Source organism: Setaria viridis, chromosome 9 (assembly GCF_005286985.2).
Source record: "Setaria viridis chromosome 9, Setaria_viridis_v4.0, whole genome shotgun sequence".
Classification (NCBI taxonomy): Eukaryota; Viridiplantae; Streptophyta; class Magnoliopsida; order Poales; family Poaceae; genus Setaria; species Setaria viridis.
Genome location: NC_048271.2, coordinates 43,390,730 through 43,521,726, shown reverse-complemented (window position 1 = coordinate 43,521,726; position 130,997 = coordinate 43,390,730). Strand labels below are relative to the sequence as shown.

Below are 130,997 nucleotides of genomic sequence, written 5' to 3'. Positions count from 1 at the left end.
TTTCCTCGCGCGGCACCGCCGCTCTCCATTCCTCCCTCGCGCGACGTCGTTGCTCTACTTTCCTCCCTCACAGGGCGCCGCCGGTTTGCGCTCGCTCCCTCGCGTAGCTCGACTCTTTCAAGCCTACTCCCGGAGCTCTCGTCAAGGCAGGCTTCAGGGCCGGCTTCAATCGATCTCGGCGATAGCGGTGGCACAGCAGGAGGAGCAGCAGCACAGGTTGATTAGCTTTAATCCCAGAGGGCCAGAGTCTCGTCGTCATCCAGTGGCGCCTGACGCGAGGAGATAGTCGGCCCATCTCCAATCCTCTTTTTGTATTTTTTTTTCTCCATCGATGTTGTGAGCTGAAGTTTATTTGAATTGATTCGGTTGTTGTTACTAGTTTCTCCCATGTTTGCTTTACTCTTTTGAGATGATTTGTTGCACTTTTGCTTGATCTTATGGGCCTTCTGATTTGCGCTGATGTTTACTGCTCTTGCTCGCGAGCTGCTCGAGCTCGCTCGCGAGCTGGACCGAGCCGAACCTAGCTGGCTTTTCTGCTCGTTACGTTAACGAGCTGAGCTCGGTTCGGCTCGTTAGATAACGAGCTGCACTGAGCCGAGCCGAGCTCGCTCGTTATCCACCCCTACACATAACCCGTAATCTAGATTATATAATTTAGATGGATTATAATCGGAAACAACATGAGCTAAGGGTTAATATGATTGCTAGTCTTTTTTTAAGTCACATGTGTTTAGTCTAAAATGCCTCAGATAGATTAAAGAGAAATTAAGATGGGAATTGGCGAATAGCACCCACGAATAGGTTCGTGGTACCATGACATTTTGAATCCTACGGAATAAATAAATGCCAAAAAAAACTGTAGGAAACAATAACATTTGGTGGAGCGTGAGGAAAACAAAAAATCAATGGAAGAAAGTAATATAAAAGGAAACTTTTCATGATACCGAACATCTTAGATCCCGTTTGGATGACCAGAGATTTTGAGAACCTAAAATCCAAAATCTGATCGGCATCCAAACAGGACAGATTTTGCCTTAAACTTAATGAAGCCAGATTATGGATTCTCATAATTCCGAAATACGGAGCGAACTAGTTTCCACTCAAAATCCGGATTCTCAGAATCTGATTTTGCATCCAAACCGGACCTTACTAGTATTACTCCAAAATTTCCTTTGGAAGAAAGCATTCCATAAGGAGCAAGAAGCATCACTTGTACATTCAACTTTACCCAGCTGAAAACCTCTTCCCACCTGCGCGCGAGTAAACGAACCAGAAAAGCGTTTTCCTAAACAGCAACAATAACGACCCATGCGGTAATTTACTCCAGCACCAAGCTGCAGTCAGAAACACAGACACACCCCAGCAACACCAAACGTTCGAATATACCAGAGCGCCAAGGTCTCGTGTGCAAATCCGACCCCAAGACTCCCAGCAGGAGAGGGAGACCGAGAGAGGAGGGGAAACCCGCAAGAGCCTCGACGTGGGCCCTCCGGAGTCCGTAGGGGCCGGTAGCCATTCAGGTGGGGCACGTGCGCGGCATGATTGGCCCACCCACCGGCGCACGCAAGTGGAGGGAGGGAACCGCCAGCTGCACAGAACCTCCGATCCCCCGGCCGCGATGAACCACCAGCTGCAAGAGGTTCTTCATTGGTTCGTCCCGATGGCCGTCGGCCGATGGCTGCGGCGGGCCCGATGACGCTCTGGGGGGCCCACACGGCAGCGGGGCCACGGCGTGCGCGCTTTTGCCTCGGCTTGGCCCTGCTGGCGCCTGGCAGCTAGCGCTGCGGCTTCTGCTGCGCCGGCCGCTTTGACCGAAGCGGTTGACTCCTCGTTGTCCGCGACTTGCTCTTGTCCTCTGTGTTTGTGTTGTAAAATAGTCGTATCTTCCCTCCTCGTGGTAAGCACAAGAACTAGGCCCTTGTTTACTTGGTGAATTTGGAAGGTGCCAAATTACTTTAGTAACACTGTAGCGTTTCGTTTGTATTTGTGAATTATTGTCCAAATATTGACTAATTAGGCTCAAAAGATTCGTCTCGCAAAGTACAACAAAACTGTGTAATTAGTTTTTGATTTCGTCTACATTTAGTACTCCATACATGTACCGCAAGTTTGATGTGATGGGGAATCTTCTTTTTGCATAGTGCCAAAGTTGGGAGTTTTGTGGGAAGTGAACAAGGACGAGATAAAGTAGACAAGGTACAATAGAGATGGAGGGATACGGATGATATCACAGAAGGGTGCTCGTTCTCTGCTCCGGTAAAAAGTAAAAACGAGACAATTCCATCGTGTGACCCGCGGGAGTCCCGCCCATCGCTTCGCCAACTCGGATCTCCGCGCCGTCCGATGGTTTTCCTCAGCGTGCGAGCCATCTCCGCGCCATCAAACTTTCCAGTCCGTCCGTCGCGCCCTCGCACAATGCCTCTCCACCGTCCGTCGCGCCCTCGCACAATGCGCCCCCGCAACATCCGCGCGCCAACACTTCTTCGTGAAACTGCCCTACGCCGCCGCCGCCCGCCCTCCTCCTCCTCTCCTCGGTCTCCCTGCGACGCCTCCGTCAGATCGTCGTCGGAGCCACGCCGTCGCCGCGCCACGCCACCACACGCTCTTCTCCTCTCCTCGGCCTCCCTGCAACGTCTCAGTTAGATCACCGCCGCGCCGTCGACGGTCCGTAGACGCGACGTCGTCGGAGCCCCGCCGCCGACGAGCCAGTTCTACGTGGAAGAACCTCGGTGGTTGAGGGCCTCTCCTTCACTGCGCCGTTGTCCTCCACGACACCAAAAAAATGAAACCCCCATCACGTCCTCTTTCCGTTTAGCCGTTTCCCGTTGAAATCCATGCATCGTAGCTTGTCCTCACCTTTTTCCGGTGATGCTTCGGCCATGCGCGGCCGTGTAGCAACATGGCGCCGCCGTGCGTGGTCCTCGTCCTGAGTCGAGGAAAGAAGATGGAGCCACGATCCTCAGATCAAATGTTAACGGCCACAATTAGATGTGTCGGATACCCCTTCATATATGAATCCGGTTTACCGTAAACCACCCCCGGTCTGCCGTGTTAGTTGCCAAAAATTACGCCAGACAATCCATATCTTCCCTAATTCTCGTCGCTCGCCTTATCTTGCTCCAATCAATCATGTCACACCCGTGTAACAGCCGCATCAGAAAGCTCGATCGCTGGTGCTGGATTCCGGCATGTAATCAACCGCTGTCAACTTCCAGGATCGCCGTCGAACACCGGCCAACACATCCAGCCACCGACGTGTTGACTTCCTTCGCGTCGCCACAGTCGACAAGTCTCGTGCCGCTGTGGTCGACGAGGCTCGTGGCATCGTGGCCGACGTGGATCACGTCGCCTCCCACGCAGCACCGGCGACGGGAAGTCGGGAAGGCCCTCTGGCATCCGTGCCGGAGGATCTCGCTCTTGTGGCCGCGCGGGGCCTGCCCGACGGGGTGGCCGTCACGGAGGCGCCAAGCGGATGATATCTAACTGCTGGCGCATCGCACCTCTGCTCCAACTCCGCTGCCGCCGCCCGGCGCGACTTCGACATCTTCGCCAGGATGGAGGCCGACGGCGTCCTGCCCAACGAGGCCACCCTCACCACGTGCGACCCCGCCATGGCCTTCTCCGTTGTCCGGCGCATGGCCGCCGCGCGCTCCACACCTGCAGCCTAACCCTCGTTGCATGGACGCCGGCGGGGCTCATCAGTTCGAGGCTCACATGGATGCCGCCTCTGGCGTCGTGCTCGAGGAGCTCGAGCTCGCCGCGCTGCTCCGCGTCAATGCAGACAAGGGCAGGGCCGGTTCGGTGTACAGGCTCCTGGACATGACGTGCGCCCTCTCGGGTGTGGACAAGTGAGATCCCAGCAAGGTTAAGGAGGGCGGCGGTGGCTGACAAGGCTAGATATCCCTTGTAAAGGGGCCATTGTGCGTTGCAGTTCAGGATGCTTGGTCTGCCTCAACATGCAGCTGTTGCAGTTCAGGATGCTTCTCTTCGTTGGTGAGATTCAGATCAGATGGTGCTATTTTTTTCCCAGTAATGCTCTGCTGAGCTTTTGAGCCACTGGTGAAAAATTAGTTCTCTTCATTCATGGATACTCGAAATATAAATTCATACCTTCCTAGACGTAGGCCTGGTTTGGTTCACTTGCTTAAATTTAAGTACCCGTCACATCGAATGTTTAGATACTAATTAGGAGTATTGAACGTAGACTATTTATAAAACCGATTACATAAGTGGAGGCTAAACGGCGAGACGAATCTATTAAGCCTAATTAGTCCATGATTTGACAATGTGTTGCTACAGTAAACATTTGCTAATGATGGATTAATTAGGCTTAATAGATTCATCTCGTTGTTTAGCCTCCACTTATGTAATGAGTTTTGTAAATAGTCTACGTTTAATATTCCTAATTAGTATCTAAATATTGATGTAACACTTGCTTAAAAATAAGCAAAGGGAACCAAACGGGCCCATAAAGTTATGCTTAGCCTACATATAGTGACTGCAATATTAATGTCAGCTATGAGGGTGGTATAACCGTGAAAGTTCCTTTGGCATGTTTCAATTCTGAACTGTCTATTTCTACCAACAAATTCTTTCAAAATGCTGCATGAGTTGTCATTTTAATTCAATTTATTGTATTAATGGTAGCCCCTTTTATGGTTTTTGAAGAAGCAAATACTGATTTTACCTTGCAGGACACTATGGTCCAGTAAGAAGGAAGCAGGCCTCAAGTCAGGAGCAAAGATTCAAGTAATAAGAGACAATTGAGCTGAACCTGGTGAGTTTGAGTTTTCGGGCACTCCTGAACTGATACGCAAAGCTGAATAGTTGATCAAACAAGTTTTAGCTGAAGTATTACTTGTTATGTGGTTACATATTTTGTTTAATTCTGCATTCCTTGCAACCATCGTGTTGATCTTGCAATCTTCTGCAGGCTGTGTACATTAAATGTTGATATACTTTTGATATACAAGCTGTGTATGTTTCCTACATTACTACCTTATTCCATATTTATAAAAACTAAAAAAATTGCATAGCACCCATGGTTCAGGCCTTCGGTGGGTAGCACCTCTACTGGGTGCTCTACCTTTATCTTTCTATCCAGCAATAATATGTTCTGTTGCAAAATGTCAATACCTTGTTCAGTTGTGATTTCCAGTAGTAAGGTGGCAACCAGCCTATTAGATTTTACTACTTTTGTGAGCTTAGACCCTAGGGGATGATTAACGGTACGGTCCTAGTGTATGTGTGTGTGGTAAATATGCATGCCCAGATGATTGCCCATGTCTCCGTTAAACTCTGAACGTCGCCGTTCAGTTGTTGTGATTCCACAAATTAGGTGTAGAAAAAAATAAATCTTATGCTTCTTGTTCCCATAATTTTTATACTAACGAGAATCTGCTTGGGACTGAAATACTGAATGTTATTTGGCTTGGTGAATTAGGGTATGGAGCCTTCAGATTGCCAATCCTGTAAGGAAGGTAGTGGTGCCCGCATCATCTCAGATGAATGAATATTCAGGCACATATGTTGCTGATATTGTTAGGAAGGTGCCTCGGCGAGGTCCGTTGCGTAAGAAGGTCAAATCTTCAGGTGCACGTGCAGCTGATATCATTAAGGAGGATGTTCAGGAAGATCCGTCTCCTATGAAGGTTGACATTGACCAAGCAATTGATCTCATGAGGTTTGCCTTCAAAGAAGGGATGGCTTTTCTGGACAATGGATCAGGGAGATCATTGGACGAAAGGATGCTCGTGGATATGTCAGGTTACATGTTCAATCTGCTGTTTGAGGGCCCTGGTGTTTCACGGCGTGATGCTCCGCGCCAGATGCGGGTGATAACACCTACACTTGACAAGGATATTGCCCATGCATTTGCTAAAGAAGAGAGAAAATGTATTGCCTATGAGTTCCAGGGAGATCTCTTTGGGATGGTTGCTGATGTGTGTTCCATTGCTTCCACATGTAAACGCTACTTGGTTCTGTTTGCACGCGATGTCAATGGTAAGAAGGGAAGAATAACCAGACTTCCCTCGTTCCATTCAGTCTAGGGTTACAAGTATACAAAGTATGGGCCGAATGGGCCATAAGGTCAACATGGGCCAGAAAGGTATAAACATAAATCTGTACATATTAACAAATGGAAAGGGCGAAGTTGTGGAGAGGCTTCTTGGGATTGTGCCAGACCCTGATGCCCACGACCTGTCTCTTAAAGTGCCAGTGGATTTAATGCTTTCTGAAGCTGGATTGAGCTTGTCAAATGTGCGTGGTCAAGGCTATGGCTTGGCTCAGAGTGATGCAATTTTCACTGAACTAAAAACATTGGTGGTTAAAGCAAGTGCATCATCGTACTGTTTTCATCCTTGCGCCTTCCAGTTGCTTTCCACTCTTGCATCTGCTTCCCAAAACCTGGTTGAAACTTTCCAGTTTTTCCAAGCAATTGATGCTTTGTCGAATTTAATTCAAGGCTCTCCTCAGTTCAATGAAAAGTTACGTTCCCTGATCCAAGGGAGAGGTTTGAATCTGGACAGCAATCTTGAGAAGCCAGGTGAGACCTCATGGGGTTCGTACTATGAGATACTCGTGAAACTTGCTGCTTATCTGCCTGCTGTTTGTGATGCACTTGAATTTCCGGGGGAGCATGCCTCTAGTACTGATGAGAAATATCTGGTATTAAAAGTACAATGGGCATTCACCGATTACTTACCCCCTTGTCTTGCTCTTGATGCGAGATGTACTAGGTGCTACACATGAACTGTCATTGGCCTTGGACAGGAATGACCTGGATGCCCATAACTGTATGGTTCTTCTCCAAGAGTCCAAGAAACAGTTGCTGGTAATGAGGGATGAAGGAAGGCCGCTTTTCTCAGGGAAGTTGAGTTTCTTTGCACTGAGAGTGACATGGATGTGCTTGACATGGGAGAACAGTTTGAACACCGAAGGTGGAGTAAAGAGGAATCTGCAACGTCGACAAACTTGGAGCATTACCAAATTCATGTCTTTGCAAAAGTTATCAACGACCAACTTAGAGAGCTTGACAAGCGCTTTAGCAAGGAAACCTCAGAATTGTTTTGTCTTGCATCATGCCTAAATCCACGCAATCTCTTCCAAGCTTTTGATAAGGAAAATCTAATTAAGTTCGCACGGTTCTACCCATCCGAGTTCCCTGATACTGCCGTTACAGCACTTGACCTGCAACTCCAAGCCTTCATAACTGATGTGCGCTCGGATGCCAGATTTCATGAAATGAGTGCACTGAGTTATCTTTCTGTGAAGATGGTGGAAACGGGCAGGAACACGCAGTATCCGCTGGTTTATCTGCTCCTGAAGCTTGGTCTCATCCTCCCTGGCACACCTGCCCCAGCTAAGATGGCCTCTTCGTTGACGGTAGTTAGCACGGGAACCGCTGGCGTACGGATGATCGTAGTTTTTTCCTCAAAATATTCTATTCAAGGTTTATCAATCCATGAATAGGCAGCAAACTAACTAGGATTTTCCATCTAATCTAACGGATCTAATCCTAACATGAAGCATAATTGCATATGAAAAGGGTAACCTTGGTGTAAAGTAAGTCATGAGAACAGGTAGATCACATCCACATATATGTATATGATAAAACACCACCAAGGGTAGTAAGAGCCTATCGTTTTCTAGTTGTAGTTCTAGCTAACAAGCAAGCACAACATGCATCTCATCCAAAGCAATCTTTAAACTACTACCACCGGTCAACCTCCCAAAAATCCCCACCTTACACAAGCCAGATCCTGTCACGATCCTTTCTACCAGCGCAGGCAGTTTAAGGGCACGAACACTAGTGAACATGTCTAAATATTATGAAGGGTCAACATGCTAGATCTAATCACCATGATTACATAAGGCATGCTATGAAATCTGACATTGAATTAGACTAAGGAACAAGCATATTCATGATAAGAAGAAAGCATAAAAGGAGACAACGAGTCGCTAATAGATCGGACGACATGAAAAACATTGCTCATATAATAGATGTATTTTGATCATCTCCACCAAGTACATACCACTGTGATCATGACTAGCTCCTGAACTCCACCATGACACAACCGCGCAGGGAGACCATGATGACTAGGATCAGCCTAAGCCATCTCATAGACAACTTCGAAGACTTGCAGCGGCCCTCAGCTCCCTCTGGTGGATGTCCTTCATTTCGTCGAGTTCTCGTGGATGGATGACAGGACTTGGTGAATTTTTAGGGTACTTATAGTCCAGGAAGCGTGTGGTGAAAATTGGAAGGCGAGAGGACGAGGAAACACTCTAGGCCGATCGGCCTAGCCTTTCTTTCCTCGTCTCGCGCTCTGCTTCGTTCCCAAGTCTTCTTAGATGTTCTGGAAACTTATTTTTGTATGCATGTGGCCTAGCACGTCGATAGCTTCGGGATGAGATTGATCTTTGATAACTTAGTGCTTGCCAAAAATGATGCTAGGAGCCCAGAGGACCCATGGGCCGATCGGCCTAGGTCCTTTTTTGGACCCGTTGGCCTTTGCTTTTCTCTGGTTCGTCGCTTGTTCCGAACTTTATCCAATTATGCTCCATTTAATTCAATTTTCTAAAAAATATAATATTGCTCCAAAATACATTGCATATACAAAAACAGAGTTATTTTAGGTGCCAAGTGGCAGGTTAATATAAAAATATATATGAAAACATTAGTTAAATTGCACTATAAGTGTATTAATAACGAGCACCAACACTCTTCCACTACGAAGTTCGTAGATAGCACCACGATGAAAGAACACTGCAACCAGTGGACACTGACTGCTTATTGCTCTACCTAGAGCGCGACATATTTGAACGCATAACCAATGATGCCGTCCTTGCATATCTCCGAGGCTTACCAGGAGCAGCTGGGATATTGATGGGAAGGCGATTCCTTGTAGTTTCTGCTGCAGTATGCCAGTTCCATGCTCTCTGTATCTTCTAAACCTATGTGGTTATATATTGTCATAGTACTATTTTGTTCTGTATGCACCTGATGCACAGACAGGGGTGATTTTTGTTTGTGTATGGCTGGAACTAGATGGATTCATGCTGAAGAAGCGGCTTCTTTGTGTTGTCCTCGTTATCTGAATTGTTCGGTTCTGGTCTTCTGGATATAGCATCTCAGTAAGAATAATGCCTCAGTGCTCCAAATTACGAGTTTTGCTGCAGCCTTGTTAGTTTTTTTAATCGAACATGCACCCTTGTTAGTTGTTACAAAGCGACATCATACCCGTTTGCGTATTTAATTCAAAAACGGACATGCAATTATTTAGTTTAAAAACGAAATTGCCCATGCTCTCCAGTAAAGTTATATGTTGCACGCTGAATATGCCACAACACTGAGCAGCGAAAACGATGACAAATTGGACCAGCAATAATCACAGTAAAACAAATTGAGTTGGTAATAGCCATGAACCAGCTTAGACGCATACAAGCGCATGCCAATGCCATGACTCATTGAATACATGATCTTCAGCGGTACACGATAGTACACATGAATCCAGTTTTGTTTGGTACAACAATGATGCATGGGGCTGGCGCCTCTCTAAACATTGACACCATATGGTGGTTATTACTTTATTGCTGCTCTAAATGGATGCAATCAGGCTCCCTGAGGGTTGGATCTAATGTAGATAAGGAATGCCTGAGTGACGATTATGCATCGCCGTTCCTGGGTATTGGTACCCCTTGCCCTGCTGTCAGGACTTTGTATGCATTCTGGATTTGTCTTGTGACTGGACCAATTTTCCCATCGCCAATTTCACGCCCATCAATCATTACAACCTAAATCAGAGCAGAATGTATGAGCAAGGGAGCAACTATAAGATATGCCAACAATGGCTACGACTCATCTCAGAACATTCTTAGTCAGCACATACTTATATCTGAAAATAGCAAAAGGGGAGTTTCTGAAAAAAGGCATTTTACAAGTCCAGGTGTAGTGATACTTGATGTCACTTGTCAGCATGTAAAAGAATGGAGAGCCATCTATTTACGGTGGCCAAACCTCCTTTGATAAAAAAAAAGAATAAGCAAACAATGTTCCTCGGAAGAGGAGAATATATGCAAGCATTTCTGCACAGTTCACTTTTCAAGCTTATGAGAACCACTTGACAGCAACACGACTGACTAGGAAAGACACAAACATAACCATGTAGCAAAACAAAGTCAACTCACCGGTGTAATTTCACCCATTGTTCCAGTTGTCCACACCTGCATTTGACAATCACAGCTGTAAGAACAAAGCATGTCATGGGTGTGGGCAGGCTAATACTAGTAGAAGCATAATTCTGAACATCAAGTATAATGTGCATGGCAAATCCAACATGAAAGCCTCTTGAAAGGGAAAATCTGATAAAGTGCACTACATCTTGTCATGTTAGTTCACCAACAGGAAGTTAGAACTCAATAGTCTCCTTTAGTTAAAAGATCATATAAGTTTGCACGCAAATTTGCACGCGACTTTAAGGAAATATATAACTGATATCTGTAAATAAAGTACCATACCTCGTCTGCAGCGTGAAATTCTGACAGACTAATGCGCCGTTCATGTAACACAAAGTTTTCTTTTACCACAAGATCCATGACCTGTTGTTTTTAATTAAAAAATGAATAATGTTAAAAAGATACATGTTCAACTTAGTAAACACAATGTTTCAAATAACAGGAATTCTACACGTTTCCATATTGATGCATTTATGTAGCACTTTATGATAACTAAAGCCAGTATATAGAACCAGAAGTGCCACAGTAAGGATACAATAATATATGTTCTAATATTTTCCAGATGTAAACATATGCTAACACATTGCAGTTTCTCTTCTTTGCTTAACACAGGAAAATAGAACTAAATATGCCCTGATTGAAAATATTTTACACTTTTCCCTGAAGGCAGTTAGAACTTAGAACGTGTAATCCAACAATTCGAACATATACAATAATGAATTAAAAGGAACCAACCCAACTTCCTATTATGCATCAAAATCCCTATTATCAAATGAAAGCAGAAAGGTCTCAAAAAAAAAAGAGAAAGAAAGCAGAAAGAACCATGCCTGCAGTTTCAGAAACATATATATTTTCTATTCATATCCAGTAGTATCAACATTCAACAGAATTTGAGTATTGTGAAACCACTTGAGCCTTGGAAAGAGCATTGGTGCTCAAATATAACAGAAAGATCTAAAAATAAAGTTTTTGTGTGTTGTTCTAAATTGAAAAAAGGCGATTGTATAGACTGGCCTTAGTTGTTCATCTGGAATCTGTTATACTTACAGTCGCGCGCGTAATGCCTGGAAGGCAATAGTCAGCATGAGGTGTCAGTACAGTTCCCTTCTTAACCATGAACTACATTTAAACACAGTGGCAGTTTTAGAGCAATCATATGACAAATGTCTATTTGTAGATATGATAAAGGTATGCCTGCTTACAATGTTTGTTGCATTTGTCTCTGATACAAAACCATCCTTGTCTAGCATAATTGCATCCTCAGCCTGGGCAAGATTACCTTCTATCTGCATAAGAGGACGAATAATTGAGTACTACTAATAATAATATCAAAAGACAAAAAGCTCCATTTTAGTTAAAGTATACATAAAGAGTTAATGAGAAAGAGCTCAAATCACAAGGAAAATGAACCTTTGCCAGAATATTGTTGATAAGATTGTTGTGATGTATCTTGGAATCTATACTCTGAAACAAGTCACAAGAATAACCACAGTCATGTATAATTGTTAATTCAAATGACAGAAGTAGTAAAACAGTATTTCGTAGTACTGAAATCAATGTTGAATCAGAGTCAGATGAAACATTGGAAATAATGAAACTGCAAGACATTGACACAAATGAAAATTGTAATTGATGTAGGAAATAGACAAATAGTTTACACTAACTGTTGAAGAGTTAGTGATCGAATACAAATTTTACAAATTCCAGTTCATTTTTGTCTACCACTATCATTAACCAGATATCAAGTTTCTGTAGGTGAGAAGTATATTTATGAGTTAAAATGACATCCCTGAACTGGGTCTAATGGTATTATCAGCCTAGAGGTAAGCTAGTGGCTATTATGAAACCAAAGTACCAAACAACAAAATTATTGGATACAAATAATGTATATGTCCAAGATTTGGTTAGTCTCAATTCCATAAAATTTGCACAACTTAGCTGATGTTAGGTTGTTTAACATGAGATGCCATTTTAAAATTAAGTCTCAGATATATAAGCTTAACCATGCTCCTAAATAAATATATAATTAATCTTCAAACTTCAATTAGAGATGCTGTGAATACTGATTTTTCTATTAAAATATAAAACCAATGCTTTCAGTGGCGATTTTATGGGAAAAAATGATGAGATTACTAGGTATGGATGAAATACTGGTTTAAGTCAGCACTGATTGGTAATGGTGTTACTACTGGTTGGGCCTGTTTTTTTTTAAGGCGAGAGTGTTCTCTGTATGATGTAAAAGGTGTGTATGTGTGTGGTGTTGTATGGGGTTCAAAACCCCTCCTTTTCTTCTTACTGCGTATTCGAGAAAAAAAACACAAACAATTACTGGTAGATATTTATCCAAGTTAATGCTGATTGTGCAAACAAGAAAACAAAATCACGCAGAAGTTCACAAGTAGATCTTACATTTGGAGAATTTCGACGTGTGGTGGCAGTTACCAACTTTATCCCATGCGAGTTATTGTAAACTGGTGGTTTCCACTCTGCAAGCACTGACAAAACGAAAAAAAAAAGTTATTGGAAACTAGCAAAACAGCATCTATTTAAAAAGCCTCTGTTACAATTAAATTGGACCTAACAGTGGCATATATCAACAGCTATACCATAACAAGGCAATCAACAGTTACCAGCTTGTGCGTTATGGCTTGTGGACAAACATGCCTTGTCTATGCTTGTGGCAGAATGGTTAGAGTTAGAGCAGGGGGGGGCGTCCCACGCCCCAATTGAGTTTTTCTTTTAATGTTCAAAGGTGGACTCGTGATGCAAAAGAGAAAAAAGGTGCGCATGGATGGAAAGAGAAAAAGGTGGACAAAAGATGAATACCAATCAGGGCGCACCCATAAAGATTGAAAGCTGGACTCATTCCAGATGTCACCTTCACTTGAAAAAACATAGCCAGTGAATAGAATGAGCAAGCAGTTTTTTATTTACTCGAACACGCAGGAGAGCTGAGCAAGCAGGTTATGCCCAGAAGGTGACAAATAACATACTGTAAAAACAACATCCTGGTGAATCTTGATCTGTATTACCTTTTTCCCACGGGTGAGTGTGAGCCTTATATGAGCATTATTGAACATTCCATTTGCAATCAGAGTCTTAAAAACAGCATCCTTAATCTGCACCAAAACATGTGCAAGATGAAGCTCATTTCAGAAATAGTTCAAAATTGGTTGTCAGAGACCCTCTCTAAGGGGAAAAATAAGATTCTAGACAACCACAACAACAAAATACAGTGTGCCTTCAATCCAAAACAAGCACAAGAAGGCATATAAGGCATCAGCAAAAACCGTGTTGCAACACAATATATGGTATGATCATTACGCTAGTAAGAAAAGGTAGTTTACCCAGTCACGGGTGGGCACATTGCTGAAGGCCATAGCTTTTGCAGAATCAAACAATCTAGACGAAAGAATAAAGAGGAGGTCAGCCATTAGATAGATCATAAGCTGAAAGAAGATAGAACTAGCAACTGCACCTATCCAAATGTTCATCCAGTTTGAATACTTTTCCATCATATATACGTAAACCTTCCCAAACAGCATCTCCTCCTTGTACAACTGAATCAAACACTGAAACCTTTACAAGATAGATGATTAGAGAAGAGAAAGGGGAGATTAATCATATGCGATAATACTGGTGGCGTACCACAAGGTACCAGTGACAAATACCTTTGCACTGTCACGAGGCAAAAGTTCATCTCCAACCCAAACTAGAATCTTTTTATTTGCAGGGACAGGCAGAGGAGGATCAGGTAATAATGGTTGCTGAGATCCTATTGTTCCCCTTACTTGGCGCTTCAGCATGTTGTAAAAAGGCAAGCTTTGCTCAAGGAGGTCATATAATGCGAATGGGAAAGTCTGCAATCAAATAAGAAACTCTATGGTAATTAAGAACTGTACCAATGGTATACCACAGCAAGATTACAGGAATTGCATTCTGATAAACTATTAAAGGAAATATGTTAAAATATTGATAGTTTGCAAAGTGCTCATTTACTAACAAGACACTTTCTTTCCACATGTTTTCATTTTTTTCAGTCGGTCACAGCTTAATCATCACCATAAAGCATCAGGTCTCAGGTCGTGCAACGAGATGCACAAATGTCAACAAAGTCATGATCATGAGTTAGGTATTAACAGTGGCTTTTCAAGGAGAACAATGGTAAATCTGGTTTCAGATCAACCAACACCATATTTTATATGTTAATTTCAGACCATACCAATGACATCGTGCTAAAGTTTTCTGTGAAACAATGGCTGTATGATCTATCAGTTCTCAAGGAAAACCCACTAACAAAACATTTCAGATATTGGTTGTAAAATTGCTTGAGTCACGAATAAACTAGAAGACCAAGATGTTTAGTGGAGTGATTAAGAGATCAAGTTCTCCAGCAGAAAATGCGAATCAAACCATCTTCTACAACAAAATACATTCTTATAAAGCACTTTCTCCAACCAATTAATTTTGTCGCTACACCAGAAGAAATTGGTATAGCAAAACATGCGATTCATGGTATCACATTCACCTTTTCCCTAAACAACCCCTATTAAAATACGGTTTTGAAAAGTAGCAAGCTATGGAGATATTTATGTCACCTTTATTCTAAATAAAATACTTCAGTTTGTCTTGGTAGGTTTTATAGCCATAACCTTCCATCATTCTTACCATTTACCTTTTTTTCAGCAGGCCCATCTTAAATTTTAATCAATGGTAGAACTGGCTGTCTGTGCAAATATCCAGGACAGAAGTACTCATGAAATACTGGAAAAGAGAGATGTTTGATGTATGCTTACCGAAGGATATTGACGGAACTTAGAGAAACCTGTAGACTTGTGCACACTCCTATACCACCAGGGGGCCCATATACCATCAAATTCCTTGGGGCCAGCTTCCCATCTAAAAAGGGGAAATAGTTCTAACTGAATAACACATTGGAGCGCTTTTAAACCTTATACACGATGAGGCTACATATTTGATCACAGCAAAAGTCTAAAACTAGTGCCAGTATCATGTTCAACATAAAAAAACATACTTCAACATTTGTGGCTGGAAAGGAATGCCCAGATCCTCACAGAGTCCCCTCAAGACAACCTGCATGTGAGGTGCAAACAAACTGAATACATTGGACCGCAAAAATAAAAACTGTGGAAAATGTAGCAAAGGATTGAAACCACCAAACAATTGCATCGCAGTATTTAAATTGCAGGGATCAGGAATCATGGTCATCAAAACTGATGCGAACTAATGTAGCACTAGAGTGGTTGGTAAAGCATAAAAGCTGAGGATTTAAAAGAACAACTAAAATGTCATGCCCTTCAAAGCAGCTTACTGCACCATCATAGCAGATGGCATCTATTATTTTTAGACTACAATCATAATATGGACAACTGTCACTCAGATAAAACGATCGCATTAACAAATTATAGATTTACCTCAGGTTCCCGTTGCAGGTCATCTGCATCTATCACAGGCGGTGGCTTCCCAAGTCCACATAGTTCACTGTATATTGAGACAAGTTCGCCTATGCCAAGCTCCAAGAAGGATGGTGGAACGACTTTATCAAAAGATGGCTGGGATATATGGAATTGAATGTTATTAGTGGTAGACAGTAGGTATTAGGTACACTATAAAATATGCAAATTCTGCTAAAACAAAATAATTTGGAAAGCATCATGGGCTTCCTTTCTGAAAAAAAAGCAACTGAAAAGGCTACAGAAAATATAAATTGTGCAACACTAGAATATAGCGAGCTGCATGTGTGATGCTTAGACAAAAAGGTGACAGGTAGTCAGGTACCAGTATATTTAGAGGGTTACGTATCAATATGAAATGCTTTCCCTTCTTCATCAGGTCACTGGACAGGTTTGGGAGGCGTTGCTTTGAGATGTGCTACTAAAAAAAAGAAAGGAGATTAGTGGATATAAATAGCACTGCATTTCACAAACAGCTGTGCAGTGTGCACTAAAGTTTTGAAGCCATACCTTGCAGTAACGGTATGTTTTCTCCCCTGGGCCAAAGATCGCTTCTTTGACAACCTTATTTCCATCGGGATCCTGCACCAGAAATACCCCAAGTGACTCAATTACACAGAATACACACAATGGATGACAGTATTTTCTGGAAACATTTTGCTGATCCTTGCAAAACAGGCACACGTGTTTATGGTGCGTGGTAGCATTTTCTACATGAAAGGAGTTGGGATTAATAAAAAATAGTGGGAATTTCCCACCAAAAAGGTCCTAGAGCCAGGCAACTACTTGGGGGCAGAAAAGAGTATGGTGCTTTTTTTTTAAAAAAAAAGGAGTATGAAAGTGGCATATGCATATAGATAATGCAGCTTATAACCATTAAGCTCCATACAAAAACCAGTTCCCGTCATCAAAACATCTCATCAGGTCAGATGAAATGCTGATTATTTCCATTCAATGCAAAGCGGTAAGTTATAGCTCGGTCATTGAGTGCGCAGAGCCTGACCATTTTCGACAGGAGTTCCTCGCGGTAGGGCCTGTCGACGCCGGTGACTTGCAGGAAATTGGCGTAGAGAGGCTCGTCAAGCACCTCCATGTCGTCCCTCTGGAACAAGAGAGTAGACCCCAAAAAAAACAGAGCAGGTGAAAGTCAGTGATAAAGTCACTGCATGATGAGAAACCGATGATCAGATTCACATGCATGAGTAGAAGGGGAAAGAAAGGCATGGTTTAAGGTCCAATCAAGCGGGACTCGGACCATCGGTTACTCCCTGCTCACTTGAAACAGAACAGAGCACGCGTGCGCCCAAACGCAGAGCAAGCAGTCCCCAACCAAGCGGCACTCGGGACAAGCAGCCCCCGCGTGCGCCCCTCCCAGTCCCAGACCCTCCTCTCCTCAACAGAACGCTAATCACACGGTTGACCAAACGCGCGAGCATTGGGCAGGGATGGGTTCCTACGATCCTAAACCGCTACCCATCTCGATCGCCGTCTCCGAATCCTCACGAGGCCAGCCGCGGCAGCGGCAGCTTCGGAGCGCTGTCTCACGAGTCACGAGCAGCGCAGAGCGGAGGGACTAGGTTGGCGAGGGCAGGACACGCACGACGCACCTGGGCGAAGGAGTACATGAGGCTGGTGCTGAGGGAGCGCGGCGCCGACCACGCGTGGATGACCACGGGGCCCTGGCCCTCCCCCTCCGGCGCCGGCGACCCCATTCCCCCCCTTCGGCAGCGCCGCGGCTCGTCGGTCGACAAGGGGGGATTCTTATCTCGTGCCGGTTGGTTTTGATTTGATTTGATCTGACGGGTCGCTCCTCCGAATCGAATTGGTCCGATAGGGAAGGTGGGGGTAATTTAGTAGGGGAGGAGGAGGCGACGAGCACGAGTGGTGTGGTGCGGTGTCGTGGCCCCCCGGTGGGTGGAACTGGAGTGGAGTGGCGAGCCGCGAGTGAGCGACGGGACTTGAGGAGGAGCACGACGCCGCTGCGAGGGGGCCACCGGCCACGGAGAGATTAGACAGCAAACAAAGAAAAAAACGAGCGCCCCGTTGGTTGTCAACAAGTGTCCGGCGGGGGCGGGGGCGGGGGCGGGGGCTTGAGCACGTAGTTTTAGGTGACCGGAAGATATCTAACAGTGTTTCCAAGTACATTTTTTTTTACAAAATAGTTAACTTCATTGCAACCAAACGGGTATGTACTGCATCGTCTTTGTAACATGTTTGTTCCAGTGAGCGTATTTTTTAGCGGATCCAGTTCGTGTATGGGCTGGTTGCTCCAGCTTGTTGGGTCGATCGATCCGGGCACGTGCGCGAGAGCAACGCTGCGCGTCCCATCCGCAGCCCATCAACTGGTGCCTGCGGCCCACAAGAGACCAAATGGTGCCTGCGGCCCACCAGCCTACCACGCTCTTTTTTTTTGAGAGAGAGAAGCCTACCACGCTCTTTGCCTCTCTTCCAGGCGAAGAACTGAAGAAGCAAAACCCGAGCGCCGAACGGTGCGACACGCGAGCACCAGAAGCGGAGCGCTCACTTGCGGTCGGTTGCGGCGATGGCCGACGGCGGCGGGCCGGGAGGGTACCTGCTGGGCGGGATCGCGTGCTGCTGCGCCGGCGCGGGCTGCTACTACCTGGGGAAGAGTCGTCTCGAGTACGACCTCTCTCCTCCGTCCTCCGCTCCCGCATTGCTCCCCCCTCCTCCTCCCTCTCCCGTTTGGGTCTTCGATCTCTGCTGATCCCGCGCGTCCTTTTTGTTTGTTGTTGCTTCGTGCGTGCAGGAGCGCCGGGTTGGTGCGATCGGTGCTCAGGTTCCGGAGCATCCACAACTTGTGTAAGTGTGGCGCTTCGCTTGCGCGCGGGTGCATGGTGATGCCCCGGGCCGGGATAATTTAATTACTATTCGTTTGTCCTTCGAAATTTTAGTTGCGATCCTGGGCCTTTCAGCAATCAAAACCCACCTTGAATCTATCCCGTCCCCGAATTGCACAGCCTCGGACTTGAATTGGGAGCGATCATTTGAGCATTTGAGGCGTAATCCCCAAGTGCTTGATTTGGAATTGATTGGTCTAGTTCCCCACCGAGATCACTATCTGTATTTTGCAACATGTTGAGATATGGTATCTCAAACTCTCATCCTGCTGCTGTGCTATTGACTTTTTAAGTAGGTATATAATTGGGTAAATGAGCCACACAACGGCATAGTTTCAGTCCTTTTAGTAATGTGGTTATGTTGGTATAAATTAACCAAAAAGTAATAGTCCCAGCTACCGACTGACATTTTCTAGATATAAAAGCTTGATCGTGTTTGGAGCATGGGTATGCTAGGCCGTCCCATGCATTACATTCTTTGTTTTCTTACCTTCTGACTCCTGAACGGTGTGGTTCGGTTATAGTAATATAGCCATATATATGATATGGCTTGTTTATTGGGCAAGGAGTACAATAGCAGATCGACAGGTACCTACTCGCCCTCCCTGTGAGGCTGTGAGTTTAGGATCTGTTCCTGCTTGATCCTAACCTATGGCGCCTAGGGCCCTTATATGTTGGGCCAGCCAACAACCTTTAACTGACTAGGACTCAACTCTAATCTAACTAGGACTCTATCTCCAATCTAATTCTATTACAATTCTTAACCAACTAGGAGTCTAATCCTTATCTAATTCTAACTGATCTGCTGAACCCGGATTAGCTGTCCCTTTGTTCCTTCGGTGGAACTTCTTGCCAAAGAAGTTGTCCACAACACTTCTGCCCCCTGACAGAAAAGCTCGTCCTCGAGCTTGAAATCAAGGTAACTCTCCTTGAATTGGTCCAGCTGCTCCCAAGTGGCATCAGCAGCATCACGACCCGCCCATTGCACCAGAAGGTCCCAAGATGAGGCTGTAGGCTTAGCGCGCACCACCTTCTCTGGAATAGGAACTGCACAGCCATGAACCACAGGCGGCAGTGACACAATCTGAGTAGGGACAGGACCCTGGTGTTTCTTCAGGAAGGCTACATGGAAAACATCATGAATTCGAGCCTTGAGCGGCAGGCAAAGACGATAAGCCACCTACCCAATACGTTCAATCACTTGAAATGGACTGTAGAAGCGAGGAGCAAGCTTGGCATTGGTTTTGTCAGTGATAGCCGCGGCTGAGCGCTGATGTAGACGTAACCAGGCCCACCTGCCCACCTCAAATTCCAGCGTCCGGTGAGCCTTATCATGCGTGGCCTTCATATAATCCTGAGCCTGAAGAAGACGCTCCCTGATCTCCGCCAAAAACTCATCACGTTGCACAAGCTGCTTATCCAATGCCACCACACGGGCCAATCCTGGCTGATAGGACAATAGGGAAGGCGGATCACGGCCAAACACCACCCGGAATGGCGTGCATTGCAAGGCGGACTGATATGAAGTGTTATAACAGTACTCAGCCCAAGGCAACCAGCGCAGCCAACTGCGAGGACGATCACCCGCCAAGCAACGAAGATACACGCCTAGAACCCGATTAGTCACCTCAGATTGACCATCTGTTTGCGGCCGGAACGCAAAACTGAGGCGCAATTTGATGCCGGCGAGGCTGAACAGCTCCTTCCACAAAGCAATAGTGAAAACTGGATCACGGTCACTAACGATGGAGCATGGGAGCCCATGGAGGCGTACGATGCCATCAAAGAAAGCCTGAGCCACAGACAGGGCTGTGTAGGGATGTCCCAAGGCAATGAAGTGCGCCATCTTGAAGAAACGGTCGACCACTGTGAGCACAACAGATCGGCCGCCTACTTTTGGAAACCCCTCAACAAAATCCATTGCAATGTCGCTCCAAACGGACTGAGGAACATCCAAAGGCTGCAGCAATCCCACCGGATGAAGGTGCTCTGTCTTGTTTTGCTGACAAACAACACAGCCCTGAACATAATCGCGGACTAATTTGGGTGCATGCGGACTGTAGAACGAAGCGCGCAGCCGATGGAGTGTTTTGTGGGTACCTTCATGGCCGGCGCCATGGGCGGCAGCAAGGAGTTGCGGCCATAGGGCCGAAGAATCAGGAACAAAAATTCTGCCCCGATGCATGACAAATCCATCCACAACAGACCATGCTGCTCCTACTGTCCCATCTGCAATCTCCTGCTTCTTAGCCTGTACCTCCAGCAAAGAGGACGCCTCCTCCCTGAATTTGTCGAATAGAGCAAACTCCGGGCGAGAGATGGTGTGGACGTGGCCGGTTACCTCCTGTTCATCCCGGCGAGATAACGCATCAGCGGCAGTGTTCTGTTCCCCGGGTTTATATTCAACCTGGAAGCTGTAGCCAAATAGCTTGCTGACCCATGTGTGCTGCGGTATGGTGGACAGGCGCTGGTCAAGGAGATGCTTTAAGCTGCAGTGATCTGTGCGAATGATGAACTCCCGGACCTAAAGATATGGCCGCCAATGCCTTACTGCCTGAACCAATCCAATTAACTCCCATTCATAGGCCGCGAGTTTAGCATGCTGAGGGGCGACTATCTTGCTGAAAAAAGCAATAGGCCCTGCGCCTTGATGCAACACAGCTCCAAAACCAGATCTGGATGCGTCAAAGTCCACAATAAAGGGCTTATCAAAATCTGGAAGCTGCAGTACAGGACCTGTTGTGAGGGTGGCCTTGAGTGCCTCAAAAGCTGTTGTTGCCTCTAAACTCCACACAAAGGCATCCTTCTTCAGAAGCGCCGTTAACGGGGCAGCAATGAGGCCGTAGTTGGCGATGAACCGGCGATAGTACCCGGTGAGCCTAAGAAATCCCCGCAGCGCCTTGACAGACCGAGGACGGGGCCAAGATTGGACAGCCGCAATTTTTTCAGTATCCATGGCCACGGCGTCATCGGCGATGACATGTCCCAAATAATGCACCCGACGTTCCCCAAAGAGGCACTTGGATCGCTTGAGGACGAGGCCGTGCTCGCGGAGGACGGAGAACACGACGCGAACATGCTGCAGGTGCTCGGTCCAGGAGCTGCTGTAAATCAGGATGTCGTCGAAGAAGACGAGAACGCAGCGGTGGAGGAACGGACGAAGAACCTCGTTCATCAGTGCCTGGAACGTGGACGGCGCATTGGTGAGGCCAAACGGCATGACCAGGAACTCAAAGTGGCCGTGGTGGGTGCGGAACGCCGTCTTCACCACATCGTCGGGGTGCATCCGCATTTGGTGATAGCCGCTGCGAAGGTCGAGCTTGGTGAAGAAAACAGCACCCTTGAGCTCATCCAGGAGCTCTTCCACCACCGGAATTGGAAACTTGTCGCGGACGGTCTTGAGGTTGAGGGCGCGGTAGTCAACACAGAAGCGCCACGTGCTGTCCCCCTTGCGCACCAAAAGCACAGGCGAGGAGAACGCTGACGTACTGGGGCGGATGATCCCTTGCTCGAGCATGGCTTGGCATTGGGCCTCAATCTCATCCTTCAAAAGCTGCGGATAGCGATACGGGCGCACCACCACTGGAGAAGTACCCGGAAGAAGATGAATGCGATGGTTGAAGGCGCGCGGCGGCGACAGCCCTAACGGCATGGAGAATAAATCAGCAAACTCCTCCAACAGTAGCCCAAGCAGATCCAATGACTGAGTGATAGCTAGCCGTGGGGAAGGTCGGCCATTGACCCCGAACCACTTGACGCGATGGTCCTGGCGCCAGAAAGCCATGGACAGCCGGGTGAAGTCCCAGAGGATGGGCCCCAAGGTGCGAAGCCAGTCGCACCTCAGGACGAGCTCGTAGCCGTCGAGCGGGATGACGAACAGGTTGACGTAGAACTCCTCCTAGCCGATGTGGACGACGACGTTTCGGCATACACCGGCGGAAGGAACGCGGTCGCCGTTGGCGACGCCAACAGTGAGGCCTGTCCGCGCCTCTGGAGTGAGCCCAAGCCGGGCGGCAGTGTCCGCGGTGATGAATGAGTGGGTGGACCCCGAATCCACCAAGGCCGTGAGGCCCACGACCTGGAGAACGGTGGCAAGCTGCAAGGTGGAGCTCGTCTGGATGCCTGTGATGGCGTTGAGGGAGATGGACGGCTCGTCTTCCCCTGAGCCGTCCGAAGCGGCATCGTCGTCATCCAACTCCATCCAATAGATGCCCTTCATCGAGCACTGCTTGGCGTGTTCCCTTGAAAACTTCTCTGGACAATTGAAACACAGCCCCTCGAGGTGCCGCTGCGCCATCTCCTCTGGAGAGAGGCGCGTGAAATGGGCGCCCGGTGGCGCCGCAGGCTTGACAGGAGCGCTTGGTGTTGAAGACACCATAGAAGAGGCTGGCGGTGTAGCAGGGGGCTTGGCCGGGGCTGAGGAGAATGAACCAGTGCGGGAGGAGGGGCGCGACGCGCGTACCAGGGAGCGAGCGCCCTTGTCGACCACCTGGTTGCGGCGCTCGAAGGCACGCGCCAGCGCCATGGCGTCCTCCAACGTCTAGGGCTTGTTCATCTCCACATCGATGCTCATGGGTTGCAGGAGGCCGGTGGAGAAGATGGTGATCTGTTGTTGTTCGGTGACGCCCTCGCATCGTGCCAGGAGTTTAAGGAACTGCTCCTGGTAGTCGTCGACGGAGCCCGTGCGGCGAAGATGGGCCAGCTCGCCGCGGGGGTTGCTGCGTACCGGCGGTCCAAACCTCTTGTTGACGCCCTCGACGAAAGCCGGCCAAGTAGGGATGCAGCGATTCTTTTCCAAGCGGTAGTACCACCGTCCCGCGGCGCCCTCCAAATAGAACGTCCCCGTCCAGACCTTCTAATTTTCCAGCGTGCCCTGGGAGCGAAAGAATTGCTCGCACTTGTGCAGCCAGCCTAGGGGGTCGTCGGAGCCGTCGTACTTGGGGAAGCGGAGCTTATGCACGGGCGGTGGCGGCGGCCCATACTTCCCGTCGCCCCCGGAGGAGGAACCCGTAGCGTCGAAGCGTCCGTTCTTCTCCAGAACCTGATTTTGGACATTGGTAATGGAGGAGGCGAGACGCCCTTTTTCCTGGCGGACAGATCCCAATTCTCTGTCAAGCTTCATGCTGATCTCGTTCATCTTGGTGATCATCTTGGCGACGGCGTCATCAAAGACAACCTAGGTGACGAAGGAATCGCCCATTGTTGCGGTGGGAGCGATGGGGTTGGCGGCGCGCAGGGGAATATGGGGTGTGGTGGATCTGCAATTGGTGGCAGGTAGAAACCAAGGAAGGTCCCAGCTGATACCAAAGAGGTTATGGCTAGTTTATTGGGCAAGGAGTACAATAGCAGATCGACAGGTACCTACTCGCCCTCCCTGGGACGCTCGGAGTTTAGGATCTGTTCCTGCTTAATCCTAACCTATGGCGCCTCGGGCCCTTATATATTGGGCCAACCAACAATCCTTAACTGACTAGGACTCAACTCTAATCTAACTAGGACTCTATCTCCAATCTAATTCTGTTACAATTCTTAACCAACTAGGAGTCTAATCCTTATCTAATTCTAACTGATCTGCAGAACCCGGATTAGCTGGCCCTTTGTTCCTTCGGTGGAACTTCTTGCCAAAGAAGTTGTCCACAACAATATATGTCTACTATGATAATCCCTCCGTTAAAAGTTATGACACTTCGTCACCGGATTTGAGAGAATTTGACATTTCTAATTCTAAAATGCTATATGCTCGAAGATGGAGGGAGGGAGCAAGTTCCCTAGATTCATATATGCAGCTTTAATCTATTTAAATTGTAGCACTATTAAGGGGTATATCCAGGGTTTTCTTAGTTCATATTGTACCAATTACTGAAGACTACACTTGTCTACTGGTATGTTAAATAAAATTGTCCCTAGGTTTATTTGAGATTCTGGTGATACTATGTAGTATGCTTACTCGATTCTATCGAGGCTTATCTTTTATTATTCTCTCTCTTATGTGTGTGCTTTGACAGCTATGCTACTTGACTCCTCATTTGGACATCTTCCACTTGTGACTGTCTCTGGGAGAGTTAGATCAGACACGCCACTTACCGGCCAGCAAAGTGGTCTGCAAGCTTCAATAGTTGAGCAACATGTAACTACTGATTTCACAAGGGCGTCATGTTTGTTAGTCTATTGCTTTTTAAGTGTTTTAACTTCTTATGCTTTCAGTTACATGTCTGCCTTTTGTAGGTAACACAACACTACTTAAAGAAGACACCAAAGAAGGCTGGTGAGGAATACTTGGTGGTAAAGAAGATAAAGGAAAAACGTGGTGATGAACACTTGATGATCAAGGAGGAGGAGAAAGATGATGTCGGACAGTGGACTCACTGTTCCATAGTGATATCTTCCACAAAGAAAGAGGTTCCTTGGAATTTGGTAAGATACAGCTACTGTGGCTAGCTTGCTTGCGGTTCATTCGCCCTTTTTTTGAACCAGCCCTATTGTAATGTGTGTCCATACTGGCTATATTATTGTAGATTGTGATTTTTTTGAGAAATTAGGTAATACAGCTACAATACATTATGCGTTCTAGACAGGTTATACAACTGTAGATTTTGTTGACTTTTTTGAGAAATAGGTAATACAATTACCATACATGATGATTTCTAGACTAGCTGTAACTTTCAGGATCAAGCATGGTCTGATATATTATTTTTACTAGTATGATGGACTGATGGTACTGGGCATTTGGAGATCCTTGGGGTTTGCAGCGCTGATGGTTTTTCTTTAAGCCTTGGAAGTGAGGTTTTTGAAAAGCAGCCTCATTCTTGTGGATGTGAATGCTCCGTGAAGGTTATCTACCAAACCTTATACTGTTATTCTGACACTTGGCATGGTCTTCATGGTAAGTTATATTTTGCAGATTTTTTTGGACTAAAACGAACTGAACGGATTCTTCAAATTGGGGCTCCATTAACTGTTGTTGGAGAGGTAATACTCATGCATTCACCTGGTTGGGTAGAACTTTACTGGTAGACCAAGAGAGTCTCCCATTTCTTCATAATTATTCATTTTTCATGTAATCTGAGCAGGCTTTTAAAGATAATTCTGGAAAAATTACAATTCAACGTCCAAGAAACGGTGGGCCATTTCATGTTTCAAGCTGTAGCATTGATCAAATTATTTCTGGTCTTGGCTCTGAAGCCAGGTATGGAGATGCTTTAAGATAATTTGGTTGCTTTGTTTCTAGATCGTTGCTAGAGCAAGTTTGTAAACTAATACTTGTATGCCCAACAGGTGCTACCAATTTTGTGCTGTGGCATTTGCAGCTTCTGGCATGTTCCTTTTTGGAGGCTATGCATTGAACTGAAAGGTAATATATTACTCCCTCCAATCCCAAATATAAGTCATTTAGGTCATCGATATGGTCTCCAATATTTTGACCAATAAAATCTTAAACAATAAATTATTTTAAAAGAAAGAGTTACATATTTTGAAAGTATGTTTGATGACGAATCTTGTAATATCAATCAATTTATATATATATTTTGTTATTGATGGTCAAAGCAGAAAATGTTTGACTGAGGACAAAGCTAAATTGATCTATTTTCTGGATTAGAGGGAGTACACACTACTTGTACTAGGCCAATGAAACCCAACGGTTTGCATGCTAATTAATACTAATCGAATTCTGGTGTACAAATTTACATTCCTCAGGAAATACTTAACCATAGGCGCTTGTAGCATTGACTGGTAATATTAAGGTGCAGAGATTGTCGTTTTTGGAACAAAGTGATGTTGTATTGGAGTTGGAGATGGATCTATTCTTTATGTGACTTGCATTGTCTATCTCCTGCTGTGGACTTATGAAACCAACGGCTATTTTGTTCATTGCAGAACGGTCGGAGATATTGGATATAGGAAGCAGTGGCAAGGAGGCAGTGATCTCGTATTGTCGTGTGAGTGCTGATAGAATGTAGATGCATGGCAAAGTAGTTAATCCCCTCCAAAATTGTTGGCGACGCCTCGAGCTGTTCTCTGTATCAGTATTCAGTTCTGGAGAAGACCGGCACTGGCCGTTACGGTTGTGTTCTCGAGCTTTGGTAGAGTTCCTGGCAGAAGTTCCTTCAAAAATCCTTTTGATGAGCTAGGATTCTATCCTCTCTGTGTCCAAAGTGGATTTCAGCTGAGACGGAATACGACGCCCGCCCGCCGCTGATCAGTGTTCCGTTCGATCACGAGACCCCCCGCCGCAGATTAGCTGTCCGCTGGCACGAACCCAGGCAGCCAGAGGCTCTCGTCTCGTGGAGTTCAAGAATCACACGTCCGGAAAAGCCTTTGCTTTGCTCTTCCGTCGGAAGCTAGAGATCGAAGCGCTCCGCGATGTACCGCCAGCGCCACGACGGCTTCGGCGGCGGCGGGGCGGGCTTCCTGTGGGGCGGGCTCGCGTGCTGCTGCGCCGGCGCTGGGTGCTACCTCCTAGGGTGGAGCTATGATGCGTACGTACATCACATCCTGAATTCCTGACTGCACACATTGCTGTCGATCTTCTCCTACCTCGTTTGCTCTTCCTCTTGCCTCGGGTCTGAATGCATCGTCATTGCTTTGCTTCGTGCGTGCAGGAGCGCCAACGAGCTGCGATCGGCGCGCAAGTTCAGCCGCATCTCCGATTTGTGTGAGTATATATGTGCCGATCGGGGCTTACTGCGAATTTGCTTGGTGCTTGGTTATTAATATCGGGGCTAATTTTTCTACCCATGCGCCTAAAAGTTCTCTAAACCGGCTGGGTTTTGATGGCTGGCAGGGGATAGGGGGCAATCGGTTCAGGTGCAACCTAACCCGGTGCTCATTTTTTGGAATCGATTAGTTTGATTCTGAAGCTAGATTGTGTCGCATTGGCATGCTTGGCTGTCCCCTATGCCCTATATACGTGGACTCTTTCTGTTGTTAGCTCCTTGCTCCTGATTGTTGTAGTTTGGTTATACTAGAACATGTGTAATGAAATTTAGATTCCTTAAGAGATCTAATTTGCTTAGTTCACTGTCAATTGGATAGCTTGTATTCAGTGTTTTCATGATGTAGACTCGGAATTGGGGTAATTTATAAAAGTTGCACCAAGGTCTGTTTAATGGTCTTGTTTAGTGTTGCTGCTCAATTGGCTCGGGCAATCATCCCCTTGTATACTAGCTCCTGAACTTTGCCACATGATCAAGTCGAAGATCAAACGGACACGGACGGTGGCCGACGCCCTGAATGGCAAGAGATGGATAAGGGACATTGTTGGACGCGCCACAGTGCAAGCGATGTCCCAATATGTTCAGCTTTGGCATGCAATTTCTTATGTCCAGTTACGCGTCGGAGTTGAAGACAAGGTCTCCTGGAGGTGGGAAAGTTCTAGGATTTACTCAGCACGCTCGGCATATAGAGCCTTCTTCCTCGGCTCGACGACATTCCCAGCAACTAAAGCTATATGGCGCGCATGGGCTCCCCTAAAAGTCAAGTTCTTTGCTTGGTTAGCGTTGGGAGAATGCCTGTGGACGGCTGCACGTCGCAAGCGTCATGGGCTCCAAAATAGCAACGATTGTGCACTCTGTAACCAGGAGCTTGAAATGGCAGAACACCTACACTCAGCAGGTGTGGTTGGCCGTCAGCCAAATAATCGGCATTCAGAACGTCCCACCGGCTCTGAATGATTCTCTGATGGAATGGTGGATACAGAAGCGAAGCACACTCGACGCCATCAGGATAAGAGGCCTCGATTCAACGTTCATGTTGGTCTCTTGGAAGATTTGGAAGGAAAGGAACGATCGAGTCTTCGCAAGGGTGATGGACAAAACCCCAGCGCAGCTAACCGGGGCGATAACTGAAGAAGCTCTTCTCTGGTGTGCAGCAGGGGTGCGTTGCCTCGCAGCTCTCGGATGGCATGGTGCTGCTACCAGCTAGAAGACTATTCTCCGGGATTTTCTTTCCTAGGGTGCTCTTGTAATAACATGTAATGAGAATCTCGAATTTTGTATCCGTGTGCGTGCGCCCGGTTGGCCCGCGTTGTAAAAAAATATTTTCATTCTCTTCTAAATGGAATGATACGCAGCTCTCCTGCATATTCTAGAAAAAAAAAGTGTTGCTGCTCAAGTCTATAGAACCAGTACTTACATTTTTACTTGTTCTCTCTTTTATGCGTGTGTGCGTCCTTGACAGCTATGGCACTGGGCGCCTCATACGGGTACCTTCCTCTTGTAACTCTCTCTGGACGAGTTGGATCAGACACACCAATTGTCGGTGAGCAGAGTAGACACACCAATTGTCGGTGAGCAGAGTGGCCTGGAAGCTGTAATAGTTGAAAACAATGTAACCTTACTGATTTCATGAAAAATTCCGTGTTCATTGAAAATTGCTTCCAATGTTGCTGCTTCTTATGCTTCCGTTGACATGTCTGTCTTTTGTAGGTAACACAGATCTTTCTGAAGAAGCAGAAGGAGGATGTTAAGGAATACATGGTGGTAAAGAAGACGAAGGATGAAGATGGTACTGAAACGATAATGGTCAGGAAGAAGGAAAATGATAATGAACGATGGGTTCAATGTTCAGAGCAGATATCTTCTAAAAGAAAAGAGGTTCCTTGGTACCTGGTAATTTGCTACGAATATATGTCTAGCTTCGTTTAGATGTTGACACAAATAGTTTCAAGTGGCCTACCTTTGAAACCTTTATTGCGCTTCTGCTTTTCTTTGCATACTTGGTGAAAAACCTGTTATGTTGACAGATTTGCAGATATGATGGGTTTACCGTTGCCTTGAAGTCTTAGATTTTTCCTTGACCATTCTATTCACATGTCCACTATATCCCTTTTGAGCATCTAAGAGGCACCACATCTTTTTTTTTCCGTGTACATGACTGGCTATAACTTTCAGGTTAAAACATTGTCTGACATCTTACTTTTACTAGGATGATGGTACTGGGCGTTTGGAGGTTGTTAGGGCTCATAATGCAGATGGCTCTATATTACGCCTTGAAAGTGTGGACTTTGAGAAGCAACCTCGAACATGTGGATGTGAATGCTCAATCAAGGTTATCTAACAAACCTTAAACTTTAAATTTTTCTGCCAGCAGGAAGGAAATTAATTGTAAGATATTTTTCTGCAGATACTTGGACTAAGGAGGACTGAGTGGACTCTTCCGACAGGCACTAACTTAACTGTCGTTGGCGAGGTAATTAGTCGTAAATTTTCATGGTTGTGTAACTGTATTGGCACATTGGCAAGTATCTGTTTCATTATATTTTGGTTTATTTTCGTGTAATCTGAACAGGCTGTTAAAGGTAATTCTGGAGAAATTCTGATCAAACGTCCAAGAAATGGCGGGCCATTCCACGTTTCAAGAAGTAGCATTGACAAAATTGTCTCAAATCTTGGCAGTGACGCGAGGTATTGAAACGCTTCAGAATATTTTGTTCGATTTGCATCTGGAATATTATCTGGGTGTGTTCTCGCTAATGGTCTGTCGACAGGTGGTGCCAGTTTTGGGCCGTGACATTTGCAACTTCTGGCGCATTTCTTCTTGGAATTGGAGGCTATGCAATGTGCTGAATAAAAAGGTACAGCGCAATGCTTTTTTCTGGGCTGGTAATAAGGTGCAACGTTTTACGCATTTGGTACCCGGTAACATGGTATAGCAAAGGAAATATTGGCACTCCAAAGTGGATTCTGCCGGTTAGAAAAACTCAACAGGTTAATTGGCATGTTAACTCATTTATTTTATAATATGAAAATATTGTTGATGGCCATAGCTGGTTTCTGTATCGGAGTCATCTTGAGGCAGCTATTTTCACCCTTTCTGATACTGTGTACCAGCTTATGAAATCAATGGTTGTTTTGTTCAATGCAGAGCCAGAGCCAGAGCTGCTGGATCCGGGAAGCAGCAGGAAAGAGTGAGCTGAAACAGAAAACTTGGAAATGAAGTGTAAAATTGTTGTGCTCGAGTGGCATGGGTACTTGATATATAGTGGTGTAGGTCGGTAGATGCTGGAAACCTAGTTATTCTCCTCTGAAGTCTGAACCTGTTGACTGCAAGTTTTGAAAACTAGTTCACTTCTACATGAAGAGATCTCAGATACGAGTTCGCTTGTACATGTAGAGATCTCAGCTACGCTTTCACTTCGACTTCTATGAAAGATCTCGACAGGCGGTAGTTTAGTTTCTGTAACATGTGATGCGAAAGCAGCCTCAGCTTTTTGCCCGGCGAATGTGATGCCGCTTATCGTCGGTTCATAGATGCTCTCTTTAGTTCGTTTGTGGGCAGAGCATCAGTTGAAAAGAACGGATGCAAACTGCAGTGCTTTTCCATCAGGTTCACGTCACCACTCACCAGTGGTCCTAAGCTACCATTTTTGCCTATAAAAAGTTCACTCTGCCCTTCGGAAGAGCACTCCCAAACTTGTACATGATGCAGGCGGACAAGGAGGAGACTGCGGCGGCGACGGCCCCCGCGGCCGGCAAGCCGCCGAGCATCTGCGACAGGCTCCAGAGGGCCTTCCATGCCCGGCCGGCGTTCCGGCCCCTCCGCCGCCTCACAGTCCGCCACCAGGACGGCGGAGCTGCTAAGCCCGCCGACGCCGGTGCTGGCGCCGGCGCTGCGCATGGGCCTGCCCCTAAGCACAAGCACAGCGGCCCGCCAGTGCCGGCCCCACCGCAGCCACTCACGCCGTCGCCGGCTCCTGTACGCTTGCCGGCCGTCGCCAAGAAGGCGGCGGTGGCCAGCGCGCCACCGGGGCCGCCGGTGCCCGCGCCACCGCCGGACGTCACGGACGGAATGGTGACCGCGGCGGATGCGAAGGCTGGGGACAAGGCTCAGCAGACCAAGGCGAAGACCAGCTGGGTGGGCTCCACCAGAGTCCGCAAGGCGCTATCGTCCAAGTAGGGACCTGAACAACGTCCGAGTCCCGCCTTTGCTGCTAACTGCTAAGCTTCCGGACGCTCGCATCGCAGTTCTTGTACGCAAGGGTTCAATTTGCTGATGGATGTGCTTTAGTCGCGCTCTCTCCCTTGTTGAGCCCCTTTGTGAATGTGAGCGTGAGCACGTTGATATGGATCCCATGTGGGATATGGTTGGACTAAGCCAACAATTTCTCCCTAGCCTTGTTTGATTGATCTATGAATATATAATGTATATGGTGCGAAATCATAATCATGAGTAACATACTTTTGCATTAGCATCTAATGGTATCAATTTATCATTTAAAAAATATTAATTTTAGATCAAAATATGTTCTATTAGAGTAATCATTGGTCAAAGACTCATGGTAAAACAACAAGATACATATAAGACAAATGAGTAATAAATTACCATAAATACAATCATGATATACATGTGACTATAACCAAATAATATCCAATACCACTTACCACCCACCTAACCAAAGAATATGCTTGAATACTTTTCATAATATTAGAGAAGATGGACAATTAAACCTAAGCCTAGTTATTGCCAACACCGATAAGATGATAAAATTATGAATCCAAAGTAAAATAAAAAAGGTAAAGTTTAACATGCAAATAGGTCACGCACTTACGCCACCTGAAGCAGCTCGCGTGAGAAAAGAATAAGGGTTGTTAGGTTATAGGTCTAGTGTTTGGGCTCAGGAACTGCTCCCTTCCCAAACCTCAATTCCTTAGCGGAAGGGTGGACGACAAAGCGGTAGAGTGACCCATGATCTTGGTGATGGCTGCGGGTGATAGGTGGATGATGAGGCGCCGCTGCACGTCGGGACCGTCGGAGCCATGTATCCATAGAGGTAAGAGAGCAGTAGGGCGTATAAGGCGATGAGGAAACATCAGTAGGAGCGGTGGTGGAGCCTATAACACGAGCAACTCAGGCATAGAAGAATAGGCAATAATGGTATTTGTATGAGAAAAATAGAAGAGGTATGCGTGGTCAACAAGAAAGAGCATATTTCACGTATAAGAAAAATGTAGGGAATAACAGATCATATTAATATTGCACGACCGTTACAATGAGTTGGTAGAGAAATTGAAGAGTATGATGGCGGAGCTTGGGCGGAGATGAGCTGTGAAGGTAGTGTTAGGGTTTCCATACCCCCTAAAATGCATCATCTGGGTCGTTGAGCCATGATCCAATGGATATAAAAAACGACAGTTCTAGGGCAACAAAATCAGTGTGTGGGCGGCGCTTCAAATAGAGAACATGCCTAGCAGCCTAGGCCGTAAACCCACATAAACCACTCTCTCAGCGCTTCTGCCCGGACGAACCCCAATCCCCAATCCCCTCTTCCCGATCTCAGCAATGGCGAACCCCGAGGTGAGTGGATCTTCTCCTCCCCTCTTCTCTACTCGCCGTAGCGATCTAGCAGCAACCGCCGCGTGGTTCCTCTGCCCGATCTCGCTCGCCTGCTCTACTTCTACCTGCTGAGTGCTGACGGGGGCCGTCGGCGGCGCGCGTGTTGCTCCTACGCACGCAGGCATGGGTCCGGCTCCTCGAGGAGGACTTCTCCGCGCCCTGCATGGAGGATCGCTTCTGCGTGCCCTGCGCCGCCGCCTTCTGCAACCACTGTTGTGGCGCGCACCACCGCGGCCAGGGCCACCAGGTCGTCGTCCGCGCCGCCGCCGAGGGGGCGCAGTCCGGCGCGGCGCAGGGCCCCGCCCGCGGCGGGGGCAGGGACTCGTTCTGCGTGACCTGCGGCGCGGGCTTCTCCGCCGCGCTCTGCGGGCACCATGTCGGGCACGACACCTTCCGCGTCGTCGTCTATGGGGGCCGGTACTGCGCGCGCTGGACGGGCTCGGAGCCGTGGTTCCACATGTTCACCGGCACTGAGGTACGCATCTTTGTTTTCTCATATATCTCCATGAGCGCAATCAGTTACTGCTACTGCTTTGTTGTTGCGTCGCGGTGGATCTGCCCGCGAACTTGAATTCTGAAATCCTGATCGCCCCGAGCTTATCTATTTGCATCTTCCTACTTAGCCTTTGAAATCTGGGGTAGCGCGCGATTCGCAAAATTACTGTGTTCTGTGTCATGTTCAGCATATTTAGGTGTTCTAGAATGGGTTGGTTCCCCAGCCTCGTATTTCTTGCTAGGACCCTCTGGACTCGATTGTTCATACAAGTTCCTGAGAAGGTCCATGCATCTGGTTATTAGCCCTCCTACACAACACAGAAATAGAAGAATAGTAGGAGGAATAACGGTTGGTCTCTGCAAATCTGTTCGTGGTGTCTTTGGTGTGAGGAACGATTGGTGCTATGGTGTACCATCCGATGCTAACTTCGAACTTGATCTAGTTGATTGACGATTTGGTGGTATGTTTTATGGCTACATTGAATCGTTGCTTTATCATCACCTCATCCATGTGACGGTCCTGCAATAGACCATAGCTATCTATGATATGCGTTGATCCAGGAAACCAAATACCCCAAATAGAAAACAATACACTAGATTTCATTCCTTGGCTTTCATTTACGTGAAGATAACTGGTTCTTATTAGGCATTGTGTGGTTTCCTTTCAACCAAAGACTTGTTTATCTGCTCTTAGTCGTGTTGGTTCTGATGCTCTCCCATCTGTTTTGACTACCTTTGCATGTGCAGAGTTACCGTGACGAGGAGGGTTACATCCTGTTTCCGCTGCATCCCTGCTGTGGCGGGAGCAGGTGCCAGAACTGCGGCCGGTGCTGCCGCTAGATGAGGCCCAGGCACCGAGCAGCGTGCATGAAAATCAGCTGCGTACTGGCCGACTATATGGCAACCGCAAATTGGCTTCTGGATTCTAATCAGTTGTGATTCGTGAAAACGAGACAATGGTTGTCGTGCCGTAGTTTGATTTGTTCCCTTCCGTAACTCGTCTATCGTACTGGTGCATCGTATGCTGCTACACTTTCGGATTCTGAATTTACTGCTACCTGCTTGAACTTGGATGTTGTTGTCGTCGGTCTATCTTGCTGGTGTGTCGTGTGCTGCTGCACTTTCTGATTCCTGCTTGAACTTGGATGCTGTTGTCGTCTATATTTCGTTAGGTGTTCGATGGTGGCAGTGTATGTTTCCGGGCTTCAGGTTTTGGTTGCTGATTAATACGGTCTCTAAATGCGTTTGTTCATGCTAGTTTCAGCGAATTTCCCCAGTATAATAGTCCTGCTACATGGAATCATTTGAGTAGGTTTGGGGAAGGTCCGGTGATAACATATTCTGCAACATTGGAATTTGTAGTGGTTTTCCATGACTTTGCATGCTCTTTTAAGTTCTGGAAGCACTAGATATTTCTTTTCAAAGTAGTACAAGCAATTACACATACTCTGAATCTGCTGACAGCACACACCACATTACAACTTTATTTACAATGGTGACACCTTGTCTCTTTCTCTCAAAGAAAACTCTCTCTCGTGCGTGCACCTCTGTCTGACTGTCTCTCTCTTTTCCCTGTAACCCTTTATCATGGCCTCCCAAGACCAACTGCAAAATCCTTCAAACAGGACAATCCTTTGCCACGGTCTCCTGAGACCAACAGCAAAACCCTCCAAAAAAAACAATAGCTCTTGGAGGCTACATGCATGCAGTGCGATAGACACGTTTTCCGACCCTTTGGTAGTATGGTTGACAGATGCTGAAAGCACTCGAAACGGACATGGTGCCATTGCTGACCGATAACTTGAAGATTTTGCGTTGATGATCATGCCAACTTCTGGATTTGCTGAATGATCAGGTCTTTCTCCTCATCAAGTTCATCGTCACCTGTATAAAGGAGCAAAAACAGCGATCTTACAATACTTCCATGACATCTTTCCTCGACATTATGGTGTTCTGGTCTGTTCCGAGTCTAGATTCCCCAACTGGCCAAGTGGTTCAATGTGGAAATAAGACATCCATGCACAACAGTACCTTTACTTGTAGGAAGATTGTGGAGTAGCTTCAACAGTTCTCGGCGATTCTCTAGCAAAGCTTCAATTATAGGGCGAGGCTTGTTTGGATTGGCAACAAATACCTGTTTGAACACAGGAAATGGTTAATAGGGGCCATTCAAATGCACGGCCACATATATCTGTATGTACACTTAAATTAAGATGACACCTTGAAAACGTGGAAAGCGCATATTCTGATATTTTTGCTTGAATCCTACAAAAGGTGCAGGTTATTAGAAACAGAGCTACAGGATCAATTTGAAGTGCATGAAAAAGTTAAATATTCACGCAGGACAGAGCCTTTCAATGAGTGCATGGATTCAAGGTTTAAGAATATCTATATCAATGTATTTCTCAGTAATAAACCATCCAAATGCACTTCACGGGATAAAAAAGAGGGCGACTGCTGAAACTTTTCAGATAGGACGTACAGTTTTATGCAGGATGAGAAATTACATTGTTGAAGCGAGAGTAATGTAGTGATCGTAAAAAAATATTTTCTTTTATTTCCAAAATAAAAGTTAAAACAATATAAATAATACCTTTAGCAGATTGATCATAATATTCAGAAAACGAACTTCCACGATGTATCGCTTCATTATTTGAGAGTTAGGAGCCTCCAGTAAAAATTCTGAAAGGAACTGACAACGACAGATGGCTCTATAAGTTTCCTTCTGAAGTGAATGAGATGATAATATGGTGAAGCTGAAAAATAGTCAAACCTTCATTGCCTGCCTTCTCGTTACATAATTAGCAGACGACAAGAGCCTTGAGTAGAGTTCAAAGAACTGGAAAAGATTACTTGATCAGAGGATACATAAAAACAAACAGAATGTATCTGGCATGCAGGTAATCTGATTCAACCGTTCAAGTATTGACACAACTGCATTACAGTTTTAGAATAGGGCATTAGTGAAACAACATACAACGCTACCCTTTAGAGTATGCTTTAATGGAACTTTATGCAACAAAAGTTTTCTGCTGCCTTTTGTCTTTTTATCATTGACATGAATAAAGGTGTCAGAACAAGATGGTGACCTGGTCATAGTGGGAACCCAAGAATTCTGCAACTACAATTTCGTGCTTGGTAAGCAGATCCTGCAACAATCTTATAAAAAACAACCATCAATATTGATTCTTCAACAATCAATATGAGTTAAAGTTACAGAGAAATAAAATTTGCACATGGATTTACCTTGAAGGTGTTCAAAGCATCAGAAGCAATATCAAAGTTTGGCAGCTCAACATACTCAAAGAACAGTTCAAAGCTACCAGATTCCAATATGTATCTGAAAGAGCACTTCAAAATCAAATACATGCAATTTAAATTTTAGGGAACTTGGTGCTATTGTAGGGATCTATCTCAAGTTCTCAGCAGAGTTGAACATGGAATAGACCTGGTCTGACGGCTGAGTTAGTACACGATGCATTAGAAGTTGGAAGTAGAAAGATGTAACTAGTTTTTGTATATTATAACCTGTAAAATTGCTATGGTGTTGTCTTTTTTGACTTCCAAGTCTAAATTAAAAAATCATATGTCCAGCTTCTGTTTTTACTGTTATAGTGATTATCATACATCATCTGAGAGCAAGCTGCTTTTATGTGTTACTTAATATAGAAAAGGAGAGTTTCCAGCAAGGTAGACCCAAAAACATAGATCATCTCAATTTGTTTAAGGTATGCATAGTCAATGAACCATGAACAAAAGGGAATCATAAATGAATGGGAAATTTTAACCCTTACTTTGCTAGTGTTGGGTACTTAATGCATTCTCTTAACATATTCCCACAGTTCAATGCAATATCCACGTTCTTGTAGCTGTAAGAAAATAATTAAACAATTAAACTTAAATAAAAGGATATAATGTAGACACAAAAAATGGATCAATAAAGTCAAAAGCTGTTACCACAAGTAGATGAAAATCAAGTAGCAAAAGGCCCAAACTTTAGCTATACGCAACTAGTTAAGACCTCATTTGACAATTAGAGAAGTCCATAAAGGTGACTATGTGATGTAATATGAGAAAAAAGCAACTAGCTAACTACAGGCCACCTGTCTATAATCAAACTATCACCCAAAAGCCAATGTTCATGTGGCAATGGTTTATTTGACATCTTATAATCAAGAAATGGATGGCTTACCAACCAACAAGGAAATCCAAAAGCTCCAGATGGTTTTCAATATACTGAACGCAGCAATAACTTTCATCAACTTTCTGCCTAAGCAAAATGCACCAGCAGTGAACCAGATCTTTTCTTACCTGCAACCACAGAACTAATCGGTTCAACACGTTGGTATGTAAAAACAGGTAAAGACGTTTAATGGAGAGCCAACATACTGTCCAACCCAAGGAAGGTAGATTCTGGACGAAGAGGGAAATGACATCCTCCTTGCAAATCTCAAGGGTTATTTGCAGGACCTGCTCTTGGTTTGGTTCCACCTCTCCATCACCAGAGATCAACAACCTCAAGGATGAAACGTTTTTCTCAACCTCTTCCAGAGCCTAACAAGAAGGCGACTATGGGTCATGTGTGCACCAAAGAGTTTACAAGTTGCGTTCTCATAATTTGATAAAGAATTCAAAGAAGCCTTATCACCAGCATAATTTGAGAGTAGCAGCTTTCAGGAGCATGGAACAAGGGAAATAAGAAGTTGCATAATGTCAACGCGATAGAGACAAACAAAGCAATACAGGAACGCGACACCCTAACAACTCCATATTACCTACACCAATTTAATTTAACTAATCAGTATTCTGTGGTTCATTCAAGCATCACGACGAGAGGTTCAACGATTGCACATTATCCCATTTTCAACCCATCAAAACATACCACGAGAGTACCACAAGTCCACAACCAATCGGGACTTCTCGATTATATAAAGAAAAAGAATGAAATGATCCCCAGGCAGAGGGGGAGAACCAAACAGCCATGATCTTGGGATTATTACCAAAACTGGACATCAGTCGCTGCAAGATCACGGCTTTGCATCCGATTCCGTCACCGAGGACTATCCAGACCGGCAGCACATGGATCGATCGGGCTATCCAAAGAAAAAGGCGCAGGAACAGGAGGCGCGACGGGCGGGGCGGGGACGCGAGAAGCAGGGGACGGGGAGGAGGAGAGATTGGTAAATCACCTTGGCGTGGGTCCTGGTGTGGAGCGCGAGGAAGGAGTCCTTGATGGAGCGGACCACCTCCTCCGGCGTCGATGGCCGCAGCCGCGACGCCATGCGGAAGAAGAAGGACATCTCGCTCTCGCCTCGGTGATTTTCCCTGTCGACTCGCCGGCCGGCCGACGGCAGCAATGGGGCGTAATAATGCACACTGTCGTCGATGTATGGGGCCGGGCCGGCCTTGGGCGGTTGCGACGCCCTTTTCCGTCTCCTCTGGATTTGGCCGCGCGTAGCTTTTGCTTTTAACCCCTGCCTTTTCTTTCTTTTTCACTCCAGAATATTAAAGATTTATCGGTTATTATGAAACCATAAGTTTGGAGAAAAAGTGTTTTCTGACAAATCACTTGAATACATAGAAAGTTTTATGAACAAATATAAGTAAAAAATGAGCATTTTATAGAAGTTTTTTCTTTTTTGAAAAGGCGGCATTAGCACTTCCACATCATGTTAGGCATTTTTTTTAGAAATAAGGGTACTATAGTTTTTTTCCCCATGAAAAACTAGCAGAAGCACAGCTATATCATTTAAGATAGAGGAAGAAAGTCCGAAGTACCATGAGTGACATTATACAAGATATAAATAGCATACATTTCTCTTTTCACAAGACATATTAGCGTACCCAGTGCTCTCCACAAGCAATTTTCAAGGAATAAATCCTTTTCCACCCTTGTTGCCCTTCTTTCCTCCTTATTTTCTATGTAACCATGTAGTAGCTCTTATCAGAAAAAAAAACATGTGGTTGTCACTTTGATAACACCACACATGTGGGTTTTTTTTTCTTTGATATTCAAAGAAGAAAATAAATAAAGAAATAGATCCCCGTAAATATGCATTCGATCGCAGAAGTATTCACCAACTGCTACTGTATATATGAAATCTGTGTTTGTGTTAACATGAACTGAAATGCACAGCACAGCAGCACATACAATTTGTCAGCATTAGTTGTTTCCCCACCATGCATACTACTAATCTGTACACATTACAACATCGTATATACAAAATCGAGAGTGTGAGATGCACATTCAAGAAACAGACCCCAAGAACAGAACGCAATCTTGTCTTCTGATGAAGCTTTCCTTGCGTGCGTGCGTGGATCTGTATATTCTGATGATCTGCATGTGCCTCTTCCCCTCTGCAAGAACTGTCTCCTACCATTGCTACTAGGTCCTCAGGTGCCGCATGCCCGACGATCGATCACCGGTCACCACTCCTCGATCACCGGCGACGAGTACCGGTAGAGGTCGTACGGTGCCCAGAGGTAGTCGACGGAGCACGGCCGCCGGGTGTCGAGCCGGAGCCACGGCTTGCCCTTGCCGCTCCAATGGAGGAGGCTGATGGGGCCCGGGTGGAGCCCCCGGCATCGGCCCTCGACGTTGTCGCCCCCGAGCCCGTGCTGGTTCCACCGGTGGTCCACCGCCCGGATCCGCCCGGCGAAGACGAGCAGGAACGGAGGCAGCGAGCCGAGGTGGTAGATCCGGCGGCGCTTCTGCACGGCCATCCACTCCTCCACCCGCCGCGTGTACCCGCCGGCGCGCCACTTGACAACGTCCATGACCATGACCCCCGTGTTGAAGTAGCAGGGGCGGCGGCCGCGGAACGTGCCGTTGAGCGCCAGGTGCGACCAGAAGGCGTCGGTGAAGTAGTTGCTGAAGTTGGCGTGGCAGTACTCCGGCGCCGCCAGCACGTGGCCGGCGAGGTCCACGGACGCCAGCGCCCGGATGTCGTCGACCACGACCACGTCGGAGTCGAGGTAGGTGACGCGGCGCACGTCGGCGGGGAGCGTGTCGGCGAGGTAGACGCGCGCGTAGTTGAGCGGTTGGTCCAGCTCCTGCCGCACCGACCGGGAGATGCGGTCGCGGACGCGCGACGGGTCGAACCGGTACACCCGGAGGTCGAGGGACGGGAACGAGGCGCGCAGCGCGGCGGCGAGGCCGCGGTCGTCGGCCTCGGCGGTGAGGAAGTGGAACACCATGCTCTCCGGGCACGCCGTGTGCTGCAGGATGGAGAGCACCGCGGCCATGGTGCCGCGGAGGTAGTTGGCGTCCAGCGTCATGGCGATGTCCACCCTGCCGCCGCCGCCCGCCGCGCACTCGGCGCCGTTCCAGAACGCGGGCGCCTCCCTGAACATCTGGACGGGCTGCCTGATCATCATGGCGCCGATGCGGGCGCCGGTGACCGCATGGCCGGCACCGAGGATAATAACAATAAAGATGGCGACGACAATGGCGGCGCAATTGCAAGACATTGTCCGTCGCCGGAGAGGGGGAACGCAAGGACCGAGAGGCGGCTGAGTGGGGCTGCCGGCAAGGCAGGCAGCAGCGATAGCGGCGGCGAAGTAGGGGAGGCGGGGGAGGTGGCTGCCGCCCTGGTCCTTGGAAATGGTGGGTGAAGGGTTTAGGAGGCGAGAGGGGCCACCATGGGAATGGCGGCGAAAGGAGGCGGAGGAGTGGAGGGCAGAGGGATACATAAAGGTGCCGTCAATGGAGGGCGGTGGCCATGGGGCGAAGGGCTAGGAGACAAGGTAGGAGAAGCAAGGAAGATGGTGGCTAATGACTTCTTGCCTGCTTGGGGTGCTGCCTATACTTGGGTGATTCCGTTTTCCAGCACGGGTGCATTGCTGGATGGATGCCTATACTTGGAATGTTTCCATTACCTGAAAGAATGTACTAGGGGTTCATATTCCAAGATGCCATTCAGAAAAGAATCCAGGCTCTCCCAGATATGCATTTGCAAACATGCGCTGACTAATCACAGTCCCGTCTCATCCCTATTAGCAGGTAGCAAAAGGACATCCTGAAATAAAGGGTAAACAAGGAGCCAAGCAATACGAGTAAACTATGTTTATCTAAGTCTGTTGCTGTCCAGTAGATACCACGGGGCACTGGCACGCAGTCGCAAAATTGGTACAGCTCAAGCGAAAAATAGTACAAATTGTCCACATGAGAACTACACTTCTCCCGTACGCAGGGTAATAATTCACTTAGTACAGATCATCTTTCAAGTAATGGAAGTTCAAAAGGGGAAACGGCATCAGATCAAGGGGATCCCCCCACCAGCATATTCAACCTCCTGCCATGAGAAAACCAGATGATCAGTTCAGGCAGCCCATACATACTCTGAAACATTACATGGCACTCGGAAAGCAAACATGTTATTGGACCTGTAGAGCTGTTGGTTTGGAAGGTATTGAAATGGCAGGTACAGGGATTTGTCTAAATGAATAGAATTTGGCTCACTTATAAAGCATGCTATAATCGGTGCAGTAAAATTGGCACATTTCATTAATGCAAAGATGTATGTTGAAATGTTTTACTGGCAGTGACCATTAATTGGTAGATCAGCCCGGAGAGGCAGTGCTCCATCTGATATACCACAATTATCCATGATTGAAACCAGTATGAGAAACTAGTTGCCACGAGTTTCAAAAACATGGTCAACAGCAAGCAGCCGAAAAGTAATATGTATCATTAAGTAAAGAATGCAACCAACAATTAAAATTAATCAGATGAAATGTAGTTCGAAACAAGCTTCTAAAAGTAATGGTGATTGAACAAAGCCCCTTAAACCAAAAACTGGAAGTCAAGAAATTAAGAGGGTATGCGCAACATACCGGAGCAGGGGCCAATGAAGACACCCAATCTGATGGATTTGTTGGAAGAAGACCCAACGTATTAAGCTGAAGAAGAAAATATATTAATGACCTGAAATGCTTATAAATTACAAGATTATTTTGTTTAACAAACCATTTTAGTGGAACTTACCTTCCATACACCCAAACCCATCGCAGCCAAATTAAGAGCAATGAAGAGCAACTTGGGAGCAATAGTGTCCACCCTTGGGTCCTTAAATGGTTCGAAAACTGCAAAGACAAGGAACAGATGTCTCATAAGAAAAGGCTAATTGTCTGAAAAGGTAACAAAGGCTATTACTATTTTGATATGTGATGGCTTGATTCTATTCTTGATACAACCTAAAGAAATGATTGATGCATCCCAAGCTAGAAAGAGAACCCGATGTAATATATCCTGTTTCCACTTGTCCAGGACCGGGAGAATATAAAAAGCAGAGTGTAACAGAAGTATCGGTTAATGATTAACTAGTTGCAGTCACGATTACATTCTTTTTTTTTTTTTGGTGAAGTGCGCTCATCACTGGGGAAACAAATAACCAGATCAGAGACCACAAACAAAGAAGATTTTTGTAATGCACAGTGGATAGTTTAAATACATATTAAGCTCAAGCAACGTTATGCGCGCTCATATGCTTTGCTAGTAATTGACAAAGGTATTCAAGTGAAATCTGGGGGGTTTGTGCCACCAGCTGCATTGTCATGGTTCATATTTTGAGCACTAGAAACCTTACTACAATGATTTGGAGACTCTAGAATCAATTTTTTTGCGCACTGACTATTCAGCTTTATATCAGGCACAAAGCGACACTGACACTGCATTCTTTTATGGGGCATATCATGTCAAAAAGAACTAAATAACTTTGCACACAATGTGCCTGTGGAACACCAAAGAGCTTACGCAAACATATTACTAAAATGAAAACATGCAAGTTCAGTATGCAAGTATATATAGATAGTAATAACATGATATGGCTGCCACCTATGCTAATTCGTTTTAATGGGGGTCACAGTGCATTACATGTGACCAGCTTTACTGCAGAAAACAGTTACATACTCCTAGCAGCTATATCATGCCATGTTTCTGGCATTCAGCTTCTTGGTTATTTTCATTGCAAATTTGCAACAGTTCAGGATTAGGATTTCAGAACTAGCAACTTCCTATTTTAGGAATGATAAATGTGAACACATCTGATATATCCATTGAACAATGATTATAAGAGTAAGACATTATCTTAGCTTCCCAGACTACGATCCACCTAAGATCACTTGCACATCCAGAATAATTCAATGTGGCCACACATGAGGAGGCGATCAACATTTACAGACGAGTCAATTTGAACATACACATCATGCTATGAACAAAATGTAGATCAGAGTATGGAAGTCAGCAGAAGCAACCATACAGACTGGCACAGAAGTTACAGGATCACAAGGAGGGTACTAAAGGACACCCTGCCTCCTAGTATCCCTTCACTTGAGCAGCTATTTTAAAGTGCTAATTCCAATTATCTGGGCAAAGAACATATACCAAGCTGCTGATAAAACGGAATGGAGGCATGTACAAAAGGGAAGCAATACCTTTTCCAACAGATCGGAGAGCGCTGATAGGCTGCCACAGGGCGGAGAAGGTGATGCCGATGCTGAAGAGGTGGACGGTGCTCCCGGCCATCCACATCATGAAGCCCATCATCATAAGGTTCTTGAACGGCGACTGCGCCACCTCCCACGCTTTCTGCTCGCACCAAGAGAGCACACGCAGATCAGGATCAAGCCCCCCACAAAACCCTGCGCTACGCCTATCGTACCGAGCCGCCAGGCGCGGATCTGCCGGGAGCAACCACGCGAGGGGGGATCGATCGGGGACTAACCTGCGCCTTCCATGCGGCCTCGGAGTCCTTCCGCTGGCGCGCGCCGGCGGCGTCGTCCTGCGTGGCAGCGGAACCATGTGAATTCCGGCACCCTGTACCCAAGCTAGCCGGAAACCGATGGGAGCAAGAAGAGGGGGCGTGGGGCTTACGGCGTCGGGAGCGGATCTGGTGAAGCCCGGCGGATCGGGGACGGCGGGGGAGGCGGAGGAGGAGACGTCGTGGAGCTCCACCGCCCAGCGGCGGGCGAGTCCCTTGCCCTTCTCCATCGCCGGTGCTGGGGGGGTCGACGATCTGCTCCGCCGCCGCGGGCTTCCGGTTTCGGCGTTGGTGGGAGGCTGGGATCGGGACGGGCACCGGCGACTGCTCCTCCCGAGTTGCAACTTGCAACAATCCAACTAGTGGAACGGTAGTTTTTTTGCGGATATGTCCTTAACTGATCACGTATTCGCGTATTAGTCCCAACAGCTTTAGCGGTTTTAGCAGGCCCAAGCCCAACAGCTAAAGCCCGATTCCAAGACAATCCTAACTTAGGCCGCATTTGATATCCACCGCTAAAGTTTAGCACCTGTCAATTGGTTGTTTGGATACTAATTAGGAGTATTAAACATAGGCTAATTACAAAACTAATTGCACAGATGGAATCTAATTCGCGAGACAAATCTATTAAGCCTAATTAGTTTATGATTTGATAATATGGTGCTACAGTAACCATTTGCTAATGATTGATTAATTAGGCTTAATAGATTCGTCTCGCGAATTAATACAGGATTCTGCAATTAGTTTTATAATTAGCTTATATTTAGTCCTCCTAATTAGCATCCGAACATCCAATGTGACACTACTAAAGTTTAGCACCTAGTATCCAAACATCCCTTTAGACTTTTATTTCCGCTTAAAAAAACTTGAGCCTTTTTGTACACAGCAAACAGCATAGAGATACTCCTACCAAAGAACTTCACCATGGATACATGTAAATAAATAAAGGATACTGTAAAAACATGGATGTGCGGTCGCCAAAATCGGTTTTTGATTGGATTCGAAACAAGGCTAGAAATATTTCCTTTTACTTAAAAAAATGTTCGCTGTGCAGATCTTTGATAGCTTATAGTTTTGAGGTTCCTTCACATTTCAAAATGAAGTCAATAAGAAGCAATTGATCCTGATGAGTGGAGAAAACTTCTTATATGCCATCTAAAAAAAGTCTTGATCTTTTCACCACCATTAGAAATTATGAGTTCCCGTCTATGCTATTCGTTGAAATTTTCATTATCCTCTGTTCGGATCGATGGCCATTTTATTGAGACAAGAAATGGTGCTAATTCTCTTTTTCCTTCCTCCTCCCCATTATCCGATTTTTCTTCATCTCAAACATGATGGTGATGAGAATACTATGATAATAACCTTTGACGGTAGTTCAGATAATTGAGATGAGTTGTAAAAGGTCTTTAGCTGCTAAAGTAATCCAGTTACCTAAGAGGTAAGAGTTCAAATAAATCTGAACGCTCAAATATTAGGATAAACAAAATAATTAATCAAAGGAAAAAAAAATTAACCGGCTAAGAGCAACTCCAAGAGTATCCTAAAAAATTCTTCCCCAAAACTATGTATCGGGGGTTCTCCCAAAAAAAATTTACCCCAAAAGCATATCAGTCCACAACAGATCGCTAATAAATAGCCCCCAATATTTCAAACACAGGCCACGTCATCATATTGGGCCCATCGGAAGGGACGCGCGGGTGTGCGGGAATCAGGATTGGGGGAGGAACGCCAACGCTAAAATATACGCGGTGGCAGGCTGTTTTTTAGCATCGCTAAAAAATTGGGGAAGGTTTAGGTGGATTGTTGGAGTTCATTTTTTCTCTCTTTTTTCCTAAAAAAGATATTGGGGGTAAGATTAGCAGCCTCTTGGAGTTGCTCTAACTGCGGCACACTTCTTCCCTGAATCCAGGAGGGACTTTGCATGTTTGGATGTGTATACACATGCACGGTCTCCCCTGCTCCGTTAGGATTCAAGCATGTGTGCACGTTTGTTACACTGGTAGCTAGGCACGTTTGTTACACGCTGGTCTCTCTTGTTTGGGAACATTTTTTTTTTCAAGTTCGTCATGCACATCTAATGTTAGATCATGTTAGGGAAATTATTGTATCACATTAGGGTTGTATGCATCTATCCTTTTCAAGCTTGTCACGTCCTTTGCGTTTGATCAAATCACAGATGTCGCACACATGCTTTGCCTTTGATCAAATCACGTTAGCTACATCATGGTTGGCGAGATAATGTTTGGGACCATCCTCCATCCAGCACTTGTCATTCCAAAAGAAGGTTGTTACAAACTCACCATGGTCCATCAGGCGTCGCAAAAAAAGGTTCATACAAACTTTAAGTATGCAAAAGGCTCCAATCACGTGTCACTCTCAAAAAAAAAATACACTCACGTGCGTATGCAAAGGCTCCATTAATCAAATTAGATCTAATTATGCATGTTATCCATGATCATCACGTACTTACAGCTAATATATCCAATTGAAAGATAACTATCCTATTATCTTCCCTATTTTTCTGATTTCCTAAAATAAAAATATTTACCTTATAGGAGGTAATATGTGATAAAAAGTCATCCAGATCAAGGGCTCACAGTCACTTCGGAGTACTCTAGCAAAGCCCGTTGTAAAAAAGCTTCAAGATAAGCAAGCGGTGTTCAGTTCATGTGCATAGACTTGAGCACTCTCCACCTTTGTCATTGTTTAGATTAGATAAACCCATTACCTTGTCTCAACGCATATGGATTTTATATGGTGGAGTGACAAGCCTAAACCTTAGGTATCCTCCACAAGTCCACATGGATTGAGGTTGGAAAATGAACTAATTTTGTTGTCAATACCTTATGATCTAGTGGAGAATACCAAAGGTTTGGAGAATACTACATAAGGTTTGGGTAAGTGTTTACAGCAAGTCTCTAAGTGTGGAGTCTCCAAACGAAACCTTAGGTTTTTATTTGAGCAACTCTCTAAGTGTGTTTATATACACACTTTAAAAGTGCATAATCCTGGCATAGTCTAGTGTACAATTTGTTCAGCTAAAAGAGTTTGGCATGCCATTGTGTCACAAAGGGTTTTGCAAACTGTATGTCTCCAAATCGCCGGACCAATAGCATAGAGCATCCCAATTGTACTGAGATTTTTCCTGATCTGATTCAATATCGTCCCTTCCCGTTCGTCGGAGAGCCTCCTTGTTGCTCAAGAGTCAAGAACACTCGTTGTGGCCATGAATTTTCCCCACCATTTCCAGTTTCCATCGACGAGCAGTGCGGCCAAAGAGGCGGAAAAAACATGTGGCTCTGCGTCGTCTCCCTCCATGGGCCTCGCTGCCCCAGTGTCCCCACCTCCCTACAAAGAATCCGGGGGGATCACACCTGGCCCAATCACTCCTCCCCTCCCAAGCCGCGCTATCCAGCTCTAAAGCCGCGCTACCCCACACCGCCTTATCTTCGCCATGACGCCAACCGCAAAGCCATCCACCTCACTCTAGGTCTCTAGCTGCTCGCCAAAGTTTACAGCTTGATTTACGGGAGCCCCCTCGAGCTTTCCTCGGCCAATGGAGGAGCTCCTGCTGCGCCACGCCGGCCTCCCGAGGCCGGTGGCGCCGCGCCGCCGGCTACGCGTCGTCGCCGTCGCGCTGCGGACCAGGCCGACCAGCCTCGCCGTACCGGGCCTCCCGCCCGCGCCCGCGTCGCCGCCGCCGTTGCCGGCGCAGGCGCAGGCGCCGGAGCCCGTGCTGCCGTCGCCGCCCGTGGCCGCGGACGCCGCGGCGGTGCTGCTGGCGGCGGGCGTGCCGCCGGCGGACCTCCGACGCGCGGCGGGGATGTGCCCGGAGCTGCTGTCCGTGCCCGCGGAGGCCATCGCGGCCGCGCTCCGGTTCCTGACGGAGGAGGCGGGCGTCCCGGAGGCCGACCTCCCGCGCGTTCTCCGGCGCCGGCCGCGCCTGCTCGTGTCCCCCGTCGCGGCGCGGCTCCGGCCGACGCTCTACTTCCTCCGCGCGCTCGGCGTCCCCGACCTGCACCGCCGCGCCGACCTGCTGTCCTTCTCCGTGGAGGACAAGCTGCTGCCGCGGATCGAGTTCCTCGAGTCGCTGGGCCTCCCCTCCCGCGCCGCGCGCTCCATGGCGCGACGCTTCCCGGCGCTCTTCGGCTACGGCGTGGAGGGGAACATGCGGCCCAAGGCGGAGTACCTCCTGGGCGCCATGGGCCGCGACGCCGACGAGCTGTTCGAGTTCCCGGAGTACTTCTCGTACGCGCTCGCCACGCGCATCGCGCCGCGCCACGAGGCGTGCGCGGCGCGCGGGGTCAGGCTGCCGCTGCCCGCCATGCTCCGGCCCGGGGACGCCAAGTTCCGGGCCACGCTCGCCGGATGCGTCGGGTCAACGCCTCCCCGGAGGCGGTCGCCGCTATGGCACGCCACGTGGGTGGACGACGGCGGCGGCGACGACCACCACCACCACGCCGGCGCGGTGGCGAAGGAGGCCGCAGCGGCGGTGTGACGGCCGGCCGGACGGCGTCGATCGACACGCACATTGGTAGCGGGGCGAGTGGTTCTGGGTGGTGTAACATGTGCATACGGATTGGCATTGGCTGCTTGTAACTTTGTAAGTATGGTACAATGAATCTAGTTGGTTCCATTGTTGCCGCGACATGATGTGAACAAAGGCATTGGCTACTAATGAGATGCATATGTCATAAACTAATGCTGTCACTGGGTGTCACGTCCACACCCACTTTGAAACGTGAAGTGTAGGATACGAAGATGGTACAATTTATCCATTAGATATCCATTGGATATAAGTTGGATTGGGAAGGGTAAAGAGTGGATAATAATTATATTGAATTTGGGTGTGAACAAAAGTGGGTTTGCCCGTACCCTCTCCAGTGCCAAGCCCGTACCCTCTCCGGTGCCAGACCTGCATGCAAGCATGACTAACAAATTATGTGTTGAGGACTCGAGGTACACGATCCATTCACCAGAGCACGCACAGGCAGTGCCCCTACCGCTAGGGGTGGGAACTACCACCGATCATCTTTAGGGCCCGTTTGGCAAGGCTCTTGGCTCGTGAAAAAACAGCTTTGGCTCTGGCTCGTATGGAAAAGCAGCTTTTTCTGGCTCTGGCTTATTTTGTACGAGAACATTTGGCAAAACGGCTTCTCCTAGCTTTTTAGAATGTATAGAAGATGTCAATTGTCCATTGCGCCCTTGCATATGTGTATTGCTTGGAGATATGAGTTTTATGTGTTGACTCTATTGATAATGTGATTTGCGTCAAATAAAAAAAATAATAAATATAAAATATAGGTAAGCTAATAATTAGGTTGTTGTTACAAAGTGCTGTTGACAAAATAATACATTCAGGAGATACACATAGCATCCAACCATACAAACAATACAATATCACGATGATCTAGAAAGAAATATTGCCCTTGCAATGTCATCACGGAAACTATCCATGCTTCGATCATTAGAATGTCGAGTTGAACTATCGAAGCACTCCGAGGAGGATGATGTGCTGCATATCTCTCAGGTATTATAGGCACAAAATCAGGATTTCGATCGCACTTTCGAAAATGTTTATCTAGGGCATGATTCTCACGAATATAGTTATGAAGACACATGGTAGCTGCAACCATCATCATTTGCTTTTCCAAAGGGTAACTCGGCATCTTGAAAAGGATTCTCCATTTCATTTTCCAAACACCAAAAGTACGCTCTACCACATTACGAATACTGGAGTGCAAATGGTTAAAAAGCTCTTGCTCACCACTAGGAGCCGGACCTCTTCGCCAATCAGGTACATGGTATCTTTCACCCTTGTATGGCGCCAAGTATCCAGGCCGATTTGGGTATCCGGCATCGACAACGTAATATTTCCCTAGACACAAATGTGGAAAGACAAATAAGGAAGTAATTAGAAGATGTACTAACGTTAGCATTCTACATACAAATAGGTTAACATACCTACAGGAGGGTGTGGGAATGTGTCATGATCATTTTCCAATGCATGAAAGAGCACACTAGTGTCATGCATAGAGCCAGGTTGCCCTATAGAAGCATATGTAAATCGCATATCAAAGTCAACAATAGCAAGAACATTCTGGGTTGCTTTCCCGGTTCGTCCAATGTATCTAATAAAATCATGCTGAGATGGTGTCGCTGAAATATGAGTACCATCTAGTGCTCCAATGCAATCCTTAAAATATGGCATCATCCTCCGATCTCCAGTAATTCTAGTGTGTGTTGTACAGAAATTAGGATCAATTGGTCGTATGTAATCCTGACACATAGCCACCACACACATGAGGACCTCATCAAATTTTCTGCTTATTGTCTCCCCAGAATGCTTGAATACACCATGTAGACCACTATTAGACCAACCATGACCACACACAACTAGAAAGATGGCAAGTGATTCAATAGAGTTCATATGAAGGGATGACTTGAGCCCATAAGTACTCACTAACGGATCATGCAGCCTGTAAAAGAGAGATGCAGTCATCCTGAACATCTTATGACTTTGACCTGGAGTGTTAAGTTTTTCCAGAGTCCATCCATACCCACTTTGACCTGGCATAGCAGTTTCATGCTTGTCATGATATGTCATAAAATATTTCCCTGCAACAACAGCGCTTGCAAAAAGATTGTTCTGCACTGACCGAATCAACTCAATAGTCTTTGAAGCCCACTCATCAGCATCAGAAGAACCACTGTCATTTAAACAGGACACATGAATAAGCAACAACCAATACCATGAATAATAGTAGTAACAAGACAACAAACTAGCACAAATTATTGGAATTCAAACAAACTAGCACAAATTATTGGAAGTTATACAGGAACAAATGTACTACAAGGGTTCATGCAAATTAAAAAGGATACAAGGGTTCATACAAATAGGAACTGTTCTACTTATCCACAACATTTCTATTCATCCACTCATACTTTTTTGTCAGCCACTGGAATCTCTCCTCGCCAGTGTCTAAAGTCATAAACATCTCCCTTTCCGCTCTCTTGGTAAAAACTATGGATGCAATGAAGTGTTCATTTGTCCCAGTTGTAGCACCACAATTCTTAACCAATGCCATTACATCTTGGATGGAACAACCAGATGTATCCTCCCTCCTTGCAATAGACTCACAAGATGCGGTCGTTCTCTCATTCATCTCCACAATTTTCCCCATCTGTTCTTGAAACCATTGACCGGTAGAAGTCTTTGGTTTCCTTCCCCTGGTGCTCTCAGTCACTCTAGCTCTCTTTCCTCTCACACTTGTAGGTGTCACTTCTTCTGCCTCACTGTCATCATCATCGTCGGCTGCATCATCATCCTCATCATCGTCAACAGGCAATGGTGCATCCTCACGAGTCAGGTTTGCCTCAGATGGCCGTACACCACTAGAGGCACACCAATGATCATCACTAGTGTTGCGAAGATCTTCAAACATAATCCCCAGCTGGTCCTTATTTTGAAGGCCCTTATTCTTAAATCTGTTAGCTCCCTTTATAGCCTGCAATGAAATAAAAGAATGGTTTATCATATAACTATCATAAGCTATTAGTGCCTAAAAAGAGGCAAAAAATGTACTGGTAATGTTGCACTCACCTTTGCTGTCTTCTTCCACCATGCCTCTGGCATAACAATATTTGTATGAGTTGCATCCCATCCAATACCCGTCTCCTTATTTAATAATTTCTTCCAAATAACATAATCAGTTTTCAACCTATCCCATTTATTTTTTAATTGTTTTCTATTGTACTCAATCCCAGTCCTCTGTTTGAATTTTTCCATTACATTCTTATACCCAGCCTTATTTAAATGTGTGTTATCACGATTTCCTATCAGTACTTCGGCTGCAAAAAGCTCACACACTATTCGGGTATTCTCATCGCACCAATCGGCAGTGCTGTTGGCAACAAAGAAAAGGTTGTTATAAGCCGAAGTATGGCTTTTTCTCAGTTTTGACAGTATGGCTTTGACATGTTATAAACACGCATCACAAACATGAATGGCTCATCAATTTCATACAAAAACAACCTATCTTCTTCTAACACAAGGCATTCTCCATTAGCAAGTCATTATGGAATGTGTATTACAAACAGTAGCATTTATCACCTGGAATCAGTGAGGTCGACATCAACATTCGTAGACACAGCACGCTCCGGTGGCCTTGTTGCACGGCCAGCTCTCGCACCAGTACCACCTCTCCCAGCACGACGGCGACTTGGATTGGCCACAATGGGCACTTCCTCTTCGATTCCTCCGGTGGCACCGGCCTCTGGACCAAGCCAACCGAGCCAATCAGGCCCTAGAGCCTCCGCAGCCGCAGCCGAAGCCCTCCACCGATCCGGCCATTCTCTAGTGGCGACGGCGGCGGCGGCGGCGGCTGCAGCAAATGCTCCAGCGCCTCCCCCAGATGGTCCAGCTGCCGCGCTCATGGCCGCGGCAGCAAGAAAGGCCGTGTGGCCGCCTCGCCATGCGCTCGCACCCAAGGCAGGGTCGCCCGTGCCATGATGGGAGGCGGCACCAGCGGCCTGAAGGGAGGCGGTGCCGGCGGGTTGAGGGCCGCCGGCCTGAAGGGAGGCGGCGCCGGCGGGTTGAGGGTCGGCGGGTTGAGGGTAGGTGGCGCCGGCGGGATCCAGAGAGCCCGCGCCGGCCGGACGAGGGGAGGCGACGCCTCCGGGAAAACGAGCCCGTGGATCAGGATGGCCTCCGCCGGATCCATCCATTCCGCCACCACTTCGCCCACCTGCCACCGGCCGCCCCTGCCGATTCATCCGGCGCCGCCAGGAGCTTCGCGGGAGGAGGAGCGGGAGAGAGGAGGCAGGCGGATGGGGGAGATGAACCGGTAGGAATTGATGAGGGCGGTGGCAAAGTTGTAATTTCTTTCAACTTCATGCATGTGGACGGGAGAAGCCAGGGGGAGCCATTTTTTTTGGCTCGTCGCGCGCCGTTGTTTCCCAGTGCGGCTTTTCATCGGCTCACGCACGGAAGCTATTTTCTTCTGACGCGTTTGGGATGGCTTGGGGTGAAGCTGCAGTGAGAGCCGCTCGGAGAGCCATGCCAAAGGGGCACTTAGTTTGATTAACGACTTTTTTAAGTAAAGTTTTATCTGATTCTAATTCTTTATGAGAGCTGATTCTTTGAGAGAAGTGATTATGTGGCTGAAAGTGATTCTTTTTTACTCTCTAGCATAAACTCTTAAAATCAGGATGGAGAATCACTTCACAGAATCAGGAGAAGCTACTTTTCAGCTTCCAGCCTCTTAGGTCATTTCATAGGAAACTTCACAAAATCAGTAGAGAATCACTTCTCTCTGAAAACTGTTTGACAGAGCTCCTGTTGAATTCAGCAGAAAAATAGCTCTGGAAACTCCGCCAAACGAAGCCTAATACTAGAAGAATCCTAATACTAGAAGAATCGGTGATGATCCTCAAGATCACAAATTTGCACCCCTAATATCTAGGGCGCACCCCTAATATCATGACGCTGAGGATGAACATGTCGCCGTGTCCCTTTCTTGACACTTCTATTCACATGGAACTCTGTTGCCATGTATCATTTGAGAGATTATGCAGGGACGAGGGCTCAAAGAGGTATCGTGCATTCATCACTTATTTCACCACCTGCGTTGTACTTGTAGGTCCTGTTTGGTAGAGCTTCAGCTCCTTCCAAATGGCTTCGGCTCTGGCTCCTTTGGTGGAGTGGCTTCTCTAACGGAGCTGAAGCCATTTTGCAAAATGTTTGGTAAAACGGCTTCTCAATGGCAATATGGGTAATTTTATGATCACTTAATGCTTGAAGAGAGAGGAGAAGCCGACGATTTTTTTTGGGCTCCTCCTCTGTAGTGTAAGCCGTTTTGCGGCTTCTCCCCAACTTCGGTGGTGGAGCCGTTTTGAAATTGCCCCTTTAGTAGGATTTCACCAAAAACTGGTGGAGAAGCACTTTGAGAAGCCCTACTAAACGTGACCGTATTCTTGTAGTAGCGTGCTACGGAGTATTCACATATTCATGTCCAATATTGAAATACTAATTTATATGGTTACCATATATCAGTGGCGGAGCTTGGAGCCTTGGAGTGGTTTCCAGGAGGGGCCAATAGTGCAATTTAAGAGGGTTTTAGCAATATTTAAGCATAACTAAGTACTGTTTATTAAGAAATTTCAAATTTTAGAGGAATTTCAAATTTTAGAGGAAGGTAGCACATGGCTAATAAATTTCAAATTTTAGAGGAAGGGGGCATGTGGCCTTCTTTGGTCTGAACTATGCTTATATATCTCTTGTAGTAAGATACAATGACCCACTAAATGAACACTCTCACACCGTACACATGCGGAGGTGCACCAGATCGGAAGATTATAGGTTTAATGAAAGTTGTATTCAAGACATGTACGGTGTACCTGTCGGGATAGATCCCCAGTACCGGTAAGGAAGAAAGAAGACGGATTCCTATGATAATTCCTCTGTGATCCTTTTAGGATTCGTACCATGTAATCCTGCTAGGACTCCTTGTAACCGACTAGTAATCCGCCTCTTGGAGTATATAAAGGAGGGCAGGGATCCCTAGATTGGTAGGTGAAGACCTCATAGAGTCACAATAGAGGACCAAATCCTCAACACCAAACAACACCCAAGCGCAGAGCGCAATATACAACACTCCAAACAGGACGTAGGGTATTAACTACTCTGGCGGCCCGAACCTGTATAAATCATGTGTCCGCTTTAACTATCAAGTTCCAGATACGACGATTTCCACCTGTATAAATCGGGATACCCTCAGTAGGTTGCTGGGTATAAAATATCAACACCTGACGCGCCAGCCATCGGAGATTTAACTTGTGTCAGGTTGTTTGAACACTTGACGAGCTTCAACCAACTTAGGTCCTGTTTGGTATAGCTCCAACTCCGGGTGGAGCTGCTCCACTCCACAACTTCACATGGAGCCAGCTCCGCTCCAAAACTCCAGAACAAAAATGAGGTGTTTGGCTAGATGGGTGCTCTCAGCTCCAGAAAAGATCGATTTCAGTGTGGATTGCCATTGTTGCCCCCCAATTAAGGCCCCACTTGTCATCCTCTCTATCCCATCTTCTTCTTCCCCTTTTTCACTGCACTGTGCCGCACACGGGAGACCCTCCACGGGCGGCGGGGTGGGTAGCGATGGGGTGGCGGGTGGCCACGGGCGACGACAGGCGGCAACGGGCGGCGAGCGGCGACGACAAGCGGCTGGGTGGGTGGCGACGGGCGGCGGGCGACGACGGGCGGCGGGCGGCGACAGGCGACGACGGGCGACGGGCGCGGCACGGCGGGCGGCGACGGGCAGGGCTCTGGCGGCGAGTGGGGCTCGGGAGAATAGAATGAAACGTTTTTTTGTGTAACCAGTGGCATTGGTGGGTAATTACCCACCAACTCCACGAGAAGGTTCAAAAGAGAGGTTTCTGGAGCAGCAAAAGAGGTGCTCCAAAACTCCACCTCCATTTGCACTACAGCTCCATGGAGTTGGCAACTCCATGAAGTTTTGGAGTTGGGGTGTTTGGCTGAATTTTTTGATGGAGTTGCTGGAATTTAGGAGTGGAGCCGTGCCAAACAGGACCTTAGTTATCATATTATTCTCTCCTACTCTCTCTTTTTTTAAACCGAGCATGTAACTCAAGATTCGGACTTTTGAATCTTATATCGATACCTAAACTTTGAATTTATAAATTATACTATCCTATTCAAATTTAGTATTACCCCATTCATATTTGAAAACACTTTCATAATATGTCAATTATATGTTCATGAACATTGTAATATATCAGGTGTCAATTTATCGAAGTATGCGAGTTGAAAATCATGTCGGGTTAAAACCACGGTTGGAGAAAGTATATAATTGGCAAATGAAAGCAATTATGGGCCAACGTATAGGTCAGCCCAGCCTGGCACATTGCATCCTGTTCACAATGCTGAGGATCCCAAGACGCACTCCGGAGTAGTTTTAGGTGGTGTTTGGGAGGAGGAGGCTAAACTTTAGCCCTGTCACATCGGATGTTCGGATACTAATTAGGAGGACTAAATATAAGCTAATTACAAAATTAATTGCAGAACCCCTAGGTTAAATCGCGAGACGAATCTATTAAGCCTAATTAATCCATCATTAGTGAATGGTTACTATAGCACCACTTGTCAAATCATGGACTAATTAAGCTTAATAGATTCGTCTCGCGATTTAGCCTAGGAGTTGTGTAATTAGTTTTGTAATTAGTCTAGGTTTAATACTCCTAATTAGTATCCAAACTTTCGATATGATGGGGGCTAAAGTTTAACCCGCCTCCTGTTTGGTTCTTTAGGACCTCCTAAAATTTATGTCACATTGAATATTCGGATATTAATTAGGAGGATTAAATATGAGCTAATTATAAAACTAATTACACAGATGAAGGCTAATTCACGAGACGAATCTATTAAGTCTAATTAATCCATCATTAGCACATGTTTACTGTAGCATCACATTGTCAAATCATGGACTAATTAGGCCTCGCAAATTAGTCTCCATCTATGCAATTGGTTTTGTAATTAATCTATATTTAATACTCCTAATTAGTATCTAAATATTTGATGTGACAGGAATTTCAATTGGTTTTGTAATTAATCTATATTTAATACTCCTAATTAGTATCTAAATATTTGATGTGATAGGAATTTTAAGAGTGAGTAAAGAAACAAACATCCCTTAGAACACATCCATTGGAAGCCGGAACATGTCTAGGTCAACGAACCTTTTGCAACAGATTGCGCATGCATGCTTCGCTCAATAGAGTACAATCTTTAGTAGTAGCTAGCTTGAAGAATTTTCATGTAATAAAGCTACTTTGCATGACAATGAAAATGCTTCCAAATATGTATTCAACGGTACTTCCTCCGTTTCAAAATGTAGATTGTTTTGAATTTTATAGATACACAAAATTTGCTATGTATCTTATAAATGCATATTAAAATCTACATATTTAGAAAATATGTATTTCCTTCGTCCTATGTATAGGTTGTTTTAGCATTTCTACGACTATATATATTATATTTAAATCTATAATAAAAATTATGAATTAAAAATGCTAAAAACGATTTATAATTTAGGAGGGGAGTACCGAAAAGCAAACTTGTAAAAGCGGAAGTCAGGCCTCGTGCACTCAGCAAAGCGCAAAGTCCACATAGTGCCGTTGCTCCCCCTCACAGCCTCACCGCACGTCCGCACCGCGCCGTCTACCTCCTCCTCGCGTTTCGTTCCTTCTTCGGATCGCTCCCGTGCCCGACGCCCCGACCCCCCCCCCCCCCCCCCCCCCCCCCCCCCCCCCCCCCCCCCCCGCCGCCGCGGCGATGGCGTCCGGGGGCAGCAGCAAGCAGAGGAGCGAAGAGGAGTGGCGCGCCATCCTCTCCCCCGAGCAGTTCCGCATCCTCCGCCAAAAGGGCACCGAGTCAGTACTCGCCCCCCAGCCCCCCCCCCCCCCCCCCCCCCCCCCCCCTCCCCGCGCGTCTCCTCTCCTCTCCTCTCCCTCCATCCAGCTTCCTCCGTCCTCATCGTCTATCACCACGGGCCATGCGCGCTCGTGATACTCCACGCTTCGTTTTGTGACTGTCATGTTGTGAATTGATCTGTGCCTGGGCGTCCTGCATATCTTTCGTTCCCCTTTTCTTCTCGGGGGATTCGATGCTTGTGCGATTCGTATCTCCGATGTCTGATTCCAGTGAACGTCGTCTTAGGGTGTTGGGGGCCATGGCCGCCGATTGGTTGAGAACTTGAGATCGTAGAGTTTTGAGCCGCCGGGTGGGGATTCTAGCTCCTTGTTGGATTTTCATCTGGACTGCTCAAAAAGTCAAAAGTTGGGTTTTGTTTCTGTAAGACAAGTTCTGGAAGGTGACTTATATAAGATATAAAAGGGATAGAGCTAGAGAAAACGAAGCCAATTTGTTAATCTAACTGCAGGCTTGCCACTTGGTTTGATATCCTGAAAGTTTGGCCCACCATTCCTAATTTCTTACCATGTGGCTTACCGTACATAGCTGAGTTTTCTGGTTTAGAGAAAGACAAATAATTTTGTTCTGTCCAAAGAAAAACATAGAAACAGTAAACATGATGCCAATAAATTTGCGCACTTTCTCCCTTAAGACAAAGCAACATCTCGTTAGTGTGTGCATATGCACATGGTTTATAGCGGTAAAGATAACTATTTGCCTTTGCCCTTTTCTCTTGGTGATGGATGAAATAACTTATAAGAACTTGAGCAGTTCTAGTGGTCAGGCTAATATAAGTATGATTCAGAAAGAGTGTGTAAGATTTCTGTTGCCAAAAATATCTTTGTTGGAAGTAAGATTCTGCTCATCTGCTCTACAATCTTATAACAGGTTTTACAATCTTTCCTGCAGCCACCGGGTTCAAGTCATTCTTATTCTGCGATTAGTAGTGATATGCAGAGTATACTAGTAACTCGAAAATTATCCTTTAGTGTCAAAAGAAAGGACAGAAAATCCAATTCATCCTACAAATTAAATAGGATCTACTAGTACTATAAATCATCTAAACTTGTAACTGAAAATTAGTAGGCGACCTAGTGTTCACATACCGATTTAAAGAGGAAAAGTGTCTTATATTTCTACCATTGCTTTCAGTTGTGTCACTAGAGTCTAGGTCTCATGCTTTTTGGGTCTCATTTGGGCAGACCACACCCATCCACATGTAAATTAGTTGAAACTAAACATGTGAGTCGTATCTAAACAGGGCCTTGTTAGTGCGGGAGCTAGTCTTTAGTAGTCCATTATCATGCCCAATCATGTGAATGTCCTCCTAACTAAGATGGCTGCCTTTGATGGAACTTGTTGCATGGGAAGTTAAAAGTTTACACTGTCTTCAGTTTTCCTGCTTAGTAGTGTTGGATTACAGTCTATTATAATTGTCAAATCTGTGTGCTAGTCAGACATAAACCGAAAAATTCTTGTGGGTTATATCATTTCATTTATTTATCGCACATTACTACCTTTAAACATTAAGGATTAAGTTTGCATTACCTTTAAATGCTTATGCATATTTTGCTAGTTACTATTGTAAATCAGTACCCAAGTAGTTGACTTGTTGAATTAGTTTTTAATACTTTATCACGCTCTTCAGAATATGACAGGGGTGGATCTAGGATTAATGTAAAGGGGTGCTAAGATACTTGTGACTAGACCAATTCATACTTGATGGGATAAACATGTGCTAATTTTAAGAGTAGATGACTAACTGTGCAGCAAACCCTGCAGATCGGCCACAGGAGTTAGAGGAACATATTAAATCTACATTGCTAAAAAAATGACCTCAGCATACCAAACCATCTGTTCCAACTTATATTCTGTTGGCTTGGTTCAGAAGAATAATATCATGTTTGTCACTTGATGTGAAAATGATTATCTGAAAGTGATCCCAGCATAATAATTAACGAAGCATCTGTCGTCAAGCTAAGCGCACATTCATGTTCAGGTTACCTGGAACAGGAGAGTACAACAAATTTAAAGCTGACGGGGTTTATAACTGTGCTGGCTGCGGAACCCCACTGTACAAGTCCGACACCAAATTCGACTCGGGCTGCGGCTGGCCAGCTTTCTTTGAAGGACTTCCAGGAGCCATAAACCGAACAGTATGTCTCGATCTCCGTTTGCTGACTGTCTCACATGCCCCTTTTCCATTCTGATTGACATATATGCTGATCACTTATATTTCATCGTTTTAGCCCGATCCTGATGGTCGGAGGGTGGAGATCACTTGTGCAGCCTGCGGCGGGCATCTGGGCCATGTATTCAAGGGAGAAGGCTTCAAGACACCCACGGATGAGCGCCACTGCGTGAACAGTGTCTCGATCAAGTTCACTCCTGCCTCCTAAATCATCTTCCCTGGATGGAAACTCGCATGTCTCTGGAACTTTGAGAATGAAGCACTACAAAACGACGAATAAGATTTGTATTCAGCATGCACGTTTACGTGTCTCCCGTTACTTTGGCCGTGAGCTGAATCTGTTGTCACAATAAGTTATTACTGCTAGCGATCTGCCATTTACACAAGCTGTTATAATATTCTGTCGTGTCAGAATGTAAAATCTCATCAAGTGCTTTATCGAATCTTGTTACCAAATGCTGCGCCGATCGGATAGGTGTTATCATTACTTACCCGGCAGATGAACCATACTCTGAATGTCTGAGGGCTCCTCCTTTTGACAGAATGACCAGCTGCTAAAAACATAGGGTGTTTGGTTGGTTGTATCATTTGATTTATGTATGAAATGATTCAAAATAATAATGATCATTTTGTTTGGTTGGGTGAATTGGACCAACTTATTTAGGATGAGGCTATCCCACTTAATACATTATTCTACTAATTAGAGTGAACTATATGGTACAAGCAAATTGGTTGAAGCACCCCATCCAGGATCATCCATTCATGCATCATGTGATGCATGGAACCAAACACACCCTTACATCCACAGTCGGTCGCAGAGCTTGGCTTTCCCAACGCCATTATTGTCTAAAGTTGAAGCCTTCATGTTAAGTCCCAGTCATGTCGCCGGCTCTGTCGTGGCCTATGCTGCGCCGCCAACTCTCGGTGGTTGTACTTGCCCACGATTTGTAGTGGAAGTGATAGGGCCAGTTTTGCTTCATATGATGCAAGCTTTGCTGAATGCTGAGAGCGATACATGTGGTTTTTATTTATGGGAGTTCGTCGGAAGATGCTCTTCCTTGCGCGCCCATTTACTGTTTAGTTTTTTTTTTCAGCTGAAAACTGCTAGCTTAGTCCCTAAACCAAATTATACATTATTATATTACTGCTAAAATATCATCGTTATCGTACTAATCGTTGGTCGCTACTTGTTCTCCCGGTGAGATGCCTTTGTGAACATTGGGCTCTGTTCCCGGTCGCATAATCCAAAACCCAAACTCACTCTGCGACACACAAGAATGCGGCCTGTTCGCTTCAGCTTATTCAGCCGGCTTATCAGTCATCAAACAGTGTTTTCCTTTCACAACAAATCAGCCGTTTCAGCTTTTCAGCCGGCTTATAAGCTGAAGCGAACAGGCCCATAAGAACTTAAGTCGCACGGGAATCCAGATTCTCCCTACCACCAGCGCTTATCTTAACCAACACATGCACGCAGAGAAAAGACACTTTGCCTGACTGCAACCACACCCGTACCCATCAGTATTATATATACCATCACTCCAGACGATGCACCCCATCTCGACGCAAAACGCATCACGTTCCGACTTCCGATCCACCACCACCCTACACGTCCCGATGGAGCTACTACTGCCGCCATGGGCCTCCTCCTCCTCCTCCTCCTCCTCCTCCCTCGGCGCCGTGCTGGCCGCCGCGCTCCTCCTCGTCACCGTCCTCTGCCGCAGGCGCAGCTCCACCACCCGCAGTCGCAAGTACAACCTCCCGCCGGGCCCCCGGCCGTGGCCGGTGATCGGCAACCTGAACCTGATCGGCTCGCTCCCGCACCGCTCTATCCACGAACTCTCGGCGCGGCACGGCCCGCTCATGTCCCTCCGCTTCGGCTCCGTCCCCGTCGTCGTCGGCGCCTCCGTGGACGCCGCCAGGTTCATCCTCAAGACCCACGACGTCGCCTTCATCGACCGCCCCAAGATGGCCTCCGGGAGGTACACCGCCTACAACTTCTCCGACATCGTCTGGTCCCCCTACGGCGCGTACTGGCGCCAGGCGCGCAAGCTCTGGCAGACCAAGCTCTTCAGCGCCAGGCAGCTCCGGTCGCAGGAGCACGTCCGCCTCGAGGAGGTGCGCGACCTGCTCCGCGGCCTGCACGGGCTCGCCGAGGGGCGCGTGGCGGTGGCGCTCAAGGAGCACCTGCTCATGCTGAACCTGAACGTGATCTCGCGCATGGCGCTGGGGAGGAAGTACGTAGGCGAGGGCACCGCGGGGTCCCCGGTCTCGCCGGCCGAGTTCAGGTGGATGGTCGACGAGCTGTTCGTCCTCAACGGCGTGTTCAGCATCGGGGACTTCATCCCGTGGCTTAACTGCCTGGACCTGCAGGGGTACATCGCCAGGATGAAGAGGCTCGGCAAGATGTTCGACCGGTTCCTGGAGCACGTGGTGGACGAGCACAACGAGCGGCGGCGGCGGGAGGGCGAGGGGTTCGTCGCCAAAGACATGATGGACCTGCTGCTGGAGCTCTCTGACGACCCCAGCCTCGAGGTCCCGATCGAGCGGGATGGCGTCAAGGGATTCGCTCTGGTAACACAGGCTACTAGTGCACCCCATGCATGAGTCAAATTTAAGTTGAACGATTTACACGTCATCAATAGCCTAATACACTTAACAACATGTTGCACTGGTGGTGCTAACCAATTACATAGGTTAACTAGTCATCAACTCGTGCTCCCGCATTCTGCACGGACTAACAATTTTGCGCGACATAAGCAATAGTCAAAATTATTTAAATTGTGACTCTCACTCGTTTGTTCAATACTCTAACACAAATCCTTTATCCAGCTGTGATATATTTTAATTGGTAATTACTTTATTTTTTAATACACGTTTGAAGCTTTTTTTTTTTGCTTTGGATGGCACCTACATATGCTCTTGATATATATTTAAGTTTAATCGAACCTTTAGTTCAAGCTATGTATTTAACATGAAAATTGGTATTATCATAGCTTCCTCCATACATTTGTAAATTATCTATATGGTAACACACATCATGCATATCTATATTTTCTATATTAACAGTGATAGAAATAGAAATAGGATGAGCTTAGTTTATTTTAAAATAGAAATAGGCAATTTAGAATCACATATTTTTAATAATGACAGATGAGGTAATTTAGTTTCAGGTTTAGGACTTACCTTAGGTTATTTCTATTTATGTAACTATTGGTAATCAAAATTAAATTTTAGATTATTTTAAGTAATTTTTATAATGGTATAGGTGGATAATTTTTAAGAAGATTATGATGTTACTTTATTTTTTTAATAATGATAGAGTAGATAAATTAGATATAGATTTAGGGTTTACTTCAGACTATTTTGAGAATGACAAAGGTGGATAATTTTTTTAGAAAATATTATAAATCCAACGGCTACGATGATTAGAGCCCAACGTTCAAGCTACCCAATGGGCAAAAAGATTTGGAGGGGACCAGTAGACTGATTTTTGGCAAAAAAAGAAATTTAACCAAATTTTGACTGAAATTTGAAAGGCCGAACAAAATCCAACTGAAAAATGACCGTATGACCATTTACCGGTCACCACCGTAGGACCAATCTTTGCTGCAGTGATTTTCGGCCGAAATTCTGAACTCTGTTAGAGCAATGTTGAGGCTCCAAATTATCTCTAATGAGTAGTAAGATTCAGACATACTTGTGGTTTGGACATCATAAGGCAGTTACACAATTTTTTTTCTCTACGTATGCTAGGACTGGTGTTTCCCGTGAAATAAAAATCATATAGCTAAGCAGCTGATGCCGGTAGCTTGTGTGGTATGTCAGTCAGAATATTTCACAAAAGTTTATAACATCCAGCAGTTTCAGTTCCTCACCATTTTAGTTGGCCTCAGTTTAAATTCTTTAAGAATTTTCCTGCGGAAAAAATTCTTTAAAATTTGCACACGGTTTTGAAAAAGGGAGACATGACCAACCGGTGTAGTACCTACGTTTACTGTACACTATGTGAAAGAGTCAAACCATCCAATGGACAGGGAGAATTCAACCATCAAACGCGGCTAATCAGCCTGACGGCTACTTCCACTACCGATCGGTCCTGTCTTCTTAACATCATCAACAATTTTTCGAAAGCTATAATGCTCCACTATGAGCGAGTGACAATTTTTCGAAAGCTTTTGTGGATAAAAGAAAAGTAGGAAATAATACATGCATTGGTACGGCCCCACAATATTGGTTCAACACTTGGCAAATTGATCAACGTGGCCGTTGTCCTACGCACTAATTTTCCTTCGTGCTCCGATCCGAGCATTTGACACGGGTAAACAATGGACACGTATGCAGGACCTCATCGCCGGCGGCACGGACACATCGGCGGTGGCCACCGAGTGGGCGATGTCGGAGCTCCTGCGGAACCCGGAGGTCATGGCCAAGGCCACCGAGGAGCTCGACAGCGTCGTCGGCCACGGCCGCCTCCTCGTCACGGAGGAGGACATCCCGAAGCTCCCGTACCTGGAGGCCGTCGTGAAGGAGACCTTCCGCCTGCACCCTGTGACGCCCCTGCTGGCCCCGCGGCTGTCCCGCGAGGACGCGTCGTCCACGGGCGGCGGCGGCGGCTACGACATCCCGGCGGGCACGCTCGTGTTCGTCAACATATGGACCATCGGCCGCGACCCCGCCGTGTGGGGCCGCGCGGCGGAGGAGTTCCGGCCGGAGCGGTTCGTCGGGAGCAGCGTGGACGTGAAGGGGCAGGACCTCGAGCTGCTGCCGTTCGGGTCCGGCCGCCGGATGTGCCCGGGGTACACCCTCGGGCTCAAGATGGTGCAGCTGACGCTGGCGAACCTGCTGCACGCGTTCGCGTGGAGGCTCCCCGACGGCGTGGCGGCGGAGGAGCTGAGCATGGAGGAAAAGTTCGGGCTGGCCGTCCCGCGCAAGGTCCCGCTCGAGGCCGTCGCCGAGCCCAGGCTCCCGGCGCACCTCTACGCGACTGCGCCGTGATCGCCGTGATGCATGGTGGAAGACTGGCAAGTCTGTCTGGCTGCATCCTAATACATCTGCCTATGAATGAGACATGCATGATGCATGTGCTTGCGACGGCAATAAAGAAGATTCTGCCTCCTATACCTCTACGCGACTGATGGGCCGTGATGCATGGTCGAAGACTGGCAAGTCTGTCTGGCTGCCTCCTACATCTGCGTATATATGAATAAGACATGCATGATGCATTTGCTTGTGACGGGCAATAAAGAAGATTCTGTTTATGTTGTTTCTTTGTGTTTTATCATTGATTGTGTGTGTGTGTGTGTCTCTGGGGTTTTACTTTTTGAACTCGACTGTCTGAACCATACATATTACAAATGCAAGCTGAGACTTATTATTAAGCAAATTATATATGACTGAGCTGAAATAGTCAGTTGTAAACACCAAAAATGGAAGCAAGAGAGACATCAACATCCAATTCAACGTGGGCAAACAATATTACTCCCTCCGTTCCAAATTGTATCTAAGTGCATAACAATCTTCCTATTACTAATTGGAGGCTCCTTTTGAAGCCTCTAGGTGATGCCACCTAGGATCTTAGGTGGACAATCTAGAAAAAAAGAGAAATCCTAGAAATTCTCACAAAAAAGCAAAACATCTAGCCGTCAATCGGTAGACTCAAATCATCATAGCCATTGGATTGGATCTATTATGTTTTCTAAAAAATTACCCACCTATATCATTATAAAAATAGCCTAAATTAACCCTCTAAATCTATATCTAAATTACCCACCTCTGCCATTATATAAATAAACTGAAGTAGCCCCTAATCTTCATCAAAATTACCCACTTCTGCCATTATAAAAATAATTTAAAATAACCCCCTTTGCAACAAAATTGCCCACCACTAATACTTAAAAAATAATTTAAAGTACTATATTACTAACATATGCCATTGTTAAAATAATATGAGGTAACCTTAAATTTGAATCCAAATCACCTTAATTAAAAATACACACCAATATACGATTCTAAATCATCTATTTCTTACACTATTGGTATATGATATAATACTTAAGGTATATACACATGGTGTGTATGTTACCATTTATAAAGATATAGGCGAAGTGATGAGAATATAGATTTCTATGTTAAAATTATAGCTTAAACTTAAGGTACATTAAACAAATTCAAGCGCATACTTGCGATGCAAAGTGAAAAGTTAAAAATTATAAATATGGATGGAAACGTTAGAACTAAATATAACACAATCGGATGAAGATAATAAGTATATATGTATTGTGTTCGAATTTTAACAAATGAGAAGTAGCTCAAGGTAATAGTTTTATAGCAATGTGATCTCATTTTTGTCCATTGAAGACTCCATATTAGTTTTCACGAGACACGATAGAAAAAAAGACAAATCCTAGAAATTCTCACAAAAATCAGAAACATCAAACATCAATCCTATAAACTCTAATAATCATAGCTATTGGTCTATTATATTTTCTAAAAAAATTATCCACCAATATCATTATGAAAATATTCTAAAATAAACCTAAATCTATATCTAAATTATCGAGCCCTACCATTATAAAAAAAATAATCTAAAGTAACCCCATAGTCTTCATCCAATTTACTCATGCATATTATTATAATAAAGTATAACTTAAAGTATCATTCTAAATTTGTATCTAAGTTACCCGTGCGTGTTATTATTAAAAGTAACATCAAGTAAAAACCTAAATCTTAATCTAATTATCTTCTTGTGCATCATATAGAAATGTCCAATAGTAAACTAATATATGATTCTAAATTACCTATTTATGTTATTGTTGATATAGAAATACTAATTTAAGGTACACGCGTGATGAGTGTCACCATGTAGATCATTTATACATGTATTTGAGGAAATGATGAAAAATATTAATTTTTATGCTAAACACAATGTATGGAGGTGTGATGCAAAATGAAAAAAAAGTGTGAATGTAGATGAAAAGTGTATAGAGTAAGTACTAATTAAAAAATCAATCACAACTAGACAAAGATACATACACATCTATATAAATATTATGTTGAAGTATTGAAAAAATGAGAGAGTAGTAGGTAAACAATTTTGATTATTAGCTAGAAGTTTGATTTCTAAATAATTTTTAAATACAAAAGATTTAAAAATATTATCCTGTGCAGGAGCATGGGTTGATGGACTAGTACACTATATCTATGTGCATAACAACACTATATCTAAGTGCATAACAAAAACTATGCACCTAGAAAAAAACCAAAACGACATACAATTTGGAATGGAGGGAGTAGATTCTTATCTCCTTTTATATTATGGGGTTGCTATTGAATATGCAGAACAATACACACAATTATTTGGATGCACCATTGGCACTGCACCATTCAAATACCTTAGTATGCCCATGATACATAGAAGGCTCAGAAACTGTGATTGGAAGGTGGTGGAAGACAGATTTGAGAAGAAACTGAACACTTGATTTTTTTTTTGCAAGGGGACAATCATTAGGAGAAGTATAGGTTCAGCAGATGGGATGGGATAGTTTGCCAACCAAAGGACTAAGGCAGACGGGGTATTACTAATCTTGTGGTCAAGAATATATGTCTCCTTAGCAAATGGATTTATAGGCTACTTAACGAGGATGGGGTTTGGCAACAATTACTTGGAAACAAATATTTTAGTGGTAAATCAACATTGACACAAGTACGAGGTAAATCAGGAAATTCTCACATCTGGACTGATCTTATAAAAGTAAAGGATGAATTCTCTAAATGGGGTCCTTCGAATCAAGGATATGGTTGTCTCTTGAAATTATTAGCTTGTGCAGGAATATGGATTGTCAGACTAGCTAGTTCGACTAACATGAACATACTCTCGTGGCTGGACTGTATCGAGAGGGATGTGGGTGTAGTCCTGTCTCAAGTCTAAACATGTTTTTCTATGAACCAAGGAGAAACATAGGTGGCACACCTTGAGAAAAGCATGGAAAACCGGCTTGAAGTACGAACAACTAGTTCCACTTGATGGATACCCTGGCCTGGATAAGTCCGCACCACTGAACAGATGTCTTGATAGACATTTGCTGACTTTCTTATATTTCTGTTTCATGGATATTCAGGTTTATCATCTGCATGTATCTACGGGTTACTTCCATTTCAATGATTTAGTCAGATCATGATGGCAGGAGGGGTAGATATCACATGTTCAACTTGTGGGCGCATTTGGGCCTTGTGCTCGAGGGAGAACAGCAAGCTAGGTGCGCCCAGTGTTATAGACAAAATTTGGTATATTTTAATTTTCAAATATTCGGTATAAAACATGATGATGTGTAACTTGATTGACAACAGTAAACATGTTTATATTTAATATGCAATAAAACAAGAACGAAGCTAAGAACCAGAGAGATTCAGGATGTACTCATTTTGCAACTTCACATACGGGTACACTCAAAGTCACCTGTTAAGTTGGTTAGAGTCTTTCTCAATTTCCCACATTGGATTATCTACTTTTAACTTCCTAGCATAAATTGTAGGCCTTGTAATTTAATCGATTTTATTAGATATAAAATGGACCTAACCAAATGAAATCCAACATGATGACCAGCACAGCTGAGAAGTACTTCAATCAAATTTGCTCGGTTGCTCCTGACTCTTGAATCATCTTCTATCGTTATTTGAATCCTTTTTATTTGGATCTATTTGTATTATATACCTAGGTCTTAGTGTCTACTATACACATGTATTTATTTGATCTTCATCAAATACTTCATCTAATGCATCTTATTCTTCCTTTTATCTCAAGTCTTCCTTCTTTCCTCCTACGTCACCTTTAGATAGAGTTATTCAGCCGATATATAGATGCTCTTAAAGTGGGCCCTGGCATGCCCTCTTACCACCCTACTCTCCTTGTCACATCTGCGGGGGGATCCAACTGCTAGAGCTACCGCCGCTCCTCGTTCCACCAAATTTGAGCAAGTTCAGCAGTCTCAACCCTTTCCACCACCTCGACTGACATCGCCCCATCTACCAACCGTTATGCTGGTCTTACTTCCCTAGTTGATCGAGCGTGGCTTTGCTATTTTCTTTTCAGGTTTCATTTTATATATTTGTTTCCTTATTCCACGTACTTTGTGACCCGTATCAGTTAATCCAATAGTTTACATTTTCATTTTTTTTTCTTGTGTTTGAATGTGATCTGATGCATATATTCAATACTCCAACAGTCATGATGTGAACCTGATTCAACAAAATGTGGTGGCCTCATTGCACATTTTAAGAATGCAGCAGCCTAGTATTGTTTGTGAGGCCCATTCCAACAATTTGCATTAATGATTGCATTATTGACCTATTTTGAAACATGTGTCTTATTTTGCTGCATTAGTTGCTGACAATATACCACGGTGCAAAAGGTATCTACAAATGCCCATTCGAGAAAAGAAACGCCTGCAGTTGCAGAAATACACCAAAATGCATATCCGTCGCTGCCCCTCTCGCTGTCTCGCATGCAACCTCCACAGTCCACACCCTGCCGATCAACCGGCTTGCGCCACGTTAGGCACTGCCGTCGGTTCGAATTTTGAGCGATCTCCGTTCCCAGCTGCCGTGTAATCCACTGCAATCTCACTAGAGAGGGACGGACAAGGATCGGCACCGGCCATAATCAACGCACACACACGTCGAGATAACACCACTCTGATCTGTATATAGTGCTCACACTAGTTCGTTCATCGCCCATCACTTCACTTGAGAAGGTAAAAAAAACACCTCCATCCTACCTACCTCCTAATGGAGCTTTCACCGTCGCCGGCCTCATTCCTCGCCGTCGTGCTCGCCGCCGCTCTGTTCCTCGTGGCCATTATCCGCCAGCGCCGCCCCACGCGCAAGTACAACCTCCCACCGGGCCCCCGGCCGTGGCCGGTGATCGGCAACCTGAACCTGATCGGCACGCTCCCGCACCACTCCATCCACGACCTCTCGGCGCGGTACGGCCCGCTCATGTCCCTCCGGTTCGGCTCCTCCCCCGTCGTCGTCGGCTCGTCGGTCGAGACGGCCAGGTTCTTCCTCAAGACCCACGACCTGGCGTTCATCGACCGTCCCAGGACGGCGGCCGGCAAGCACACCACCTACAACTACTCCGGCCTCTTCTGGTCGCCCCACGGCGCGTACTGGCGCCAGGGGCGCAGGCTCTGGCAGGCCGAGCTCTTCAACGCGAGGCGGCTCGCGTCGCTCGAGCACGTCCGCGGCGAGGAGGTGCGCTCGATGCTCAACGATCTGCGCGCCTCCGCGGCGGCGGCGGCGGCCGGCGGGCAGCACGCGGCGGTGGCGCTCAGGGAGCACCTCTACATGGTGAACCTCAACGTGATCTCGCGCATGGTGCTGGGAAGGAAGTACGTCGTCGACGGGGCCGGCTCGCCGGTGACACCGGAGGAGTTCAGGCGGATGATCGACGAGCACTTCTCACTCAACGGCGCGCTCAACGTCGGGGACATGATCCCGTGGCTCAGCTGGCTGGACCCGCAGGGGTACGTCAGGAGGATGAAGAGGTCGGCCAAGATGTTCGACCGGTTCCTGGAGTACGTCCTGGACGAGCACAACGAGCGGCGGCGGCGAGAGGGCAAGGAGTTCGTCGCCACGGACATGGTGGACGTGCTTCTCGAGCTCGCCGACGACCCCAATCTCGAGGTCCCGATCGGGAGGGATGGTGTCAAGGGATTCACTCTAGTAAGTGTTGCCATTTGACTCCACGCGTGATGGTGTCAAGGGATTCACTGAACTACGCATGCAGGACCTCATCGGCGGCGGCACGGATACGTCGTCGGTGACCGTCGAGTGGGCCATGTCTGAGATCCTCAGGAGCCCCGAGGTCCTTGCCAAGGCCAGCGAGGAGCTGGAGCGTGTGATCGGCCGCGACCGCCTTGTGGCAGAGCAAGACATCCCAAACCTCCCGTACATGGAGGCCATCGTGAAGGAGACCATGCGCCTGCATCCCGTTGCTCCACTTATGTCGCCGCGGCTGTCCCGGGAGGACGTGTCCATGGGCCGCTACGACATCCCGGCGGGCACGCGCGTCCTCATCAACGTCTGGGCCATCGGCCGTGACCCGGCAGTGTGGGAAGCCCCCATGGAGTTCCGGCCGGAGCGGTTCGTCGGGAGCGGCGTGGACGTGAAAGGGCAGGACTTCGAGCTCCTGCCGTTCGGGTCCGGCCGCCGGATGTGCCCCGGCATCGGCCTCGGCCTCAGGATGGTGCACATGATCCTGGCCAACCTGCTGCACGCCTTCGCTTGGAGGCTCCCCGGCGGCGCGGCGGCGGCGGAGGAGCTGAGCATGGAGGAGACGTTCTCGCTCACCGTGCCCCGCAGGGTCCCGCTCGAGGCCGTCGCCGAGCCCAAGCTCCCGGACCACCTCTATGCCGTGCCGTGAAGCATGCATATCGATCTGCCTCCGTGCGCGCGTACGAAATGCATATGATGCCTGTGCTTTGTACCGACAATAAGGACGAGAGACTTTTGTCACACATCCATGCTCGATCCGTCTCTATTGTTGTTCTGTGCTTGTCTCCTAGTTTCACTCTATAACTCAAATTTAATGTACCCTATATTATTAAGTAAATAAAAAAAGATTGTTAGTGTTCGAGAGATGTTTGGAGCTGAGTTCTCAAGTACGGCACATGACCTTCTCAGTTCTCAACGGCAATTTGCCGTACGTGACTTCATCAAGGATCTGCCGACAGCCTCTCGGAAGTGCTCATAGGTTCCAGCTAAAACACTAAACCCAAGGTGCCTCATCGCAAACGACATTACACGAACGGAAGCTCGCCAAAACCATGAAAAAAAAGAGTGTCGTGATGGGGTACGGTAAAATTGGACGAAATCGATGAACGGCGTCCATTGCTTAACAGCGTTACTGTTTCTTCTGAGTAAAGATGACGCATGTAAGGGATGAAGTTTGATTTGCAATTGTACCGAAAGAATAGACTAAATTTGAATGACGCAGAATGGATCACTTCAATTTTCAATGATATACACAGAATTTTCTCCATATTTAATCTTCGCAACCAGACATGCATATGTATGGTCCAGTCGTTACGACGTTTATCCTAATAATGCCCATTTCATTTCGCTTGTGTTGTGGGGCGTCAGATAATAAATCCAAACTTGAAATCAAAATCAGTCGCGAGAGTGACTTACGTGGACAGGCCACCCGCCATCGAACTTTATACTAGTACTCACTTGTCCCTTCACAGGCAAAAATGTCTCCCTCGGACGTTCCAATTGATGGAGCTACCACCAGCGGTCCCCTTCGTTGCCGTCGTGCTCGCCACCGTGCTCTTTCTTGTAACCATTCTCCGCCGCTGGAACCACCCCAAGCTCAAGCACAACCTACCGCCGGGCCCTCGGCCATGGCCGGTGATCGGCAACCTCAACCTGATCGGCGCGCTCCCGCACCGCTCCATCCACGAGCTCTCCAAGCAGTATGGCCCGTTGATGTCCCTCCGGCTCGGCTCCTTCCCCGTCGTCGTTGGCTCGTCGGTTGATGCCGCCCGGTTCATCCTCAAGACCCACGACCTGGCGTTCATCGACCGCCCGAGGATGGCGTCCGGCCGGTACACCGGCTGCAACTACTCCGACGTGCTGTGGGCGCCCTACGGCGCCTACTGGCGCCAGGCGCGCAGGCTGTGGAAGACCGAGATACTGAGCGCGAGGCGGCTCAGGTCGCACGAGCACGTCCGCGACGAGGAGGTCCGCGCCATGCTGCGCGACCTCTACGGGCACGGGCCGGAGGCGCCGGCGTCAGCGGCGGCGGGGCGCGCTGTGGTGCTCTTGGATCACCTTTTCATGGCGAACCTCAACGCGATCTCGCGCATGGTGCTGGGAAAGAAGTACGTCGTCCATGGCGGTACAGGGTCGTCGGCGGCGGCGACGACGCCGGAGGAGTTCAAGTGGATGATCGACGAGTTCTTCTTCCTCAGCGGCGCGCTCAACGTCGGGGACATGATCCCGTGGCTAGGCTGGCTGGACCCGCAGATCAAGAGGATTAAGAGGCTGGGAAGGAAGTTCGATCGGTTCCTGGAGCAAGTGCTGGACGAGCACAACGAGCGCCGGCGGCGAGAGGGCGAGGAGTTTGCCGCCATGGACATGGTGGACTTGCTGCTGGAGCTCGCTGATGACCCAAACCTGGAGGTCCCGATCGAGCGGGATGGTGTTAAGGGATTCACTCTGGTAGGTGGTAATAATACTGATATTCGTAATTAATTCTGCCCGTTGTTACTCTATTTCTGCGATCGAAGATTACACCTAACTACTTGCTATATAGGTTAACTAAGTTTAAATTTGTTTTCTAGATATGTTGTAGTAGAAGCAATCAAATTGCAGTCGTATGAATTATTTTGTCGTCCATTTTATATGGTATTTTAATTAAAAATATTTCTATAAACATTTTAACAAATGTCATTGAGCAACTCCAAAAGTTCTCTTATATTACCCCCAGATCTTATTTAGGGAGAAAAACACATGAAATCAAGCTCCAATAGGTCCCTATTCTTCAAAAAAAAAAATACAGCGAGGTTAAAAACTCCTCCATCACCCCACATATTTCCACGTTCCCCACATATTTCCACGTTGACGCTGCTCCCCAATCACCCCCTCTTCTCCTTTCCCGCGTGCGCGCAAGCTCCTTTCCGCCACACCGAGGCATGTCGTCGTCACCACTAGGCCGGCCTCCCTCATGCCGCGCATCTAGTGGGGTGCCTTCTTGTGGCAGCGGCAGAGGCGGTCCGATGGACGGGGAGCGACGTTGGGAGCCCCATCACACGATTCCTTTGCTGCCGCCTTCTGACATGCCTCCGTCGCCAAAGATTCCGACGAGATGGATGGCTAATGAGAGGCTGCACCGCTGCAGTAGGGGCTGGAGGAGGTGCCGCGCTAGATCGTGCAGCCATGGTGTTAGGCCGCAACGGAGGTGGACCTGGAGCACGTCCTAGTGCGTGGTGCGGAGCTTGGTGAGCGGCTCCAGCAGGTGGGCACCAATGGCAGGCGGGGGCGTAGGGCGTGCAGCGCAGAGGATGGGTGCGTGCTGCTGTGGTGCCGGCACGGCGGCACCTGTGCCTGTGCCGCGGGTGTGAGGCGGCTGTCGAGGAGTGCTCATAGACGGTGGCAGCTACTGTCGGTGCTTAAGTTCTACGCAGAGGTCTTGGTGCTGATGGAGGAGATAAGGATGCAAACTGGCTTGATTAAATTGAGGAATAGTAACATATTGTATTGGATTTGGTGTATTGATTGGATTTGTGAGCTGAAAATTGCATGATGATTGCCCGATTAGACACGGAAGAAGGACATGCTGCTGCTTGCTTGCTTCATGGGAACAGGAGATACGAGAGCTGATGATATGCTTGGTCCGGCTGCCCTAGACCATGCTGCTCGACAGCCGGCGGACGGCGGCAACGTGGCGGAGGTCACGAAGGGGAGGGAGAGATCGTGAGGGGAGGTGAGGGCAGCCCAAGTGGATTGAACCCACTCGTAATGACATGGCCTATTTTAATCCGTGGTGGGATGATAATATTTTGGGAAAAGAAAATTTTAGAAAAAACCTCAATATATAGTTTTGGGAAAGAATTTTTGGATTGGCCATCTCTTTTTTCTCTTGACACTTAAAAATGATGTGTATGGTGAGCCATTACAAATTTTCACACCAAATGCTCTAAACTATGTATAAAAGCTGAACACGTGGAAACTACATGGATTTTGTTTAATTAAAATGCGTTCATAACATAGTCCTTTCCTTTTCATAGTAGCTTGATGAGCAGACGGCTAAGAATTTTGTGCATATAAGATAGGGTCATTTCAAGCTTTCCACACCAAATGCTCTAAACTATATTATATATACATAAACGTTGAACACGTGAAAGCTACATCAACACTAGATTTTTTTTTATTAAAATGCTTTCATAACGTAGTGCTTTTCTTTTCATAGTAGTTTGAGCAGCCATACTGGGACTGTAACTATATGCACAATATTCTCAGGCTCTCAGCCATACTCGGACTGTTCTTGATGCACAAAATTCTCAGCCATACTGGGACTGTTCTAGATGCACGAAATTCTCATCCATATAATGAGTTGGGCATCTAAGATATAGTGTCTGGGATAATGTTTTCTATTCCTTTGCAGAAAAGTCTTATATGCAGTTTCATAAAGAGAGTTCTTATACAGGCAAAAGTCCCACAATCCATCGGACAGCGATGCGCGCCATGTTCTAAACCAATACTCTGCTACGTTCGTGTAGGACCTCATCGTTGGCGGCACAGACACCTCGTCGGTGACCATCGAATGGGCCATGTCGGAGCTCCTGAGGAACCCTGACGCCCTCGCCAAGGCCACCGAGGAGCTCGACCGCGTCATCGGCCGGGAACGCCTCGTCACGGAGGGGGACATCCCGAACCTCCCGTACATGGAGGCCGTCGTCAAGGAGGCCATGCGCCTGCATCCTGTGACGCCATTGCTGGCTCCGCGGCTGTCCCGTGAGGACGCGTCCATGGGCGGCTACGACGTTCCGGCAGGCACGCTCGTGTTCGTCAACGTCTGGGCCATCGGCCGTGACCCCGCCGTGTGGGGTGAGGCTCCCAGCGAGTTCCGGCCGGAGAGGTTCGTGGGGAGCAGTCTGGACGTGAAGGGGCAGGACTTTGAGCTGCTGCCGTTCGGCTCCGGCCGTCGGATGTGCCCTGGCATCGGACTTGGGCTGAAGATGGTGCAGTTGATCCTAGCAAACCTGGTGCACGGATTTGCATGGAGGCTCCCGGATGGCATGGTGAAGGAGGAGTTGAGCATGGAGGAGAAGTTCGGGCTGTCCATGCCGCGCATGGTACCGCTCGAAGCCGTCCCAGAGCCCAGGCTTCCGGCTCACCTGTATGCCGGGCCATGATGCAAATGCTTGTTCATTACCTGCATCATCATCTCGGCGTGTATGTGGGGGAACAAACATTATGCACGTGCTTGATCCGAAAATAAATAAGGGTTCGTGCCATACTCGGTCGGGACTCTTTTTGGTGTTTGTGCTTGATTTTGATTGTGTATAGTGGTCTATCAACCCGTGCTTCCGCACAGAGTAGTAATTTTGAAAGGCATAAGAATTAGAAATTTATTGAAAAACTTAGGATGCGCAGCTCAGAGAAAGACTAAATTTGCAATGGTACGAAGCGGTGAAGGGTAATTAATATTTAGTGGCATATAAGGAATTCGCTCTTTTAGTTGGCCTCAATTCTAATTCTTTAAAATTTTACAGTTCTAGCAACCGGTGTAGTACTTGTATGTTGTAGTGTCAAACCATCAAATGGACAGAGAAAAATTGAGTGCAACCATTTTTCTGAAAAAAGTTCCATCGTCCTGAATGACACAAAATCCCTTTGTCGCCTAATCAACCTGATAGCTGCTTCCACTAATGATTGGTGCGATGGTCGATCTTGACATCACGAATAATTTTGAAAGGTAAACAACGAAAACCCCACTCTGAGTGACAACTGAGAATTATTAGCACACCACGAAGACAATAAGTTGAATAGTGTACGACAGTTTTAATTGACCCGCAACAGGGACACTATGAGTAAGATATGCCATGCTTGAGTAGCGTAGTTGGAACACGAATTTACAAACAAACTCATTGTTTGCCCATCGAGCGATCCCTCCATATCATCCCACTTATATACGTCGTTGCTGCACACAATAGGGGGTTCTATTGCTTTTGACTCTTGTTGTTGGTCCACTGTCTGGGCACCTAGATAACTTCAAATAAAAAAATTCAACTAAAAATATAGTTCTCTTTACCATTTGCATATAAAGCTTATCTCCATTCAAGTTTATATATAAAACTTGCAAATTCCTGAATAGCACATGAAATTCAAATTGCAAATGCGAAAAAAATTATCCACACCGGCTCTTAATAGAGCCGGCAAATAATCTTAAAAGTATCCTTGCCGGCTATTGTTGGGAGACGGCACATAATAGAGCTAGCATGGGTAATGAATTTTTCATGCGGTTCGTGCTCGTGCTAGTATACATGACTTATCTGTTCCAGCTTTTAAATGACCAAATAGATGATTGTTTCTCTAGTAAGTATGAGATTACGGTATTTCGATATCAAATAAATTATAAAATCATTTTAGTTAGCATGAAAAAGTGCTTGCATATACGGCGCTGCTAGCGCCCAGACGTCGGACATCAAACATAAAAATTACCTAGTGCAACATCAGTGGTCCCTATTTGCAACATGAAAAATAATATGTAAAAATGTACGTCGTTCGACTCTGGAATAGAAAATTTCTGCCGCAACATGAACACTATGTTCATGTGATATTCACTGAAAAACATGCGAATACAATAGTTGCAACATCGGTACTTAACTATTGCAACATATGTTAGAACGTTCGATTTTTTTAAGATTGAGTATTACCGTTGCATATAAGTACATTGTATATAGATGGTAGGGACCAATAACTGATTGAGTACATGGCATAGTTGTCAGTTTGTCGCGGCTCCGCCTAGGCGACGCCAAGTCGCCGACCAGGCGTCCAGGCGGCCGAACACAGACAACAGTCAACAAGAGCCTTCGCCTAACTATTCTGCCTACACGCGACAAGAAAGCAAGAATCCTCCGCTCGATTTCAGCCATCCCGGCTCAATTTTTCTCGGGAACCAGAGGTAGACGCGTGACGGCGTGAGGCGACGACATGCCGGCCCATCTCCGAAGATGGCCAAGACGGCGCTAGGCCGAAGCTCGACAGCACGAGCAGCAAGAGCGGGAGAGGGCCCTAGCGCTGTGGTTTTTTTGAACTGGCCCTTTCAGAAAACAATTTTTACAAATAGACCCCCGATATAACTATTTCCAAAAATGGACAAAAACTCAGCGTGCTGTCCATTAACGCCGAGGTACCACAAACTCACGCCAACTATTTCCACGTCAACGCCAGCGTGGCCGCCTGGGTTGCCTGAGCCCGTAGCTCGGCATGGTGAGGCTTAACGCCGAGCTGCCTTACCTGGGTGTACCACAACATAATGCCGAGCTACCTTACCGTGGTGTCCCACATCCTAACCGTGACATCCCACATCCTAACGTCGAAATCTTAGCCTTAAGAAGCAACAATTGAACACGCTTCTGTTGTCTTATGTAGCCGCTTAATACAAAAAGGATATTGGACTCTAGAATTTGCTTTTGCTCGAATTGTCGTGGTATTAGCTGCTAGCCTGCTACGTGCCTTTAATTTATCAAGAATGAACAAAGTCTACAAATTGTGGCCGAAGGAAAACTAGTAAGATGTGAAGAATTTTTTTAAAAGGCAAAGCTAGTAGCTGACTAGATGGATTAACATATGAACTCCACAAAATCAACACCTCACAAACCTGAATGTTGAATCTGAATGGATTGAAACTTCATACAAGCCAAACATTCACCCATCGACATAGCAAGAACTCATCATCACTTTTCAGTACATTCAGAAATTCAACACACGATCGGATGCAAGCAAGTGTTTTTATTGCTTCATGCACACCGCGATGTGGAAACAGAAGTCAAAGAAATAATTCAGAATTCAATACATCTCATGAACGTAATCACACAAACAAAACTACACACGGAGCTCACTACGATGTCGGGCTTAGCTATGTCGACGCCGGCCTTGATGTCGCCTAGCTGGTCAGTGCGCAGTAGTTGTCTAACCCACCTTGTGTGCCCAGTTCACCACAGGAGGCAGCCAGGCCATCGTCGACTGTAGATTCTCGATTCCAAATACTCTGCATCGTGCGCAGTTGAGCCATCATGAGAACCTGCACCACCGAGCCTGCTCCATGACTCCATCGCCTTCGCTCTGGTTGTGTTCAAGCTGTAGCACAGTTGGACAGGATCAGCTTGAACATAATCCCACAGTGCGTGTTCCATTTTGAACATTTGGCCATCGACATATTAAGAAATTGTTGGAAAATTAGACAACCGCAAGACTAAATTCCGAACTAGATTTATCATGATAAGAAAAAAATTAGCGTGTAAATCTCTAACATACTAGGCAACATCAAGCATACCAACATAATCTCAGAAAGTACGCTGAAATAGCAGATCGGATCACAGTGTACGTACTCAGCTGTGATGACAAGCAGTGCTGACGGAACGACGACGGTGTTGTGGATGGAGCGCAGCAGATGACGTCGAAGATGATGGCACGCCGCAACGTCGGACTTGGATGGAAGACGAGCCATGGCGAAGACCCTGAGCAGTCGCGCGGAGGGCTTCCCAAAAACCTTATTTGCCCTCTCCCGGTGCAGGATCACAAGAGCAAGAGATTCCGGAGACCTGCTCTCCTGTTCGCTGGTGCACATCGGCACTTGAGATGGAGTAGACTACTGTGGCAGCGCAGCAGTGAGAAGAGGCAAAAACCTAGCTCGATTAGATGTCTATTCGGTAGAGACCGATAGGTCGTATATACAGGAGAACCCACGATCTCACGTCGCGATGATCTAAACCAAATTAGGCTTCCATATATCTCGTTGAGATTTCGGTGGACCATCTATCTTGAACCATATCATACATGAATCAAATGATACGTACAACCAAATACATCCTATGTTATGCAACTTTTTTCAAAAAAATCGGGACTAAACAGAACAAATCTAAACACATTTCAATGCAATCCAAATGAACTATAATGGAAAAGTTTTTTTCTTATTTTTTGGGTGGGGGTGTGGGGGCAAGGGGGGGGGCAATTGCCCCTTGACAAACCCTCCCTGGCTCTGTTCGTGCCGACAAATCCGGCGACGACAGCGTAGAATTGTTGAAACATGACATTTCATCTTTTAACTACGGAAAATCTAACCCGCACTCGATTGTTACAGAGGTCGCCATCGCTCGATTAGCTGATCCTCCGATCTTCGCGTATGTTTGATCTGTGCCGTTTGCTACCTGTGCTCCGTTGAGCAGCCTTTTCATCTGCTATATATCCCTGAATTGTGGGCCCCAATTGTTATAGACAAATTGTTCAGATTTTTGGGAACCGTGCTCCTTTTCTCGGAGCCAACGGCCTTTCACGAATAGTTTTGACTTTTGAGCATCTTTTAATTATGTATTTAAGATGTTTGTAAGAAATCTTAATTGGTTTAAAACTTGTATTAGAAATTGGAACTTTACGTTCGCGATATTTCAAAAAATATATTCTCTGTATATTGGACCAGCCTAACTTCTTCAAATCCTGAATTCGTTACTGGTGAACGGTGTTATTTATCACTTCCATTCAATAACTGAAATGGGGTACAAGACCAAATTATCGAACAACAGGCAAACTGGGGAGTAATCCCGGTACAAGACCAAATGACGAACAGTGCGCAAGCTGGAGGGTAATTTCAGTTTATCTTTGGTTCCAGCCTCCGGGGATATATATACGGTTGGTAAGGACAAAGTTACTAGACGCTCAAGGTAAACGCAGATTATTACTGCAGCAAGGTGATCCCGAGACTGGATTATTCAATCCTTCCTCTGGAGCCTGAGCGTGAAGGCCTGGAGGGACAGGAGCACCTGCTTGAGCCGCTCCCTGGTCTCGGCGTGGATCAGGTTCCCATCGCCGTCGAAGAACTTGTCCGGCTCGGAGAAGGCGAAGACGAACAGCTCCGGCTTGTTGATGAAGTGGATGTCCAGGAACACCCCGACCTGGCGCAGTTGGTAGCTCGACCTGCCGCCGCCGAAGTTGCCCCCCGCGCAGACGATGGCGGCGGGCTTGTCCGCCCAGCAGTTCACCCCTCTGGAAGCCCAGTCCAGCGCGTTCTTCAGTGCGCCTGCAGCAATTATATCATTAACTTTTTTTTTTGCGATGAGTTGGTGATCATCACACAAATAAAAGGCATGTAAAGCAGAGAGAGAATACGATAATGGCCAAATTAAAAGGGAAGAGACAAGAGAGGTATAGCCGTGCAACAACAACAACGTGCGTACTCAACTGGTGATGGAGTAGTTGTACTCGGGCGAGGCGAAGAGGAAGCAGTCGGCGTCGCGGACGCTGGCGCGGAACGCCTCGACGGCGGGCGGGAAGCCCCTGCCGCCGTCGGTCTCGAGGTCGGTGTTGAGCATGGGCAGGCCGGCGACGTCGACGTCGTCGACGCGAAGCCCCGGGATGGAGTCCGCGCACACCTCCGCAGCTGGTCACGTTGCATTATAATTGTCGGTCAATTGCCAGCAGGGTGAGCGTCAAGCCAAGCGTGGTGTTTACTACTAGCAGGAAGAGACAAGTACACTGCTGAACACAGAACACTGGAGAAGGTGTACCGGCGCGGATGAGGCCGCGGTGCCAGGAGGCCTTGCGGATGGAGCCGGAGATGGCGGCCACGCGGAGGACGACGGGCTTCGCCGCCGACGCTTCCATTGTCGTCTCTATCCTCGATCAGTTCCTCTCACTCCTCAATTCTACTGGCTACTGGCGATCGAGCACACTCTGCACTCTTGCTCTCCGGCTCGGCCAATGTTAGTGCCAATAAATAGAGGGAAGGTGAAGCTGGTGGCGCAGGAGGATAGCCGCCAGGCGGCGAGATTATCTTATGCAGTGGTTAACGGCGACCATCACTCTCGCGTAACAAGTTAATCAGCTTTTAGGCTACTTAATCAAATGCTCCTATGTCCCCAGGTGAATTTTGTATTCGGACGGGAAGTTTCTTAGTCTTGGTGTCTCTATCTGTAGCTGCGTGCCTGCGCGCTGAGACTGAGAGGCACTGCAACAGACTGGAGCTGCGGGCGCACGTGACCAAAGTCGCCCGGACGCTTGATGGTATAAAAACGGAGACAATGAATGCTGCCTTTCTCGGACTGTCCCATGATTAGAGGCAGCCAAAAGCAAGGGGCGCCTGAGGTCATCCGTTAGCTCATGAGGGACGTCATGTGGCATACTGGCATGGCTGGTCGGAGAGAGCTTTATGCGCTAGTAGGCTCCATCTCCAGAGTCAAAAGCCCATAGCCGGCCTTTTACTGGCTGGTCCATATATAGCGGTAATGGGCCGAACAGCCTACATGCTGATTTCCATCTCCCGGAAGTTTTTTTAGTTACCTTCCAATGTTTGAGATTCGTGCAAACATTCACATCCGTCGGATCACCACCACCCAAGTCCTAGCTTCACCCCTCCCTGCCTGCTCCCTCCCTCCCTGCCTGCGCCGCCACCCCCGTGTGGCTCCGCCGCCACGGCCGGTCCCGCTGTCGGTGCCGGTCGGTGCACCTCCCCGCGCTGGTGCGTTGCCGGTCTCCCCGCAGTCGGGTGGTGGTGCGGAGTCGAAGAAGAAGATTAAAAAAATATTGATCAAGTTTTTCTTGAAAAATGTTGGTGCAACCTTTTTTAAAAAAATGTTGGATTCAATTTTTTCTAAAGAAATTTTGGCTCAACTTTTCTCGAATAAATGTTGGTTCAACTTTTTTGAAAAAATGTTGGTTCAACTTTTTCCAGAAATGTTGGTCCAACTTTTTTGAAAAATGTTAGACCAACTTTTATAAAAAATGTTGACAACACATTTTTTATCCAACATTTTTTTCAGTTAAATAGTCTTTGATGGGCTTTTGCTGTGCTGGGTGATAATGAGCCGGGGTGGGCTGAAAGTTTCAACCCCTATCTACCTTCCACAAGATAGATCGGTGCCCCCTGATTTTGTGGGTTCTCAACTTTGAATTTCTCTCTCAATCCATTGTCCATTTTGTCAAGACCAATCCAATATTGACATGTTTTGAATTCTTTGAAAGAATCGACAGTTTCAGTGCACTACAAATTTGAGCGTACTATTTTAGTAAACCAAACAGGCTGCTTCGAAAAATCGTATTCATTATTATGTTGAACACGATATCGCTATTGACAAGGAAAGAACAGTTGTCCTAGCAGGATTTGAACTTGACGCTCTGATGCCTTGATATGATATACCATTTTAAGTTTATATGTATCGATGACTTTATTCAAAAACTTGCAAGGACGGATGAACCCACTAGTTCAGCTTAAAAAATTAAAACTTATGAAGAATGTATCCAACTCACATATATACTTCACAAGTTTGCGTGTGTTGCATTCTGCAAGTTAACCGTAGAAGATGCAAGGCCCTAGACAGGGGACGGAGGAGTTGCAAGCTGCCGGGCTATACCTGTGCGTAAGCAACTTAGAATCGCATCACACCTCACACTGTTATCAAATTCATCTCAACACTTGAGTTTAATTATTTTTTAAGATCAACACTTTCGTCTTCCTATAAACCTCTCTGATAAGCGCCCCACAGTCAGGGTGGAGCCCGGGGGCCATGCCCCCCCCCCCCCCCCCAAATGGTCCCTATATAACGAAGGTTAGTACGTACTAAATCATCAATTATTTAGACTAATCACTAATTATTTAGGATAATCACTATTATTTATCCTTCAAATGATATCTTTTCCTAACAATTAGGTCTTCTAATTCTCCAATTTTAATTGTTGCTGCCACCGCAGACATTATTCTAAACAGATTATCTCTGAGTTTGATTTGGCTTGGCTAGACCCTTAAATCTAATTTCTGGCTCCGCCCCTGCACACCGCCCAACATTTTATCCAGTGCCGGGAAAGATGCCACGTACTGGTGCTGAAGGCCGGCAAGCATGGATCCACACCTGTTAGGGAGCAGTTGAGGATGATGAAAGATATGAGATGGCCCACGGGAGAAACCGGTCGGAATCGTCCATCTCTGTGGTCTGTGGATCACCTGATAATGTCAACTGCAGCAACTTAGGCAGTTGTTGAGCAGTTGAATAGGTCGATTCAGTGTGATGAGCTGCAATTGCCAAGTTCCCGTATTGGAATCGTGTAGCCTCTGCCGTTTCCCATTGAGAAGGCAGGTGCAGCCACGAGTATAGCGCGTGCGTCCTCGGCGCCTCGGGCCATGACGACGGTGAAGGATGCGCTCCATCGCCTCATCGACGGCCTCCGCTCGCTACCGCCACGTCGTCGGACGGGCCGCCGCGCGGGCGCCGCCACCAGTTCCAATAAGGGGCCCCGGGTCGTCGTCATCCGCCGGCCCGGGAGCCCGGACCGCGCCGCGGCGCAACAGCGAGCGACGTCCTCGGCACCGGTCACCATCCGCGTGGCCACCTTCAACGCCGCCATGTTCTCCATGGCGCCCGCCGTTCCGCCGGCGGCGAACGGCGACGACGAGCTGCAGTACCCGCGGAGCACGGGCACCACCGCCGGCGCGGAGCGGCGGCAGCAGCGGCAGCCGAAGAAGGGGATCCTGAAGGCGCAGGGCCCGGCGTCCCCGGTGAAGCAGCAGCTGCGCGTGTCGATCAACCTCCAGGACGACGAGATCACGGCGGAGAGGGTCCGGAACGCCGCCGGGGGAGCAGGAGCCGGCAGCAGCAGCAGCTGCAACGGCGGCGGCGCCTGGAAGGGGAAGGAGGCGGTGGCGGAGGATGCGAGAGGGGGCGCGAGGGTTCCGGAGTGGAGGAGGTCGTCGTCGCGGAGGACGAGGAGCGTGGCGGAGGTGCTGCGGGAGGTGGGCGCCGACATCGTCGGCCTGCAGAACGTGCGCGCCGAGGAGTGGCGCGGGATGCGGCCGCTGGCGGACCTCGCCGAGGGGCTCGGCATGCGCTACGTGTTCGCGGAGAGCTGGGCGCCCGAGTACGGCAACGCCGTGCTCTCCCGCTGGCCCATCAAGCGCTGGAAGGCGCACCGCGTCGCCGACCACTCCGACTTCCGGTAATTAAGCCACTCCATCGCCGTACTATGCATCTATGCCATGATTAACAGCTTAAATTTGCTCCAATGTGCGCGGGTGAACAACCTAATTTGTCCTCTAGAATCTAGACATTCAAGCACATAATTGCACGGAAATGGACTGGAGGGGAGTAGGACAAAGCATGCCGTGTCCTTTGATGTCCTCTTCAAGACTTCAAGCTGTAGATGCTCCATAGTTTCTCGTTTGTTGCATGCTATCGATCATAGATTCATAATTGTACGTAGATTATATGCATACGTACGCCAAAAAAAAAACCATTAACCGTACATGCGTTTTTTTACGGTGGTTTAAGCTTTAAATCGAAGATAAGTCGGTTCTTTGTACAAAATAACCCAGCCTTTGTCGGGTGAACTATAGATAATAAGTATACTGGGAACCAGATTTTCTAAACTTTCACGATGCATATCAATCAATGTATATATCAAAATCAGCTACATATACATGAAGTTTATATTGCAAGATTTATTTTAAGAAAGTCACTAAAAGTAATGTTTTTGTTGCATACTTGCATATCAGCTTAAAAAGGTATAGAAACTAATGGTTAAAGTTGTATCTTGTAGGCAGGTAAAAATGAAATCTTAGTAGAGGCTCCTTTAGAAGCCTTCAGGGCAAGCCACCTAGGAATCCTATGTGGACACTCTGGAAAAAGAGAGAAATATTAGAAATTCTCATAGAAAAGCAAAATATTTAGCTATCAATCGGTAAACTCAAATCATCGTAGTCATTGGATCTATTATGTTTTCTAAAAAATTACCCACATATGCCATTATGAAAATAGCCTAAAATAACCCCCTAAATCTATATCTAAATTACCCACTTCTACCATTATATAAAATAAACTAAACTAACCCCTAATCTTCATCTAAATTACCCACCTATGCCATTATTAAAAATAATTTAAATAACCCCTAAATTTGAAGCCAAATTGTCACCACTAATACTTAAAAATAGTTTAAAGTAACCCCTTAAATTTACATCTATATTACCCACATATGCCATTATTAAAAATAACATAAGCGAATCCTAATTTTGAATCCAAATCACCTTCATTAAAAATATACACTAATATGATTATAAATTTTCCTTTTCTTACACCATTGGTATATGATATAATCATCATTCACCATTTATAAAAATATAGAGAAAGTGATGAAAATATAAATATCTATGTTAAAATTATAGCTCAAATTTAGGGTCCAGTAAACAAATTCATGCGCATACCTACGATGCAACGTGATGCAACGTGAAAATTTAAAGATTATAAATATGGATGAAAACATTATAAAGTAATTACTAGCTAAAATCTATCACAATCGAATAAAATAATATGTATTGTATTTGAATATTTAACAAATGAGAGGTAGTTCAAGGTAATAGTTTTGTAGCAATATGAACTCATTTTGTTTCCATTGGAGATTCCACATTAATTCTCACAAGATATGCTACAAGAAAAAGATAAATCCTAAAAATTCTCATAAAAATCAGAAACATCAAGCATCAATCCTATAAACTCTAATAATCATAGTAATTGGTCTATTATATTTTCTAAAAAGCTACCCACTACTATCATTATGAAATTGTTCTGAAGTGAATCCCTAAATCTATATCTAAATTACCTAGCTCTGCCATTATAAAAAATATCTAAAGTAACCCCGTAATCTTCATCCAATTTACCCATGCATATCATTATAAATCATAACTTAAAATGCCATTCTAAATTTGTATCTAAGTGACCCACGTATATTTTTAAAAATAACTTGAAGTAAACACCTAAATCTTAATCTAACTATCTTCATGTTTATCATAAAGAAATATCCAAAAGTAAACTAATATATGATTCTGAATTACCTATTTATGTTATTGTTAATATACATATACTAAGTTAAGGTATATACGCATGATGGGTGTCACCATGTAGACTATTTATACATGTATTTGAGAAAGTGATGAAAAATATCAATTTTTATGCTAAACACAATACATATGAAAGTGCAATACAAAATGAAAAAGGTATGCATGTGGATAGAAAAATGTATAGAGTAATTACTAATTAAATATCAATAAAAATAAGTACATATCTATAGAAGTATTATGTTGAAGTATTAAAAGAAAGAGAGTAGTGGGTAAACAATTTTGATTATTAGCTAGGAGTCTAATTTCTAAATAATTTTTAAATACAATAGTTTTTAAAAATATTAGCCCGTGCGGGAGCACGGGTTGATAGACAAGTTGTTTAAATACGAATGCAGGTAGTCCGTAGTGTCAAACAGTGTTGTTGAAGATGATAGCTTTTGACAAGGCTGCTACTAATATAACTTTTTGCAATAATAAAATGGATAAATGTCATCCATAGTGTCAAGGATGGATACGTCTCAATTGAAACCTTCAACGGGAGATCCAAATAAAAGGATCAACAACTGCCCATCATTTATATGTAGAATATCAGAATCCTAGTACTATTGGTTCATCTATGGGGAGTACTAGCTCTCACCTTTCTGATCCTTCTCAGCCAAAAGTAGCAAGTATCAAGCAAAATATGATGCTGACAAACTCAAGACGAGCAGCGTTACCTTTTACCAGTATCCCCAAGATTGATTATGGAGCAAGTATAGTTTTGTTTAATCTTTGGAGCAAGTACAGTTGAAATGCTGAGCAAAAGTCAGATGCTTCATCCACTTTTTGATTATGTCAGATCATGCCTTGCGATTTAATTTGTAGGGTTAAGGATTAGGTGAGCTGCTCCAAAAGCATCGACGGTGACACATAGTTGTAAATTATGGCTGCTGGAAAGTCTACATTCCGTGAGAAGAAAAACTTTCATTCTCCATCAGACAAAACAGATTATACAAAAAACAGAACTTTATTGGGATCAAATTATTGTGCATTTTAGATTGCTATGTCTCCGAATAGTATATTGCATTTTAGATTTTGATAAAGAGAAGGGCAAAATCACCAGCAAATGCTAGGAAATTTTTTGGAGCTTAACAGGGGCTGAAACTATGCAATCTCAATACCTTATCACTAGTCAGTGATCTCACACAAGGAAAGTTTTACACATCGACATGGTTCAGAAATGTAATTTTACCACAAAACTGTACATTATTATTGTATTGCAAGTAAATAGTAGGTTTTCATCGGCGAGAAAGTACATTTGAGGGGGAAGTAACAAATAGCATTATGCACGAGAGCAGGAACGTACTGAGGGTCACTGTCGATGTGCCGGGAGCAGGGGAGGTGAACTTCCACTGCACCCATCTGGACCACCTCAACGAGGTCTTGAGGATGAAGCAGGTGAACTCCATACTACGATCGGCCGATGGCCATCACATCCTCGCCGGCGGCCTGAATGCGCTCGACGCCACGGACTACTCCGGCGATCGCTGGGCCGACATTGTCAAGGTAGATGGATTACTTATACTGTAATTCCGGTCCAAGGAGGCCATGATCGTGGCTCATTCTGAACTTCTGGTGACCCCGATCGCAGTACTACGAGGAGATCGGCAAGCCGGCGCCGAAGACGGAGCTGATGAGGTACCTGAAGGCGAAGCGGTACGTCGACGCCAAGGACTTCGCCGGAGAGTGCGAGGCCGTGGTGGTGGTGGCCAAAGGGCAAGGTGAGATCAGACGACGGGGGCAGCTCGGGTTATTAGAGAGTTTCAGTCCATTCTGTTCGCTGCTATTTTCTCTGAATTTGCTTCTGATGAACCAACTGCGTCGGCGTGCAGATGTGCAGGGGACGTGCAAGTACGGCACGAGGGTGGATTACATCCTGGCGTCGCCGAACTCTCCCTACAAGTTCGTCCCCGGGTCGTACGCCGTCGTCTCCTCGAGAGGGACATCCGATCATCACATCGTCAAGGCGGACGTAACCGTCGCCGGCGATGACGGTGCGCGCAGCGTTCGGAGGCAGAGGGTGGTGAGGATGAGCAAAGGATCGGCGAAAGGGATATGGGCAGCGAAATAGCTCCGATTTCTTGGTGATTCTGTCACTAGATTTCTTGTATATATATTTTCCTTGGTTTGTAGATTGCCTCTGTTTTGTTCTTATACAAATTAAAGGTCCCTGTTCTTCTGTTTATCTCGAATAGATTATACAGCTGAGCTAGTGACCTTAGTGAGAACATAGGTTGTGATACTGATCAATGCAGCACCACTGAGATTAACGTGTAACCAGAATGCGTTAAAAGTTGAAACCAGTGGAAGTTTGTGCGGCCCAACAATAATGGGCACCACTTGCAGCACAGCCCAACAAAGTTTTCTAATTGTTTGTTCTTTCTCTTTTTCTTTAGGTCCTGTTTGGATCCTTGGAATTGAATTCCATTCTAATAATCATTATTTAAACACAAATTAATTAAGTTAATATAATTGTATGTGGAATATATTTGTATATTATTGTTGGTGATATAGGAGAAATACTTATGTGCTGCACTTCTGCTATAGGGAAGTGAGTCCAAGAGCGTGCTATAAGAATTGAATTCCATTCTAATAATCATAATCTACAGAATCAATTTCCATCTCCCACCCCATGAATTTAAGATAGGATTATATCTAAATTTTGAAAAGTTGTGGAATGATACATTCCAAGATAAATTAGCCTACTCCATTAAGTAGATTCCAATTCCTTCAAAATGAAGGGATCCAAACGGGCCTTAGAGTTTTCTGTTCTCTCTCCAAAACTTACATTTTCCTTGAGTCAAAATTTCGCCTAAGATGCTAGGGACGTTTTGATCGGCCCACGCCCAATCTCCAGCACATCCAATGTTAAAATTTCCACTTCAAGATTTATGAGCATAATAATTAAATTCGTGTAGAAGTTTCCCGATCAAATATATATAGATTTTGTAGCTGTCAACTAATATAAGTTTCCAAACATTTTGACTGCCTCGTCGCTACGGAACGCACCCAACCCGTTGCCTAGCAAACTGACAAACTAATCGAAGCTAATGGAAGGCGTGAGCGGACCGGGAGGCTATTTGCGTGGCTCGTAGCTGCTGGGACGTCCATTTCTCTGTTTCTGTTTTTTCCGAATACGTGAGAAAACGAAGTTTGCGGCCGTACATCCATCTTGATATGGAACACCTAGAACTGCTATTAACGCAATTGGAAGTTTTGAAATAAATCTAAAAAAAATACAACCAACCTATGTTGAGACAAAGACTCAAACCTAAAATGGTATATTTCACCATAAGAAATCTAACCAACAAGATCAAAGAGGAGGCATTCCCTCTGGGCAGCAGCAGGAGCAAAGCACCTGAACACGCTAATTCACCATCTTTGAGGCCTTCCTCCATTATCCGGTCTATTTTTTTACCTAAAGTTTTATTGAGTGATCGCTTACCAGTGTTGGTGAGGCGTTGTATAATTTTGTGCTTATTGGCTTTCTGATCTAGTCTCGCTCTCGTCTATTAAATACAATGGGCAGCTCTTTTGCTGATTTGTTTCAAAAAAAATAAAAATAAAGAGTCGCTGAACGTTCCTTCTCTTTGAACCTGCAAGGGCTGCTTTGGATCTGTCCATGTTGGATAACCCGATCACTGAACAAGAGGTCTGGGCAACTATCAAGGCCTTGCCGACTGATAGGGCTCCAGGACCACATGGATATACGGGCAAGTTTTACGAGGAATGCTGGTCGGTGACCAAATCAGATTTCATGGCTGCTATTATCACTTTGCAGCAAGGAAATGCTAGGGGATTAGGCCTTCTTAACGCAGCTTACATCACACTCATCCCAAAAAAGGACGATGCAATGCTGGCCAAAGATTTTCGCCCCATCAGTTTTGTTCATAGCTTCGCGAAATTAGTAACCACGATCCTTGCTAACAGATTGGCACCTCATCTCAATTCTTTGGTTGCTACAAATCAGAGTGCTTTTATTAGAGGGCGAAGTATTCATGATAATTTCATCCTTGTCCAACAAACTGTGAAGGTGCTTCATCGCCAAAAGGTACCAAGTCTATTTCTGAAATTGGATATCTCTAAAGCCTTTGATTCGGTAACTTGGGTGTTCCTCCTGGAAGTACTCTCTCATTTGGGTTTCAGCATATCATGGTGTAATCTGATTTCAAATCTGTTATCTACCTCATCCACTTGTGTGTTGATAAACGGGGAATCTCGAAATGTTATTCGGCATCAGTGTGGACTCCGGCAAGGCGATCCTTTATCCCCCATGTTATTTATTCTAGTTATGGATGTGCTTAATTGCCTCTTTGTCAAAGCTAGAGAGGAAGGGCTCCTGCAACCCCTCTCCTCTCCCAAAGAATTTCTGGACAGCGCCTCTCTCTATATGCTGATGATGTTGCTCTCTTTATAAGATCGAAGGAGGATGAGCTAGAGGTCACAAAGGAAATTCTCGATGTCTTTGGTATGGCCTCGGGGCTACAAACCAATTTGCACAAGAGCAGCATTATTCCAATCCGATGTGATGATGTTTCCCTAGAGTCAGTAAAAGACTCTCTCCCTTGCACTGTTACTGAATTTCCTTGCACTTATCTAGGGCTGCCGCTATCCAACAAGAAACTGAGAAAAGTTGACCTGTTGCCTTGGATTGAGAAGGTGGCAAATAAGTTGCCAGGGTGGAAAGCCGTCCTAATGAATAGGGCAGGGCGTATCACTACGGTCCAGTTTGTTCTTTTAGCTATACCTATCTATCTTCTGATCGCCATCAACGTCCTAAAATGGTTCATAAAAGCAATTGATAAAATCCGGAGAGGCTTTCTTTGGAAGGGGAAGGAACAAGCTAATGGAGGTTGCTGTTTAGTTGCATGGGAAAAAGTTAGGCAACCACTGGATCTTGGTGGTTTGGGAATTATCAATCTAGAGGTCATGGCTTGGGCACTGCAAGCTAGATGGCAGTGGCATAAGAAAACATGAACTGATCGACCGTGGATTGATCTTGAACTCCCCTCGCATCCTAACTCACTAGCCTTGTTCTCTATTGCTGTCAGCACAGAGTTAGGAAATGGAAACAATACGCTTTTTTGGACAGACAAGTGGCTGCATGGATGTTCGGTGGAGAATCTTGCACCTGAGGTCTTTGCAAGTGTGTCCCCAAGAATCCGCAAAAGACAAACAGTAGCTGAGGCTTTGGACAATAATAAATGGGTTTCCGTAATACGTAGGAGTCTATCCTGGGTTGGAATTAGGGAGTTTTTGTAAATATAGGACTGTGTTCAAGGCATCCAGTTGAATGATCTTGAAGATCGGCACATCTGGAAATTGGAAACTGGGGGTTGCTATTCTTCTAAATCTGCTTATCGGGCTTATTTCTAGGGATCAGTAACTTTTGAGCCTTGGAAAAGACTTTGGAAAATTTGGGCTCCAAATAAGTGTAAGGTTTTTATTTGGTTGGCAATTTGTAATAGATGTTGGACGGCCGATAGATTTGAAAAGAGAGGCATGCCTCATCCTGAACAATACCCCCTATGTGACGAGGCAGATGAGATAGTACAGCACTTGTTAGTATCTTGTGTGGTGGCAAGACAAGTTTGGTTTAATCTTTTAGCACACCTGAACCTGGGTGATACCATTCCAAGGCAGCGGGAACGTAGCTTTGCTGAGTGGTGGCGCAAGATTTTGAAGAAAGTGAAAAAAGAATACAAGAGAGGGGTAAATTCCCTAATAATTTTGGGTTCTTGGATGATTTGGAAGCATAGAAATGACTGTGTGTTTGAGGGGATGGCTCCCTCGGTTAATACCATTATGAGAGATCTCAAAGATGAACACAGCCTTTGGTGTCTGGCTGGCGCTAAGAAGCAGCAAGGCCTAGGCTTATAGGGTGTAATCTAGACAGCTAGGTCAAGTTTTGGTCATGTTCTATTTTATTTCATAGGCTAGTTCTTATTTTGTTGAACTATATCTCATATTCTCTCCCCGTATGAGATATGGAAGCTATATGGGACTTTTTTCTCTCTCTAATACAATGAAGCACAACTCTCCTACATTTTCTAAAAAAACCAACTAAACCATGCCATGTTCGCAGTGATTAATTATAAACATACGTGTCTTCTATTGTTACCTGATCCTGCTGAGGACTTCTGGTCCGATTAATTTAGAATATATATATATATATATATATATATATATGATTTTGATTACTTCGAATGCAATATAGTAATAATGCACAATAGAAATCTGCAGAGCCTATATCCAAAATATAGTTTTAATAATTTAATGATACAGTAAACACTGTGTACCAAGCTAGCTCGTTCTCGTAAACTAAATCGATTATTTAGGGTGCAGAACCTTGCTTTCCGCTTCGTCTCATGTAGGCCACCCATTAGCTGATAATGCCTTGTGTGGTCGTATGCGCACATGCATGCTGTGCTCCTTTGCTAGTCCAGCCAGTATGTACCTAGCACACTCCTTTGCTAGTCCTTGTGTGCTCATATGGCTGAAAGCAAGGCTGCTCCTCCTGTTAACCAGGAGATAGGTGGCTCAATGGTGGTCGCTGCCATCGCAACCCTCGACGACGGCAGCCCATTTGATCCCAGCTTATGGGATGACTTCTTCATCACCTACACCCCTCCTGAGTCAGAGGTATGTATACAGACAATATAACTTTTCATATAGTCCGTATATACAGCACCTATAGTTTGTGTGTTGTTTTTTTTATACCAGTTCAAAAAATAGGAGGCCGATATTAGAATTGGGAGGTTCCAATATTATTGTGTTATTCTAGTACCTCCCCCATGGATAAAAAAAAATCTACAAATATATGCATACATGTCACTACTGGAACCGGGTGTGTATAATTTAAGGATCGGATTAATAAGGGTCGGGCTGAAATATTATATAATTTTGGATTGTGAAGGAGGCATGAGGTTATAATCCAATACATCTTCATCCGCATGTAATTTATTGCAATAAGTTCATATTGTTTTAGTTTTTTTTAGCATGTTACTTAGTCTATGTGCGGTATATGCAGAGGTAAGAAGATTGGATGAGGAAGAAAGCAGATCAACTCAAGGTGGAAGTGCACAGGATGTTCGAAACATCCAAGTCCATGAGCGCATCTGACGTGGCAACTCAGCTGGTGGATGCACTCGAACGCCTTGGCATAGACAGAGCCCCGCCGGGGGGGGGGGGGGGGGGGAGGGGGGGGCAGGGGGCAGCCGCCCTGGGCCCCCAACTCCCAGGGGCCCCATCCCTAGGCGTCAGGCGCGTGCAGCACCTAGGCAGGCCGCAGGCGTGAAGGCTCCAAAAACGCGAATACGCGATGCACGGAGGCCCTAATAGGAAGAAACGAAACAAAATACCGGGTCCCACCTGTGTCAGGCTAATGATCATGTCTATTTCCTAAAGGCAGGCGCACAGGCAATAGATCGCACACGCCATAGGCCCTAGCGCTGCCGCCAAAAGTTGCCCTGCTGTCGCCGCTGCCATGCTGCGCGGCTGCGCCCGGTGATCCCTCCGGAGTTGTGTCTCGTGCGCGTGTTATTCTATTTACTATTCGACTCTACCGGACGTGATTAGACGGCTCCTGTTCAACCGTGCCGGCACCCATGTACACTACTCGATTGTCAATTTTCCAATTCTCCATACCATTAATTATTAATTATTATCCCAAGTTATTTAATTTCATCTGATTTATAACTATTGTTTATTTATAATAATTCAGCACGGTGCGATATCATGTCGTCTTTTGATGGTTCATCTGATGTTGGGGTATATGATCTTATTTCTAAATTAAAGATTATGAAATTCACTTTGCCAGATTGACATTAACCCTATCATAAATGACTTAGCTTTGAGAAATGTTAGAAGAAACTTTTAAGGTAATATGTATAAGTAATTCGATATGAATATTTTTTTAGATACATTTAAGTATTTATTGTTAACATTTCATATATATATATCTATAATATTTATATTAAAGAGCCCGAGTTTTACTTTCGCCCCGGGCCTCCCAAATCTCAAGACCGGCGCTGGGCATAGATAACCACTTCCACGAGGAGATTGCAATGGCATTAACGGGTTAGAATTTGGCAGCTATAACAGTGACCTACATATTGTGGCCCTATGGTTTCGCATTCTAAGGCAACATGGAATCTGGGTATCCGTAGGTGCGCGTAGAATTCTTATGCAGAAATATAGTTAAGCAACTGATTATAATTATGCACTGAGTATATATACTCTGTCACTGCAGATGTGTTTGATAAGTTCAAAGATAGCATTGGAAATTTCAAACCAACCTTAAGCAGTGACCCAAGGAGCTTGCTGAGCCTGCACAATGCGGCTCACCTTGCAACCCCCAGCGACGAGCAAGCCTTAGATGAAGCCATCTCCTTCTCGAGGCGTCACCTTGAGTCCATGAAAGGCACATCCCTAGCGAAACTGCCAAGCGGAGTCCGTGCAGGAGCGCTTCGTATTCAGTCTCATTGTTGGACACCTCTTAGAAGATTTGCAGAATATATTTGAGTTGTTCGCATTTGGAAGATATTAAGAGTACTCCTGCGCCGGCGCCCTCGAGATCCATCAAAGTACATGACTCAATACTTTGGTCATTCTGTTAGTGTTGGTACTTGATTTTCCCGACACTCTGCCATGAAATCAACTAGTGATTCCAGAGATAAGGCTCCGAGTTCTACTGCCTACTTGGAGATTCTTCCTGTCGCATCTCGATTGTGGAGAATTTCTCCCAAGGGGAAGTCTATGACAACGGAGATGTTGTATTTCTGGAAGTAGTGTCGTAGCTTCCGCGAGGTGAGTAGTATTGCGTATAGTAGCTTCTGAACTGGCGGGTACCTGGTTTTGGAGTCTGACAACACCTATTCTAATTGCCATGAGTAGTTTCCTAATCCTCGACTAGTTCTTATCCTCCGCGTAGACCACGCCGTCCTGCACTGTAGTCTCCATGTCTAATACGTCTTGGTGCACAGCCCTGTATCTAAGACTGTCCAAACCTTCTGGTGGGCCCATAGATGTATGGCCGACAAGTAGGACTCACTAGTCAAATTCGACTAGTAATCTTGTAAACAACCGACCTGTAACCCTGCCCCTGGCAATATAAGGCAAGGCAGGGACCCTCTCCAAAGCAGTTCAATCCAATTCAATACAACCAACACACAACACATAGGGTATTACACGATCTAGCGGCCCGAACCTGTCTAAATCATGTGTTCGAGTTCACCTTCGAGTTCCTGATCTCTGTGAGCCGTACACACTAAACAGTACCTCGAGCACACCCCTCGATAAGTTTCCAAGTCTAAACACCGACAGCTAGTGCGCCAGGTAGGAGCTCTCGCTGAGAATTCACCGGCGAACTCAATGGCCCAAGTCATCATCAAGCCCATCATCGCATTCGAAGTGGGCACGACATTCATCTTCGGCTTCTGAATTTGCATCGCAGACAGCGCTGAAAACTTCCACCACCACATTACGCCGGCTCTGGAGAAAAAGCACCACGCCATCAACCTTCAGCATCAAGCTCTAGAGGATCTCATCAAGAAATTCAGTGAAATTTTAATTTCTAACCTACTCAGAGTCTAGGGGGACAAGTCCGAGTACAATTCGACTTCTCCCGCTAGTCGGACTAGTTCACACAAGCCGGTGCTTAAGCCATTGTGCGAATCGGTCTACAACCCAAGTCGATTCCCATTTGGATTCCGAAACTCGAGTGCTGTCTACCAATCTACCCTTTCCAGATCACAATTTAACTCAGATTTGATTGAGGACCATGACTACTACCCAAATCCGGACAAGGAGACTCCATTATCAAGTCCACAATAGGGCCTGGTGATTACATCAACTCCACAAGGCAGATTCGTCTACTGGCCCAACATGAAGCCACCTGCTCTTGCCAAGGATGACGAGCCACGCCTTGTCGCCTACCTTGATACCCTCCCGTACCAGGAGGGAACCCCTCTGTCACCCATCTATGAAGAAGACGGCTCCACAGAGGTCATCATGTCAAGTTTGGGAAGCTATTTCTCCGGAGCAGGAACACTTCACCCTCGTTGCCGCACAAGAAGGTGAGGATGAAGAGAAACCAGAGAGAAATTCACGGTGTGAACGTCACCCAGATGACGTCTCGTGGGATGAGCTCACCACCAATGTAGTCGGAGAAGAAACTGAAGCTCAAAAAAATCGACGGCGAGCAAGAAATGCTGCAAGGGTAGTGTCGTAGCCACCTTGCAGCTGTCTTACCAATCATGAACTTGGATCATGCATTTGAAGCAGTTCAAATGCATCAACATCATACTCCTCTCGCCACTATCGCGTCCATCGACCTGATTACTCAGGCAATACCACAAACCAAATACACCAGACAATTGGAGGAATTGGCGGAGCGCGCGTATGAACAATTTGATCAACAAAGCCCGATACATTCGGTTCCACACACCACATCCTAGCATGGCAGTAGCCATAGGCGCACTCAGTCCAGACCAAGCCAAGTCGGAGCAGAGGGTAGTCGGGTGGAACCCTCGGGAAACCATGGCCACCGTGGGGCCAACCCAGAGCCTGAACGCCCAGTACGTGACCTCCATCAAAAGATCAACACCAGCCGCAATGCCCATACAATCATTGATGGACGCCATCATGAGCGCGAGCAAGAAGTTGAGTACCTAGGAGAGAATTCTAACAGGTTCCCTACCTTCTCAATATGAGTAAGGAAGATAGTTCTACCCGACAAATTCAAACCTCCGGGTATCACCAAGTATGATGGCAAGCAAGACCCAGTCCCATGGCTACAGTGCTACTCCTTGTCAGTACAAGCGGTAGGAGTAAACGACGACACCAAGGTCATCTACTTCCCCATCTGCATGGAGGCAGCGCCACTCACGTGGCTTGAATCATTAGACAAAAACTCCATCGATACATGGAAGGACCTCAAGGTGGCGTTCACCAACAACTTCGCAGGGGCAATGCAACGTCCTGACAATAGGATTGACTTGTCTCAAGTCAAGCAGCAACAAGGTGAGACCCTACGCAGTTATCTACGACGTTCTTCGACAAGAAGGCTACAATTGTGGACATCACGGAGCGCGACGCCATAAATTGCTTCCAGAACGGTCTCTGTGACCGCCGGATGTTCCAAGATTTTGGCTGAAGAGGCCCCAAAGACATCAAATCTCTTAAGATCATGATACAAGCATGGGCGGATGAAGAAGATAAGGAGATCGAGAGGTTCGAGTCTAGTCGTAACAGGGGTTAGAACAACAACAATCAGAGTAATGGCCAACGTAACGACAAGAACCGTAATGATCGCCCCAATAATGACAATCGAAATAACTACTCGTGTTGTCATAATTGCAAGAGGAAGCCAGATAATACTGTCACGGCAATGTCTCAACCTTCCAAAAAAGCCGGCAAGAATCAAGAAAGGACTCCGTTTAGCAAGCTCATGAAAAGCAGTACCCATGGCACCTGCACCATAAGCACTCTGCGATGGATTGCTATAGTCTACACGAGAGCGGCGGTGCGCGGGCGAGCTCCCCGAGAGCGGCCGCCCACGGCAGGCCCCGATGAGGACCGACGAATCCCGCGATGGGGATTTTTTTTGGAATTTTTGTTCTTATTTTTTTTAGAAGTTTTGTTCTTCTTTTTTAGTTTTTTTCTTTTCTCAATTTTGTTTCAAACATTAGGTTTCCAAAAGTTTCTGTTATCCAAAAGGTTTTTGATGTTTGTTGATATATGTTTTCAAAAAAATTTTGAACTTTTCTTTTGGGTTTCGTTCATAATTCTTTCTATCAAAAAAAATTTCCCATTTTTTTCCTCTTTTCCTAAATTTTTTCAAAACCTTTTTGTTCTCGATTTGTTTCTAAATTTTTTGCCTATAATCTTTTGAAATTGTTATCCAAACTTTCTCTTGTAATTGTTTTTCGAATTTTTTGCCTTGCTGAACGTTTATAAATATTTTTTCACAATTTTTCTTTCAAATTTTTTTCAGAAATATTTTGTTTTCAAAAACTTTTTTAGACTTGATTTCTCGGTAGCGACGGAGGGCAGTAGCCCGTTGGCTGCGTTGCTAGTTGCCTGGCCTTGCTGCACGCACATACGCCGCTGCATGAGGAAAGCTGAAAAGGGAATAGTGTACGCGGTACGCAAGTAAAGAAAAAAGAAAAGGCACTGCGACTTCCGTCCTACCGTCCTACCATCCGTAAATCCCTCAAGGATCACATCACCTCTTCCTCAACCCGGTCCCGGTCTAAACGATTTGCTATTGTTGCCGCTTATATTTGTACCGAATGGTAATAAACTGCGTTCCAAGGGTAGAGAATTGGGTGTGCATAGTATCATTAAGTGGAAAATAGATGCATTATCGATGTTCGGTTCAGATTTTGGTACAATAATTCCCTACTTCCAAACCTACATATATAGCACAAATAGAGGATACAAATTCTTTTTAACTTCCCCCTATTTCCTCGCAGATCAAACAAGGTGTTGAAAAGAAAACCAAACTCCCATATGTCAGCTCTCTGTCTCTCACCGTCGATTCACGTGTCATCCCTTGAATTCGATTTCTTTTGTATCTAAAATAAAAGCTTTTTTTTTCCTGAACTATTTAGATGGTTATGGACTTGGAAAGCAAAAGGCTTATTGGGCCTAAAGTATGGTAGAACATGTGTGTTCCAACTCGGCCCTTTTTGCCGCTGGAGCAGAGAGAGGTTTGGACTTGGTCGGACCGCGTTGCCAGCCCGTGCTGCTTCAGTCAGTCGGTCGCCGAAGCCTGGAAAAACCTGTGCTGCCGCCGCTGACCTGGTCTCGGCATCGCACGTCAGTCGCCGTGCGCGTGGCTCGCCGACCGCTGCTAATGGAACCAGGCCCCATGGACGTACGCCGTGGACGTGTGTGGATAAGGAGAGGCCGTTGAACCGGCGGCCCCGCCGCGCACGTACGCGTCCGTGTCCCCGCGAGCACCGCACGAAGCCACGAAGGCGTGCGGTGCCTGGTTTCTTCCGGTTCCCCGTGGACCTGGACGACCAATCCGGCCGTGGCACTGGTGGTGCTGGTGGCGTGCCGCCGCTTTGCTTGCACGCCAACGCCGGCGCGCTGGCAGGGCCGAGGCCACCGCCGGCCGTGGCAGCATCTACTTCTTCTTCTTCTGTCTAAAAAATGTAGTAATGCATGCATGCCTGGTTGTTGGACAGGGACGGATCGGTTTGTTTCCTCCTGTCACTCATTCAATGTGGAGACGTAGTTGCCTCCTGTTGGCGCTTGGCGGTTGCCTTCAGACTCGTATCCTTTTCTTCTCAAAACCAAATACATCGATCTCCTCCAACTTGCTCCGTACCCTTGTTTCAAGCTTCTAGTATCTTTCCAAACCAAAGTAATTAAGGCCTGGTTTGGTTCGGTTGCTTATTTTTAGTACCCGTCACATCGAATGTTTAGATACTAATTAGGAGTATTAAACGTAGACTATTTACAAAACCCGTTACATAAGTGGAGGCTAAACGGCGAGACGAATCTATTAAGCCTAATTAGTCCATGATTTGATAATGTGTTGCTACCGTAAACATTTGCTAATGATGGATTAATTAAGCTTAATAGATTCGTCTCGCCGTTTAGCCTCCACTTATGTAACGGGTTTTGTAAATAGTCTACGTTTAATACTCCTAATTAGTACCTAAACATTCGATGTGACACGTGCTAAAAATAAGCAAAGGGAACCAAACGGAACCTGCACAAATTGTTTGAAATCTTTAGTTTCCCCGCTGTGCTGGTCGTCCACTCGTCCCTGGGTATATCCTACTCTGAATTCCCATGTTCTTGCATGATAGGGGTGGATCAACCTTGCAACTGGATTCTCCTTTTTTTTATCTTTATGCAGATTGTTGTCGCTCATCTGTTCTTGCCGATGCGTGCAATTAAGAGTCCGGGGTATTTCTTTACACCAGCCACCAGTAGCCACGCAGTGCTGATTGAATCGTTCCAACCAAGTCGCCATCAGTCTCCACGCCAGGACGCCAAGTCGTCACCAATCATGGGCCGTTTCTTGTCTGCTCCCCGGCCTCCCTACGTGCATCGAATCCATTCCGCGTCAACAAGTCTCCGACTCCTCCCCAAAATTTCCAATTCTCTAATTTTCTACAAAATTTTGCACAGGGATCCCGTCCCCATTCGAATTCTGGAAAGAAACGTCAGACTGCATCTCCATTCGCTTCGTGTGTTCTTGCGCTCTTGGAAAAGGCAGCGCCTTTTTCCCTTGTTGGATTCCACAACTTCAATTATCCTTTTTCTCAGGATCACTGAGCCGAATCTGAGGTGGCTCCATGAAGTACAACAAGAGCCACGACGCCGGCGGCGAGTTCAACGGCGATGGCAGCCCTCAGAAAGGAGGCGGCGATGTGCCTCTGACGCCAAGCATCCATCTGGACATCATGGAGCACCATGGCGGAGGCTGCGGCGGGGGCCTCGGCAACGGAGGCGGCGGGTCGGCGTCCTTCTTCGAGCCGTGGCGCGAGCAGACGCCGGGCAGCGGGAGCGGCCACGGCAGCTCGGGGAGGGGCGGCGGGCGCGAGCCGCCGGAGAAGCGCCTCACGCTGTTCGCGCTCCGCCTGGCCGTCCTCGAGAAGGCGGCGAGCGGGCTCGGGAAGCTCGACTTCGTGTGGGCCACCGTCGTGCTCCTCGGCGGCTTCGCGAGCTCCCTCAACATCACCGACTTCTGGTGCGTCACCGTCATCCTCGTCGGCGAGGGCGCGCGCGTCTTCAGCCGCAGCCACGAGCTGGAGTGGCAGCACCACGCCACGCAGACCTCCACCGCCGGCGGCGCGCTGCGCTCCAGCTCCCGCTTCTTCCGCCACGTCATGCACGCCATCGCCGACCCGGCCGCGGCCGTCGGCGGTGGCGGCGGCGTGGACGACGAGGCGCGCGCCAGGGCCGTGATGTTCCAGCGCCAGGTCGTCGCCTTCATGAAGCGGCGCGCCTGGCACGCGCCGGACGTGTCGCTGCTCCCCTACACCGGCTGGGTCTTCGTCTCCAGGAAGATCGGCAGGCTGCTCAACATGCTGCAGGTGCTCTCCGCGTTCGCCTGCGTCGCGCTCTCGCTGATGCGCCTCTGGAAGCACGACTTCGGCGGCGACGGCAACATGAGGCCGGCGCTGCTGCTCTTCTACACCCTGGCGCTCGTGGAGGCGTCGCTATTCCTGCTGGAGAAGGCGTACTGGACATGGAAGGTCTCCATCCGCAAGCTGCTCCACCAGGTGAGCGCCGAGTGCGAGCTGGGCGAGTACGGGCTCGTGGCGCTCACTCGCTTCTTCTACGACGCCTACTCGCGGTGCATCGCCGGGAGCATCTTCGACGGCATTAAGATGGACCTCGTCTCCTTCGCCGAGGAGCTCATCCTGTCGGACTTCCTCGACGAGCAGATCATCGGCGTATGCATCCTGCAGAAGTTCGCCACCAGCGAGCGCTCCGCGGGCGACACGCTGCGCAAGGTCGGCACAACCCCGAGGTCCATCGAGCGGCTCGTCGAGATGCTCAACTGGAAGCGGGACGACGAGAAGGTGGTGCGGCAGTGCGCCGCCGAGGTCGTGTCCAAGCTCGCCGGCAAGCGCCAGAACGCGCTCCGCGTGTCCGGCATCCCCGGTGCCATCGAGTCCATCATGTCCCTGCTCTCAAGCAACACGCCCGTGTCCGCCACGCACTCGCAGAATATGCCCGGCGCCGTCGCCGAGCACGAAGAGGCCTCCCCGGCGGGACGCGGCTATGACCACCTGCCGTTCAATCTGCTGGGCCTCACCATCCTCAAGAAGCTCGCCAGGGACCACGACAACTGCGGCAAGATCGGCAACGCGCGCGGCCTGCTCGCCAAGATCATCGGCTTCACGCAGGAGTCCCCGGGTCTCCTCCGGAACCCGTACGCGTCGGACTCGCAGGTCCGCGTCGTGAAGCGCGCGCTCCAGCTGGTGAAGATGCTCGTGTCCACGACAGGCAGCACGGGGCTGGCGCTCCGGAAGGACGTCGCGGAGGACGTGTTCACCGTCAGCAACCTGCGCGACATCCTGCAGTACGGGCATCAGCACAGGGAGCTGCAGAAGCTCGCCACCGACGTGCTGACGGCGCTGGCCATGGACGAGCACGGCAAGAAGGCAGTCGCGGCCACCGGAGGGGTGGTCAAGGAGCTCCTCTCCATATTCGTCAGCGCCGAGGAGAGGGAGCTCGGCGGCGAGGCCGGCGAGGCGCTGGCGATGCTAGCGCTGGAGAGCGAGGCCGGCTGCGCGGCGATCCTCAAGCGTGCCGACGTGCTGGACCAGCTCGTGTCGGCGCTGCAGGACGACGGCGACGCGCGCCGCCTGAACGCGACGAGGGTGCTGCGGAGCCTGTGCGCGTACTCGGGGGAGAGGCACGGGGAGCGGCTGCGCGCGGTGACCAAGGCGCTGCCGGCGGTGCTGAGCGCCACCATGGCGGCGAGGGACAAGATCCTGGAGGTGTCCGTCGGCCTGACGACGGAGATATGCGGGTTCATCGACGGCGAGCAGTTCGCCGCCGAGCTGCGCGGCGCCGGGGTGGAGGAGCGAGCGTACGTGCAGCGGCTGGCATGGATCCTTGGGGAGAACAAGCGCCCGGAGATCAAGGTGCCCCGGATGCGGCGGTTCGTGGTGCAACAGATCATCTGGCTTATGAACTGCTCGCGCGGCGACGTGTACGTGGGGCTCCTCAGGGAGGTGGGGATGGAGCGGCTGCTCGAGTCTATCGCCGACACCACATCGGAGCTGGAGTGCTACCACGTCTTCTCGGGCAGCGTGGGCATCAGCAAGCACCGCGAGAGCTTCTCCGGGATCGTGGACTCCGCGCTTGAGCTGATCGCCGGCAGTGGTGGTGGCGGAGCTCGAGCTGAAGAGTAGAAGCTTCCATGGAAATGCCGAGCCTGAGCCAAGCATGGAAATATATTCTTTAATTATATCACAAATTCACAGTGCATATGGGGCAATGTGAAATATGTGATACATGTAAAAAAACAAAACTAATAAATCATATTGTTTGATGACGTAGATGTGATGTGAGGCAGTATTTTTATGAACTTGATAAAAATAGACAAATTTAATTTAAAATAAAACTAAATCACCTGATATTTTTTATGGATATGGATACCCCATGGGTCCCCACCACCAAGGATACTGGCCGACCCTGGCAAGTGGGTCCGCTCGACCATAACGTGTAGGCCAAGGACGTGAAAATACTTAGAGTACAAGGAGGTCGGGTGATTCAAAACAGTCCAGATATTGTGAGATATTTGTTGTAATCCAACTCAGATTGCTTTCCATGTAACAACCGACTAGGATTAGACTCAAACTAACTTGTAACCCTAGGTCGCCATCCTATATAAGGCGGCCAAGGGCGCCTCCTGAGGGCATCCCAACCCTCTGCATACCATACCAGCAAAACACAGGATGTGGTGTATTACTCTCTGGAGGCTTGAACTTGTCTAAACCTTCGTTTTCTCGTGATTACCTTCGAGTTCTTGATCTCGCAATCCTCCCTGTCTACAAATCTACCACTTGGGTAACCTCCTGGTGGACTGCCAGGCTACTAAATCTGACAGTTAGCGCGTCAAGTAGGGGTGATCATGAGATCCTCCCCAGCGAGCTTGATGGCAGATGTACCATCACCTACGACTGCTTTGTCGCCGGTAGATTCGTCATCACCTATGTCATCGATGGGTCAACAGTAAAGCTGCAGGTGCCCTACTACAAGCGTGGCGATTACCCGATGGCCGCATCAGCTCGGTAGCAGTATACCACGCACTGCTACCCATGCATCCAACATCGCTGACTACTTCAACTCGAAATTGGCTTCGTCAATAACTGTTCATCGACGGCTGCTCGTTCGGGTACAACGCTAACTCTCCAAATCGACCACGAATCAAGCTCAATCTTATTTTTAATTAAATATTTTACGACTTCCTTACATCTCAATACACCCTCATGCTTCAATTTCTCCATGTCTCTGTGACTTTCGCCGACCGCCTCGGCTCCTCTATATCTCTGTGACTTTCGCCGACCACCTTGGTCACACCCCGATTGCTTTTACAGCTTGGTTTGTCCACTACACAGGTGGTCGGGGGCTACACCCCATGGGTGCCCAGCTCATGCTGGTACTTTTTCGCACAGTTTCGACTACTTTTGGCTTGTCCGTCCCTCATAACGGTTGCTGAAGTACTCGGATAGCACATGCCTTAACCCTCATATGTCGCTTCCTGCTAAGCACGCTCGAGTCCGCTCGGCAACACCCTGGCAAGATCAGGTGCTTAAACGTAACGGGCTAACTACTCGGGGAAATTACCTAACCTACAAGAGCAGGATGCGCAAGAGTTTACTTCTACAACGAATCAAACTTCCGAGATATTCAATCATTAAATATTCTACATTATTCTACATAATGTTTGCATTGTATTTTTACAGCTCAGAAACTACTCAGCGTGCCTCCAGCCGCATAGCCGACCTAATAGGCTTGGAGGCTGGGTGCGGGAGGCGACTCGGCATGCTTCTGTGACACAGCCAACCTCCCACGCTCAGGGATCGGGTGCGAGAGGTGACTCGGCATGCTTCGGCAGCTCGGCCAGCTCCTAAGCTCGGGGGCCGAGTGCCACAGACAACTCGGCATGCCTCCGTGCCTCTGCCAGTCCTCGCGATCGCGCTCGAGGGCTGGGCACCTACTTCAGGTCGGCATGCCTCCGTGGCTCCCTCAGTCCTTGCGCTCGGGGACTAGACGCCTACTTCAGGTCGGCGTGGCTTCGCGGCTCCGCCAATTCTCGTACTCAGGGACTGGATGCCTATATCAGGTTGGTGTGCCTCCGTGGCTCCTCCAATCCTCATACTCGGGGGCTGGACGCCTATTTTGAGTCGACGTGCTTCCGTAGCTTCACCTATCCTTGTGCTTGGGCACTAGGACCTGCTTTTGGGATCAATTTTTTCTTCCTTTTTGACAATTAGACCAATTATATTAATCACTTCAATGCTCGAGGGCTACTCCATATGGAGTGTGTCTTGTGACGCCCTCCATGTCCTTCCCTTCGACCTATTGGATGCCCAACATCCATCAGCTCGGCGCTCGACTTCGCCCTGCACGTATTGCCCTGCATTCGCTCGAATTTTCTTCTTTTTTGAGCACTGTGCAGCCTCTCCGTCACTATGATGCCATTGCAGCTTCAGCCGACCACATTCCAAGCTTCGCTGCGATGTCCTCAGGTTCCTATTCGCCTACACATCGCTCGGGGGCTTAAGGGATATGGGTACCCCATGGGTCCTCACCGACTAGGATACTGGCTAGCCCTAGCAAGTGAGCCCGCCCGACCAGAACATGCAGGCCAAGGACGTGAAGATACTTGGAGCACAAGTAAGGAGGCTGGGCAATTCAAATCAGTTTAGATATTACGGGATACTTGTTGTAATCTAACTCAGATTGCTTTCCATGTAACAACCGACTAGGATTAGATTCAAAACGACTTGTAACCCTAGGTCGTCAGCCTATATAAGGTAGCCAAGGGCGCCTCCTGAGGGCATCCCAACCTTCCGCATACCATACGAGCAATACAATCCAGTAAAACACAGTACGTAGGGTATTACTCTCCGGAGGCCCGAACCTGTCTAAACCTTCATGTTCTCGTGATTACCTTCAAGTTTTTGATCTCGCATTCCTCCCTGCCTACAAATCTACCATTTGGGTAACCCCTAGTGGACTGCTGGGCTACTAAATCCCACAATTTTGAAATGTACGGAGTAGTTCAATATTATTTCAAGTTATTTTGTTGAGATGGTAATATCTTTTGCCCTTCTTAGGTCCATAGAGAGCTACCTGAGGTACCTTCAGTTTAAAAATTTTGGTCAAAGGAATTTAAAAATACAGTTTAATCTTACTATTACTAATTGGAGACTCTTTTTAAAGCCTTCGGGTGAAGCCACCCAGAATCCTAGGTGGACACTCTAGGAAAAAAGAGAAATTCTAGAAATTCTCAAAAAAAAACAAAACATCTAGCCATCAATCGGTAGACTCAACTCATCATAGCCATTGGATCTAATATGTTTTCTAAAAACTTACCCACCTATACCATTATGAAAATAGCCTAAAGTAACCCCCCAAATCTATATCTAAATTACCCACCACTGCTATTATTTAAAATAAACTAAAGTAACCCCTAATATTCATCAAAATTACCTGGTTATGCCATTATAAAAATAATTTAAAATAACCTCCTAAATTTGCAACTAAATTGCCCACCACTAATACTTAAAAAAATTAAATAACATTTAAAATTTGCATCTATATTACCCACATATGCTATTATTAAAAATAAACATGAGGTAACCCTAAATTTGAATCCAAAACACCTTAATTAACAATATACACGATTCTAAATTGTCTATTTCTCACACTATTAGTATATGATAAAATAATTAAGTTATATACGCATGATGTGTGTCACCATTTATAAAGATATAAAGGATGTGATGACAATATAGATTTCTACGTTAAAATTATAGCTCAAATTTAGTTTCTATTAAACAAATTCAAGTGCATACCTGCAATGCAAAGTGAAAATTTAAAGATTATAAATGTGGATGAAAATGTTGTAGAGTAATTACTAATAAAATCTATTACAATCAAACAAAGTTAATAATTATATATTTGTATAAGTATTCTGTCTGAATATTTAACAAATGAGAGGCAGTTTAAGGTAACAGTTTTATAGCAATGTGACCTCATTTATTCCATTGGAGACTCCGTATTGGTTATCACGAGACACGGTAGAAAAAATTACAAATCCTAGAAATTCTCACAAAAATCAGAAACATCAAACATCAATCATAAACTCTAATAATCATAGTTATTGGTCTATTATATTTTCTAAAAAATTACCCACCACTATCTTTATCAAAAAATTCTAAAATAAATCCAAAACCTATATTTAAATTACCGATCATTACCATTAGAAAAAATAATCTAAAGTAACACCACAATCGTCATCCAATTTACTCATCCATATCATTATAAAGCATAACTTAAAATGTCATTCTAAATTTGTATCTAAGTTACACACGTACATCGTAATTGAAAATAACCTAAAGTAAATACCTAAATCTTAATCTAATTATCTTCATGTGCCTCATACAAAAATGTCCAAAAGTAAACTAATATATGATTCTAAATTACCTATTTATGTTATTGTTAATATAGAAATACTAAGTTAAGGTATATACACACAATGAATGTCACCACATAGGCCATTTCTACATGTATGTGAAAAAGTTATGAAAATATTAATTTTTATGCTAAACACAATGTGGATGAAAATATATATAGGTAATTACTAATTAAATATCAATCATAACTGGACAAAGATAAGTATACATCTACATGAGTATTATGTTGAAGTATTGAAAAAATGAGAGAGTAGTATGTAAACAATTTTGATTATTAAATAGGAGTTTAATTTTTAAATAATTTTTAAATACAATAGATTTTAAAAACATTAGCCCTTACGAGAGCACGGGTTGATGAACTAGTTTCTAGTAATATGTTGTGCTGGAGTTGCCTTTATTCTAGGTTGTGTGCGCGCACGCGGTGGGGGTAGGGGCCAGGGCCCTCCACCCCACCAAGCCATGCAATTTTTTTTACTAAAAATTCAAATTTTCAATAAATTTTAACACTACTATCCCTCTAACCAAGGTTCCACAACGGCTGGAACCTGGTGCTGAGTAATCTCGGTGCAACCATATGTTGATTCTGGCTCAACATATGCTTCATGGCTTATCCCGCATCTGCGGATTCAGAGCAAGTACTTTAACTACCAAAAGCAAACCCGTTGCAGTATATACACCCTAGATATGGACCTGGTGTTAATGATTCTCGGAATAGGCACACATTCCTGTTAACTGGATCTGCGAAGTACTCGTAGTTGTGCAAATACCTCACTTTACGTTTTATATACTAGTCCATCAACATGTGCTCCCGCACGGGCTAATATTTTTTAAAAGCTATTGTATTTAAAAATTATTTAGAAATTAGACTTCTAGATAATAATCAAAATTATTTACCTACTACTCTCTTTTTTTAATATTTCAACATAATACTTATATAGATGTGTACTTATTTTTATCCTATTATGATTGATATTTAATTAGTAATTACTCTATACACTTTTCCATCCACATGCATACCTTTTCCATTTTGTATCGCACCTTCATATGTATTGTGTTTAGCATAAAAATCGCTATTTTTCATCACTTCCTCAAATACATGTATAAATGGTCTACATGGTGACACCCATCATGCATATATACCTTAACTTAGTATTTGTATATTAACAATGACATAAATAGGTAATTCAAAATCATATATTAGTTTACTATGGGACATTTCTTTATGATGAACATGATGATAGTTAGATTAAGATTTAGGTGTTTACTTCAAGTTATTTTTAATAACGATATACGTGGGTAACTTAGATACAAATTTAGAATGGCATTTTAAGTTATAGTTTATACTGATATGCATGGGTAAATTGGATGAAGATTACGGGGTTCCTTTAGATCATTTTTTTATAATGGCGGAGCTAGGTAATTTAGATATAGGTTTAGGGGTTCACTTTAGAACAATTTCATAATGATAGTAGTGGGTAGCTTTTTAGAAAATATAATAGACAAATTACTATGACTATTAGAGTTTATAGGATTCATGTTTGATGTTTCAGATTTTTATGAGAATTTTTAGGATTTGTCTTTTTTTTATAGCATATCTCCTGAGAATTAATGTGGAGTCTCCAACGAAAATAAAATAAGCTCACATTGCTACAAAACTATTACCTTGAACTACCTCTCATTTGTTAAATATTCGAACACAATACTTATTATCTTTATTCGATTGTGATAGATTTTAGCTAGTAATTACTCCATAATATTTTCATCCATATTTATGATCTTTAAATTTTTACATTGCATTGTAGGTATGCGCAAGAATTTATTTACTGGACCCTAAATTTGGACTAGAATTTTAACATAAATATTTATATTTTCATCACTTTCTCTATATTTTTATAAATGGTGAATGATGATTATATCATATACCAATAATGTAAGAAAAAGAAAATTTATAATCATATTGGTGTATATTTTTAATGAAGGTGATTTGGATTCAAAATTATTATTTCCTTATGTTATTTTTAATAATGGCATATGTGGGTAATATAGATGCAAATTCAAGGGGTTACTTTAAACTGTTTTTTAAGTATTAGTGGTGAGCAATTTGGCTTTAAATTTAGGGGTTATTTAAATTATTTTTTATAATAGCGTAAGTGGGTAATTTAGATGAAGATTATGGGTTAGTTTAGTTTATTTTATATAATGGCAGAGGTGGATAATTTATATATAGATTTAGGGGTTATTTTAGGTTATTTTCATAATGGCACGTAATAGATCCAATGGCTATGATAATTTGAGTTTACCGATTGATAGATAAATGTTTTGCTTTTTTTAGAATTTCTAGTATTTCTCTCTTTTTTTTCTAGAGTGTTCACGTAGAATTCTTAGGTGGTTTCATTCAAAAGAAACCTCCAACAATTTTATAAGCCTTGTAAAGCAAAGGTGCGCGAGGTGTTACGTGCTCGATATATTTTGTCTTTAAAATATTCGAAACAACTGTTTATAGTATGTACTTGCACAGATGTTCATTGCATGACACACGGTATAGTATTTTATAAGCACCGAACGAGACGAAGTATATACACGGGCCATCATCATCATCGAGGCGACTCGTGCTCGATCGTGCACGCGGCCTCAAGTTGGTGCCGGGCCTCTTGACGACGACAACGGGGCACTTGCAATTCTGCACGCGGTGGTTGGTGACGCTCCCCATCAGCGCCCTCTGCAGGAAGCCGTAGCCGTGGCTGCCCATCACCAGCATGTCGGCGCCGGCCTTCTCCGCCGCGCCGCAGATCACGTCGCGGGGGTCGCCCTTCTCCACGCACGTCTCCACCCTCAACTGCATGATGCACGTGTATATCCATCAGCTGGTCGTCTTTGACGCGACGAATAGTCTCAATCCATGGTCGACGATCGTCTGATGGGTGGCACGTACGTTGGGGAAGGCGGTGCAGATACTCTTGGCCTTGGTGTCGGCGGCGGAGGCCATGTACTGGTCCATGCTGTCCACGACCTGCCTCGTCATGATGTACTCTGCAGAGGGGAACCATCGCAATCGCAGGAGGCATCCGTCAATCACCGATTAATCCACGACCAGAATCGCATCCGATACGTGCTAAGGGAAGGAGAAAACTACCGACGCCAAGGAGGAGGAGGAGAAGAAGGAGAAGGAGAAGAATCTCACCGGCGCCGTCGACGGCGGGGTAGTAGAAGGGGCGCGGCGAGCGGGCGTGGACGAGCACCACGGCGGGGGGCGGCGCCGCGGCGGCCTCGGCGGCGGAGGCGACGTTGGAGAGGCACCAGGAGAGCGCGTGCAGGCCACCTCAAACGAATGACTTAGCGCGCTAAGCTCTCTGTAACGACTGTCCTTCGCTCTCTGAGTCTGTGTCGAGCACTTATTGCTGAACGCCAAGGCAGTTAGGCAGAGCAGAGCTATCGCCTATCGATAGTAGAAGCTGATGAGCTGATGGGATGATACCGGCAGTTGCCCAGTCCTGCCAGATGACGTGTCAGCTTGGGGATGTGACACGGCTGCGTTTTTACTGTCCTGACCAACGGTGGGGGCCGGGCTACATGAGACGGGTTTGGATAAGGGAACGGGGCATAATGGTCAATTGACTGAGGCGGCAAACCGCATGCTACTACTTGTTTCCGTGAACGTGAGCGCGCGGTTTCTTCTGCCGCGGGAAGCAAGGGAGGAAAGGGTCACTTCTGAACCCATGCATGCTCGAAGCTGAAGGCGAAGTGGAAAAATCTGCCATGCACCAATCCATCAGAGGCTTGTGCAGAGAACAGCATGTGTATCTGGTACGCTAGATAGTTATCCACTCCGGCCTCGTGGGCCTATGCCTATCCAAGCTGCCGGATGGAAGCTTGCGAGTGAAAAGCAATCCAACCTTGAAATTTTCCTGCAACATTGCATATCCAGGTTGAGTGCCAATCTGTCGTCTCAGGTCACCGTTGAACGCAAGTTTTTGTTTGGTTGGACGAGGGTGGGCGGGAGTGCATGTACAAGTTTCGTTACGACGCGAGTACATGTGCGCGTGCTTAACTGGATCTAAAAGATGTGCACTATATCAACTGGTCCATCAATTCGTCCAGGCATGGGGCTAATATGTTGTCTGGCCTGTTATGGTTTGAGCTATCGGTCAAAACTAAGGTCATCATATTAGTTTTAGATTATAGTCCATTTAGATTATATAATTTGAATTATGGGTCATGGATAGTATAAGTAAAAAAGCACTTTAGAATCATCATGGGATCATAAATAACCTCAAATAGTTTATTTTAAATTATTTATGATCCCAACGTAATCTTTTACCCTACTACACATGAGCTATAATCCAGCTTATATAATTTAGAAGGAAAATAAACGGGACCTAACTTTGCATGGTTGCAATCTTTATTATGTTTTTACTGTTATAATTTTGATAGAAATCAGGGTAAACTGAAACTTTTTTTGATTAAAAATATAGCATTTATTCGTGCATTCTTATCATAGGGAGTAGTGACCGTGAAGAATTTTACACAAAGGTGATGCATCAATCAACTTACGAAGACATCATTATCAACTTATGAAGAGGCGACACATTAACATTTTATATCTGCGGGAGATCATGTAGCAGCCAGTGAAGAGACATTATTATATCCGTTTATGTAGATAACATTTTATATATGATCATTTGGAAACTATGCGCAGATATTTTTATCAACTATATAGACTGAAGTGAGCATATGCATATGTAAGGACCTGAAGACCATGTATGTAGAACATTGTACTAAATTTTACAATATTCCGTATTAACTTATGTAGAGACAAGTAGCTTATATAGGTATATTTTATCAAGGTAAAAAGAGTAAGAAGTTTATACCGTTCAATCTAATCCCTCCAATAGGTGAAATAACCAATGTGATTTTACATCTTTTCTATCAAAAAGTGTTCGATAAAGTGATAGAGGAGAAGTATCCTGGAATAACATATACCCGATGGGGTCATGAAGTAATTCTAGCACTCAAGAAGAATGATTCATTTACATTCGATGATGATACAGTTATTTCTCTATTAGATGAAATAAATCTAGATGGGGAATTTGAGTTCTTATCAAAAGAAGACTATGACTGCATGCCTGCGTGTAACGAAGAAAAGGCTATATTACTAGACGAGGATGGGTGTGTTTCGGTATGGAGATACGAGGATTTGTAATAAGATTTGGAAGCACTAAATCAAAGCAATGGAGAGTTTCAATTTCTTTTGAAAAGCAAGTGCGGCTCAGTCATAAGTGTTAGTAATAGCATGAAGTAAGTTGTCGGTTCCAAGAGAGCATAAAAAGATCTGGTCACAAGGAAAGTTTCGTAATCAAAACTTTGTATCAAGTAAAATCAAAGTTACGGTAATAATAAAAGTATCCTTTCCGATAAAGAAAACTAAAAAGACTATGATAAGTTCCCCAAGGAAATGCGCCAGTTCGTCACAATCAATCTTCGAAAAGTCGAGAAAAAAGAAATGCCGGCGGACTCTAATCTAGTCTTTGCTTTATGTCTTTTACTATTACTATTATTTATAGAAAGGCATCCTCTCTATACTCTAAACCCTTATCGGGGAGAAGTCACTCTTCTAAGTGCTATGTACGAGCAAAGAACATTTGTAACTAGTTTTCCTCCGTCCACCATGGAATGAAGATGATCAAATCAAGGATTTGAAAGGGAAGTAGGGTTTACTACTTGCCAACCAGGAAGGTAGGACTTACTCGGATAGGGAGCTCGGGGAGCAAGCAGTAGAAAAGCAAAATAGCGAAGACAGGGAAATGGGGGAAGGGGAAGTTCTTGGTTGAGTGCGGTTGTTAGCACCTCCGATAATCCGGTTGAGAACTTTTCCAGCGATGCAGAGGAGAGATCATTTACAAAGAAAGCAATGACTAGGCTAGGATATTCTTCATAAAGATACTCTGGATAGGATCATCGATTCGCTTCCATGGTTGAAAGTAGTGGGACTGCCACATAATACAATGAAAATGAATTCATTCTCGGTTGAGCAGGAGATTCTGATCCAGAAGATGCCGCAGAAGACTTTGAAACGGTTACAAATGGATTGGCGAACTCCGATCCGTTGTTGGCTCTGAAAGTGCATTTGCTAGTTCGAAAGAAGCTGAATCCGGGTGCAAATGGGATTTCAAATGATTCTTCGCATGAACATCAAGGATTAGAAAAGCGCGTTATTTTGAGATATCTTCGACAGGCATGGACCTTGCTAGAGAAGGGCCGAAGGAAGGCTCGAAGAGATTAAGGAGATTTATAGAAAATTTCAATGCATACATAGATAAAGACGGTTTTTAGTGTTCAGAAGTGAATCCCACACAATTGCGTATCACGTCTTTCCTTTCCTACCTACTTCACTAGCCCACCCAGCGAGTTACAGGATGGAGTGATCCTAAAAAAGCAAGGAAGATGGGATATATTAAGCGTAGCTATAGAAAAAATATAACACCCCTCAAACTTAGTAAAAGCAAAGAGCTTCAACCATTCATTGTAGCCGATCTCGAGACTATACTGGTTGATGATTATCATACCACTTATGCTGCTGGTCTCTTGCTGGCCAACTTCTAAATTACTGGCCGGTGAAGAGATCCAAGATATTCTAATTGAGACGTACTTCAGTGAAGACTACTCTAAATACATTGATTCTTTTGAAGATCGGAGTATCAAGACCGCAGGAAGACTTAATAGACAGGAGATCCATGATAGCAAAACAATCAAAACACTAGTAGAGAAACGACTTTCCATCCGCCCCCTTTTGTCCCGGTTTAAAGTTGGCCCGGGACAAAAGGTTCACCAACCGGGACTAAAACTCGGTCACTGGTGGGGGACTCACCAACCGGGACCTTTTATCCCGGTTGCAAAGGCTAGTGGGAAAAAAAGACTCTGAGAGGCATTTTATCCCGGTTTGAAACACCAACCGGGATAAAAGACCCCCCCTTTTATCCCGGTTACCAACCGGGATAAAAGGGTCAAGAGCCTTTTATCCCGGTTTGTAATACCAACCGGGATAAAAGGGGGTCATTTATCCCGGTTGGTGTTTCAAACCGGGATAAAAGGGCCCCCAACGAGGTGACTGGAAAGTGACTGGAAAGGAATTAAATCGGGGGGACCCTTTTATCCCGGTTGGAAACACCAACCGGGATAAAAGGGGGTCTTTTATCCTGGTTGGTGTTTCCAACCGGGATAAAAGGGTCCCCCACGAGTTAATACAAAAGGATAGTATCCCCTATATAGTCAGATGTGGTGTGTAGGTGGGATGGTAAGGAAGCTACACGCGAGGCTGGAGGTTGTGGGTTCGAATCCCACGAACCGCGCACGCGTATATTTCGCGTGAAAAATCTAGGGACTTGTGACTTGCGGCGTGCGCGTGTGGGGGGGCCTCCTGGGAGCTCGGGAATTTTTTTTTTTGCAGCGTCGGCGCTCTCGACCCTTTTATCCCGGTTGGTATCTTTTGTCCCGGTTGAGTGACCCGGGATAAAAGACCTCCCCTTTTGTCCCGGTTGGTTTATCCCGGATGCATTTTCGGGATATTTGCACCTTACCAACCGGGATTAAAGCCCAGTTCTCCACTAGTGAAAGATTGTAAACCAATGTACTTCCACAACTTTGGCAGATTCGATGGAATTCTCTTGCTTAAGCACCTTGCTTGTCATCACCAGAGCTACCAGCTCAAACCACTGATGAGGAACAATAATCTTTACGAGTTAGCAATCCATTCTGGTAAGAATAAGAAGAAGTTATTCCGATTCAGAGACTCTTTTAATCTACTGCCTGCAAAACTAGCTAACCTCGCGGATAATCTATGGCCGAGGCAAGAAAGGCGATATCCAATATGATAAGGTTACAAAGGAAAATAAGGCAAGTTCATTAGTATTAGTAATATATATGCAGCAGGACATCCTCCGGGGTATAATGCATTCAAGATCGTACCAATCCGTAGGTTTCTTTTATTTAGTTTAGTAAGGAAGTCAAGGAATAAGATCAATCAGAAGCAGCGAGATAAAGCAAACAGGATGCAGGTACTGTTTAGTAAAGAAGGAACAATCCTCGTATTGGAACCGGTCGAGGAATATCCCTCACCCTCATATTTGAAAAGAAGTGAATCAAATACAATAGTAGGTAGGAAAGAAAAGCCATCCTTTGAGTAGTAACTTTACCAAGGTAGGGATAGTCGAGAGCAGGATGCCGGCCTTATTCTGTTTAGAAGAAATTTATTCACCGGCAAAGAAACGACTACTGCGAGCAGGAGCGATGCAACCGACGGGAATCCTAATTGGATTGGCGGACTAGTGAAATTCATGTAATTTAGAGTTGGCAATGGGAGCTGGTGATAAACAGGTAAGGAAGCACTCGACGAATAGTGACATTTATGAATGCAAAGCGGGGCCAAGGCAGATATACGGATCAGGGGTATAAGCTAAAACAAGCAGAAGCAAAGCCGACTTCGAACGGGGATAATCGATAAGGCAGCCCTCCGGTCATAGGATTAACGGATTAGCTGGAAAAGTCATATGCCTCGGAGAGCAAGGGTGGTACACCAGGAACTCGGATTGCGATGCTCCGGAGAAAGTCATATCGGTTTAGTTTCGATCATATATTCTATTTCAAAGAAAGAAGGATCTGCCAATGGTACATTGGTGCATTGGGGATTTCCAGGAAGCAGGTCGAATCGGAGCGGAGCTGAGGAACGGGATACTTTCCTTTAACAAAAGAACCCATTTCTATCGTCTCTTCTTTCTCTCTCTCTTCACCCTAGACCATGCTATACAGGCTAGCCCTTCATACACATTAGCTAGTATCTCCTTCATTTTCAATTATTTAATTGGTTTGAATGGCATACCTCTCTACTCAAATAGATACTAACAAGAGTCTATTTCCTCTTCGCTTACCACCGGTATCTACCTTTCTAGTAGCAATAAATAAAGCCAATAATTATGATTATTCAATAAGCATTCCTCTTGTCAAAACTTGTTTAGCGGTAAGTTCTATCGATCAGGGTTATCCCATGGATACTATTTGTATTTTGACTGTTGAGTACTGGGAATTCCATCCTAGAAACATAGCATCTAACAATATAGTTTACTGTTCCATTCTGATATGAAGGAAGGTGTCATTAGGGTTAAGCAGATAGGTAGGTTCAAAGAATGGGTGAACCCGACCACTGTTGGGCAAATGAGTACGAGCTCTCTAGCTGTGGACAAGAAAGGGGGTACTTCGAAGAGCATGAATACAGCTGGCTGTGCTCTTGTAGTCATACCCTCGGTAAGAAGATCCTACCCAAGGATAGCGAGACTCCCACCATAAGCGAAGTATTCATTTGCTAGAGAGCTCAAAAGGGTACCTGTACCCGAAACCGACACAGGTGGGTAGCGGTCAAATAGGATTATTCTCTTCACGAGACCTTTTACTTTTTTTATCATGTGGGAGTTAGAATTAATCCCTATTTACTTACTTTTATCCATGTGGGGGGGAAAGAGGCGTCTGTATTCAGCTACCAAGTTTATTTTGTATACTGCAGGCGGTTCCATTTTTTTCTTAATTGGAGTTCTGGGTACGGGGTTATATGGTTCCAATGAACCTGGATTCCCTTAACTTTGCTCAGAGGTTTAAATCCGTCCCTCAACTTTTAGATCAACTAATCTAGTCCCTTAACTTTTTTTTTCAAACTCGTCATTAGCATAATGTGGCACTCCATGATGACATGAGACTATTGTGAAAAGTCTTTTTTGCCCTTGGTTCCTTCTTCCCTTCCTCATTTTCCGCTGGCACTGTGAGGGATTGTGAGTTTGCATGTGAGCATCCTTGCGGTGCTGTGAAGCTCACCATGGCATCAATGGAGGTAGAGAGGGACTGGTGTGGCAGATCAATGCGAGCTAGGCCGGCGAACCGGGTCATCATGGCAAGAGTTAAGGTGGGGTCGACATGCTGTTGCTGGTGGCTTGCTTGCTGAGAGAAATTGGAGCATAGCAGCAGGCAGCTGCTAGATGCTTATGCTTTCTATTTGTTCCATACTTGGTTTCACGGAGAAGGCAAAATGGGAGCTGATTGGTGTGAAGCTCAGATTGGTGAGAAAGGAGCAGACAGCTGGTAGCTCGCTTCTCGGCGGTGCTAGAAGCAGATAAAGGCGGTGGTAGTTGTTCCAACTCGGCTTGAGCAAGGAGAAGCAAAGAGCTAGTTATTGGATTTGGTCGGACAGCTAAGTAGGTCTGTTTGGTCATATGGTGGAGTCAAACGGAAATTGAGAAGGGGAAGGAGTGTTGGCCAAAACGGACATTTCTCATTAGTCTTATGTTATTATGGAGTGCCACGTCGGACGAGTTTGACTAAAACAAAAGATGAGAGATTAGATTAGCTAATCTGAAAGTTGAGGGACGAACTTGATCCTTAGAGTAAAGTTGAGGGACTAAAACACCTATTTTGCCTTTTATCAATTTATGTGGAGACTATGTAGCAGCTTATATCATATATGATATAAAAGTACCTAACAACATAAACAATGTGGGTCCTATTTTGTTTTGTTAACTATCATCAATATAATGGAAAATAGATTGAAAAGTAGATGATAAAGTTAAGTTACGATGGTATTCCTTTAGTTGTTATAGTTTTGACCAAAGTCAAAAATTTTAAATTATCATCAAATTTATAGAGAAATGCACAAATATGTACAACATCAAATATTCAAACTACTTTCAATAGGTAGATTATGGACTATATTTTTATATTGCATTTATTTAATATTGTAAATTATAGTATTTTTATGAATTTGGTTAAATGTGGAAAAGTTTGCCTTAAAACAAACTAAAATAATTTACAATTAAATATGAAGGAGGAAGTGGTATTTAAAATGACAACATGTCTAGTCCCGATGACGTAGCCGCTTGGCAGGAAGGCTAAGCAATCCTACATTTGCCGGCCCAGAAAGGAAGAGAGACGGCCCGGAAAGGATGAGACATTCACATTCCTGTGTCTGAACAAAGAACAACCTAGGCAGCTGGTACTGCGGGCCGCCAGCGGCGGCGGCGCCGGTAAACTCCGATACTCGTTCCGCGGCGTGTGCTACTGCAGATGGAGGCTACAGCCGACGCCGGCGGACATAGCAGCGGCGTCCCGGAAGACCAGCAGCCTCCCAAGACGCTGGTGGACTGGGCGCTGCAGATCCTCTCCACGGCCGACCCGGACGAGAAGGCCCGCCTGGGGGACCTCGCCGCGTCGCTGTGGCTGTGCGGCGAGATCCCGCTCCCCTACGACCCGTCCCGACCGGCGCCCCCGCCGCCCGACCGCCCCGCCCGGAGCGCCGAGGTGCGGCTGCTCCCGCCGTCGCGGATGCCCAAGCTGGGCAAGGGCGGCAGCGCGCAGAGCCGGCTGGCGATGCTCCACTCGCTGGCGCACACCGAGAGCTGGGCCGTCGACCTCTCCTGGGACATCATCGCCCGCTTCGGCGCGCGGATGCGGATGCCGCGGGAATTCTTCGACGACTTCGCGCGTCTCGCGCAGGACGAGGGGAGGCACTACACGGTGCTCTCCGCGCGGCTGAGGGAGCTGGGCTGGCGCTACGGCGCGCTCCCGGCGCACGACGGGCTCTGGGACTCTGCGATGAGAACCGCGCACTGCCTACTCGCGCGCCTCGCCGTCGAGCACTGCGTCCACGAGGTGAGGAGCAATGCCTCTGCTGTACTCGTACATTCAACATGTTATCAGTATGAAGTAATGAAGACATTCATACTAGGTTTGATACAATTGAGTCAATACCATGAGTAATGTTGCTTGATGTTGTCTGCTGTAACCTTGAATATGGAAAGGCTAAAATATGCTATGCTTTTCTCAAAATGGTTGCGTTAAACCAACAAAAATTGAGATTTAGAAGGCCGATATTCTTCTTGAAACATGGAAGGTTGAAAATTGGCAGAAAAACCCAGAGGAGAACTTCATTTTTGTGCATAAAATGTTCCCCAATCAGCATCCTTGCCAGGGGTCTCAGTAGACTATCTTGTTGCTATGAGCATGATGTAAGAAAATGAGCTCCCCTGCCAAAGTCTGAGCCTGTAACCGTTTTCTCAATCATTAGTAGTCAACTCAGCATTGCGTTGATAGTCTAAATGTTAAACATTTAATGCTCAAAGGTTTGGAACGGACACACAGCTTCTTCCTCCATTTAGTTAATATCTACATGATTTGATTTGTATAGTAGAAATGCATATTGTTAATTTGTACAGAAGAACATTAAGAGAAAATGAATTATACAAGTGGGTACACAGTGGCGGAGCCCGGATCGGAGCACAAGGGGGTTGCTAAGTGCTGTGCTTGGCAGGGTTCTGTGCTGACGAACTGCGTTAGGCAGGGCACTGACCCTTGGCTGAGCCATGGTTTTGGTCTGTGACTTATGGGTTTACTGGGATTTTCTTATCTGAACGGGTGCTACAGCCCCCCAGAACCAGTGCTAGCTCCACCCTAAGGGTACAATTTGATATGTAACTGAACATGGGTTCTGATATTAAATCAGTTGAACTTCAGAATCAAGATATTTGAAATGTCAGTATGCTTCTTGTTTACTCCGGGGGACCAAGTAATCCTTGCAATTCAATTTCTACAGTAAACATGCATAGGACACCATTCCGGAGTCCTGCTGCTGCCATTCACATGCTTTGATTTAGTGCTGCTGCTTTCTGTATTCTCACTGTAAGTTGTCTGCAGATTACAAGGCAGCAATTTTCTCAGTTTTGTGAAGGATGGCATTCATATGAACTGTGTAGTAGTATATAGAGTTCACTGTGCATGATGAACTCTTATTAGTCACATTTACATATAAACAACTATTCTTTAAAAAACACATACAAACAGCTAACAAATTTAATTTGGAATGCAGGCTAGGGGATTAGATGTCCTTCCAACAACCATATCAAGATTCCGAGCAGGCGGGGATGAACAAACAGCAAAACTGCTAGAAGATATTATTTATCCTGAAGAAGTTACACATTGTGCTGCTGGTGTTAGATGGTTCAGATACCTGTGCCTTAGGCCCTGCAGTGATGATCTGATCTCATATTCAGTTCCTCATTCTGAACCCCACTGCCCTGGGATGCCAGGAGATGGTACTGCTGATGATAAGACAGTTCTGGAGGGGAGAAATGAACTAACATCAGTCCAACAGGTAGAAGATGAGACGTCCAAGATTTCACAAGACTTCAACAGTAATATTAATATGACCCAACAGGTTGAAGATGGCTTGGCAAATTGCAAACTAGGCAACAATGTAGACAAAGATGAAGCAGCAGTTATTCGGACTTTCCATAGGATTGTTAGAGAATATTTTAGGGGACCACTGAAGCCCCCTTTCAATACAGAAGCGAGGAAAGCCGCTGGCTTTGAGCCTGCCTGGTATGAACCCCTGGCAGTGAAGGAGGTACATGTTGAGGGAAAGGCGGACAATTGAGTGACGCATTATGCTGTTTTTCTTTTCACTATTTGTGCTATGCTATAGCAGGCCAGAAAGCGCATAGATACGGTAGGTGTTCCAGTTTTCTTTTGTTAGCAGTGAGATGTTGGTGACCTCTGTGATCGTTTTCTTTACCACGGACATACTTACTGATCTGGAACTTTACAAACCAAGCTGAACTTTGTATTCCATTAAATGAACTTTGTTTTTACTCATACTCCCTCCGTTCTTAAATATATAGTGTTTGGGACAAGCAAATTAGTTCATTTTTGAACTAACTAGCTTGTCCTAAACTAAACGTCATAACGGAGGTAGTAATTGCTTAAGTGAGCGGCCGCACTGCACTGCAGGTACGCGGCTTGGAAGTATATTGTGGGAGCTGTGCATTGCAAGTTGTCCTGTCCAGTATTTGTGGCCATCAACTTTGTAGGTTTGATGGGCTAAAAGGAACAGAGATGTAGACATCTCTAGTCCTCAACTTGTTCGTTTGTGCTAAAAAAAAGATCCCTTCATTGATGTGTTATTCTGCCTGCCAGGTCATCTAAAATTCACTTGGGTTTTGAGGGGACCAGGCGTGTGAAATGTTTGTTGCACACCCCTTTTGCTCTTTGTGAGCAAATGATGATGGCACAAATAGAAGAAGGGTCGACGTCATCCCGGAGATTGCCCAGTTAAAAACGAAGGCCCTAAGTCCTCTTGGTTTCTCTTTCTCATACTATGATAAATGGCATTGCTAAAATGTACGTGCGGTCTTAAGCGTGAATAATATAAGTCATCTTGCCGCAATCATGGAGTTGTACAAATTACGTGCCTTCCTGTCGGATTTGGACAACTAATAAGGCCGTTTTCAGATTTGTTAAATTTTGTGGTTACGTGTGACCACGACTCAGCAGGACTATGATAACAGTACAAGTTTCCAACACCAGAAGCGTCATTATCTGAGAAACGCCGCCCTTCTACATCTCGAAGAATAATATAAGCACCTACGGCTCTATTTGGATTATATGAACACACAAGATTCCACGGAATAACACCGAAAGAAGCCCGGATGATTACATGTACACCTCAAACGCAAACAGTACAGTAGACAGCAACTCCAAGAGGTTGCTAATCTTACCCAATACCTTTTTTAGAAAAAAAAGAGAAAAAACGAACTCCAACAATTCACCAAACCTTCCCCAATTTCTTCGCAACGCTAAAAAACAGCCTGCCACCGCGTATATTTTAGTGTTGGCGTTCCTTCCCCAATCCCGATTCCCGCGCGCTCGGACTGGGCCGTGAACTTGTGTATGGCGCTCAGCCTCGGCTTCCCCGCCACCGTCGCCCTGTACATGGTCTACGGCCCGCTCGGCAGAAAGGTCGTGCTCCCGGCATCCACCGACAACGAGGACGCCGCGGCGGTACTGGACGAGTCTACGGTCGTGAACGCCTCCTCGCAGTACAACAATGGCAGAACGGCGGTCGCCAAGGCGGAGTGGGCCGGTGGGTTGCTGAACCTCGCCGACGACCCGACGGTGGCGGCGCTATCCCTGACATGCACGTTCTGCGTGTTCAGTGGAACATGGAGCGCCTGGGATTGGGGAACATGTACGTTCACGCCTTCACGTTCGCGATGCTCTGCGCCGCACCAGTGCTTATCTTCGCCGTCGCCGCGCTCAACATCCACGATGCCGCACTAGGGTCCGTCGTCGGCGCCACCGGCGTGCTGCTATCCGTGCTCGGCCTACTGTACAGCAGATTCTAGTGCGCGCAGATGAGAAGGCGGCTCGGGCTGCCAGCCGACCGATCAATGTGCGGCGGCCGGCCGTCGACCGCGGACTACGTCCATGCTTTTTTAGTGAAGCACAATGCAGATATCAAAGCCCTCATGCTTTTATTAGAGAGCTGGCGACTGATTTTGACGGATGGAGGAAAATCGCGGCACCGCTCGAGATCGCTACGCAAGGGGGATTCTGGTCACGGCGGCACCACTGGAGATCGCGACGCGAGGAGGCTCTTGGTCACGGTGGTGGGGAAAAAAAGCAACAGATCCTAATGGGCCCAGTATAATGACGTGGCCTGTTTTGAAATATTGGGGGCTATTTATTTGCAATCTGCTGTGGATTGATATATTTTTTGGGGAAATTTTTTTTGGAGAGCCCCCAATACATAATTTTGGGGAAGAATTTTTTAGGGTACTCTTGGAGTTGCTCTCGTTCTTTGGAAAAGGGATACGGAAATGCTATAAGCCATGCGTCCGAACGCGAGACCCCCATCGGGCGGCTACGTGGCTCAATCTGGTCCGAGCGTTCTCTTCCACCAGACACTTCTAGATGCGGTCCCACGGAAGTCTCCCCTGCCTTATCCTTTCACCCACCCTTATCCCTTCACCCACCGCTCCTTTCACCCAACAAATCTATCTCTCTCTGGACCTCTGCTCCACCAGGGAGTGGGCTTGGCCATCGGGGAGCTGCTCCGCGGGGAAGGCCAGGTGTGGGCCACCGCTCCACCAGGGCTAGGGGTGAGCTGTGCCGGCCGCCGGAGGAGCTACCACATCAGGGGACGACCCCGACGCTGCCGACCCCTTCCTCGTCCGCCACGCTTTGTCGCTGCCCACCCTGACCACGGCGGCCTCCCTGTCGTCACCGGCGGTCGCGCCCACCTAGGCCGCTGCCCCTTCTCCTGCCCCACCTTGGTCTCCGCCTCTGCAGCCTCCCAGGTCGCCGCCCTTTCTCTTGCCCCGCCTCCACCTTCGCAGCCCCCCAGGCCACCACTCGAGTGCTGGGGCACGGCCGGGCGTGGCCACCGCTTCCCCTAGGCTAGGGGCGAGCCGCACCAGCCACCGGAGGAGCTGCTCCGCAGATAAGGGCGTCGTCCACCCGCTGTAATCCTCTTCCCCATCGTTTCCTAACACCGGATTCCGTTGTGTAGTGCTCCTCCTGCCAGGTTTTGCTGCATGTTGCAAGCGTATGTTCCATATGTTTTAGATGTTTCAGATGTATGTCGCAAGTGTTTTATATGGATGTTGCAAAAGTAGATCCAGATGTTGCATATGTTCCATGTGTTTTAGATGTATGTGGCAAGTGTTTCATATGGATGTTGCAAAAGTAGATCCAGATGTTGCATATGTTGCAGTGGTTATACACGTATGTTGCAAACGTCAGTTCCAAATGTTTCATCTGTTTTTCATATGTATATTATAAGTGTTTTATCTGTATTGCATATGTTTCACATATATGTTACAAGTGTTTCATCAGGATGTCGCATATATTTTGCAGTGGCTTTTCAAGTGTTTTCCGGCGTTTGCAAGTTTTTGTAAGTGTTCCAGACATATGTTTGTGTTTCAACTGCTTCGGACCTATTTCATTTGGATATTGCAAAAAGTAGATCTGGTGTTGCACATATCGCAATGGGACCCACGTGTTGCAGCTGCTAGGACGCCGTCCAGCGGACCCACACGGTCCGACGCGCATGTCAGTGGGAAGAGGACGAGGGGGAAGGGGGGCGAGCGGCCCCACATGGGGTCGGCGGCGCGTACCCCATGTGGGCGCGTGAAACGGAGGCAAATGTGGATTTTTTCAAGGTTCATCCAACGATTACGCTTCACCCAATCAAAGGGCTGCGCATGCGTCCGACGCGAGCGTCCAGATCGGACGATCTGGACATCCGGACAACTAGCAGCTCCGAAAGGGATAACATAACTAAGCTCCTACAACTTCGGCTGATGGAGACAAAAATGGTAAAATAAAAACTACTAAAATTCTACTGCAAAGCGCTATATATGAACGCGTATGGGCTTGGCCTGAGCAAGAAAACCAGGCCCCAGAAAAGATGGAGCACGAGGTCTGGTTGCTCTGGGCAACGCTCGCCGCCGTCTCGCTCCTCTACTACCTGGCCATCCTCAGCCGCCGTCGAGGCTCCGGCCGGCTGCCGCCGGGCCCCCGGCCGCTCCCGATCATCGGCAACGCGCTGGACCTGCACGGCAACCTCCACCACGCGCTCGCGCGGCTGGCGCGCACCTCACGGGGCGCTACACCGTCGACGCCGTCCACGCGCTCGGGTGGGCCGACCGCTCCCTGCTCAACATGGCCAGCTCGGACCCGCTGTGGAAGCTGCAGCGCGGCATCCTGGCGGCGCACGTCTTCTCGCCGCGGAGCCTCGCGGCGGCGCGCGGCGTCCGGGAGCGCAAGGTGCGGGACCTGGTCGCACACCTCCGAGCGCGCGCCGGGCGGGAGGTGGACGTCGGCAGGGCGCTGTACGGCGGCATGATCAACCTCGTGTCGAGCACCTTCTTCTCCGTCGACGTGGTGGACGGGGAAGCCACCGGCGAGTCGGCGCACGGGATACGGGAGCACGTGGAGAACATAGCCGACCTGATGACGAAGCCCAACGTCTCCGACCTCCTCCCCTTCCTGCGGCGGCTCGACCTGCAGGGGCGGCGCCGCGAGGCGGCCTGGCACCTGGGGGAGATCTACCGCATCGTGGACGGCATAATCGAGCGCAGGCTGGCCGAGAACGCCGACGGCAGGCACGGCAACGACTTCCTCCAGGTGCTCCTGGATCACATGTCCACGGGCAAGATCGACCGCGACACCGTGAAGGCCATCGTGTTCGAGGTCTTCATCACCGGCGGCGACACGATCACGATCACGGTGGAGTGGGCGATGGCCGAGCTGCTCCGCAACCCGAGCGCCATGGCCAGGTTGCGCGCGGAGATCGCCGGAGCTCTGGGCGGCAAGGAGACCATCGAGGAGCCGGACGTGGCGGGCCTGCCGTACCTTCAGGCCGTGTTCAAGGAATCCATGCGGCTGCACCCGGTGGCGCCGCTGCTGGTGCCCCACAAGGCCGTGGAGGACGGCGTCGAGGTCTGCGGCTACGCCGTGCCCAAGGGCTGCACGGTCTTCGTCAACGTGTGGGCGATCATGCGGGACACGGCGGTGTGGGACGAGCCGGACAGGTTCATGCCGGAGCGCTTCTTGGGCAAGGCGGCGGACGTGGACTACAGGGGGAAGGAATTCGAGTTCTTCCCGTTCGGGTATGGACGGAGGCAGTGCCCCGGCATGCCCATGGCGGAGCGCGTCGTGCCGCACCTGCTGGCGTCGCTGCTGCACGCGTTCGAGTGGAGGTTGCCGGAGGGCATGGCGGCCGAGCAGCTGGACGTCAGCGAAAGGTTTAAGACTGGCAATGTCCTGGCCGTCCCTCTCAAGGCCGTGCCCGTCGCAATTACCTAGCAGGAACCATTGTACTGCAAATGGTGTCCGGTAGTTGTTGTAGCGAAATGTTTCTTGTTTCTAGCGTATGATTGATGCTCGATAGTGATATTTTCTGAAAGTATGGAGGTGATTGCATTACTTATATCATTTTATGTATAATATTACTTTTTTTTGGAACACAGTAGTATAGTCACGAACGCTTCGTTTGGACGGGCACATCACCTAGTCGCAGTAGTATAATTTTTAAATGCGAGCTCATTTTTAGTGAAAGGACGTACTCTCGCGGGACGGGCACATCACCTATGTGTTGTGAGGTCAAACTCTGATGATAGTAATAAGCTTGCACCTAGTACTTCCTCCGTTCTAAATTATAGTTCACTTTATTAATTAGCTTTGTTCTAAACCAAAGTTATATAAAAAATATAATAATATCTCTATCAACATATTTCTTAGCGGTTATAATGAAACTATAATTTGACGTTATAGATCTTAATACCTTTTTTATGAACTCGGACAAAAGTTAAAGAAATTTGATTTCGAACAAAACCCATACGACTTACATTTTAAAACGGGTAGAGTAGTATCCTAAATAAAAAAGAATTATAAAATAAAGTAGTTCTCGCAATGAATGTAAAATTGACTAGAAGAAACCTCAATGACCAAATTGGAACTGCAGAAAGTACCTTCCCATCCAATTACTTTTTTTAGAAAAAGAAATTTTTATTCTGATCTTTGCAAGAATTTTGCCCACAACCAATACAGTTCCTGCATACAGCAGTTCTAGAGAAAAGCTCTTGAAAAACAAACCAAGCAATGATGCGACTAAATAAGCGCTACGCACAACAGAAGAAAAGCACGAGCTTGTGGCCATTATTTCAAACAATAATATTAGCACTAGTCACTTGTAGAGAAACCGGCAAAAACATCCAGAAATACCACGCCACAAAAAACAAAATTCAACAAGCTGTTGGTACTCTAGCGGTTGGATACAGAACAATAAAAAAACTGCTGCTACTAATATTCTCTTAATGAAATACTTGAACGTTTTATAAAAAAAGACTCACTCGCATGACCTAAAAACCTAAACCTAGAATAGACTCGATTGAAGCTATTCACTGGCATGTAACAAACTAGAGTCTAGAGCTATCTAGATATTGAGGTAGTTCTTGATGGACTCCTCGAACTCCTTGACGACTCTCGAACTCCTTGACGACGGCCTTCCATCCGGCATGGGTCGGGTTGATGTCGTCCCAGTAGAAGAACTTGTCCGGCTTGGAGCCCAGGCTGTACTGGGGCTCGCCGTCCTGCACCTGCCCGCAGAACCCACTCTGGTCGAAGCTCTCGCAGCACGACTCCAGCCTGTACTTGAACTGCTTCCATCGCGGCGACGGGCCCGCGTAGTGGCTGAATGCGGCTTTGAGGTCGAGGTTGAAGACGGCCTCGTTCTGGAACACCTTCTCCTCGAGGTAGGAGTTGTGGATGCTCGCGACCTTCTGGCTGTCGCACTTGCCATCGTAGACGCCGTCCTCGGACCTCGACAGCCATGGCGTGCACCCGAGCGGGGGCAGCGAGGTCACCACCACCTTCTCGACACCCAGCTCCATCAGCTGGTCCACGGCGTCGGCGATCTTGTCCGTCACCTCCTGGGCCTTGGCCCTCACCTCGGTGCTGGACATGTCGTTGAAGCGCTCGTAGTCGCGCCTGCCGGAGAAGGCGATGAGCGCGACGGAGTCGGTGAGGTCCTCGTCGATGGTGCCTTGCCTGACCAGCCTCTTGAACTTGTCCACCTGCCTGCCGAGGTTGGGCGCGTCGCTCGTCCCCTCCACCACGCCGGCGCCGCCGACGGCGAAGTTCATGCCGGACGGGTCGACGCCGTCCTGCTGCCTCTTACTTTCCGCCGGAGGGGACTCCTTCCTCCCAAGAATCCTCGCTGCACAAATTAATTAGAGCCCCCATGTATACTGATCAGACAGGACCAAGATTTATATAACTGATGATCATATCCGAGCTTATTACGTACCGAAGAAATCAGAGAGGACCATGCCGTTGGAGAAGCGGCCGCTTGGAGCGGTGCCGTGCTCCTTGTCGTTGCTGCCGTACGGGTAGTACCATGCGCGCGTCGTCTTGGTCAAGTCCGCTAGCGGGAAGTTGCCGGTGTCGGCGAACTCGTCGTTCGTTTTTTTATTTTTAAACTTTTTTATATTTATTTTTAAAAATAACCTAAGCGGGACTTTATTTGTGGAAATAACTCTTTTGGCCGCGCCAGACCGCCTGGCGCGGCAGGAAGCCGCTGCCGCGCCGCATGCACTGGCGCGGCAAGCTCCTGCCACGCTGGCGCGGCGAGTCGCGGCGCCAGGTGCGCGCTGACGTGGCGGGCGCTCGCCGCGCCAGGCGGGCTGGCGCGGCACCTCTGCCGCGCCACACCGCCTGGCGCGGGAGAGCCCACGCTACAACCGCGTGACGGCTCCCTTCCTCCTCCCTCCCTCCTTTCTTCCTCCTCCAGACACACCAGCGCCCTTAGCTTGTTGCGCCGGCCCCCGCCGCCCCACCCCCAAATCCACCCAAAATCCGGCGATTTCGGTGGGGAAAAGTAGTGGAAATCGATCCCTGCTTCGTGTGGAAGGTATTCCCCTACTTTTTCTCGTGTTTTACCGTTGCATTTGGTAGATCGGAGGATGTTTAGGTGACTTAGGGTTAGGTTGGTGATTTCAATTTTGAATGAAATGCAATGGTGTTTTGTGTTAGATGATACGTAGTTCATACGCAATTGAGTCTCTGCCCGCGATATTGACGTGTAGAACTTGTTGAATGCTTCGATTTAGGTATATATTCATCCAATTGTGTGGTTTACATGACATGTATTTTTTTTTATGTTCAATTAATTAGTCTTATATTTTTGTTCCTTAATATAGTTGCTATAGTTGATATGTTTTAGTGTTTGTATTTTGTAGATGGAGTGTTTACATTTTATCGAAATGATGTATATAGCTCGTATGGATTACGTGTGTAAAGTTTATTTGTGTATTAAATTTGTGGCACTTGATGTCCAGGTGAGATGACGTCGTTTGGTTGTGAATACAAGCGTCGTAGGTGGTATGTGCGTTATGTGGGCGAGTCCAATGGTGCTGGTCCCGTACCTCCTGCCCTTCCGGTAACTCTTTGTAGATGTAGCGTGCAAGCAGAGGTGAAACAATCAAGGCATCCAAAGACGCCGGAAGAGCCTTCTATGTATGCAAGTGGACTTTTGATCCAATGCCTGTCGCACCTTGTGATTTCTTTCAGTGGATCGATGGACCTGACAAATATGATCCTAGGATCCGCCTATTCCCATATCATAGCACAGAGCTTAAACCATACCATCAGTTTAGGCGTTGGGTTCCTCCTCCACCAAACCCACCTAGGATGACCGAGGAGGAGAAGCAAGAGGCTGCTTATAGGCGTGTGAGGGATCCTCCCATGTGCAAGTGTGGTGTTCCTGCTAAGCTTATGCGTCCAAACTTAGGGGATCCACCTAAGTTTACTCTATTCTTTCGATGCTCCCTAAAGACTCATGTAAGAATATTACGAGAATATTAGTATGTCGTTTAGCTAGCAGTTATAATTTTGCAGTATATTGTTCATACTTTTACTTGATGTTATTGCTTGGAAGTTGGAGTAGCGTTTTGTAGTTACTTTACGTATGAGTAGTTCATGTCACCGTTTTTTTGCAGGATGGGTGGCCGTTGTGTGATTTCAATGAGTATATATACGGCCTAATGGCAATGTGGTCAACGGAGGAGCAAGTACGGGAGTTCGAGAGTGGAAATGCACCGTGGCCATGTGTGTCCTCTCCTAGTGATAGATGCAAGTGTGGTATATTGGCAACAGAAGGTGTGCTGCCTTCTGAACTTGGATATGGTTCGTTGTGTGGAAATGCACATGGCGATTACTGGGTTAGTAACTACTCGTCTCTTATGTGTTATGAAGGTTGGAACTTGTTTCAAATTTGTAAGAATATAAAATTGTTGTTGCAGGAGGGAAGGACATGTGATTGGGAAGATTTTTCTGGTCGATATGATTTGTTATTAAAGTTGGGTAATACATCGGAACCATGGAAGTCAAGGAAACAACAAGAAATTAAAGAAAAGATTAGGAAGGAGTATGATGTGCCTATTCCTGACGACGACTTGCTTTGGGGGAAAATATATCAAGATATGGTGCATGAGACTGGAGTGGAACCTGAAGGACTTTATGCAAGGGAAACTATTATTAAGTATTGGAGGCAAAATAGATCCAAGTATCCACGACCTCTAACTGAAAATGAGAAGAGAGAAAATAGGAGGAAGTTGCAAGAGGAGAGGGAGTTGGAGAAACAAAGGTTGAGGGAGGAAAGAGATCGCTTAGGTTATGTGGTTGATCCGAATGCGAAATACCCTAAGGGTTCATGGGAAAAATATTTGCAGCAAGTTAGGGCAAGAAAGAGAAGGACTGAAATGGAAGAGTTACAACAAAAAGTGGAAGAGGCACAGATGGAGACGATGAAGGCTCTTGTTGCCGATTTACCTGTTGGTAAGGTTAATGTCGATAAGAAAGGGAAGGGAGTTGTTGTTGCTGGAGATGATGATGATGATGATGATGATGATGATGATGACGAGTTACTATATGAAGGTGAATCGGACTAGATGAACGTGTTGATGT

General features: G+C 46.4%; 19 protein-coding genes and 1 pseudogene across 22 annotated transcripts in view; 13 read left to right on the top strand and 7 right to left on the bottom strand.

Annotated features, from left to right (window-relative positions):
- Nucleotides 1-9,377: 9,377 nt before the first annotated feature.
- On the bottom strand, nt 9,378-17,635 carry LOC117838892 (branched-chain-amino-acid aminotransferase-like protein 1). 2 transcript variants are annotated; one of them, XM_034719085.2, is made up of 19 exons: nt 17,321-17,635; nt 16,717-16,815; nt 16,224-16,295; nt 16,039-16,131; nt 15,675-15,812; nt 15,275-15,333; nt 15,036-15,138; nt 13,911-14,099; nt 13,718-13,818; nt 13,587-13,641; nt 13,272-13,358; nt 13,066-13,117; nt 12,649-12,734; nt 11,650-11,703; nt 11,442-11,525; nt 11,287-11,358; nt 10,522-10,602; nt 10,192-10,227; nt 9,378-9,798 (listed from the first exon to the last, which is right to left on the bottom strand). In XM_034719085.2, exons 1-19 carry the CDS (start codon nt 17,423-17,425, stop codon nt 9,670-9,672), a joined length of 1,695 nt encoding a protein of 564 aa, XP_034574976.1. In that variant the 5' UTR covers nt 17,426-17,635; the 3' UTR covers nt 9,378-9,669. The 2 variants fall into 2 exon arrangements, with proteins under 2 accessions (XP_034574976.1, XP_034574977.1); XM_034719086.2 differs by lacking the exon at nt 17,321-17,635 and having other exon boundaries at nt 16,039-16,134; nt 16,717-16,770.
- A 538-nt stretch (nt 17,636-18,173) lies between these two features.
- On the top strand, nt 18,174-28,644 carry LOC117836463 (E3 ubiquitin-protein ligase SP1-like). 2 transcript variants are annotated; one of them, XM_072291132.1, is made up of 10 exons: nt 18,174-18,353; nt 18,481-18,533; nt 24,577-24,698; nt 24,797-24,985; nt 25,272-25,402; nt 25,473-25,540; nt 25,642-25,757; nt 25,847-25,922; nt 26,447-27,048; nt 27,172-28,644. In XM_072291132.1, exons 1-5 carry the CDS (start codon nt 18,256-18,258, stop codon nt 25,338-25,340), a joined length of 531 nt encoding a protein of 176 aa, XP_072147233.1. In that variant the 5' UTR covers nt 18,174-18,255; the 3' UTR covers nt 25,341-25,402; nt 25,473-25,540; nt 25,642-25,757; nt 25,847-25,922; nt 26,447-27,048; nt 27,172-28,644. The 2 variants fall into 2 exon arrangements, with proteins under 2 accessions (XP_072147233.1, XP_072147234.1); XM_072291133.1 differs by having other exon boundaries at nt 24,776-24,985.
- Nucleotides 26,933-30,135, top strand: LOC140220080 (E3 ubiquitin-protein ligase SP1-like). The gene is made up of 8 exons (XM_072290533.1): nt 26,933-27,018; nt 27,172-27,224; nt 28,748-28,824; nt 28,996-29,178; nt 29,495-29,617; nt 29,693-29,758; nt 29,858-29,973; nt 30,057-30,135. Exons 1-8 carry the CDS (start codon nt 26,933-26,935, stop codon nt 30,133-30,135), a joined length of 783 nt encoding a protein of 260 aa, XP_072146634.1.
- An 819-nt stretch (nt 30,136-30,954) lies between these two features.
- Nucleotides 30,955-31,760, top strand: LOC117836755 (uncharacterized). Its single transcript, XM_034716242.2, has one exon. The coding sequence runs from the start codon at nt 30,989-30,991 to the stop codon at nt 31,463-31,465; it is 477 nt and encodes a 158-aa protein (XP_034572133.1). The 5' UTR covers nt 30,955-30,988; the 3' UTR covers nt 31,466-31,760.
- Nucleotides 31,761-31,869: 109 nt separating this feature from the next.
- Nucleotides 31,870-34,464, top strand: LOC117840929 (uncharacterized). The gene is made up of 3 exons (XM_034721478.2): nt 31,870-32,863; nt 33,024-33,377; nt 34,145-34,464. Exons 1-3 carry the CDS (start codon nt 32,849-32,851, stop codon nt 34,235-34,237), a joined length of 462 nt encoding a protein of 153 aa, XP_034577369.1. The 5' UTR covers nt 31,870-32,848; the 3' UTR covers nt 34,238-34,464.
- A 315-nt stretch (nt 34,465-34,779) lies between these two features.
- On the bottom strand, nt 34,780-38,803 carry LOC117840928 (putative MO25-like protein At4g17270). 2 transcript variants are annotated; one of them, XM_034721477.2, is made up of 11 exons: nt 38,587-38,801; nt 37,787-37,951; nt 37,590-37,708; nt 37,192-37,266; nt 36,644-36,737; nt 36,487-36,546; nt 36,171-36,236; nt 35,991-36,089; nt 35,618-35,662; nt 35,429-35,531; nt 34,780-35,281 (listed from the first exon to the last, which is right to left on the bottom strand). In XM_034721477.2, the coding sequence occupies exons 1-11, from the start codon at nt 38,695-38,697 to the stop codon at nt 35,220-35,222; spliced, it is 999 nt and encodes a 332-aa protein (XP_034577368.1). In that variant the 5' UTR covers nt 38,698-38,801; the 3' UTR covers nt 34,780-35,219. The 2 variants fall into 2 exon arrangements, with proteins under 2 accessions (XP_034577368.1, XP_072146775.1); XM_072290674.1 differs by lacking the exon at nt 35,618-35,662 and having other exon boundaries at nt 38,587-38,803.
- A 665-nt stretch (nt 38,804-39,468) lies between these two features.
- On the bottom strand, nt 39,469-41,301 carry LOC117841072 (probable galacturonosyltransferase-like 4). Its single transcript, XM_034721642.2, has one exon. The coding sequence runs from the start codon at nt 41,087-41,089 to the stop codon at nt 39,824-39,826; it is 1,266 nt and encodes a 421-aa protein (XP_034577533.1). The 5' UTR covers nt 41,090-41,301; the 3' UTR covers nt 39,469-39,823.
- A 146-nt stretch (nt 41,302-41,447) lies between these two features.
- LOC117841073 (ER membrane protein complex subunit 4) lies at nt 41,448-44,524 on the bottom strand. Its single transcript, XM_034721643.2, has 6 exons — nt 44,271-44,524; nt 44,122-44,178; nt 43,832-43,985; nt 42,384-42,481; nt 42,233-42,298; nt 41,448-41,691 (listed from the first exon to the last, which is right to left on the bottom strand). The coding sequence occupies exons 1-6, from the start codon at nt 44,385-44,387 to the stop codon at nt 41,653-41,655; spliced, it is 531 nt and encodes a 176-aa protein (XP_034577534.1). The 5' UTR covers nt 44,388-44,524; the 3' UTR covers nt 41,448-41,652.
- Nucleotides 44,525-47,309: 2,785 nt separating this feature from the next.
- Nucleotides 47,310-49,002, top strand: LOC117836153 (protein SEEDLING LETHAL 1, chloroplastic). The gene has a single exon (XM_034715528.2). The coding sequence runs from the start codon at nt 47,717-47,719 to the stop codon at nt 48,656-48,658; it is 942 nt and encodes a 313-aa protein (XP_034571419.1). The 5' UTR covers nt 47,310-47,716; the 3' UTR covers nt 48,659-49,002.
- Nucleotides 49,003-57,484: 8,482 nt separating this feature from the next.
- Nucleotides 57,485-60,293, top strand: LOC117836941 (peptide methionine sulfoxide reductase B5). The gene is made up of 3 exons (XM_034716469.2): nt 57,485-57,606; nt 59,646-59,802; nt 59,896-60,293. The coding sequence occupies exons 1-3, from the start codon at nt 57,509-57,511 to the stop codon at nt 60,043-60,045; spliced, it is 405 nt and encodes a 134-aa protein (XP_034572360.1). The 5' UTR covers nt 57,485-57,508; the 3' UTR covers nt 60,046-60,293.
- A 144-nt stretch (nt 60,294-60,437) lies between these two features.
- On the top strand, nt 60,438-65,223 carry LOC117836935 (dimethylnonatriene synthase). The gene is made up of 2 exons (XM_034716464.2): nt 60,438-62,408; nt 64,179-65,223. Exons 1-2 carry the CDS (start codon nt 61,383-61,385, stop codon nt 64,830-64,832), a joined length of 1,680 nt encoding a protein of 559 aa, XP_034572355.1. The 5' UTR covers nt 60,438-61,382; the 3' UTR covers nt 64,833-65,223.
- Nucleotides 65,224-69,515: 4,292 nt separating this feature from the next.
- LOC117836937 (trimethyltridecatetraene synthase) lies at nt 69,516-71,471 on the top strand. The gene is made up of 2 exons (XM_034716466.2): nt 69,516-70,556; nt 70,621-71,471. Exons 1-2 carry the CDS (start codon nt 69,621-69,623, stop codon nt 71,254-71,256), a joined length of 1,572 nt encoding a protein of 523 aa, XP_034572357.1. The 5' UTR covers nt 69,516-69,620; the 3' UTR covers nt 71,257-71,471.
- Nucleotides 71,472-72,053: 582 nt separating this feature from the next.
- LOC117836936 (trimethyltridecatetraene synthase) lies at nt 72,054-75,855 on the top strand. Its single transcript, XM_034716465.2, has 2 exons — nt 72,054-73,055; nt 75,116-75,855. Exons 1-2 carry the CDS (start codon nt 72,111-72,113, stop codon nt 75,749-75,751), a joined length of 1,581 nt encoding a protein of 526 aa, XP_034572356.1. The 5' UTR covers nt 72,054-72,110; the 3' UTR covers nt 75,752-75,855.
- A 4,211-nt stretch (nt 75,856-80,066) lies between these two features.
- Nucleotides 80,067-81,547, bottom strand: LOC117836940 (probable NADPH:quinone oxidoreductase 1). The gene is made up of 3 exons (XM_034716468.2): nt 81,125-81,547; nt 80,800-80,997; nt 80,067-80,637 (listed from the first exon to the last, which is right to left on the bottom strand). The coding sequence occupies exons 1-3, from the start codon at nt 81,219-81,221 to the stop codon at nt 80,330-80,332; spliced, it is 603 nt and encodes a 200-aa protein (XP_034572359.1). The 5' UTR covers nt 81,222-81,547; the 3' UTR covers nt 80,067-80,329.
- Nucleotides 81,548-83,314: 1,767 nt separating this feature from the next.
- Nucleotides 83,315-88,835, top strand: LOC117836939 (uncharacterized). The gene is made up of 4 exons (XM_034716467.2): nt 83,315-84,542; nt 87,774-87,981; nt 88,067-88,196; nt 88,308-88,835. Exons 1-4 carry the CDS (start codon nt 83,731-83,733, stop codon nt 88,544-88,546), a joined length of 1,389 nt encoding a protein of 462 aa, XP_034572358.1. The 5' UTR covers nt 83,315-83,730; the 3' UTR covers nt 88,547-88,835.
- Nucleotides 88,836-100,407: 11,572 nt separating this feature from the next.
- LOC117836934 (uncharacterized) lies at nt 100,408-103,514 on the top strand. The gene has a single exon (XM_072290620.1). It carries the CDS (start codon nt 100,794-100,796, stop codon nt 103,365-103,367), a length of 2,574 nt encoding a protein of 857 aa, XP_072146721.1. The 5' UTR covers nt 100,408-100,793; the 3' UTR covers nt 103,368-103,514.
- Nucleotides 103,515-110,144: 6,630 nt separating this feature from the next.
- LOC117835706 (universal stress protein PHOS32) lies at nt 110,145-111,111 on the bottom strand. Its single transcript, XM_034715044.2, has 3 exons — nt 110,845-111,111; nt 110,596-110,693; nt 110,145-110,499 (listed from the first exon to the last, which is right to left on the bottom strand). Exons 2-3 carry the CDS (start codon nt 110,683-110,685, stop codon nt 110,161-110,163), a joined length of 429 nt encoding a protein of 142 aa, XP_034570935.2. The 5' UTR covers nt 110,686-110,693; nt 110,845-111,111; the 3' UTR covers nt 110,145-110,160.
- Nucleotides 111,112-118,615: 7,504 nt separating this feature from the next.
- On the top strand, nt 118,616-121,343 carry LOC117835836 (uncharacterized). The gene is made up of 2 exons (XM_034715151.2): nt 118,616-119,345; nt 120,559-121,343. The coding sequence occupies exons 1-2, from the start codon at nt 118,761-118,763 to the stop codon at nt 121,123-121,125; spliced, it is 1,152 nt and encodes a 383-aa protein (XP_034571042.1). The 5' UTR covers nt 118,616-118,760; the 3' UTR covers nt 121,126-121,343.
- A 3,371-nt stretch (nt 121,344-124,714) lies between these two features.
- On the top strand, nt 124,715-126,462 carry LOC117836958 (cytochrome P450 76M5-like; annotated as a pseudogene).
- Nucleotides 126,463-127,450: 988 nt separating this feature from the next.
- Nucleotides 127,451-130,997, bottom strand: part of LOC117835705 (GDSL esterase/lipase At3g09930-like) — a 5,859-nt gene continuing 2,312 nt past the window's right edge. The window contains exon 2 of the mRNA XM_034715043.1: nt 127,451-128,250. Within this exon, the coding sequence (XP_034570934.1) occupies nt 127,451-128,250 (800 nt within the window). The remainder of the gene's footprint in view (nt 128,251-130,997) is intronic.

Coding starts and splice junctions, on each gene's coding strand:
- LOC117838892 (XM_034719085.2), bottom strand. CDS start 17,425: ATGGGGTCGCCGGCGCCGGAGGGGGAGGGCCAGGGCCCCGTGGTCATC. Junction 16,816..17,320: donor TCATGTACTCCTTCGCCCAG/GTGCGTCGTGCG, acceptor CTCTTGTTCCAG/AGGGACGACATGGAGGTGCT. Junction 12,735..13,065: donor TTATGGGTGCGCCCTGATTG/GTATTCATCTTT, acceptor TCGTTTTGTCAG/TGCTTGCAGAGTGGAAACCA.
- LOC117836463 (XM_072291132.1), top strand. CDS start 18,256: ATGGCCGACGGCGGCGGGCCGGGAGGGTACCTGCTGGGCGGGATCGCG. Junction 24,699..24,796: donor CTTCAATAGTTGAGCAACAT/GTAACTACTGAT, acceptor TGCCTTTTGTAG/GTAACACAACACTACTTAAA. Junction 24,986..25,271: donor AAGAGGTTCCTTGGAATTTG/GTAAGATACAGC, acceptor TATTTTTACTAG/TATGATGGACTGATGGTACT.
- LOC140220080 (XM_072290533.1), top strand. CDS start 26,933: ATGTACCGCCAGCGCCACGACGGCTTCGGCGGCGGCGGGGCGGGCTTC. Junction 27,225..28,747: donor CAGCCGCATCTCCGATTTGT/GTGAGTATATAT, acceptor CGTCCTTGACAG/CTATGGCACTGGGCGCCTCA. Junction 29,759..29,857: donor ACTTAACTGTCGTTGGCGAG/GTAATTAGTCGT, acceptor TAATCTGAACAG/GCTGTTAAAGGTAATTCTGG.
- LOC117836755 (XM_034716242.2), top strand. CDS start 30,989: ATGATGCAGGCGGACAAGGAGGAGACTGCGGCGGCGACGGCCCCCGCG.
- LOC117840929 (XM_034721478.2), top strand. Junction 33,378..34,144: donor ACATGTTCACCGGCACTGAG/GTACGCATCTTT, acceptor TTGCATGTGCAG/AGTTACCGTGACGAGGAGGG.
- LOC117840928 (XM_034721477.2), bottom strand. CDS start 38,697: ATGTCCTTCTTCTTCCGCATGGCGTCGCGGCTGCGGCCATCGACGCCG. Junction 37,267..37,589: donor TTGGATTTCCTTGTTGGTTG/GTAAGCCATCCA, acceptor ATTTTCTTACAG/CTACAAGAACGTGGATATTG. Junction 35,663..35,990: donor TTATGATCAATCTGCTAAAG/GTATTATTTATA, acceptor CACCTTTTGTAG/GATTCAAGCAAAAATATCAG.
- LOC117841072 (XM_034721642.2), bottom strand. CDS start 41,089: ATGTATCCCTCTGCCCTCCACTCCTCCGCCTCCTTTCGCCGCCATTCC.
- LOC117841073 (XM_034721643.2), bottom strand. CDS start 44,387: ATGGAGAAGGGCAAGGGACTCGCCCGCCGCTGGGCGGTGGAGCTCCAC. Junction 43,986..44,121: donor AGGCCGCATGGAAGGCGCAG/GTTAGTCCCCGA, acceptor TGGTGCGAGCAG/AAAGCGTGGGAGGTGGCGCA. Junction 42,482..43,831: donor TCTCCGATCTGTTGGAAAAG/GTATTGCTTCCC, acceptor TTGTCTTTGCAG/TTTTCGAACCATTTAAGGAC.
- LOC117836153 (XM_034715528.2), top strand. CDS start 47,717: ATGGAGGAGCTCCTGCTGCGCCACGCCGGCCTCCCGAGGCCGGTGGCG.
- LOC117836941 (XM_034716469.2), top strand. CDS start 57,509: ATGGCGTCCGGGGGCAGCAGCAAGCAGAGGAGCGAAGAGGAGTGGCGC. Junction 57,607..59,645: donor CTCCGCCAAAAGGGCACCGA/GTCAGTACTCGC, acceptor ATTCATGTTCAG/GTTACCTGGAACAGGAGAGT. Junction 59,803..59,895: donor CAGGAGCCATAAACCGAACA/GTATGTCTCGAT, acceptor TCATCGTTTTAG/CCCGATCCTGATGGTCGGAG.
- LOC117836935 (XM_034716464.2), top strand. CDS start 61,383: ATGCACCCCATCTCGACGCAAAACGCATCACGTTCCGACTTCCGATCC. Junction 62,409..64,178: donor GCGTCAAGGGATTCGCTCTG/GTAACACAGGCT, acceptor ACACGTATGCAG/GACCTCATCGCCGGCGGCAC.
- LOC117836937 (XM_034716466.2), top strand. CDS start 69,621: ATGGAGCTTTCACCGTCGCCGGCCTCATTCCTCGCCGTCGTGCTCGCC. Junction 70,557..70,620: donor GTGTCAAGGGATTCACTCTA/GTAAGTGTTGCC, acceptor CTACGCATGCAG/GACCTCATCGGCGGCGGCAC.
- LOC117836936 (XM_034716465.2), top strand. CDS start 72,111: ATGGAGCTACCACCAGCGGTCCCCTTCGTTGCCGTCGTGCTCGCCACC. Junction 73,056..75,115: donor GTGTTAAGGGATTCACTCTG/GTAGGTGGTAAT, acceptor ACGTTCGTGTAG/GACCTCATCGTTGGCGGCAC.
- LOC117836940 (XM_034716468.2), bottom strand. CDS start 81,221: ATGGAAGCGTCGGCGGCGAAGCCCGTCGTCCTCCGCGTGGCCGCCATC. Junction 80,998..81,124: donor CCGCGGCCTCATCCGCGCCG/GTACACCTTCTC, acceptor CAACGTGACCAG/CTGCGGAGGTGTGCGCGGAC. Junction 80,638..80,799: donor GTACAACTACTCCATCACCA/GTTGAGTACGCA, acceptor TAATTGCTGCAG/GCGCACTGAAGAACGCGCTG.
- LOC117836939 (XM_034716467.2), top strand. CDS start 83,731: ATGACGACGGTGAAGGATGCGCTCCATCGCCTCATCGACGGCCTCCGC. Junction 84,543..87,773: donor GCCGACCACTCCGACTTCCG/GTAATTAAGCCA, acceptor GCACGAGAGCAG/GAACGTACTGAGGGTCACTG. Junction 88,197..88,307: donor GGTGGTGGCCAAAGGGCAAG/GTGAGATCAGAC, acceptor GTCGGCGTGCAG/ATGTGCAGGGGACGTGCAAG.
- LOC117836934 (XM_072290620.1), top strand. CDS start 100,794: ATGAAGTACAACAAGAGCCACGACGCCGGCGGCGAGTTCAACGGCGAT.
- LOC117835706 (XM_034715044.2), bottom strand. CDS start 110,685: ATGACGAGGCAGGTCGTGGACAGCATGGACCAGTACATGGCCTCCGCC. Junction 110,500..110,595: donor TCTGCACCGCCTTCCCCAAC/GTACGTGCCACC, acceptor TGCATCATGCAG/TTGAGGGTGGAGACGTGCGT.
- LOC117835836 (XM_034715151.2), top strand. CDS start 118,761: ATGGAGGCTACAGCCGACGCCGGCGGACATAGCAGCGGCGTCCCGGAA. Junction 119,346..120,558: donor TCGAGCACTGCGTCCACGAG/GTGAGGAGCAAT, acceptor TTTGGAATGCAG/GCTAGGGGATTAGATGTCCT.